A 124,665-nucleotide genomic window follows, 5' to 3' on the forward strand; every position below is an offset into this window, starting at 1 on the left:
AATTATGAACCTGAAATTCTCTAAAGAAAAGTTGCCCTGGAAAGAAGGCTACTATACAGAGATCCTGGTTTTCTTGTTATTACTAGAGAAAGCAGTACTGTAGATAATAACGGCCAGATAGACTTGTGCCTACCTGTTAGTATATTTGTTTTTACAAGGGTAGAGCTGAGCTATACTTCTGTTTAAAAGTATTGACAAATGGCTAAATCCATATACATCAAAATTTCTCCTCTTTCTCCCAGCCCACACTAAGGGAAGTGATTGGAAGACTGTGTGACCTTGGGACAGTGGAACTGTCATAAATTCATGCTAGTTATCAAGCATCCAAATGTTGATCGTGGGATGCTGCAATGGTCATAAGTGTGAAAAACAGTCATAAGTCACTTTTTTCACTGCTGTTGTAACTTCGAATGGTAACTAAATGAATGGTTGTAAGTTGAGGACTACCTGTATATTAAATTGTATTCAAGTAAGAAATATTTGAAGAGAATTTATGAAAATCTTTGCCCTTAATACTATGTCTACAATATGTAAACTATAAAAAGGTTTAACTCGTCATCCAGAGGTTATATGGATTTCTGCAAATGTGATATAACCATCATTGTCAATTTCATGCAAATGATTTTCAGAGCGTATATAATTACAGTATAAGTCATATCAGCTGTAGGCGTCTTCATGTATGTTATTGAATATGTTCATGATAAAATCAAGCTCTCTTAGTTCATTCCAGATATATTGCATTTCTTGCTAACATAATTTTGGGAAATTTAATTCAATATATCTGGTGGATACATCTGGTTGAAAAAGACTATATGGTAATACAATATTAGTCCCTTAATTTTTAACGATGTGTGCCTCAAACAAGCTTAGGATCCAATAAAACCTTGGGAAAAAAGTAGTACTCCACAGATTCAAAAAATTAAGAACTATTTAATTCTTTGTATTATATAGTAGATAAGTTAACATCACTGTTTGAATTAAAGCTTAGGATGACTTTTCCAGCTGATTATTTAGAACATTCCACAAATGCTCTTCTCTTTTTGCCTTGGAGTTCTGATGGAATTTATACTGTGAGGAATGCAATGGCATTCTTCAAACTATCAATGATGCTTTTAAAGGCAACAGGGCAATTTAAGTAGCATAGCAGGTGTGAGGCAGTTAATTCTTGATTTGGAGATCTCTCTCTTTCTCTCTCTCTCTCTCTCTCTCTCTCTCTCTCTCTCTCTCTGTGTGTGTGTAGAATATGTTTCTTTCAAATTGTATATTTTTAATTGGAATCAGAGCTATAATTGTAGTAATCCCCTCATTCCACCAAATTAAAATAACATCTGACTTGAGAAATTATATCATCATATCTTGTGCTTTCCCAAAACAATTGACAATGGATCACTCTCTCCAAAATTAGTTCAAATGCACTTATGCCAGCCATAATGTATATTTATCTTCTCTGCCAATTCATTCATCAGATGATGAAATTCTGAATGCATGATTCAGGCCACATGAATGAAAGTGATCGTGTTGCTCTTTATTTGTGTGCCATTTTTAAGAGGGAAAGTCATATTTCAAATAAGATGTAAACAAATGCATAACATTCACTTATCTTCATTTACAGATAATCCTCGACATATGACTACAGTTGAGCCCAAAATTTCTGTTGCTAAGTGAGACAGCTGTTAAATGAGTTTTGCACCATTTTACGACCTTTCTTGCCACAGTTGTTAAGTGAATCACTATAGCTGTTAAGTTAGTTACATGGCTGTTAAGTGATTCTGGCTTCCCCATTGACTTGACTTGTCAGAAGGTGGCAAAAGGTGATCACATGATCCCGAGGCAACCTCATAAATATGAGTCAGTTGCCAAACGTCTGAATTTTGATCACATGACCATGTGGAGGCCGCAATGGTCCTAAGTGTGAAAAATGGACACTTTTTCCAGTGCCATTGTAACTTTGAACGGTCACTAAACAAACTGATGTTAAATCACGACCTGTATTTGTTTATTACTGTCACATATATGCTGCCCCATCACACAGATTCTAGATGGCTTACAATATATATAATACAGAGAATCCATATAAACCAAATTCCCCAGTAAAACTACTACTAACATAGCTTGAAACATCCAATAAAATTTCAGTATAAAACTAAACTCAGAACAGTTTCCCAGTATCACTATTAGTGCTCAAGCACGTGTTGGTCATGTGACTGAGTGGCTGTGGGAGTGAGTGATGTCAAGTTGGCCACGCCCACCCAGTCACATGCCCCCACCTAGCCACACCCACCAAACTGGTAGCGAAAATTTTTGAAACTCACCACTGTAGAGAAGTAGTCTGTCAATCAATCTAGGATACAAATGTAAGAGACTTCCACATATTGCTCTGAGTGATAGTCTAAACTTCAAGAGCAGAGCAGGGATAGAGAAACACAGGGCTGATGCTGGAGAGCTGTTTCCAACAAAGTGCAAGACTGTGGCAGCGACTTCAAAATAGCCCTAGCTGTGGGTGTAACTCAGCTGTTGTCTAGCTTCTCAACTAGTCAAGTAGATTGCCTTTGCAATCTACTTGACTAGTTGTTAGACTTAGTTGAAAGACTTGACTGTCTGTCAAAGTTGTTAGTTTGTCGTGGGACTTAGATGACTCGCCATGATCTGGCCCTTCATAATCTGACTCTGCGGTCATCTGCTCTGCATATGGTCTCTCTTTTCTGCTTCAGAGGATTGATCGCCTGCCAACTCTAAAGCTGACAGCTCACCCGAAATTAATGGTGACTTCCCCCGATAAATATTAAATAGCACGGGGGAGAAAACCATACTTGTGAAAACTCTCACCAAAATAACCATGGGCTGATTCTTCTCCTTCATAACCATTTGCCATAACTATCCAGGTAGGAAGGAGCAGAATTATCATAAAACAGTGCCTCTAACTTTCCTAGGCAATATAGAAGGGTACCATGGTTAATAGTACTGAACACAGTAAAAAAATCTAGTGGACTAGGTAATGTGTAAATTCTTCACTTGGGTCCCAATGTAGGGATCATCAGTGTGAATAGTATGGTTTTGGATCCATCCTCAAGGTTGAACCTGACTGGAAGGCAACATAATTCACACATATCAGAGCTATTGATTAGGAAACTGTAATTACTGCATTGGCTGAAAACCAAGGAATGAGCAGTGTTGCTCTTGTTTTTCTTTGGATTAAACGTACTTTAGAAATGCATACTTGTTCTGTAATATGCTAATTCTAGTGTGTGCAGTAAGGATTCTGAGCCCTCTATGGTGCATTAATGTTCATAATATGTATTCATTTATTTACATATACATTATTGTAAGAGAGTTGAAAGAAAGCAGCTTAAACCTTAAATGTTTTTCGTGGACCTTTACTCATTTGCACCTAGTATCATTACCTTCGTATTATTTCTAATCCATGAATGAGAGGACCTTATCCTTAAATGTGCCAGCATTAAAGTAGTATTTTCCCTATTAAACTGGCATCGTCCAATGTCAAGGTTAAGCCCAAAAATGGCAAACAGCAATTCAATCAGAGATCAGTTCTGGTTGTTTAAATTCTTGTGCTTTAGATTTTTAATAGATTTTTTTTCTAATTAGCCATTTTTATTCTGGTTTGAAATAGTTTATTCACACACTAACATAAACCATTAGGACAAACACATCAATTTCTTTAAAATAAATTTATTTAAATACTGTTTCACACTGTAGGATATCAACTATTGTATTATTATTTGCATCAAGATTGTTTTTGCAAACGACTTCTTAGCTGTAATTTAAGAACAAGCATATTTCAGGCCACAGGCACTTCATTGAATTCATTATAAAAGTATACAGGTCCTTTTTATATGACAAGGCACACAACTTATTCATTATATCTGGAAACTCTGAGAGTTATTGTCCCAATGTAAGTAGTCCTCAATTTACAACCATTTGTTTGGTGATCGTTTGAAGTTACAACAGCACTGAAAAAAGTGACCTATGACCATTTTTCACACTTATGACCACTTATGACCATTGCAGCATCCCATGGTCATGTGATCAAAATTTGGATGTTTGGCAATTTGCATGTATTTATGAAAGTTGCAGTATCTCGGGATCTTGTGATCACCTTTCGCCACCACCTAACAGACAACATCAATGAGGAAGCCAGATTCATTTAACAACCACGCTAGTAACTTAACAACTTCAGTGATTCGCTTAACAGCTGTAGCAAAAAGTCATAAGTGGGGCAAAACTCACTTAACAACTGTCTTAGCAATGGAATTTTGGGCTGAATTGTGGTCGTAAGTCGAGGATTACCTCTACATTTAGAGGAAACCTAAATTAAACCTAAATAGGTTGGGAAAACCTGCCTTCATGTTTGTACCACACATAACAATCATTTGCCTGAATTAGTATACTTTGATCTAAAAGGCAAACATATCTTGCAGGTAGCCATAGTTTCCACAGGCATTTAGGTCTCCTCAGATTCTTTCTTCTTGAAGGACTGCGGATTGAGAAGGACAGTCTGGAAGTAATTGTTTTGAAAACATAGCAGCCTTTCTGTTGCAGTTGTCAATTACAATGTCAACATATTTTTCAAACGGCTCCCAACAAGAATACCCCAATACTCCCCACCCAGCACATGCATGCAGAAATTCTCCTTTGTCTGGAGGAATGTTGAAATTAAAATATCTTCATGATGGTTTAGTCTTTCTTCCCTCCCACTGTGGAATAGCTGACAATACCTACCAGGTTTATTAAAAAGGTATTATGTTTTTCTTCAACAAAAATTGATCTTAGGATCGACAGATGCTTTTTTTCTGGCATTTGGACTGTCATTCCATTTCTGCTAAAGTTTAAATTACTCAGGAGTCCTTCCAACAAATAAGGGCTCAAAATCTATTTCTGAATTTGTAGAATTAGGTCGAACAGAACTGGATGTTACAATAAACCTGTCTGTGAGCTAGAATACTGAAGATGTTCCATCTATGGCCCATCAGACCACGTTACATGTTTTTTTCAAATCATCCGATTTTTCTCCATGGATGCACCTCAAGTTCATACTTTGTGTGTGACACCGTTGGCTTTGTAATGGGTCCGAACTCTCTGATTTTTTGAGTCATTTAAGATTCTTGTAGCATCAGAGCTGAGCATTAGTGAGCTGAGACAAAGCGGATACGCTGTGAGTATGCTAAATCCACCATGTAGAGTACTAGGTTCACATAGGTGAATACCGTAATGACCACTTGGTTGTCCCATGAACACATGGCTCGGGAACACTGGTAGGGACGTTGTGGAGAGCCATATTTATGATCAAAGCAGAAAACCGGCCATATCACTGCAGCGCTCACATACATCAGGATAGCCACGAAAGTGTAAACGACCACAAAGCGTTCAAAGGAGCATTTCAGCGTTGCTGTCTTTCCTGTGACGTTGAGAGCCACCACAACCACAGTCACCACAAAGCAGAAGCAGTAAACAGCCACACACCACTGGGTAGCTGCATACTTATTGTATTGGCTGTCCTTCGCCAGAGCGCCGAAGATTATACAAGCTACAAAGGACTGGACAATTTTCAAGAGGCCTGTAACTGTGGCCATGTAACTTGTCACCTGGCCTGGCTTGGCCCTAGTTAAAAACACTTCTGCGGCATATGCCCAAAACAGAAGCCCTGCAAAAACACTACTGGCAATGCGGAAGTTTCTCACCTCGCAACTATTGGAATCGCAGTCAAACTGGACGTAGACTGGATAGATCACAGCGGCGGTGATTGACATGAGGGTGGCGAGCATGGCAAAGGCAGCTGTGAAATTCCCCCAGGAGATGCTTAGGTAGCTATGGAGGTGAGTAAACTCGCAGGTGAGGATGAAGACGGTGACGGCAAAGCAAAAACACCAGATCGATATACAGAAAGAGCCGTAGGCCGCGCTGAATCCCCCTCGGTGGGCCACAAGGCTGAATGTAGTACATCCAAACATGGCCTGCAAGAGTCGAACAGCTCCCACCCAAGAGGCCACTGCATCCACGTTCAGGTATGTCTTACTTGATCTCTCCATTGCTGGATCGGAAGTCCTAGATTCCCTTCAGTAGTTGGATCTCGTTTCCCTTGTCCTTGTCCTAACAGAAGCTCAGGGGCTAAGTAGGAAGTGCCACGAGAAAAAGCTCTGTATCCCCTCTGCCCAAATCTTTGCTGGCTGTTATTTATGCGGCAGGCATAGTATGTGTTTCTGACAGCTTTTTGAGACGGACTTGCCTCTGCAGTAAAAGTATTGACCTGTCTTTGTCTGTGCTGCAGTTATGATCCATCAAACCTGCCCTGCTGAGTTCTGCACACCAAGCACTCCGGCTGCACTACTCTTACTTTTCTTCTCTGTCTCAACTGATCACTTTTTCCCAAGTGACTCACAGGAGGTTTGTTTCAGTTGCACAGCTGCAGGTCTCAACTCTGTGCTGTAAAGGGCCAGCATATAAATAGAAGACTATATTAATAGATTTATCCAGAATGGAATGAATCGCATGGAGTGTGTAGGAATGAGAAGCTGGTTTTAGTTACGTCCAGGATAGCTTCATGTATCACCCCTTTCATCTTCGGGGCAGAAATAAACTAAAACAATTTGAATGGCAAAAGGCAAGTAATCCAACAGCAAACAAGGATGGGAAGGACATACAATGCAAAAATACAGATACATTGTATACTTGCATTAGAGGTATACTGCTTATACTTTTCAGTCAAAATGTTGAACGCATGGCATATTACAAATAGCCCTTGACTTACAGCCGTTTGTTTAGTGACTATTCAAAGTTACACCAGCATTGAAAAAAGCGACTTACAGTGATGGATCCTGTTGCAGCATCCTCATAGTCATGTGATCAAAATTTAGACTCTTGGCAACTGGAATGTATGACAGCTGCAGCGTCCTAGGATCACAAGATCACTATTTACAACTTCAGCCAGCTTTCGATAAATAAAAGTCAATGGGGGAAGTCAGATTCACTTAACAACCATGTGAATTGCTTACTGAGTGCAGTGGTTCACTTAATAACTGGCAAAAAGATTGTAAAATTGGTCACAATTCACTTAACAGCCGTGTAAATTCTGGCCCCAATTGTGGCCATAAATTGAGGACTACCTGAGCATCCAAACAATCAGCATGGTTCATGGGAAAGCCCATTGGCTGGCTTTACACATTATGCCAAATTTAACCTGATTTATTTGGTTTTGACTCTTTGCAGTTTAGAGATCCATGAACTGTACTTTGCAAATCATAGTATATTCAGTTGCCTATTCCACTATTTACAGATCTCTGGACAGTTTATGGCTTAGGACTGTATCTACACAAATATAAGAGCACTAAACTGAAGGGACTTTGGGACCACTTAAAGGGAGCTGCTTGTTACTTTGACCACATTTTAACATACAGTACTTATCTCAATATGATAGTAAAACAAGTCATGCAGAATTCTGCTTACCTGTTCAGAAGAGCTTACTGAAAAACAGTATTTCCTGCTGATTTAGCCACTGGTTGGAAAAATATCATTTGTAAGATTAGAACATTGTTTTGTACCGTATCTGTATGTATATGCCAACGGATACTTAACTGAATCATGAATTAATGAATTAATTCATTTATTAGGATTTGGCAAAAATTCTGAATAATATCTGCTGGATTTTGTACTGAGTTACAAACTCACCACATTTTAGCTTAGTGGGGTTGTATATGATAAATCTAGTCTAGTTGTGACTGTGCTCATGCAACCTTACTAGTTTGCTTTGTTATGGTTAACTGAATAAACCACAATTGATACAATTCACACAACCCACAATGCCAGAAGTGCAAGACTGGAGGTCTCAGAACCACTTTTAGCTATTTAAAAGCTATTTAAGCTTTTACTCTTTTAAGGGCAAATGGCATTTTAATTTAACAACATGTTGTATGAATTCACTCTGCACCTGACAGCAACTGTTGGGCCTCAACTATAGTTTTCTTGTCCTTTGATGCCTTGTATTGTTTTGGTTTGTGTCAGATTGGAAATACTGATTCAACTGAAACGGCTATTGAGTGAATACAAAATGGAGTGACCAATCCAAGACACAGATGTTGAGGAAGTTTGCTTATAGAAAAGGAATAAGGATGGAGCTGCAAAAGAAATAAATAAATGGAAATGGAAAAGGGTTGAGAGGAAAGAGAAGACCAAGAAATTTGTCCTTAGGTAAAGCTGAATGAGATTCTCCAAAAGAGAGAAGGTACCATTATGTTGACATCATCATCATCATTAGCTGCAGCTGTCATTGTAGCCAAGCTCCACACTTTCACTACTTCTCTTCTTGCTCTCTCTCTCTCTCTCTGTCTGCTTGTCTACCTACCTACCTATGTAATCTATCTACCTATCATCCATCCATCCATCCATCCATCCATCCATCCATCCATCTATCTATCTATCTATCTATCTATCCTACCTATCTAACCTATCTAAGACTAGAACTGATTATGTTATCTAGTTAGGGTAATGAAATGTCTGCAAGAAAATAAACAAGCTCAGAGAGCACCAAGGACCCCACATTTATCAAATTTATTTGCTGCTCATCTTGCAGTTCAGGTGACTCTGCTCACGTGCTTCAGGAGCCGTTCCTGCCTTTGCCAGTCTTGGACCTTATCAAATCATGGCTCATTGAATAAAAGGCTGCTTTTGCCTAGCTTGCTAAGATACATGTTAGTGTGTCTGGGTTCACTTTATTTATTAAACCAAAAACAAAAGAAGTACACAGTGATTTAGTTTATATAAAAAGTAATGACGTGTTTTATTCAAGGCCAAGTAATTGAATGAGCAACTGCTGAATTTACACAAAGTTCGAAGCTGAAAACTTGGCTTACAAAGCATAGTGGCTAGGTTTACACCTAGCCACTATTCTCCAAACCAAGAGAATACAGTATAGTTTAGCATACATTTAGCACGCTCATATTTTCGGTTCCGGGCAAACCGGTTGTTACAACCGGCAGCAGCCCACCACTGAATGGATGGATGGATGGATAGATAGATAGATAAGATAGAACAGAGTTAGAAGGGATCTTGGAAATCTTCTACTCCAGCCTCCTGGTCAAACAGGACATCTTATACCATTTCAGACAAATGGTTATCCAATCTCTTCTTAAAAACCTCTGGTGTTGGAGCACCCAGAGAGGGGAGTGGGGAGAGAAACGATGGACAACTCTCCTGGCAAGGTAGGGAATTTCTGAAGGTAGGGAGTATAAATTTGCTGATGGAGATCCATTTCAATTGATGGCAAGTGGTTCTCACTACTTTCAAATACCATTTTGTCTGACAGGTGCATCAGATTGTGACCTTGGCTATACATGTCAACACAGGAGGTGAAGATGGCCTGATGACCATTCCAGCTTCCTTGAGTCTAGGCAAACACGGGAAAGCTGCCTGTTGCCAAGGCCCTGAATTTTGATCACATGACCATAGGGATGCTGCAATAGTCATAAGTATGAAAAATGGTCATAAGTCATTTTCTTCCAGTGCTGTTATAACTTTGAACAGTTACTAAATGAACGGTTGCAAGTTAAGGACTACCTGTATTGAAGATATTTAAATTAAATTAATTAAATTATCTGGATCAATAACTATAGTACCACAAGGAACACAATTAATTGAAACATTTTATTGTATCTAATATACAGCCAGTATCCAAAATAATAAAGATTAAAAACAAGGGATGAAATTCTCTTAGATAGTCCTAAAAAAATTTTTTTTATACCTTAAGTTTTTTATTTCTAGTGACTGCCTGAACGGGTCTCGACAGTTTTCTTGGCAATATTGTTTCAGAAATGGTCTGCCCTTGCCTCTTTCCTAGGACTGAGAGAAAAGAACTGGTCCAAGATCACCCAGCTGGCTTTGTGCCCAAAGGCAAGTCCAGAACTGAGTCTTTTGGTTGCTAGTCTGATGTCTTCACCACTAGCCAAATTGGCTGTATCTCATATTCATAAACACGGTGTGTGTGTGTATATACTATACTAAACTAATACAGTAAGGTGACAGAATTGCTCACTTTTTGTCTTTGCTATACAAGTAGTCCTTGACTTACGACCACAATGGAGTCCAAGATTTCTGTTGCTAAGTGAGACATTTGTTAAGTGAGTTTTGCTCCATTTTATGATTTTTCTTGCTTAAACGCATTACTGTAGCTGTTAAGTTAGTAACGTGGTTGTTAAATGTATCTGGCTTCCCCACTGACTTTGTCAGAAGGTTGCAAATCCTGGGAACGGCAACTGTCATAAGTATGAACCGGTTGCCAAACATCTGAATTTTGATCACATGACCCTGGGGATCTTGCAACAGTCATAAGAGTGAAAAATGGACATAGGCCACTTTTTTCAGTGCCGTTGTAAATTTAAATGGTCATTAAATGAACTGTTGTAAATTGAGGATTACCTGTACAGTCCTCAGTATGGCAACTATCCTGAAACTACACTTTTCTCAACAATACTTTCTGACTTTACCACTAGATGGCAACAACACAGTATTGGCATATTCATTTTACATTAGAGAGCCTTCACAAATTTTTATTTTCTGAATTTCCTCATAATAGTAGTATACCAGATTTGTTTTATCATTGCTTGTTCTACTTTCAGGTTTACGTTTAGAAAATATTAGAGAGAAGGAAGTGTAGCACAATTAATTGTGGTCAAGTTTTGAGATGAAGTAGCGTTGGTCTTTCTTAATGCTTATATTTTTTTTTCCCTTGAGATACTGATCTTTACATATTCATATTATTATTTTATAAAAAATGTGGAAATAAAATTTTAAGGCAACATCCAATTGGGCATGGTATTGGCTGGGTGGAGGGCACAATGACAACATGAACATGAATGGCTGATTTTTGTATGTATATCTGATGTCCCGAGGCAAGTGAGCATTTTATGTAATTGTGGCATTTGTCCTAATCATACCTGTCTTCATTGGTTTGCTTGTAGCAGGTTTTGTAATAACATTAAAGCACATAACACCCTCTGTTATTGCATTTACATTTAACACAAGTGTATAATTTGGATTGTCTTATTTGAGAACTAAAATGTCTTGGGCCAACTGGACAACAGGAGTGAGTGTATAATTCAACAATCAGTTATTCCCAGGTTAGGAAGAACTGTTATGTCAACTGCTGCTGCCCAAGACTAACAAAAGAAGGGCCAAATAACTATTGTCTCAACGGTGGGGGTGGGGGCGGAGAATAGAATTTATGTTTATTCTTCTCTGTTCACTGCCAGCTTCTGACAAGAAAGTCAATGGGGAAGCCGTCAGGAAGTCGAAAATGGCAATCACATGTTCACAGGATACTGTGACTGCACAGGATTCCCTTGATGATGGCAACTGGGACTGTCACGATTGTTATTGTAAACTGGTGTAGTCATATGGCATCATGCTTTATAACCACATCAGGGATGAAGTTGCTGCCCCAATTATTGTTGTTAAGTGAGGACTATCTGCATACATACCCAATTTAAATCAGCATCCTATTGTTTGTGGCCCTTTCTTCTCTCCCTCAAATTTGTGCATTTCCTATAACGAAAAGATGAATAAAGGTGCAAACATCATATAGATTAAATTGGAAAAAAGCTCTTTCTTGAATTCTTCACTCATAATTTCATTTCTACAAATCAACATCGTACAAAGGGAGTCATAAGGATTTAATAATAATAATAATAATAATAATAATAATGCCAATGCTGACCCTTGCCCTCTCCCATACGTATGTGTTCACAAGGAAAACCTTTCCAAGAAAGTATTTACAACTTTACAACTTTTGAGCGTATCTTGGATCAGCCCTTATAAATAGCATTTACATATTAAAATAAATATTTTCACATTGCCAAAATAGCGTAAGCCGTTTTCTTCATTATTTAAAAAATATGTTACAAAACAATATCATTAATTTTATATTTTTTGCTTATTTCTTTTAAAAGTCAAGTAATAAAATCATTTCATAAAACAATACAAAAGTAAATTGAATACACGGTAGATCCATTTGTAGCCGCTGTGCTTTGTTTGTACAGTATCTTACATGGTGAGCTGCTGGCTCCAGGAAGTCCTTGTGGTCATATCTTCCCTTCTGATAGGAGAATAATTCAGTGCTCCCACCTATCCCCAAAGTCACTCTATGGCCTACAAATGCCTTGGAAATGATAAAATGCATGAAGGCCCTTATGGGTTCTTGAAGCTGGAGTTTCTAGGCACCCGTTACTTCCTGTAGATTGTCCTTGTGAACAGAGGTACTGCTTGGCAGTAATGTAGAGGTAATGCTTCATTTAAGTGGGTAGATGAGATTCTGTCCATATGATCCTGATAGGCTAATTGTGCAAGAGCTATGTGCGTTAGTTTGGCTACTTGTCTCTATAGATGTTTACGTGCTGTACGTGAGCAAAGAAGGCAGAAAGTTTGGGTGTCTAAAGAGTCAAGCCGTTGTCGTTAAGAGAATACACTTCTAGCTAGCACTGCTCAGCATCCCTAGAAGTTTACTGGGCTCCAATCCTTGCTGCTGTGCCATCTTCTGCACATCAAAACCCATATGCATGAGAAATTGGATCACATTCATCTCCTGGCCAGTGTATTGGTCCCGGATGGTAGGGCATGATGGGTTACAATGTGGCCATGGGCAGCTGTCAATCAGATGGACCGGGCAGCCTTTTAACGGGGCTTTCCCATTCTTATTGCTGTCATGTAGACTGCGATCCCAGCAGTGCAGAGCTCGGGGCAAAGAGGTCCCTTTCACTTGGATATCTGTCCAATGACTGAAAAAGCAACCCATATAGATGAAAGCGTGTGACAATTTGCATGTTTCTTACAGGTGACTAATCATAGGATAGGCATAACTCAAGAGAACCTGCTGACACTTTCGCTTCTGAACACTCATGGGGTCATATGAGGTAGCAACAAAAGAAAAGAGCTGCCAAGATTTGATCTATCTGAAACACACTGGACAATGTATGAGAATCAAAATAATACAGAATCAATTTACACAGGTTACTAGAAGTTCCAAAAGATGGATGATCTGCTTTGCATATTTATATTATTTATATGCTCAAAATATAGTTTTCTAACATTCTAGAAAGTCAGCAGTATTCCAGAGCAGGAAAGGCAGAATTTCAATTTCTGGATTTTACTTTTTGCTCTCTTTTCTCAAGACAGTTCAAGATCCACTGACATTTATTATAAAACAGTTGCTCAGGGTAGACATCTAATTGCAGAATGCAAAAAAATGGGAGCTTCTGAAACCAGTCATTTATTCTCAGTATCCAAACTAAATTTAGTCTTTTCAGAGAAAAAGATCAATCCTGTCCACCCCATTTCTTTTTCTTTTTAGTCACCTGATTAAAAGGCGTGGGGTAATTTATGTCACCTCTGCTAATCATAATGCTTATAAATGTAAATTACCCAGAAATCTACAAACATATTGTAGATTTCAATTTATTTTCTGCTCACTGCTGATTCAGCCAGTCTTTCTTAATAATTAGTGAATGTCTTTCATTTGATAGAGAAGGTGAGAAAACAGGAAGGTGCACCTTTCCACTCTACATACTTACTTGCGTGTTATGATCTCATGAGACAAACAAGCTGGAGCAAAGCTGGCGCTGAATGAGAAGGGGGAAAAGTCATAAAATCAATGTGATAGAAAAAGAAACATTTTGGAATGTCTTTTGTAACAACTTTTGAGTTTTTTCATAGTAGAATTTAGGCATCTTGCTGCAATAAAGATACCTATATAAGTTGCTAGGTGCAGAAAGGTTAGATCTCAGACCTGAATTGCTTTGAAGCACTATTCTTAACATACCATACAGAAGCTAAGTCACCACAGATTTAATTTTATTATCTCTTGTGACTGGGTATTGTGGATACTTCTGTCATGAGAAAGCAACTGAGTCATATGACAGCAATATAAAGCCACTGTCCTTGTCTTAATTTTAATTTTAGAGTAAAAGGCCTGAGATGCACTGCTGACTCCCACTAACAGCAATACAAACAAAAAAAAATTTAAACATACAAATCTAGTGTTTAATAATGTGACATATCATGGAAAGATTTTAAGATAAAATTCTTAGATCCCAGGAAAGGAAATTTCCTTAAATGGAAATTTAAAAACATGAAACAAAACTAACGTCACATCCTTGAGAGTATTCCTCAATTCACGGCCCAGATTTTGGATATAAAGCCATTGTCCTTCCTGTACAGGCTGGCCAGTCAAATGTACATTGTCCACAGTGAGTTGAGCTTCATCAAACAACCACTGCACCACAAAAACAGGACCTACACAAAGAAGAATTTAGTACCAATAGCATCACTAATAGGGCTATAAACTTACTGGCTTAAGTGATAAACTAAGTAAGCAAGAATGAATTAGATTTCTTAGTATGTGGAAATTTTAGAGAGAGAGACAAAAAATTAAGGACGAACGTTGGTATATCCTGTTATGCCATGTAACATTTTCTTGTGCATTTACTGTTAAATTTTTTTTATCTAATCACATGGTAGCAGGGGTGAAATCCAGCAGGTTCTGGAGAACCGGTAGTGGAAATTTTGAACAGTTCAGAGAACCGGCAAATACTACCTCTGGCTGGCCCCAGAGTGGGGTGGGAATGGAGACTTTGCAATATCCTTCCCCCAGGAGTGGGGAGGGAAAAGTTATTTTGCAGTATCCTTCCCCTGGAGTGGGGTGGGAATGGAGATTTTGCAGTATCCTTCCCCTGTCACACTCACCAAGCCACGCCCACAGAACCCGGTAGTAAAAAAATTTGGATTTCACCACTGCATAGTAGTCTTTATTTGCTAAATTGTAGATGTTTCTTGCAAATTATTCCACTCTTTCTTCAATAATTAAAACAGTCTCGCATCCCCCAAACACATCCTATTTATATTGAAGTATTAAAGTAATATGAATATTTATTTATATTCAACAAATCAATTAGAAGTGTAAATATCACATAATTAGCTAAATCAAAACATTTACCTGGCTGACAATACTAGCAAGGCTTAATAATAACCACTTAGTATTAATTATTCAGATAAGGAGAGTTTATCTGAAATGCATTTCAGATATCGTTCAGCAACAGGCCTTTGCTGGCACACTTACATCGGAGAGTAGGATAAATTTTATAGCCAAAGAAACAATTCCATTCTTCTCCTTCTCTAAACTGCATTTTGCAGCGTTCAGGAACAAGTCCATGCCAATATCTGAGAGTTTTAAAAAAAATAGCTGGAGTTAATTATTTAAATTCATTCTACTAGAAATAGTTAACTATGCTGTATAGAATATCTGGGATTGAGAGGCAAGAGTATGTAAATCGTGAAGGGTCCTTGGTGCTCTCTGAGCTTGTTTGTTTTCTTGTTACCTAGTTTCATTACCCAAACTAGGTAACATTATCAGTGCTAGTGCTAGTCCTAGCACTGATGATATTGCCTAGTTTCAGTAATGAAACGTCTGCAAGAAAACATGCTACAAATGTTCTCCTTTATTAGTATATAAATTCCAAAACTAGTGGACAGTAGAGGGCAGACAAACCACATATTGAAAATGTATATATATTTAAAAAGTTAAAGGGTGAAGTTTTCCTCTGTTTTGCCGAGTCTGACTCTAGGGGGCGGTGCTCATCTTTGTTTCCTAGCAGAGGGAGGCAGCAACATCTAGAGGTTGGTTTCTGTGGTCATTTCACCAGCATGACTATACATTGAAGACACATGGAATCAGGAGTGGGTTTCACATATTGTTGCCACTGGTTCGCCACGCGTGCGCTCGCTTCACTCACGCACATACCCAGCCTTCTGCACACTCGCTGCACGCACACACACCTTCCGCACATGCGCCCGGCCTTCTGCACATGCGCTACATAGGATGGCATTACGTCCAGGCAGATGCAGGCCCACCCGCAGTCGCCGCTACCAATTCACCCAAATTGGTCTGAACCGGCTGAATACCACCTTTGCATGGAATGCTGTTACCTTCCCACCAAAGTGGTAGCTATTAATCTGCTCACATTTGCATGCTTTCGAACTGTTAGGATGGCAGGAGCTGGGGTGACAAAAGGAGCTCACCCCATCATGTGGTGCTTGCTGGAATAAATACACCTTCTGTTTCTCTGTCTATTGATAGATTACTAGAATATCTACTATGTACTTTCTATACAGTCACATTTCATGAATATTACTTAGCAATCTCTGAAGACTAGCTTATGTTAACTATCAGGGGAAAGTCTCACTGGATGTCTCACTCCAGTTTTAGATTTCCAGGAAAGATGTTAAAAACTTCAATACCTAATTCCTCTCCTGATGGCTTCTGTGGGGGCGCAGGTTATGGTATCAATGCAGTCTGTCCTACGATATTGTTTATTATCCAAGAACCAGCCAGAGTCTGCAAGGCCACGGACCTGAATCCCAGGATATCCCAGTTCTTCCAGCTGTTCAGCCACTCGATCCACATTCAAGAGGACTCCTGTTCCACCAGCACTGCAATGACAAGTCAAGTCTTTGAAGCAGAACTCCTTCATATTGTTGCCTGAAGAACCATGGCTTGTAGGCAAGGTCTACACATCGCATCAATTAATGTTAATGAAATACCAAGTTTAATTGCTTATTCATTTGTTCATTCCTTGGGCCATTTACAATGCATTAAAAACCACACGAATTCAGAATAAATTTAAAATGCAATAATTAAAATACATCAGATAAACAAAGAGAAGTCAGAATAATCAGCAAGTTTCTAAGCAGCATATCTGTTAAAGAATTGATTAAGCAATAGTTTTAACTGGAGAAAATGAAAATGCCTTTGGTTCTGAAAAGACAACTGAGTGTACTTTACTGAGAAGGCATTCCAGAATGGATACTGAAATAGCCCATTCCTGGAAGCAACTCACTGCACTGCTGCATAAGAATGATGTCACAATATCGTACAAATAACTGATAGAAATTGCTATCATTTGTATGGTGAGCTCATCATGGCTTCCATTGAATGCTTATCATGGGAGGGCATTTGTGGAATGGCTTGAAAAATGATTTTATCATACAAGAAAAAACGTAAGGGAATAGATTTTGTAGGTTGATTCCAGCACCTTAAAATTAAGTGGACAATTGTCAAGGCAGGTTTTGAAGATTGTGCTCCGCCTGTGAAACACCCTACCCCCATGATGACAAACCTATGGCACGCAGAGCCCTCTCTGTGGGCACGCGCGCCATCGCCAGCTGCTCTTCTGGTTTCCAGAGTGCGCAGGCCAGCTGGTCTTCGCATGTGCCGGAAACACGGGAGCCCTGGGAATTTCCAGGCCTCCGGTGTGCGTGAAGACCAGTTGGCACACACACACACATGCATACACACCAGTTTGGGCACTTGGTGCCGAAAAGGTTCACCATCACTGCCCTACCCCAAAAATCTCTCCTGGAGCTGATTGATATCATGTTCGGACCAAAAAAACCCTATTTTGTTTAAGTGGGCATTTCAACAAGTACTGTTAGTCATTGTGGTTATATATAGGTATCACTGAGTTGCATCTCTTACTTTAAAATGTTGCTTCTATTATTCCTTTTTCTATATTTACTTTTGAAATGTTTTAATAATATCCTTTTCCAACTCACACAAGCATACATTTACTAGATGTGTTTTCATGAACAGACATATACCTGCTTCCTGCCAACAGCAACACCTTGGCATTTACAAGGCCTTTCCCCAATAATTCCTTTACAACTTCTTGTATGATGAGAGCACCCATGAAGACAAATTCATCTGAAGGAGGAGAAGGAAGGGGAGATGAAAAACAATCATAGTAAGTAAAACTGGCTAACATTTTTTGCCATTCCTATTGAAGGTATGGAGTAATGAATATTGAAAAGTATACTTTTCGTACCATAAGTTTCCAATGAGTGTTCAGTGGAAAAGTAAACCTAGCAAATATTGCAAATCAGTTAGCAAGCTTCAGATCTAAATTCTTTAATTTCTTCGTTGAATGTGACAAATGGAACATTCTCTCCCTTTCATGTTCTTTAATGTTTAGGACTAGTTTTCTGAACATTTACTTGACCTCTCAAGTATATGTTTGATAAGCTAAGGAAAGAAAGAACAAAATTCTGGGAAAAGCTTCTTTAAAAAATAGCAGTGAGATGGACCTCTATCCAGAACAGGGAATCTGAATTATGGTATATCTCTCTCCTGTTTCAGGAAAGCAGAATTTGTAGCCCTTCAAATATTGCTGGACTTCAACTCTCAGCACCTCTCATCTTGGCCATGATAGCTTCAATAGCTGGGAGCTGACGTTCAGCAGATCCAGAAGCTACAAGTTCCCCATCCAAACACTGGAAGAACAGAGAACAGAAAGAAGTAGTGAGAAGGTCCTGTTGAGAAAGATTGTAGCATGCTTCGGCAATTACCAGCCTCTGCTTCTACCTAATCTGCATCCAAGTGCAGGAGATTTCTAATTTTTTCCCAGCTGCTAGAATACCTAGCACACGATCACTGCTAACTGAGACCAAATGTTACCATTGGAAACTGGGACTGGATTCATATCTCAAACTATGATTTAGCAAAACCCAACAACAACAACAATCTGGTCTTCCATGCTGTGTAAAGTCTTTACAAACCACAGTGGCTAGATTCACAAATAACCCTAGGCCAGGATCAAACCAGCCAAATTATGACTTGCTGCAACACGTGAGCCAGGCTAATGTACTTGACATCTTTTCTACCTTAAAAAATAAAACTAGTAGACCGAAGAAGAGAAATTATAGTTTCAATCAATTTCAAATGATGACCTTCCATCAACATAAAAGATATTGTAGAAAATAAAACAGAACTATATGTATGGAAATTGTTCTTGAGGTGACATTAGCAAAGAAATAAAGACAGTCAGGAATGGCTGTAAATGCTTGGGGAGGGTGTCTTTTCATTTTTTGCATGAAAAACAACAGAGGGGCTTATGGTACCATACATCAGTCTGCATTTAAGGCAACACTGAAGATGTCAGAAGTTCCTTAGTGGTTTTCCATACAAAAGGAAAACTGGGAAGATGGTCAATCCCAGTTCTCTTGCACAATGTGTGGAGTCCATGATCATAAAGTATTTGGTCAGCGTGGTGCTCTCTCAAGAACAACTACCTGGGAAAATTACAAAAATAAGGGTGCAAGAATGGGAACAATATTCCTAATGAAATGTGAGGCAAACTCTTCCTTAAGGGAATACAGATAAGGCAGATAAATTTGATCATCCTCTCAATATTGGTAATCAGAAAATTTCCTCTATTACTGTCCCTGAGATCAAGCCAATTCAAAAAAATGTAACTGACTGAAATAAAGATATTATTTTTTTTCCCCTATACAGCTTTTCCTTTTAGGTTAGAAATCTTTCATTTAATTAGACATGAATCTTGCCAGATAGGATTGTGAAAACTAATATTCTTCATACAAGATCAATAGTAGTGATATCCGGGAATCTGGGGTGTCAGCTACAGACACCAAATGGAAGATAGGCGTCCTGAGGAGAATATAAAATTTTGGAAAGATAAATACAAAAGGTCCATGTTTTATCTATTGAGTCAGTTATGTTAAAAAATCCCAACTGCCCGAAGCTCTTCTTTAGTCAGTCAAGAGAGCAAATATTTCTTTGTCACTTATGTCAACATCTTCCAGGTGGATGTTTCTGGCCACACAGTGCCATATATGTGATAGATCTAGATGATGATGGCCCTCAAGCGCATGCACAGATATAAGAACTTTCTTGATTCCATTTGGAAGTCCTGGCACAATTTCATTTTTCCTTATTTCAAATTTAGCTAAATGAAATAGTTGTTCAGACCCTTGAGATGCAACCATTTCCCTCAGGCTGTTGCTCGGTTACTCCCATGTGGGGTTCTGAACCGTGACAAAGCAGGGCTTGCAAGCGGATGCATTATCTAGAGGATATTTATTATTTCTTCCTGCCCGCTGGCGAGAATCCTTTCTTCCTTTGCACAACTGTGGAGAATTCAGGCCAGATTCCCTTAATGCATAATGCCTGTTTGGCAGCAAGAGCCTGTCAGAAGCACTCACTTTTCTCAGTTTTGGCAGAGGCTCCACTCCAGACATCACTTGAGCAATATGGGATGAAACTGCAAGAGAACAGATGTCCTTGAGCACCAATATTCTTTTGATATGCATGGAGGGGTAAGACAAGAGTAAAAGTCCAGCAAATTAAACCCTAAGAGCGATAAGAGAAAATCGTTTAAACTCGGCTCACTCAGATCTGATGGTACCAGCATTTTATACAACTGATATCCCAGGGCATGAAGCATCAAAGAAAAATAAAATAAAATAAAAATTCTTCTAACACTTGGAGCTAAATGCCAGGGAGCTACAATTGGTCAAAATTTAGTGCATTTCCAATACATGTTTAATAATAGAAGCTTTATTCTTATTTTTATGGCAAGCATGGAAAATGTCCACTAATTTTAAAGCTCTCATAGATCTGCATGGCAAATGCCACTGTTCTGATTTTCTACTTCTACTTTCCCTTGTATTGTGCTCCATTGAAGCTATCAACATCATCTTAGTTGATAACTACATATTAATTAGTCTAGATGCTTTTTGAATTAGAAATTACTCTTGAATGTCCCTGCTGTCTAAAAACAATGCTATGCAAGGAAAAAAAAATATCCCAATGAATAGAACAGCCATTCTAATTCTAATCAGCCATTCTAACAGCATTTAAGTACGTACAGACACTAGCTCCCAAGTGGGCTTTCAGATTAACAGCTATCCTCTGGTATTTGCTTTTATTCCCTGAGTCTGCTATCCAATCATCCTAGCCAGAAGTTGTATTTTACATGGGACTGTTTCCTTTTTAAAAGGGTTAGTGTGAATTTATTTGCTGGAGAAACTCTGTGTATTTTTTGGCAAGAACTAATACAATTTGATGGCACATAATCAAAATACATTTGTTGGATCAGTTATTACTATTATAGAAAATATCTAAGAATACAGTTCATCAGAGGAGTGCAGACAGAGAATGAAATCCATCCTCACTGGCTTCTCCATTATGGCCAAGCAATTCTGCATTAAAGACCTAGCAGTGGTACTTCCAATACAGCCCTACAGTAAGGGGGGAGTACAAATGCCTCAGGCTAATATTGTTTTTTCCTTCCAGCCTACCCACCTACACTACTTCGGCCTTGCTGGCATGAATCAGGTAGAACTTCAGATCTGACCATCAGGATTTTCCCTCCCCATTGTCTTTGGATTGTTCTTGAAGACTTTCTTAATGTACTAACAATCCATTCTGTTTCATAGTTATTCTCATTTATTTTCATTTGTAATTTCTACTCGTGCTTTCTTTATAGGATCATTACAACTTGCAAACTCTGGTCCTTTGTTTTTTCATATGCAGGCTAAGTTCTCCTTTTCCCTAGTTTACTAGTCTTCTATCTTGTTTATTTTTGCTTGACTATTCCATTCAACTCCTATAGCTGTTTATTCTACTTACACCATATTTGCATTCCACCAGTGAGGATTTTCTTCTGGTTGTGATGACAAAATGCCTGTTCCTGAAGATGGAGAAAAATAATATACATACTAACACATAGAGAAAAATATCCTTCACACAAAGAACAAAAAACATTTAGCATTAATTCAATGACAGATGGTAAAAAACAACAACATTGTTAGGTTCATATACCAGAGCATCTGAAAGGATGCAATATTCATAATAAAAATCTTTCAGACTAAGATAGGAAAATATTAGATTTAATACTTCATTTTTGTACTTCATGTATACAAAAATAGAACCTGTATCACTAATGTTTGAAATATTTCTTCTTTTTGGTCTAAACAGATAAGCTTACATAGTGGAAAACCTAAACACGTACATATACTTAAATGTAAATTCAGTATGTTCATGGACTCTTATTCTCAGATATGTTTTGGATGGACTACAGACTCTTAAAGTTTTAGAAGTGAAGAACACAGACTCATCTAAGCAACAGAACAAAGGAAAATTACAGCATTCTGAGTACTTTGACCATAACTCATTATTAAGCTAGGCATTAAGTTGCTAACACTGGGAAGAAGTATTGGTGAGTCAGCAAAAGTTTACCAATTTCCATTTCTGAACCAGGGCTTTGTTCTATGATAACTAAACATGCCATATAAGGACAGCCAATGATCTCTTAGCATTCTTGGGGATCTGCCCACAAAGAAGTGCCTTCTCCAACTTCCATGAACATCAATGTAGGTACTGGAGCCATAGAGGCTGTGCAGTCCTGAAGAGATCTGTAGTAAAATCTATTTATTAGGCCTGTCTGCATACCTTAAAAGGCATCTCTCTTTTTTAAACATTTCTTTACAAATCCCTATAATTAATGAAAGAGTAAAAAGAGAGTATTAATGCTGTCCACTTTGCTGAAAATACAAACATAGAAATGTTTACTATGTGGTGGGCTATCTTCCCTCTAAGAGTCAATGTCATTACAAAATCAACATATGCACTACGCTGAAACTTTTTAAAGTAACTTTTTGTTTTATTAATATCATCTGGGCAGATACAGATTTCAGCCAAAGAAAATAATTTCGTTTTTCCAAATTGTCCTCCAGATCCTCAGATAATATGTCCAGTGCAGGCTGAGAATAAGGTGAGCTTTGTGGTATCCCAACATCTTTACTCAGCACCAAGTAGGGAAAATGATGCAAATAATGAACTTTTCTTAATTCCTAGGTATAGGTATACCTCATTTTTATGCCACTTTTCTATCTAGATCAGTGGTTCCCAACGTGGGGTCCATGCCCCACAGGGGGGGCAATTTGATTTTTAATGGGGGCAATTGCAACCTTGTTTAAACCAAGTTAATGGCATTTTAGGCTTCCTCCACATGAGCAGCAGTCACTTTTTGAATAGTAAGAATTATATGTCACGGGGATCAGGATTTTAGAGATGCTTAGGGAGCATGGCCAAAAAAAGGTTGGGAACCATTGATCTAGATGCTCTCAAAACATATATAGGAATACAGTAAGAGAACATGGTTGTGTAATCTAAGATTGGCATTTCTATTCCACACCATTCCTGACAGGAAATCATAGATTTAAGTTATGGAGGGGGGCACGTTCTGATTGAAAAAAAATAACAGTGGAACCAATTACAATTGTCAATGGAACCAATTAATGAAAGGTGGGCTTCCTTTTACAACATGAGTTCCTACTAGCCATCTGTCAACAATATATCAGTTTGAATTACTACTCTAAACAGAGATTTAATGACTGCAATGGCCTTTTCCAGCTCTAGGATTCTACTCAAATATTTCCTGTTCTCTTAAATTTATAGAAGAAGTTCTGCTTTGCAGAGAATGAAAAGGAGATTTTGCATTGGAGGCCTCTTTCTATTAAAATTCAAAATAATTACATGCATTATTTTAATTCTGGTATGTTACCTGTTTTTTAAAAAAACCCTCTGCGTAAATGCTAAGTGAATAAACCAAACATTACTTATTCCACATAAATAATAGAATATTACTAAAGATAAGTATATATATGTATTCATAATTATGCAGTTATATAGACAGCAGAAACAATATATAATTCGCAATGTAAATCTCAGACTAATTAGAACAAAACATTTACCAGTTCTGGTAATGGGCCACTCCTTGGAGCTCATTAATCTCCTCATTGTTTCATAACGAGAATTGCAGTTCTCTCTGCTGAAGCAATACCAGCCTCCTGCATCCAATAACAATAATAATGATGATGATATCTCAGTAATTTTTTCCTGTATCACTAATTCACATCATTTTAAGCTGTGATTTATGAAATAGACACTTGGTGGAATTAAATTAGTCATAAAATTGTTTTATAACGAAGTAGATATTATTTTTCCTATACAAATTTATGGATCAGATAGATATATTTTAAAAGCTAAATAGAATCCCACATAAAGTAATCATAGAATCTAATTTGATTGAGTCCTTAAACTTGTCAAATTATGCAAACTTCCATATGAAAATATATATTGAATAGGAGAGGACTACATTGTAGTCTACAGTTTTTGCCATCTTTTTAACATCATCTGTAAAAGTAATGAGCAACCCATTGATTTCATTAGCAGATTGCTATCTTTTTCATAATATAGTATGTTCTGTCTTGAATTTCTTCTTTACAAATCATGTTTTCATTCCGCTTTTAAAGTACATTTCAAAGAATTAATCTCTGTGCCATTGGTTTTTTTCATATTACACCCTAATTCCCTTACCTGGAAATGACCCAAGTGAAATAGGATTGCTTTATTATTTTCTGACTGAGCAGTCAAATGCCAATAAAGATAGTTCTACTCTTTACAGGGCACACAACAGGCATATTCCTTAGGATAGGATCTATGGATGTAAATCCGATTAGTTTCAATAGGATTTACTTCCAGGTCATAACCATGAAAACTTGACTCTGCCTTTAGTCCGTGTGTAATATATATATTACACACAAACACGTTTTTCCTTATTAGATTAAATTGTATGCATTGAGGGTTGAGATGAAAAACTGAAGGCTTCCTATGTAGAAAATTTAGGATTTCTGACAAGATTCTTGAAATTAGAATAGAACTACTTGACATCTCTAGTTTACAGTATCATCTCTTATTTATCTGAATAGCAAATGGAAAAAAATCGCAATAGTAATTCTTAGGCAAAAGTTGATCATTTCTTCCATAGTAGCATAATGTTGTTGTCCTAATTGTTTTTATCTGAAACAAAATTTTATTTTGAACTTAGTGGGATTTACTTCCAAACAGATGGTTTAAGGTACTTTTCCAAAAGGAACTGGAGTTTCTTTTTTTTCCCTTTGAAAATGTTTTGCTTCTCATCTAAATTTCTTTAGTTCTGATTGGTGGGGAATGGAAGGATTTATAATCTTTGCAGTCATCTAATCTTTTAGCAGTCTGAAGGTTGGTTGTTAGTGTCTCTGAGATTCGTTGAGGCCATTTGAGGGTTTATCTGTATCCTCAGATTCACCTGAATCAGTGTGCAAATGGGTGTGGAACCTTCTTGGGACTGCTAAAAGGACTGTGTTGTAAACAGAAGATAGGTGGTGTCCTATCCCTCCCCCTCTATTAAGAGAGGGCTGTTCAATTTTAATATAGCCTCTTTGATCCCTCTTTCAAACCAGTGGTCCTTTCTGTCCAGAATGTGGACTTTGCTGTCTTCAAAGAGTGATCTTTGTCTTTCAGATGCAGATGGGCTTCTTAATCCTGTCCTGATGGGTTTGTTCTCCTGTGTTGTGCTATGTGTTTGTGAAATGTTTCTTTTGTTTCCTTAATGTACAGATCTGCACATGTCTCGCTGCAATCCCCTTCATAAATCACATTGCTCAATTTGTGTCTGGATGTTTTATCTTTGGTTCCACCTTCCATTTCCCACCATTCAGTTAGAACTGAAGAAGATTCTTGGATGAGAAGCAAAACGTTTTCAAGAAAAAAAACCAGAAAGTCAATTGCCTTTTGGAAAAGCACCTATGGGACAACCATGACCTGGATGATTGAAAATCTCCACAGACATCAAAATAGAAAAGGTTATGAATTAGAAGTGGGGGGGAGGAAAAATCATATAAGGTTCCCAATTCACGGGCTTAACTGAATAAATGCAGCAAAATCTAGAAAATACAAGGATGAGATAAAATTAAAGTACAAGCAAACAGAAGAAATGGATTGATTGACTAAGGCAACAAGAGCCTTATGTACCATCATTTTACTTTCTGGTGCCCTTCAGACATTATGTTGCTGAGTGGTGATTTAGGAAATTGTACTCAGTGTGTATGAAGTGCACCAGGTTAGAAAACCTAACAGCAAAATTTATTCCTATATGTAGCTTTGATTAGGATTATTGGACTAATTAGACTGTTATAAATTTGCAAGACATAGAGACATGTGCAACAATGGCGGTGAAGATGAAAGGATGAAGACATTGGTTGCAAAGAAAGCAAGCAGTACATATTAATATTCCTTGCATCCTTTGAAAAAAGCAGCTGGGATGTTACTTTGTCATCTCTTAAACTTTTTTACCTAAAGAGTCTGAAATCATTGAACTTTGCTTTAAAACTCAAAATAAAATTAAAGAAAACTCAATCTCACCTTCCAAGAATAGAAGCCACCTTCTGCTGCCTTTTGATTCTTTGAGGTAGTAGCTAAAATAAAAACAAATAGAAGGCAGCGTGAACTTAATTAGGGAGACTGGCTCACTCGACCACAAACCCTTTGATACACCAACTCATTATAATATCAAGAGAGTTACATAAAATACTTGGTTAAAGAACAAGAGAAAGAAACAGGATGGCTGTCAGAAGAGCTCCAAACAGAGTCTGATCAAAGGACCTTCTCAGGGACTCTGAGCCAGGCTGAGCTGGCTTTCATCTTGCTCCAAACTAAATGCATTAAACAAATTCCTAGCATTCCTAAGTATTTCCAGGCAGGAAAGAGTTATTCCACCTGTTACTGACTGTGCTCTTAGTAACAGCCACATGGTGGAAGCAAAGCTTAAACACTAAGGATGGATTGTTTCAGCACTTTTGAAGTACTAAGTATTAATAGTAAACAGTTCTGTGTGCTCTCTGAAGCATCTCTTCTTGGGGGCTGGAAATGATGCTTTATGAAAAAAGGGAAGAGACTCGCCATACATACAGGCAAAGTCTACAGGCTTGCTTAGAAAATTCACTAAGTTCTGATCCAGAGCTAAACTCATTCTAAAAAGGCTGAGAATTACATTTTTATTAGAACCCAGAGAAACTTTCCACATCTTTTCAATACATTCTGCAAACTTCTGATCTTTTGCACGAGAGTAAATTTATCTAATGCAGGTCAGTTATCAATATCTCAGAAATCTAGAAGACAATTTCTTTTTCCTCCCTACTTTGAGGATTTTCGTCTGCCTTCGGTTAAAGATTTGTGAATCAAGGCACCTCCAAGCAGTATCGCTTTGAATTCCAGATACTTCAGGCAAGAAAAAAAAATTATACACGGGAGTATACAGATCCGCCATCTGGTGCAAAGCTTTACAAATGAAGGTACATGAAGCAAAGCCCGCGAAGAAGCATTCCATGAAAAGTTCTCTATTTTCTATCGGGCATAGGGTCCAGGAAGATGGGCAATTGAATGAAACAGAAAGAGACGAGGCGCTGCGAGTTTGGCATCTTCACTCACCCGGCGGGACTGCCGTCGTTGCAGGTGACCGAGCTGTTCAGAAGCGAGTGAAGCCTCAGCTCCTGGTGCAGATTCTGCGCGGAACAAGGGTACAGCGACTGCGCCAGGCTCTTGATCTGAGCCATGAAACTGTCCATGTTCCCCTCCACAGCGGTAAAGTCCAACGGGAAGCTCTCCACCGGCTGCCCAGCCGCTTCGCTTCGCTCTCGGGTCGCCGCGACGGGTTGCTGCTGCGGTCCACGCCGTCTCCAGCTCTTCCTGCCTTCTCCGCCAGGACCCCAATGCAGAAGCCCCAAGAACAGCAACATTTGCACCGTCCCTCCACCCATCGCGACGCGGAGCCACCTGCTGAGGAGGAGAGAGGACCGGGTAAGCGCCACCGACTAGCTCCAAGGAGGCAGAGCTGGGACTAGGGCTCGGTCGTCTGGCCTCGGGCGGCGGGATCCTCCTTCTGCCCCTGGTGGCCAAAGGCGCTTGGCGGGCTGGGGGGCTTCGGCCTCTGTGCCTGCTCAGTGCCTTGCCTTGCCTTGCCTTGCCAAGGGTCTGGCAGCAGCGGCCCCGTCTCGCTCGCTCCAATGAGCTGCGAGCAAAGCAGCGTCTGGGCGTAGTTAGAGGCAGCCGGTGCCTGGTGCTCGCGCTGTCCGGGTTCTGCGGCGGGGCTCGAGGGCGCTCGGCTTTTCTTGGCGCACGGACTCGCCGCGTCGTCCCAAACCACAAGCATGACAAGAGGGGCCAGGAGTCACGGGGAGCCCACCGGGGGCGCCGCCAGCCTGGGCGTCGCATGGGGCGGCAGCGGCCAGAGAGCCCCCGCCTCCCCGTCGCTGGAAAAGGAAGAGAAGGGGAGGAGAGGAGTACGAGGGGAGGGGGAGATTTCCCTTTCATGCCCCAGCCAACAGACGTCGCTCTGCCTGCCGTCCTCTTTTCTGTTTTCCCGTCCCGTCTGGCGAGACGCTTAGGGAGGCCAAAGCACCTTCGTAACTTCCCGCCCAAACGCAGGGCGACGTTCCTAGCGGGAAAGCGGTCGCGGCTCTTGACTCAGAGGAAGGGAGGGCGAAGCGGGCGACACTTTGAATTCCTCCGGTTTCCCGCCGGGACTTGCAGCCTAGCTGGGGGCGAATGCCGGTGAACAGCCGCCTTCCACTCCTTCGCAACCGGAGCTTGGGCTGGAGTGGGGGTCGCTTCGGTAAAAGACGAGCCACAGCCTTCGGGGCCTCGGCTATGATCTTCAAGGATCGGCGACTGCAACCCGCCTCCTCTTGCAGAGACACCACCCCCCCCGCGCGCCTGACCGTCTTGTTCCTTCTCGCCAATGCTTTGAGTCCCTTCCCCTCCTGCCCCAATGCTGGATGTCCTCAACCATGTAGGCAGCGCCAGGCAGCCTCTTCGGCGCTCGCGTGTGTACAGTATTGGTGAGGAGCAGCGGCGGTTCTCTCGAGCCGAAGTTCTCTTTTGGTGAAAAGGCAGGAGGATCTGCGGATGTCCCACTGCCTTCGGTCCTGGCTGCTTTCATAATTTTCTTCCCCACCATCATGGTGGTCGTGAGAAACATCAAGGGCAGAACCCTACCCATTCAGGTTTCACGATAGTTAGCATTAGGTTTACCATATCCGGGCTGCAGGATTCTTGATGATCCCTAGATGGCAGTAAGGAGCTAGAGAAAACAACTGCCACCATCAGCTCTAGCTGTCCAGCCTGATGACTTTTGCCAATCAATAAATGAGACAAGACACTCTTTATTAATTTATTCTCAAGACATATCAGGCATATCATGATCCCTTAAACTCAGCTGAAGATGTTACCTATCCTGGTAACAAAACATTCGGAAACCAACCCACAAGCTAAGAGAATAAACCTTCACCCTCGCATATCAAGAGAGATGATAACTAAATATCATCTCCAGACAAGCTGCCTGGGTGGCTGGATCCCCATGGAAGTAGAATCTCTCTTCTAGATAATGTAGAACTCTTATTCTGATTTATTTGGAACTATGGCAAATAATGCCAGCAGCATCAAGAGATCAGTGTTCCTCCCCAGTGTCCTAAATTCAAAAGTGGAGCTGTTTGAATACTGGATTTTTATGTATGGCTGAGTTTAGAGAGGTTGGTTGAAACTCTGTAAAGTAGATCTCTGAGTGTTTTTGTCTTATTTCTCAGACTGTTGCCTAAGGATAGGCATTGTAGTTCATTTAAGTATATGGTTTTAGACTATAATTATTTCATCAATTATTATTGATGAAATAATTGATACATTTGCATATTAATAAAAGCAATGTTTTCAAAAGCAGCAGTTTCTTTGCTTTTAGGTAATGCATACTGTTATGTAAATAGGTTTGTTTCACCCAACTTAACACATACTGTAATTGTTTCTTACCAGAGATATTTTTGGGGAAGATACCTTTGTGAAAGAGAAGGATAGCCCCATTTCTAAAATCAGATTTGCACATAACACGAATATATAGTATTAGGTAAGTTTTTATATAAATTCACATACACATTTATATATAAAATCTTATGTAGCATTTATACAGATGATCTGATCAACTATCCAGAAGAATTGATTATGAATACATTAAAACAACAGATTAATCCGATTAGCAGCTAACGTAGTTCTTCCAATATTTAGTGAACATTTTTAGTAAAAAATGAATAGCAAATTGCTAAGTATACAGGATTCTAAAGATAAATGAACCCAATAATGTCTTCATATGATGCTTTTAGCAAAACAGTGTATTTGTTGATTTGAAAAAGCATAAAGTTAATGTGAATTATATAATATTTTGTGCTATGGCATTAAAGGGTAGTTGTTGGATGCAATAACTGGTAAATAATGGAAATAAAGCATACACGAGAATAAATGGAATGCTTAGCAAATGGTTCAAGGATGTGTGAACAGGTTGTATATATAGAAGTAAATGTACAAGCAATGTTTAGTGATATTTGAAGTATTTTAGGAGAAGACATGAATGTATGCATACTTCTCTATGCACATATTTCATTATGCAATAATGTACATTTATGGGTGAATGTGTAAGAAATGCTGGCAATGATATTAGAAATATATTAGGAGAAAACATGAAGGCATATTTCTGTTTACTGACATTGCTATGTTATTGAGAATCAAAATTATTTTCCACATTAGACTGTAAGATGCAATAAAGCATGGATCTGAAAATTATTGATCAAAGACTAAAGTAGTTATATTTTATGTTTTACTAGGAAAAAAATTGCAATTGAGTGAACAATTGCACGATTTATATCAGTTTTGAAAAATTATAGTAAACAGATGAATTTGTATACCCATCAAACTGTAAAAGTAGCAATGATTGACTTACAACCGTTCATTTATTGATCATTTGAAATTACAACGGCATTGGAAAAAGTGACACATAACCAGTTTTCACAATTGTTGCAGCATCTCTATTGTCATGTGGTCAAACTTTGGACACTTGGCAACTGGCATGTATTTATGACAGTTGCACTGTCCTGGATCACCATTTGACTTCTGACAAGCAAAATCAATGGGAGAAGGATGATTCACTTAACAACTGCAGTGATTTGCAGTAATAGTTGTGGCAAAAATGTTGTAAAATTGGGCACAACTCAATAACTGCCTTGGTTAGCAACAGAAATTTTGGCCTCAGTTGTGGTTAGGTCAAGGACTATCTCACCTTACAGACTGCCTAATCATAGGACAAATTCTAAATGTGTGAAGTTTTGAGTTTCGTTGTATAGTCTAACAGAATTCTATGTTTTTTTCTAAAGTAAACTACTATTAAACTATTGCCAAAGTACCTTCAATTCTGGGAAAGGATAATACAGACTAAAAGTAACAACAATCATATGAGCATTTGTAACTCTGACTAGCAAACAGTGTTAGCCCCCATTTTAGCCCAGGAATTGAAACCGACCAATTTGCTGCTGCTGCTGCTGCTAGTCGGCTGAGTATTTAGAAGGCTTCTCTACCGCAGAGTTCTAGAAATTTGCTCCACACTCCAATCCAGATTGTCTCATTGCTGGAATTTCCTAGGTTTCAGAAGCTCCTGACAATATCATGACACAGAGACACAGGAGACTTGTGCAGGATTGATGGAGTTCCTGAACTCTGCTGACTTATTGTTTTAGTTCACAGTTATTGCACAAAAGTCAGCTTTTTCAAATATAATGCCAAATTCTAGTAGTTACTAGCTTTCAGCTACTGAAAGCTAGTAACTGAAAGATACTTAAACTATCTGGTCTTTAAAAATCACATTATAAATTATGTTTTTTCAGTTTGAAAGCAATCACGATAACCAGTTTCTTCATGCTTTATGATCCCAAACAGCTCTCTGATCCTTTTCCTGACATGCCTAAAATGCCCATTTCAATCCTATATCACAAAGCCTTGCCTGAAAAAGTCACTTTATCTTTTTTCTGAATAATGTTTATACTGCAGACAACGGAAAGAATCCAAGAATGTTGGTTAAGTGCATCTTTTTGCATTTCTGACCTGTGCAAGATGTAGGACGTAGATGAAGGAAAAATACTTTCCTGAGGCCTGACTAGAGGTCTATTCAACTCTTCTTCCATGTAACATTTTGCTATCTTTCTCATAAAATGACCTCACATAGTAAGCAGATTCTCAAAGAATTACTTCAAAATATGTTGTGCCACCTCAGATTACATATACTGCTCATTTGATCACCTGCTAAGTCTCTGGAATCCACATGGCATCTATTCCTAACCATAATGATGTTTAAATGATGAAGCGTCAGACGCTCCACTCTTTTATAGTTGCATCATGCTGTCCCAAGTCACATGTAAGTAGAAAAGCAGCAGTGTTTGTATCTCAAAGAATATTTCACTACTTACTCCCCTCCCCTGGCTGCCCGCCCTTTGGTGGCATAGTCAAATATATAGAAGTAACCAGAGAATATAAACTAAGTTGAATGAAGTTGGATGTACTTCCACTTGGATGTTTTGTGTTTAAAGAAACACAAATAATACATCGCATATAAAAAATGCAAATGTCAAATTTATTTTCCACTCTTAATAAATAAATCTCAATAACAGTAATAATAAAGCTATATGTGATATAAACTTTACATTATAAAAGGAAGAGGGAAGCCTTGAAATTTATCATGTAAAAAACTCTTAAGAAAATTTGAAGTTTGCTTGAAAATCTTTTAATCTTGATTAAAAGAATAGTTCAATATTTTGGCAAATGGCACTGCTGCAAATAAATTTATTTTTCCAATGATATATACATACAGATTCCATATTTCCTGATATTTTAATAACCTTCAACTACTGGGAATATTTCCAGAAAGAAATATGTGACTACAACAATCAGCAATTTCTATTAAGTATGTTAACTTCTATGAATTTCAGTCCTCATAAGGTAATATTAGGGCAAGGTCAAATCATGTCAGTGTATGTCCCAAAATGCATCTCCAAACTCAAGATGATCATAACCTACTATTTTTATTAAGTATTCTTTAAGATACCCCATATACTGTACACATGTTGTGTTAATTATATTTTAAGATAGCAAGATACTAACTTTATAGTTTTTAAAACAATGGCAAGACAAGGATAATTAGTCCAACATTATCTGGGGGCTTATAATTCATCCAGTTCAGCCCTCTGTTGTCCGCTGGCACTGATTCTTTAGGATTCCAGAAAAAAAAAGGTTTTTATGTCACATGCTACCTATTTTTTCCACTGGAGATATAATAGACTATGACATCTTTTACAAGCAAAGCTTGGGTTTGAGTTATGGATCCTTTAGCTAAGTCTTTTGAGCTTTATGCTGATGAAGTTAAAAGAGACTGGGGAGACAGTCAAAAGCATTTTGTTGTGGAGAGAGAGGCAAAACAGTTGAGCTTTACTTAGAGTGGGATATAAATGAACTTTAAGGATTATTTTATAAATCAATGGAAGAAGTGAGAATTGAAATATGTAGTAGTCACCTCAAATGAATGCATCTCCTTGCTGAACTATAATGAGCTCCAGGTGGTAGTCCCTTCCCCCTCTTCTGTGCCCTGATGCTTCCAATTTTATCCAACTATTTCAAATTAGAAGTAGTGCTGGATGTGAAATGTGACCTTTCACCTCTTTACAACAGTTGTGATTACTGTATTATATGCCTTTGGAAATCTGAGTCATTGGTTGAATCGTGCAACATGGATAATTGAGCTCAAGTTACTTCAAAGAGTGTTCTTTTTACAGAAGTTACACAGTTCTTATAAAGATGTGCCACTTTCAGACACAAAATGGAAAACAGCTGTATGCTTCAGAGAAGAACATTGGCCATCCCAGACTCAGACTGGGTGAAGGAAAAAGCTCTGGCTATATAGCCTTTTTAAATCCATGCCAGTTGGTTTTAATGGGCTATGCCTTTTCAATTTATTAGAAGAATTATTTATTTTACAGTATATTCAAAAATGTAATTATGATAAATCCTTGTTCTGGCAAGTTTAAAGGGATGATCTTTTAAAAACATGGGTTGCCTCTGAACCACTCAAATACATTGTCTGCACTGGGCAAAGGGCAAAATAGTTCTTTTGTTTCTCATTTTATATAACATTGAGAACTGAATTTTATTTTGACACTGGTAAGAGTACACATTATCCAGTGATACACTGAAGGCTATTTTAGTGGTATGCCAAGCACTATTTAGTCATGCTATGCTATCCAGTAACACTTTTGTCAGTACTATCTTCAACAATTCCTGCCACTCAAGGTGGCTACCTTATTCTACCAAACAGTTCATGTTGTTCCCTGTGTACTCTGGCTAGTAGCAGTTCTCTCTCCTTTCTTAGGCTAGCTATATGTAACACTTCAACTTAAGGAGCAGGGAAACTCCTGAGCCTAATAGGGCCTGCCAGTTAGGCCCATCTCCCTTTCAAATGCCTGAGTCATAAAATTTAATATGCAGCATGTTTTAATTTAGCATTTTATATTTGCCATTAAAATTAAACTTTACAAAGGTTGATGGAGGGAGAGAAAAAGAGATAAATGTGTGTGGTACAGCTGGATAGTGTAGTGATTATAGCATGGATTTTGAAGTGGGAGATCAGAAATCAAATCCCAGCTAGTACCTACAATAGGGTTAAATGGGATAAGGCCCCCTAATGTTTCACCTACCTATCACTAATATGAGAATGACATGAACTAGGAGAATCATGCCAGCTGGGACATAACCTGGATTAACAAGATCTGCATCAGATGTTTGGGAACCAGGACAACATGACGATGTGGGCTACTGGAACAAATTACATATGGACAAGACAAGAGAACCAGGAATTGATGGAATGTAACTACAGCAAAAGATCTAATGAGAAGTGGTATATGAAACATATGAAGGAAATATAGATGGACAGAAGACTTGCATCCAAACTAACTGGGAAATACCGAGTTAACCAATGTTTCAACATAGTGAAGAGGAAACTGCTTTCATAATTTTTGATAGGCCAACTACACATTATCTCTTGGACTTTTTTGATACATTTCACAAGGAAAATAGCATGGCTACTGATGTAAGAATCACATTTGTATAATGTGCCTTGGTTACAAAAGTCTTTTCATATTAAATACAACTGTTTGGGAAATCAACTGAAGTTTTTGCAATAGTAGCACTGAGTCTAGAAAAGAAATACTGAATGACTATCAATCAGTATGGAAATTAGGCAATGTTTGTATTAATATTTGAGGCATAGAATGAAAACTATTTCTAAAAGGATTATATTGAAATATATTGAAACTATAATTTTTCTGTTTCCCTTGAGTGAATAGTCATAATCAGGGTGGGTAAAAATCAATGATTTTTTTAAAAAATAAAAAAAAATCAGATTTTTTTGATTTAAATCGGATTTTTTTGATTTTTATCGAATTTATTTTAATAAAAAACTTTTGGGGTAAAAATCTATCGTAAGATAGTTTTCTATTTAAGATACATAAATAATTTAGTTTATTCAGCATGAAATGGAGCTTAGTTATGTAGCATGAGGCTGTGTATTCTGCAACACTGGGACTATCGGTGAGTCAACAGTAGGTCAAAGGAGTAGCAGAGATGACAGTTGCTCTTTAAAAATTATGATTTAAATCAAGTTGATTTAAATCAAGCCTTTTTACTAGTGATTTAAATCATGATTTAAATTGTGATTTAAATCAACTCGATTTAAATCAAATCCACCCTGGTTATAATAAATATAATTCACATGCTTGTTGGGTTCATAACATGTACTGTGTCAAAAGCATCTGAAACACAATATGATGTGTGAATTCAGCCATTGATTTACTTGGGATCTGCTTCAGCATGGAAAAAAGCATGTATCCCATACTGGCTCATATTAAAATAAAATGTACCTGAAAGATATGTAGCACATCAGAGAAGATCCAGATTAATATTTTAATGTTAATATTTCTGTCATGATGGTAGAGAAAATAGAAAATGAAAGAGAAATAAGAGCTGGAGACTACTGCTGATATATTTCCCAATATCTCTTGAGTCTTCAGATTAGTAACACGCTGAATACAAGGTTATCATATCTTGGAGTTTGATTCAGAAGCTTTGGATTTCAGCTCTAGATTTAGTTTTTGGGTTTTAGCACTTCATACCAGGACCAAACAGATGACACAAGGCTTCATGCTGTGCTGATGGAGACTCCTGCTATTATGGAATCCACAGAATGCTTATAAAATAATTTTGAATTTAGACTTCTAACCATGTATTCAACACTCTTTCACTCTTTTAAACAGATGTTTTTTTTAAAAAAAAGGCTCACCTAAGTGTTAATGCAATAATGGGGTTGTGCCATGAACAAGGGTCTACTGTTGTGCAAACAGACATTATACTCAGTCCTGTCAACTATGGAGTTCCTTCTTCAACATGGGTGTAAAACTCACGGCATCACGTGACATATCGTGCCATTTTTCCCCTTTGCAGAACTGGAGTGGGCCTGGCCTGCATGTGATGCATCGGGCCCACAGGCTGCCAGTTTGACACTCCTGTTCTTCTTGCAGTAGGTCTTTGAGCCAAATAAAGGTGGAAATCTGGCAAATAGAGGGAGAGCTAAATTTGAAAGAAGTAGACTCTCTCCAGCTGGTATATCAATTTGCCAGCAATACATGTTTATGACACACAGATTGTGCTTTTCCAGTTGCTGGCCAGATGAAAGTGGTAGTCTTATATGTGACTTTTTATTCAATGATAAAATGCCTTGAGATCTGTAAATAAAGGATAACATTCAATCTAAATATTAGTATATTACAATAAATATACAGCTACTCAATCTGGACAATATAAATACTAGCCAAAACTAAACACATCACACTACAGATTAAAATGTCAATCTGGTCAGTGAATTCAGTGATTCTAGCATGTTTTATTCCATAAACAATGTGAAAACATCCTTTGTGAAAAAGGCTTATTCCTCTAAAACTCTAAGTCTTAAGAGCCTTCAGAGGAATAAGCCTTTTTCACAAACGATACTAGAATTATTTCTTGATTTACAACCACAATTAGGACCAGAACTTGATTCATGTAACCTATCGATATGCTTTTTTTTGTGGGTGATTAAACTGAGATTTATTCAATAAGCCATGATCCAGTCAAGCACTGTTGAGTACAGGTATACCCAACTTTATTTTTTTAACAAATTAGCCTTCCATTCAGGGTACTTACAATCCTGCCCATCATCTTTTTACAGGTAGAAAACGCTGAAATTCCTCCCCTCCCCAGATGGTCCGTATAATTTTAGCACCTGCACGGGCTACCCAACCGCACGGCCGAAAAGCGCTCCGGACTGCTTAAGAGAAGCGAAAAAAGGCGGCAAAATGCGAGCAACGGAGGAGACGCCTCCAGTAGCCCAGGAGGACAACAAGTCCACGTGTTAACCAAAGAGGAGTCCGGGCAAAGCTGCCTTGCATGTGCCAAGAGATTCCCTCGACCAAGCTCCCTCTGCTCCATAGAGAAGGGTCGCCAGGGGCAGGCACAGACCCGCAGGGATGAAGCGCGAAGCTGGGTGCTCCGACGTCGAAGCCGCGCCCCTCAGCCGTGGCCATTCGGCTTCGTTGCGGAAGAATCTGGTGCCTACAAGGGGCGGGGGAAGCTGGCCTGCATTAGGAGGGAGGAGGGAGGAGGAGGAGGAGAGTGAACGAGCTAGAGAAAGATGTCGGCGGCCGGCGGAGGGGCTACTTCCGCCGTGACGGTGTTGACCCCGAACGGGAGGCGAGTGACGGTCCGAGTAGGCCCAAGCACCGCGCTGATCCAGGTGGGCTTGGTGACGGGCAAAACGAGGGGTGGGAGGGTTGCGTTCGCTCTGATTGGCCCCGGTCTGGAAAACAGGTGAGCAGGCTAGTTATGATTGGGTCTGCGGACAGGTCGTTGCCCTCAGTAGCTCTCAGGGCCGTAGAATGTTGTTGTGGGGGAAAGCAGAAAGCGTATCGGGTGGCCTTGTCGTTAAAAATAGAAAGCTAGGCCTTTGAGGAAGGCTACCCAGCCTTGTTTATGTGCTACCCAGGTGAGGATTGTGTTTTCTCACGCTCCTCTTTGCAAAGGGGTTTCCGTGGAACTCTGCCTCTTCCTGTGGATTCTCACCATTCTAGTTCTCTCTTATGGGGAACAGAAGGGACTAGTGCCCCTATGCTTCGCAAAGTGTATTTGGTGGTCCCTATACAAAGTGTGTTTGGCCCCTATACTACGCCAAAGTGTATTTGGTACAGGCTTGCCTTACTAAGTGTAACTTGGGGAGGCGCTACCCTGAGAAATAATAATAATAGTAGTAGTAGGTTACATGATCTATTGAGCCACAGATTAGCCAGCCACAACTTAACTTACTGCCAACCCGGTTTGTATGATTACTATATGGCTCAGTGTTATGTGAAGCCAGAAAAATTGGGATAATAAAAGCAGTTGAACTAACTAACCTTTGGCCTGTGTAAAAGAAAAGGAACTGTAGAGAAATTAATTATATAAGTGATTGAATTAGAAATTGGGATACTTAAGAGTTTTGGGGTCCATTGAATGTTTTTACTATTACTTTAAAACCAGATTAAAAATGAATGGCTATATTTTCATGAAATGCTTCCTATGGTTAATTTACTGATGTTTTACTTAATCTATTTTTCTGGGTTCTCATGATATGCTGATCCAGAGGCTAACCACAAGAGCTGGATTTGCGTAGCATGAGGTAAACTAAAACAGTATGTTCAAATCCAATGACTCCTAGTTTTTCTTTCAAACTTTCTTCTCAGCAATCTAATTTAGTGGTGGGATTATTTTCAGGCAGTTTATAGAATTTCATAGATAAACTGAATATCCCTAATAGATCCTAATTTATATTCTTTTACACTTGACACAGAGACTAGTTCATCATTTTAAAAGATTATACATCATATTAAGCCTCAGTTTTTAAATATGACATTAAATAAGCTCAAATTCACCTATTGTGTTAAATGATATGCCATGGCTTACAAGTTACAACCAACAGTTTTGTTCATAATGTAATAAAGTAAGGCAAACTAAAAGCAACCTTTTTACTTAGTGTGATGTGTGAATCTTGATAGGATGAAATTTATTGCTGTGTTGACATATTGAGCCAAAAATCCAGTTAATGAGAATACACACTGTAATGGCAAGCATAACAGATTCTGGGTTTGAATGTTTATGGTTAAAGAGTCCTGCACAATGGAGATCATGTAGTCATGGCTAATGCCTTTTGTGTGAGGTATGTGTAAATGAAAGATAAATGTTTTTCATTTAACATAATTTAAGTCTTCTATAACTGTTTCCAGGCCCTGCTGAGGTAAAGCAATATTTTAATTTCACAATTGTTTTTAGTTGTTGTTGATATTTGATTTATTTTATTTAAACGTGTGTTTTTTTCTGAACTTCTCTGGGAGGAAGAGAATATAGAAATAAGTACACTTGTTCACATTAACTCTTTTCTTGCCGTGCAAACAAATTTTGGTTATATTCTCTTTTCATACAGACTAGTTTGGCACCTTGTGCTTAGCCATTTTTTAAAATTTAAGTATGGCTTATGCAATAAGTACAAGTGACAAGATTGACAGTCATTCTAAGACATAAAAAGTGACTATATTGACATCCTGGACTAAGCTAAAACAAAACAATTGTATGATTGTGTGTCATATATGGACATAGACGCCAAGCACAGTAAATTTATATCATACAAGTTATTTTCCATTTCTGGTAATCAAGTTGAGTTCTGCTTCTGTTAGCTACATGAACATATTCACACTGTTTTATTAGCATTATGAAAGTGGTTTGAAACTACCTTCTTCCAGATTTTTTAAAACTTTCAAGTACAATTTATAGAAATATGATTCCTATCTAAATATTAACCAAATCTGATTGATTTTTTTTTGAGATTAGATAGATACCTATACTTACATTTAATTTATAATTGTTTACAATTTATAATCTTTCTGAGCCGTTGCCTGCAAATTCAAGGGAATAGAGTTTTCCCTAAATTTGTCGCCACAACTATAAGCCTATGACATATATCCGGTAGTAAACAAACAGGTATTTTGATACAGATTCAACACCGTAGCTATTGGCTCTTAGCATAAACTACAGGTAGTCCTTGATTTATGACCAGTCACTTAAAAACTACTCAAAGTTTTGACAGACCATTCTAGGGCTACTTGCAACCTGGATTTGAAGCTTTGATGGTGAAGGACCCCTCCCATAGTCATATCGCATTTTGAACACTCGGTAAATAGGGCCCACGTTTACAGTCATTTTCAGCATCCTTTGGTCATATGACCATAATTTACAATGTTTCTGTAGTGTTTGCATTACAACTGATACATTTGCTTTATGACTGCTGCAAAAAAGGTGGTAAAATTGGTGATAGTCAAGTGGTGGCCTACTTAATGACTGTTATGACTTACGACCATAAATCTAGGCACAATTACAGTTGTAAATTGAGGACTACTTCTATTTTGGCACTTGTTATAGCAATGATTCAATGACCATGTTGTGTCTAGAACTAATATAATTGAGATACCTCACTTTCTGTGAAAAGTAATATTTGTGAGCAATTAATATGATTCTAAAATGCATTTTTGTTGATCTAAGTTATGAGGAAAAAAGATTGTTCTTCCCTTTGTAGATGTGAATTTGAATTACTGCTTGACACATAAGTGAGGAGAAAGTAAATAATCTATTTGAAATATCTTCTGTATGTCAATCCAAATTAATTCTCTCTCTATTTTTTTTCTTCAGGTCTTGGAAGAAGTTTGTAGAAAGCAGAATTTTAGTCCTAATGAATATGATTTGAAGTAAGTCTTACTGCTTTATTTATTAATCAAATTTGTATGGCCGCCCATCTCACAAAAAGCGACTCTGGGTGATATAAATTGAATAAAACACTAGATACAAAAACAACAGATATAAAAGCATAAAAATCCACACCAAAAGATAAATATTATAAAAAACAAATATACAAACCCTAGGCAGAGAGAGAATAAGAATGCTCACCTTAGTGATGGAGCCATCTAGCCAAGTCTCTGGTTCTGTGGGCACCCCTAGGCCTGGTCATATAGTCAGGCCTTCTGGAATGTCAAAAGGGGTGGGGCAAAACTATTTTTTGCCGGGGGGGGGAATATTTCTTAATGCAGGTACCACAATAGAAAGGGTATGTCTGGTACACACCAAATGTAGATCCCTACCTAATGATACCCACAAGCATGCCTTCTCTGCCAGAGCTAATGGGGTGGGCTGATGTAACTACCGAGAGGTGGTCCCTCAGACAGTCCAGTCCCATGTCATGAAGGGTTTATAATGTTAAAATCGGCACCTTGAATTGTACCTGAAAACAGATTGGCAACCAATGCACAGCTTCCAATTTTCCATTTTCCATTATGTTATAGGAAAAAACATCTGAAAAAGTTTATAGTAATAATTCCAAAGATATTCCTTTTATCTGATTCTCAATGTGTATGTTTTCTAGATTGAGTTTTGACAGAAGTTAACTATTTACTATTGCATCAAATTATATTGTACTATAATGGAAATTCATATCCCCTCTTTCTACTTACAGTAAGATAAACACATTCTAGTAGGGAGACCCCTCAATGCCTTAATAATTGAGATAATTTGAGTATAAAGTTCTAGAATCTCTAAATTTAAATTTATTGGAGAACTTAATAGCATAATAGATAAAGGACTGTTCATTATAACTTAATATTAATATTAATTTCTTGAGACTCTGGCACACGACTCGACTGAAGACCTGGTGGCCGCCTGGGATAGTGCGGCCACAGGGGCTTTGGACTGCGTCGTGCCTTTGCGGCCTCTGACCTGATGCCGATCTCAATTGGCTCCTCGGTTCTCCGAGGAGCTGAGAGGGATGACGCGTCGGAAAAGACGCCTAGAGAGTGTTTGGAGGACTAGTCAATCCGAATCTGACCGGACACAGGTGAGGTCTTATATCAAGACCTACCTAGTGGCGATAAAAGTGGCAAAATCTAACTATTTTTCCGCTCTTATCGCATCTGCAGAGAACCGCCCAGCCGTTCTGTTTAGGGTGACCCACTCCCTCCTTCGGGTGGAAGTGCGGGAAGATCCCTTGCAGGGTCGAGCTGAGGATTTTGTGCAATTCCTGCATGATAAAGTCGCTCAGATTCGGGAAGGCTTGGACTCCGACTGGGTGAGTCCGGGGAGGGAAACGGGGTTGAGTCTTGAGAATATTATCTGGGAAGAGTTTGACCCTGTGGCTCCCGAGGTCATGGGCAGGATTCTGGGTGGGCTTAGTGCTGCCACATGTTTATTGGACCCGTGTCCCTCCTGGTTGGTACTGGCCTCCCAGGAGGTTACACGAGGCTGGCTCCAGGGGATTATAAATGCTTCTTTGAGTGAGGGTGCCTTTCCCGCCGCCTTGAAAGAGGCGGTGGTGAGGCCCGTCCTCAAGAGGCCATCCCTGGACCTGGCTGTATTAGCAAATTACCGTCTGGTCTCCAACCTTCGTTTTGTGGCGAAGGTTGTCGAGAGAGTGGTGGCACGACAACTACCCAGGTACCTGGAGGAAGCTGTCTATCTGGAGCCATACCAGTCGGGCTTCAGGCGGGGGTACAGCACAGAAATGGCATTGGTCGCGTTGGTTGATGATCTCTGGAGGGCTCGGGACGGGGGTTGCTCCTCTGTCCTGGTCCTATTAGATCTCTCAGCGGCTTTTGATACCATCAACCATGGTATCATGCTGCAGCGGTTGAGGGGGTTAGGAATTGGAGGCACCGTGTTATGGTGGTTCTCCTCCTACCTCTCCGACCGCTCGCAGTTTGTGTTGGCAGGGGGGCAGAGGTCGACCTCGAGGCACCTTGTTTGGGAGGTGCCGCAAGGGTCGGTCCTCTCACCCCTTCTGTTCAACATTTATGTGAAGCCACTGGGTGAGATCATTCATGGTTTTGGGGTGAGAGTCCATCACCGATGACACCCAGCTGTACATCTCCACCCCAAACCACCCCAATGATGCCCTTGATGTGATGTCCCGCTGCCTGGAGGCTGTGCGGGTCTGGATGGGGAGAAATAGGCTCAGGCTCAACCCTTCCAAGACTGAGTGGCTGTGGCTTCCGGCGTCCCGGTATAGTCAGTTGGTGCCATCACTGACTATTGGGGGTGAATCTCTGCCCCCCACAGAGAGGGCTCACAATCTGGGTATCCTCCTGGACTCACAGCTGTCTTTAGAAGAGCATATGACGGCCGTAGCCAGGGGGGCTTTTTATCAGGTTCGCCTGATCCGCCAGTTGCGTCCCTTTCTGGACCGGGACGCCTTGCGCACGGTCACTCACAACCTCATCACCTCCCATCTGGACTATTGTAATGCTCTCTACATGGGGCTCCCCTTGAAGAGCACTAGGAGGCTCCAACTGGCCAGAATGCGGCCGCGCGGGTGGTTATGGGCGCACCTCGTTACGCCCATGTAACACCTCTCCTGCGCGAGCTGCACTGGCTCCCAGTGGTCTTCCAGGTGCAATTCAAGGTGTTGGTCACCACCTTTAAAGCGCTCCATGGCATAGGACCAGGATATTTACGGGACCGCCTTCTGCCACCAATAGCCTCCCACCGACGAGTCTGCTCCCACAGAGAGGGACTCCTCAGGGTACCGTCGGCCAAGTTATGTCGGCTGGCGATACCCAGGAGGAGAGCCTTCTCTGTCGGAGCTCCTGCCCTTTGGAATGAATTGCCCCCGGATATTCGTAACATCTCTGATCTCTGGGTCTTTCGCTGTGCCCTCAAGACCCTACTGTTCCGACAGGCGGGCCTGTCTAACTGAATGATTTTAAATTGGGTTTTAATATTGGGTTTTAAAATTTGGCCAAAATCATTTAATGATTTTAATTAATTTTAACTATGATATTGTATATTTATGTTTTTAATCTTGGCTGTACACCGCCCCGAGTCCTTCGGGAGAAGGGCGGCATATATATAAAATTATTATTTTTATTTTTATTTTTTTTATTATTAATTAATTAATTAATTATTAGTTAATAATTATTAAATGCTAGTATTTATTATAGTTCCCATATTGACGGTTATGTTTTTCTCATTTACCTTTAATTTTATGAGAAAGAGAAAGTGGTATTTGTGAATATTTCCAAATATAATGGGTTCCAGCTGCAGAAAAAATCCTGGCAATAGTTTGTACCTCATTCTCCTCCTGGCTGGTATTCCAGACAACTTTATTTTGGTTGCTCAGCTGACACCTACTGAGTTGTTGAAATCATCTTTATGTAAATTTAATTAATTTCCCAGTCCCTTCGTTTTTTAAAAAATGATCAGTGGACATATACCCACACTCTAATAGCTTTAATCCTTAGTTTTACTCTCAATTGTCCCTGGGTTTGGATGACATAACTGAATCCAAATCTAAAATCTGGCTTAGCATTCTTTGTAAACACACTCATTGATTGGTTCAGATATTGTTCTAAGCCATGGTTTGCCTAAATATGACTTGTTGAATAAACCATAATTGGTTAGAGTCATGTAGCATTAATCCATAAATCTTGGTGAATAAAATCTCAATACATGGCTTCATACAGTGAAATAAAACACACTATGTTATGGCTTAGTACAGGAAGTCCTCTATTTATACCACAATTGGGAACAGAATTTCTGTTGCTAAGTGATGCTGTTATAAAATGAGATTTGACATGCTCACATTGCTTAGTGGCAGCAATGGCGTTCCCCATTGTGATTATTAGCTGAGGACCCATCCTAATCTGGCAGCAGGAAGCCCCAGAATTGCATGGCTCTAGGGCTGCTTGTCATGTCGCAGGAAGCTGCAGCTACATTGCACTCTGCCCTCCTCAGCTTACCTTTTCTGTCGTCTTGTTCCCATTGATGACAAGTGTGACATAGTTCTAGGGCTGCAAAAATTAGCCCCTGAGCTGCAGTGCAAAGGCCAGCCCCAACTCAACCCAGGAGTATGATACAAAGGACCTTTATAGTGCATTACATCTGTGGGGCTGCAAAATGTGGCCCCTGAGCCACAGCACAAAGCCCAGCAGTGCACGGCAAAGCTTTAGTCACCCCAACCCAGTCCCAATCTCAATCTTTCAAGGAAGCCATTGTGTGTGACCTCGAAGAAAGCCTCACGTGGCCAGCAGCTGCCTTGCAAAGGGCCATGCTAAATATGCCTAATCAGCAGGAGCAAGAAATAGTAAAGGTCAGTTGGGGAGATGGAGCACAGGCCTAGAGATCAGAAGGGCATAGATAGGGAGGAGATAGGCAGTGGGAATTGAAGTACCCCTGTGGTCATAATTGTGGGTGTAGGCTGCAGGGATGGGTTCTACTTACCTTTATTACCGGTTTGCAACGGGAGCGCATGCGCAGATCCTCCATTATGATGTCCAGGCGGGTGGGTAGAGCCTCCCGCCACTTTTACTACCAGTTCGCAAGAACCAGACAGAACCGGGAGCAACCCACCACTGGTAGGCTGTTAAGTGTCCAAATTTTGATTATGTGGGTGCTACAAAAGCTGCAACTACAGGCGCCTTTCATAAGTCTCTTCATTCAGCACTGCCGTAACTTTGAACAGTGACTGGATGAGTGGCCATAAATCTGGGATTATCTGTATGTAAATTTAGCCTTTCTGACTAACTTCCATTTTAATCATTATTTTCCCAAATAAGAGCTTATCCTTCTACTGTATTTATTGATATAATCACTTTTAGAAATAATTTATTGAAAAAAATAATGCACCTTCAGTGTAAAAACTTATTAATAGGCATGTATGTTTTTCAGATTTCAGAGGACCGTGCTGGATCTTTCTTTGCAGTGGAGATTTGCTAACGTACCCAACAATGCCAAATTGGAGATGGTGCCAATCTCTAGTAATAGAGTAGTGATTGAAAATACAGTATGTACTTTTCACTTTATGATGACTTTATTTTTATTTATTATCAAGATCTTCGTAGATATTTCTTAGACAATGATAAGTTCCCCTCCCCCTTAGCAGGGATCCCTGTCTACCTTATGGTAAATATATGAATATAAATTATTTAAATGAAGTGTTGTGCATTTTAAAATGCTATATAAAAGCATTCTTTAATCTCTATAGAATATGCTAATTTACTTTTCATTTTTAGTTCCCTTCCCTCTAGTATAGTCATGTTTTTATACAACCTGAAAACAAGCATGTGCTGTTTCTGCCAGTAGATGGTATTAACAAACCTGGATGATTGCATTGTAGTTTGCTTATGTGGAAATTAGAAAATCTGACTGATTCTTGTGTTAATAATACACAGAGTTTGAAATTATACTTTGCCTTGGCTTAAAACTTTGATTTATCTGGGAAAGAGCAAGTTAGCACTCTTTTAAAAAATGAATGGGTCTATCCTTCACTAACCTTCCCTATTGGTTTGCAAATGTGGTCGCACCGCCTGTGCGCTCACTCCACTCGCGCGTGCTGTCGTCTGCACATGCACAAAGCTGCCTGCGCATGCACTCAGGCTTAAAATGTCACCAAAAAGTGACATCATGACATCATGGTGGAGCCTCCCGCAGCTGCCGCTACCGGTTTGCCCGAGCCAGATAAAACCGGCTGAATTTCACCCCTGGTCTGTCCTGACTTATTAATGAGAGAACCCTGTCAAGCAAGAATGTGCTGTTGGATGTGAATGCCGCTGTGTTTCTCAATGTATGCTTAAATTCTGGGAACCTGAGTCTTCAAGTAGGCTGCTTTTTTATGTATGGCTAAGTTAAATATTCCCTGCTGCCATTTTGTATATAAGAGGATTTTGAATTTCTAGGCCTTCAGTATGAAATCATTATGAACATCGTTTGGAGTAAAAGTCAACCTATGGCACATCAGATTTTTGGTACATAGCTTATGTTTAGAAATCAGATATTTCTGGTGAGTGAATTATAAAATATTCCTTGATTTATTTTCTGTCAGAAACATATAATTAGAAAACAGCATATCATCATATTATTAGTATCTTTTTATATCTAGAAGTGGGTAGATTTATCGTAATCATAAGCTGCTGTCTTGGAAGAACTATAACTGAATATTTGTTTAAAATATTATATACAATTTTTGTTTCTAAATCTAGTAGAATTATTTTTTTAAAAAATAATAAAAGAAGTTTATTTTAAATCTAGCTTTTGGAAATCACAATTTTTTTACATTCCAGTTGTGCTTTGCAGGGAGACTCCTGCAGCTTTGTGGTTTTTTTTTTTTTTTGTTTTTTTTTTAATTTTGATTTATATGCCGCCCTTCTCCGGAAACTCAGGGCGGCTTACAATGTGCTCAGCAATAGCCTTCATCCTTTTGTATATTTATACAAAGTCAGCTTATTGCCCCCACAACTGGGTCCTCAATTTACCTACCTTAGAAAGGATAGAAGGCTGAGTCAACCTTGAGCCTTGGCAAGATTCGAACCTGCAGTAATTGCAGGCAGCTGGTCTTAATAACCAGCTTAATAACAGGGTGCCTTAGACCACTGTACTACCAAGGCTCTTCACTGTTTAAGGTAAACAGTGTGTTGAGTTTAAATTTCAGCATATAAAATAAGGTTGGAGGACTACAAATTCCATGCCTCATCTTCTTGAGTAGTTTCCTTTCCCTGGAGAAGCTCCTCCCAATCTCCTAAAGATACACTCAACAAGAGAACTGAAAACTGGGTGGAAGCACAAACCATAAGCAGATTGTTCCTCATAGTTCACACCTTAGCTCATCCAATTTAGTTGAATCTATGACCTTTGGGAAAGCAGTATCAATAAGGGAAGAGTCAGGGAAGTTGGTTTCCATATGCACACTTAATTACTTTGGAACCATCTCAATGTTGTTATTGTAATTGAAAGTTTTCCAATATGTTTATTTCATCTGGCATTTTTGTAGATGCTAGATCATCAAAATAGAAGTCTGCACATTGTTCTTGGAATAAGCTCTTTGATTATAGTAGATGTAAATTCAAGATGAAGCAGATAATGCTGTTAAATACTTACCTGTACACAGTTATCATTTCTTTAACTATACCATGACAATCATGGACCTAGTCCAACATATTCAAGGGACAAACTTATGGGGGTGGAGACATCACTTATTGGATCTGGTTTTTGTCTTAAGGTAGTGATGTTGTGATGTATTTTGGGAATAGTAGCATCAGTCCCGTAGCGGCCTGGGCCCCAAGTTCAGCCCTAGCAATTCCACTGCCACTTAGAAAGGCTCCCTCGGGCCATCCTCAAGGTGAGATTACCTCTGATGTCTAGTGTTCCCCAGGATCCATTGCAAGCCACTTACCTTCAGGCAATAGTCTTTTTCTGTTGAGTACATGGCCTATCAAGGCAGTCCCAGGTTGAATTAGACCTTCATTCTTGAAACGGCTTAGGGGCATTTCTTGTGCAACCTCTGCAATTTCCAAAAACCACATGAAATCACAGCCCTCTCATGCAACTTCTGGAGGGCCCAGGGGCCACATGAGAGCAAACCCTATTCTTGCTTGGCCTGTGCAGCTTCCAAAAATCATTCAAGAATGGCGTGTACTTTTGTGCAATGTTTGGAGGCTGTGGAGGCTGTGTGAAAATGATATATGCTCTTGTATGGCCTCTGAAAGTTTTGCAAGAGGGCCCCTGGAAATTGCACAGCCTCCAGAATTTCTGAAAATCGCATGAAAACATGTTTACTTCTTGCATGATTTTTCAGTCTTTCTGCAAAGACTTTCTAGCCAGAGGGGCAGGGAAACTGGCAATCTCACCAGGCTCAAGGTTGACTCAGCCTTCCATCCTTTCTAAGGTAGGTAAAATGAGGACCCAGATTGTGGGGGCAATAAGCTGACTTTGTATAAAATATACAAAAGTATGAAGACTATTGCTTAACGCATTGTAAGCCGCCCTGAGTCTTCGGAGAAGGGCGGCATATAAATCAAATTTTTTTAAAAAAGTGTTAGTACCATTTTATAATGCCTTGGAATAGTTTTGGTCACCACAAAAAAGATGTTGAGATTCTAGAAAGAGTGAAGAGAAGAGCAACAAAGATGATTAGGAGTCTGGAAGCTAAAACATATGAAGAAAGATTGAAGGAATTGGGTATGTCCACTTTAATGAAAAAAAGGACTAGAAGCAAGGGTGAAATGCAGCAGGTTCTGACAAGTTCTGGAGAACCGGTAGTGGAAATTTTGAGCCGTTCAAAGAACCGGCAAATACCACCTCTGGCTGGCCCCAGAGTGAGGATTTTGCAATATCCTTCCCCCAGGAATGGGGAGGGAATGGGGATTTTGCAGTATCCTTCCCCTGGAGTGGGGTGGGAATGGAGATTTTGCAGTATCCTTCCCCTGAAGTGGAGGGGGAATGGAGACTTTGCAATATCCTTCCCCTGCCATGCCCATCAAGCCACGGCCACCAAGCCACACCACAGCCACCAAGTCACGCCCACAAAACTAGTAGTAAAAAAAATTGGATTTTACCACTGACTAAAAATGATATGATAGCAGTGTTCCAATATCTAAGGTCCTACCACAAATAAGTAGATTGGTCGACCTATTTGCCAAGCACCTGAAGGTAGGACAAAAAGCAACGGATGGAAACTAATCAAGGAGAGAACCAACCTAGAAATAAGTAGAAATTTCCTGACGAAACAATTTGTCAGTAGAATGGCTGGAGGTTTTTAAGAGATTGGATAACCACTTGTCTGAAATGGCATAGGGTCTCCTGTTTGAGCAGGTTATGAACCATTTCCCAGTTGAAATTGTTTTGTAACTTGTCAGTGTGTGATGAATTTAAGGACCATTATTATTTATTTATTTGTTGTTCATAAAAGTTATTGTCTGCCAATCTTGCCATTGGGTAACTTTGGGCAGCTTACAGTTACATATACACATTAAAACCAAGGACACACAGGGAGAGTGGGGTGGAGTGGGGGGGGGTAGGTGGAACCTGTTATCACTCAATTAACCACCTCCATTGTGCTGTTCTCCCACTGGGACTCCAAGCAGACTGGCACAGCCATGTCTTTAGGCCCTTACAAAAAGATATCATGTATTCTGACTACCAACTAATATTCATGATACAGTCTGTCAGTCCTTGCACTGTATGTTGTATGGGTTGTCCTCGACTTACCATTGTAAGTGAAAGAGAAAGAGCTGTCTGCTGAAATAGGGCAGGCAACGCCTTCTGTGACAAGAACTGGTGCCTTGGGATAGAGAAAGGAAGCTGAGATCCCAATGATTTAAGCTTTCTTTCCCTGGCCCTTTCTTTCCCTGCTCTAGAGGGAAAGATTTCCCTGTGATCTAGAAAGTTAAAAAGACTTTCTAGTCCAGGGTAGGGAGAGGAACTGGGACGATGCACTGAAGGAACAAAGCTTGGAGACTTCTCTTTCTCTGTCATAGAATTGAACTTGCAGTAATTGCAGGCAGCTGATGTTAATAACAGTGCTTTAGTCTACTGCGCTACCAGGGCTCTTCACATAGTCTTGATTCTATCCCTCTGTTAAAGCAGCCTAGGACTGTGTTAGCTTCCTAAGGACATCCTTAGGACAATTCTAAAGGACTTCCTTCCTCGTCACATCTCTTATTAATCAATACCCCCCCAAACACCAGAGAAACAGGAACAATGAAGTAAGAAGCAATACCCCAATTAAGGCTGGTAGAACAAACTACCACAGTTCAACAGCCAGTAAACTTCACTCCCTTATTTGATGATAATGTTACCTAGCCTGGTAATAAAATGTCTTCAGGAAGAAAAAGAAGTACAGAGAGTACAAGAAACCAGTAATTAGTGTTGTTAATTGTATCAACCACAAAAAAGAAAATGTTAAATGTCTGGATCTTCTTTACATTTCTTATATCATAATATCTTCCATTGGATATGGTTTTTTAAACTCATGAATTATGAATATGTATATATATTATCATGGATGGGTACACTGCAATTACATGATAAAATAATAGGATGAATATAGCCCATCCAGGAGTTGTGTCCGTTTTTATAGATTGGTTTTATTTAGAAACGCGCAACACAGATGTAATTTTAAATTTTCTCCCGAAACTTTCTGACTTTTGAACTATTTGTAAGACAGTGAAAGGTGAAAGTCCTGTATTGACGATAGAAAGGTCAGACAATAATTTACCCAATAATCAGTCTTGTTTTCCATCATTGTAAAATTTTCTGGATTTTAATATATAGTTTGGAATTTCTGTAAAGTTTTAGTTGCCTAAATGAGTATTTGTGACATTCTTGGCTTTGTTCTGTTGCCTAAAAACTGATGTAATTGGCAGAGTAGATTTCTGGGCAAGCATCTTGTGGTCTAGTGATGTCAGCTGTCAACACTTTTAAAGAGCCAACAATAATCTGAAAGCTGTTCTTGGGCAGGGAAGGCATTGGGCTAGCCTTATTAGTGAAGGATGCAAGTACTTTAGTCCTTCTGAGTGGTGACTGATGTGATGCTGTGTTTCCCATGAGCATTGGATTGCTTCTAGCAGGTCACTCTCTTGGCTATCCTATAAGAATGACATCAAAAACATCCTGCCAGGAAAAACATGGTACATATGAAATTTTGTGGCATCTCAGGTTTACTTTGAAAACCCTTGTCAAAATTTTAGAAAGATTTTGTTGTGTCTTTTTCTTTTTCTTCAGATCCTTGAATTATTTCAGTGATGAACGTTATTTGTGGAATAATATCCAATTATGGTGGTTCTGTAGTCTTGCTCTTTAGATTTGTTGGATGTTTTAAATAATTTTCTTTAAAATACCAAATCAACTCAGAATCAAAACGCAGGATGCAAATTTACAATGATATTCTTTCTGCATAGGAATTGCTACTTGTGCCTGAACATTTGTAAGGTTCTTCTGGCAACCTATATATATTTTATAGCTCAGAATTTCTGACTTACCTTATTATTCACATAAGACGCTCCAGACTGTAAGACGCACATTAGCTTTAGAGGAGGAAAAAAAAAAATCTGACTCTGCCTCCCAGCATCCATCGGGTATTCATCTGGCTAGTATCCTTGTAGCAAAGAGCAAACAGCCTGCTTCCTCCATTTCTGCTGCCTCTGCCAGGGAACACTGGAGCCTTCGCTGCCGAGCAACTGATTGGCAGATGGATTGGCCTCCCGGAGTACCGCTGATCAACTGTTCTAGGTGGTGGCGATTGCTGCTGCCTATTGTCGGCGGCAATTGCTGCCTCTGCTGCCTGTTACCGCCGCCCGTTTGCCGCTGCCTATTGCTGCCACTGCCTGTTTGCCTCTGCTGCCCATTCACCGTCGCCTGTTTGCCTTTGCCGCTGTTCATCGGCACCCGTTTGCCCGCGACAATAGGTGGCAGTGAACAGGCGGTGGCGAATGGGCGGCGGCAGCAAATCAGCGGCAATAGGCAGTGGTGGTGATCCCCGCTGCCCAGAACAGCTGATCAACGGTAATTCAGGAGGCCAATCCAACCGCCGATCAGCTGCTCGGCAGTAAAGGCTCCAGCATTCCCCACCGCCGCACCAATCCCCCTCTATCCCACCGCAATATTTGCTCTATAAGACGCACAGACTTTTCCATCCACTTTTGGGGGAGGGATAGTGCATCTTATAGTGCGAAAAATACGGTAATTTGTTAGCATCAAGGTGGATCCTCTATTGCTGTGTTGAGCTATATAAGTCATCAACCTCATTTTGCAAGCCAATGGTAAGGAGTGTTTGGAATTGTAATTCAGTAACCTAGAGAACTAAAGATTTTCAGCTGTAACATAAATGATATTGAAAAAGGGAAAAGTTATATTTTCAGTATTTTTTTGTTGAAACAGAACAAAAATCAGTATATCCAAATTAGTGTATCCTCAAAAGTAGCAGACATAATTCTGATTGCTTTGTTTATCCTTTTTTGTGCATGTGAAAGATAGAACATGGCATGTTACCTCTACTTATTGTTAATTTGAATCATACAGCTACAATATGTAGACCAGTTTTGACTCCAAAACCAGTATCAGAAAAATGATTTTCATATAATATTTCATTCAGCTAGAAGTTTTTCCAAATCCAGAACTCAAGAGAATGCAGTTAAAAGATATTAAATATGTGATTTATATTTTCTTAAGAGATACTTGAGGATCTAGAACCTAGGATTTTTTTTTTTTGTACTAGACCAGGAATAAAAGCAAAGTTGGGCTCCAGAGTAAAAGACCAACTGGTCTTGGTTATAAATCACATTTTACCATAAGCATTAACATGACATCAGATTTGTCTGTTAAAATATGTTGTCACAGGCTAACACATGACACAAATCATATGCTCTTTGATTTGTTTATTCTAATCAGAAGTTCTTTGGATGTGGATACCACATGTTTATTCATTGATATGGATTAACAACCATCTAGTTAATTTGGTGTGATGACCATATTACCTCTGAAGGGAATAAAAATGGTCTGCCCCCAAATGTTCTTATTTGTTTATATTATTTTCCATACTACTATACTCTAATATGACTTCTAGCATTTTATTAATAACAATAACAGAATAAAATAGAACTAGAGTAATAAGCAAAATAATCTAGCAGTATGTCTCCCATAGATGTCTCACTCCCAGTTGTAGCAACCAGGGCCCAAATGCTGTGTTGAAGAAAAACTCTCTATAGCCTTTTCTGAATAAATACTGTTTGCACAAATTAAAGAACAACTGATTTGTATTCTAGAGGAATCCTGGCCAAATTAGAATGAATATATGGATGGCTCTCTTTGAAGGAGCTAGGCCCGTAGAAACTAAGCCAATTGGATTCTAACAGCATTATGGTTGATTGTCAAAGTGTGACAGGATTCTTTTTGAACTGGAGTTATATTTTGTTCTTCATTGGAAGCAGTTGACACAGAAAACAAGACAATGCAGAGTTTTATACTTTTAACTATATACAATAACTTATATTTTACAGCAGGACAACACAATACTGGTGTTCATCCAATGCATGGTTTCCTTCTGCCTCCCTCTATTCCCTCTTCAGGACACGGGGGGGGGGTGAGTGGGAGAGGGAGGGTGAGAAGGAGGGGGGAGCGGGAGGAGCTGGAATTTACTGTAATATGCTTGGAACCGCTTGAATTTTTCCTGACTCTGCTCAGACAAATAACCTACTGTTTCTCCATTGGGGAAAGACTCTCTCTCAGGATCTTGGGTGAAGCAACCAGCCAGGTCCCTCCTTGATCTCTGGGTCTTTCCTTCTTCCAGGGAAGCCACCCATGGATCTTCCTTCTCCCTCTCTTCCCAGCTGATCCTTTTGTCCTGTTGCAGTCTTTGAAATGTGTTGTGTTCTGAATTAAGACAATTAACTTGGCTTTTTGAAGACTCTAAAGCATTTATTTTATCTATTTTTATTCATTCAATTTTATTTTATTAGTTTTATTAGTTTTACTTTGTAGTTGGCAGATAACAGATTTAATTAATAGAATAAAGAAACAAATGTACAAAAAAAATATTGGAGTAAACTAAACAAAGAGTCATGTTGGTTTGCAACTACCGGTAGAAGTATTCCTTTGGACATAATCAATTTTGAGAAAAACCAACATGACTCTTTGTTTAGTTTACTCCAATATTTTTTTTGTCCTGAATTTGAACAGAGAAAATACAAATGGGTGATGATGTGCTTGGGAAAAAGAACCTACAGTATAAGTGTGTTTAGAATATGTTAACAAAATGTTTCAGTTCCCAAAGAAGCAGATCTCAAGTTATGCTTGCATGAGATGCTCAGATATTATTAGGGGTGGTGCCATTTGTAATCTATGTGCTATTTGTTATAGAAGGTTAGAAGCTTATTGTGTTATGCAGAGCCTAAGTAGCTCTTTTGGGTCCCTTTAATCTAGATACTGGGCTTTAAATTCATTGTAAAAAGCTAGAACAAATAGTACTTGAGTTGAAATAATATGGTAAGCTTGATACCTTACAAAAATAGCAGTTTATATGGATTAAAAATGACACCCTATGCTGAGTGAAGCTTATAGTTATAACTTAGTTTGACATTGGGTAAAGAAAATAAAGCTTTAGAAAATGAATTTAAGTTCAGATAAGATTTAAGATCTAATGAAAACAATTTGATGGAAAAATCTCTTAGAGTTTCATTCTCAAAATGATTACTATGAACATATATCAAGATTGCTGCTTTAGGATGATTCCCTGGAAAAAAATTAAATTAAAAAAAAAAAGCTTGAAATACATAAAATAACCCTGAAAGTACGCAAAGAAACAGACTTGTTTCTCATTTATAATAAGCTTGTTCCTATGAAAATAATTCAATAATAAGACACTTATCAAGTCTGGCTACTGTAGAACAAATAGATCATGGAGTAACATAATTTTTTTCTTCCAGACATTCTGGATGAGTAAAAATCAGCTGCAATTTGAAGTGATATATTCCACAGCGGACTTTGTGGACTTCCTTTAATGTTTATAACTCTGTTAAGGCAATAATAAAAATAAAACTTAATCCATGCTGTCAGCTATTTGTTTTAGAGATGTTGTTTATAAGTGTTAAATGCCACAAATACCTGCTGCTCTGCAGCATTAGTTGAAACCAAGGACAGGGGCCAAATTTCTGTTTGCCAGATGTGATCTTGAACAAGTTTCATGAACTGCGTTACTAATAGATGAGTATGCGTATATCTTCTATACACATGTATATTATCTCATAGATACGGATTGCACTGCAATTGGATGATGGTTCTAGACTCCAGGACACATTCAGCTCCAGTCAGACCTTGTGGGATATTCTTCACCATTTTGCACAGACCAGGTGAGTGTAAGAACAAGAATTTAAAAAAGGAACATGAACATACAACATTTGAAACCAAATTTTATGGGCAACTAAGATGTAGAATGAATATCTGCTATGTTGTTACTTCACTAAAATCTCTCTTAAAATAAATACAGCCTAGGAATGTATTTAGTCTTGCTCAAAATCCTGCATTAATGAACAGATCTGTAGTATAATGGCCATTACTTTGGATAGAATTTGATCATATTGTGATAAGAACATGCAGTAAGATAGTCAGATAGCATTAATTCACTTACCTTAAGATGATCAAAATAATATTCTCTTTAGAGAAATTGGTAGGTTTCACTATTTAAAATAAATGATTTAACTAAGGAATTATATAGAAAGCCAATTTAAACTTTACTTGGGTTGTTTTCTCCAATCCATTTGGAAAGAACAGTATACTACATTAGTTGTACCAATAAAGGACCCTTTGTCATTTTTTCTGAATCTATAGACAAGCATTAAAAGGAAAAACAAGTCTGGCTGAGACTATATAATAAACTAGACAACATGTCACCCATTAGATCATCATTTCAAATATATTTCCTTACCTAAACAGAAACCGAAAGACCACAGTCGAGCAAAAATTCATTAAGAGTTGAGAATTTCCCTTTACCCTATACCCGTGATGGCGAACCTATGGCACGCGTGCCACAGGTGGCACGCGGAGCCATATTAGTGGGCACGCCAGCTCAGCTCTGGGGCGCATGCGCGCGCCGGCCAGCTGATTTTCGGGCCTTCTGGGCCCACCAGAAGTAGGGAAACAGGCTGTTTCCTGCCTCTGGAGGGCCTGGGGGGGTGGGGAAGGCCCGTTTTTTTTCCTTACCTGGCTCCAGATCCTCTCTGTGTATCTGGGAACGGCGAAAACAGCCTTTCCCACTTCCTTGGAGGCCCTACGGAGGCTCAATGGGCCCATTTCCCCACTCCCGGTGGGACAGGAAGTGACGTTTTTTCCTGTCCCCAGCCTCCAGAGACTCCTAGACAGACTCCTAGAGAGGCTCCTAGAGACTCCTAGAGAGGTTCTGGAGGCTGGGGACAGCAAAAAATGTCACTTCCTGTCCCACCAGGAGTTGGGAAATAGGCCTTTTCAGCCTCCGTAGGGCCTCCAAGGGAGTGGGAAAGGCTGTTTTCCCCGTTCCCAGATACACAGAGAGGATCTGGAACCAGGTAAGAAAGAAAAATGGGCCTACCAGGCCATCATGTGCCAGGAGCGGGGGGGAGGGGGAGGGGGTTGCGCACATATGCGCGTGGGCACGTGCGCACGTGACTCTCCCCCGCCCCCCCTCTCCTGGCACGCGATGGCAAAAAGGTTAGCCATCACTGCCCTATACTTTTCTCTCTTCCCCTTTTCCTCCCTTATTTTCCCATTGTCTTCATTTTTCTTTGTATTTCTGTATTTTATATTTTGATAAACTAATAAAACATTTGAACTGGCACAGGGCTAGGAGAGAGGGACTGCCTCACCTGGCTTTCTTGCCTAAGATTGGTAAATGAATACAATTGATATTGTTATATAGCCTGGACCTTTTAATTTGGAGATCCTTCTATATTATGATATTCTTAACCAATTATAATTATGTTAAAGTAGTAGAAGCGAGAATGGTTTCCAACTTCCTGTTATCTTCCTCATTGAGTTTCTTTGAGGGCAGCTGGCAGGGAACATCGGAAATCTTCCTTCCTTCTTTCCTTTCTTTGATTGTGGGAAACTATCAGGGAACTTGGGCAATCGAGTTTGCACTTCTTGTTAAATTCCCTATGGTCTTGGTGACTTGGAAATGACAATCATCTGACCATAACTGATCACAGTGGCGCAGCAGCATTGAAGCAGTCATAAATTTGCTGAATTTCAATCCCAAAGAGCCGTGAATCAATTTTGGACGCATTCTGTAAATTAGCCCATTTGAGATATATTGATTAAGAAATTATTTCCCTATAAAGTACCTTTTCTCCAAATTGAAGATTACAAACAAATAGACACCACAGTTTAAGGGGTATATAAAAGACAAATCCATGTGTTGATAGTTGTGTTGTGTGTTAAAAAATACTGTATTCAAATACAGTTTGGTCCTGAAACTTCATTGGTTTCCTCTGTCATAGTTTGTTATATTGCACATTTGTTTTCATGCCTAAGTAAGTTTCTTTCACTATTATATTTCTGTGCCTGGGAATATTTATATAGTCTTCAAAATTTTTAAACTAAAGCAATTGACTTTTCCACTAGAGTATGTATTTCTTCCCCTTGATTCCTTTGGTCGCAAAAGTATGATTGGATAATGTATGAAATGACTGGTAAGACCAGAAAAACCACTAAACAAAACGATCGCCTTATTTTTCTGCCATTCTCCTCAATTTTAACTTTTATGCTTCACTATACTTTTTCTCTCTGGTGTTAAACAACTCTGATTATTTTATACTAATAATAAATTGTACACATTATGTACAACTTCCTAGGTTCTGATATAATCAAATGGGAACATGAAGAACAGTTATTCTGGAATTGACGAGATTTTTCTCTTGTCTGTTGGAAAAGATTCTACAGAAATAATAGAAAATATTTGCAGCTCGGGTTTTAGATTTTGGCAGTGGCTTGCTCTCCAAATTCTACTATTCTTCAGAGTGTTTCAATTCAATTGTTGACTGGACATTTCCAAGCAATTGAGGTGTTATTTTTAAAAAAGGTTTCTTATTGCCCTTTGTGTCTTTTAGGGTTTTTTTAAAAAAAGGATTAGCCTATGCTTCATATATTCTGTGAATTATGAAGCTTCTGTGATGGTTTGCCTCCCTCTTGCTGCAACCTACATTTAGTGTTCTTTCTGTCTGAAGTGGATTCAAGACTCCTTAAAAACAAATGTCAAACTAATAATCTGTACTTCACAGATGATTTGTTACTTAACTTTGTTTTTTGTGGCCTAGAAGGCTGAACTTCTTAAATTGTAAACAATTGTTGCAAATTATGCTGAAGCATCTTTCTCTTCCTTTTCCCTCTTCCCCCCAAAACCACTTCTTAGCGAGCTTGCCTAATACTTAGAAAAGGACCATCACTGATGTGCATTTTTTGTCTCTATTTGTTCTTTGATTTTTACATGTGTGTTTCTGTGTGTGTGTCTGTGTGAGAGGGAGAGAGAGAGAGAGAGAGAGAGAGCCCTCTTCTAGGTTCCTTTCTGTTTTAAAACACATTTACTATCACCCATTTGTTATGTTATAGGATTGTTTTATTGGTAGTTATTTCTTTCAGAATCGGAACTGTTCCAGCAATATCTCAGAAAGACTGTCAGACTAGAACGTCCAAAGCAGTGATGATAGGACCATCAAGAAAGGGTGGATGAGCCAACTTGAATGCTTGCATGAATAACAACAGATGACTGTTTTGTTTTTTGCCAACCTTTGATTTACAGTTTTTTGTACTTTTCCCCTGACACATTCCAGATACAATTTCACAAATAATATTGTTTATGTCTAGTGAGTTGTGATTACATAGAAAATCTAATTAGAATTATCTCCAAAAGATGTCACTTATTTCTTTGTCCATGTGTTGGTTCATATTTTAATATATGCATTAACAAACCGTTCTGTAGGGGTTCACTGGTAGAGGTTTTATCTTTTTGTCATTTTAACAATCATTTAAATTTAGTCTCCACCATCTTTAAAGTGATCTAATAAATCACCTGTTGTTTATCTAGCTCATATTTCCTACTCAGTGAACTTCAGCTACATTTTATAGATTCTGTACTGATCCCTTGTATAAATTAGTGTCTTGTATGGAATCAGTTCCTTGCTTGAAAACAGTTTCAGACTGTAAGAAGTTCCCCTTTCACAATTACATCAGAGGTGGTATTTAGCAGGTTCTGACCAGTTCCGGAGAACCGGTAGCGGAAATTTTGAGTAGTTTGAGAACCGGTAAATACCACCTCTGACTGGCCCTGCCCCCATCTATTCTCTGCCTCTTGAGTCCCAGCTGATCGGGACGGAATGGGGATTTTGCAGTAACCTTCCCCTGGAGTGGGATGGGAATGGAGATTTTACAGTATCTGTTCTGCCCCAGCTACGGATCCCAAAGAACACAGCACACACAAACTCTGAACAAAACTTAGTTTACTCAAATAACACAGTTTTAGCAAATGCCGGCTGTTAATAAGCGTTCTTAACAGCCGGCCAGAATTCTACAGATAAGATAGAGTCTTACTGAAGTTGGCAGAAAGCTCAGAAGCAAGGTTGCAGAGAAATCCCAACGCGATGATTAGCAAACTAAAGTTGTTTCCTGCAGTTTGTTACAAGCTGCGTTCTTTCTTAAATAGGCTAAGGGCGTGGACAATTAGCCCCAAGCCTTACTCTCGAGGAGACCTCCTCCTGAGGAACCACTCCTGCCTTTTGGCAGCTCTGCGTGCCCGTGCATTGAGAAGAGGTTCCTCCTCTTCCTCCTCTTCACTTAAAGGAGCCTCTGGAGGTTCTGAAGGCCCTGACTGAATCCCTGCTTCTGGCACCACATCTTCTTCAGCCTCCTTCCTGTCCGATTCAAGCGCCGGCTGCCCAGGCTGCTGGCGCAGCACCACACCAGCCTCCTTGTCGTCAAGATCAGCAACAATCCACGCAGGCCGCTGGCGGGCCACAACAGTATCCTTCCCCTGGAATGGGGAGGGAATGGAGATTTTACAGTATCCTTCCCCTGCCATGCCCACCAAGCCATGCCCACAAAACTGGTAGTAAACAAAATTGAATCCCACCACTGAATTACATAAATGCAGAATGCAATATTTTTATGTAGACGAGATTTTCTCTCCTCTCTCTCCTTTACTGTTTTGCTTCACATCCGTTCTGAAAAAGATTTCTGAAGGGCTGATAAAAACACAACTGTGTTAAAGGTCCACAACATTCAGTGATACGTTCTAATACATACTGATGGCTGTGAAAAACAACTAGGCATCATAATAACATTCTCTTGTTTCTATTACTCAGCAACTGATATTTAGTTAAATATTGCCTCTATTATTGGAGGCCATATATAAATATCTTAATTAGAAGTTGTGAAATAAGAATTATCTACCTTGAATTTGCCCAATCCTTTTAAAGTAATGCAAGTTAGCAACCCTCTCAACAACATATGGTAGTGTTTTCCATAATTTAACCATACACTTTATGAAGATCTTCCAAAAATTTAACTGCCATTTAGTTTCATTGGAAGAGTGTGGTTTAAAAGACCTCCTTATTTAAGCTCCCAAAGCATTATAACTTTCTTCATCAGGAAATTGCTTCAGCTCCGTAATCGTCCAGTGTCGTCATCATTTTAGGTTTTTGATTTTTGTGCTTAGTTTCAACTGTACAATACAGCTCTTGGTTATGTAATGCAGGTAATCCGGACTTATGATTACAATTTAGTTCAAAATTTCTGTTGTTAAGCAAGATAGTGAGTTTTGCCCCATTTTATGTTAAGTGAGTTTTGCCCCATTTTATTACCTTTTTTGTCACAGTTAAGTATATCACAGCAGTTGTTAAGTAACATAGTTAAGTGAATCTGGCTTCCCCATTGACATTCTTGTCAAAAGGTTGGAAAAGGTGATCACATGACCCTGGGATACTGCAACCATCATAATGTGATGAAACTGAAGTTGGAAATCAAAGTAGTATTGCTCATCTACTATTACTTAGTAGTGTCAAATAGTCCCTTACACTTTATCCTAAGCAGTCAAGATGATTTCCCATTTTTGCTTACCCTCTGTCTCCACTTGTGATTTAAAGCTTTAAGGACTCTTAGACATTAGTAAAGTTGCTTATAATGACATCAGAAAATAGTTCAAACTTGGAAGAGTTTGAAGAAAAAAAAAAACTTTTAGCCAAAAAGGTTGCTAGGACTCTTAAATATGATATGGAGACAGGTTACTATTTAAGATAAAACTGATACAAAATATTTTATAGATGGTGTACTCTGTTAGTAAGTTGCCAAGATATATAAATCAGATAGTAATAAATGATGGAACTTCTATGATACAGATTGAACGTTTTGCCACATGTGATGGTCATGTAAAAAAACCTTCAAAAGTATTGGAAAATTATATACAGTAATATTCACAGAAAATTTTAGAAACTAATGTTAAGTTGAAATAATTTTATATAAAAATTAGGCATAATAAGCATAACTCCAGAAACATTAACTAAAAAAACCAGCTTTCTAAGATACATGTAGACAGCAACAAGGAATATTTAGCACAACATTGGAAAAGATATATGTTTCTGATGACAGCTGATTGGGAATTTAACCTTGGAGAATGTATAGCAATGAGAAAATTAACAATGTACCGGTATATTCACAGTAGAAGTTTGACTAAATTCAACCAAGAAAGGTTTCCATAGACATTAGATATTGCACAGCAAGGGAAATTTAAACATTTAGAGTATAGTTTTTAAGTAGAAAAAGAGCTGATTAAAGAACTAAAATTAGAATTATATGACAATTTTAAATGTTTATAAATATTGTATATCCGTTGAAGTAAACTAAAGGCAAGTTAGAAATTAATTATTTTGGTAATGTTTTTAGAATTTCTTTTTTCTTTAAATAATAAAATAGTGGAGATACCAATATTTTGCTCAGATATTTTTTTTAAAAAAAATCATTTAAATCCCTTTCTATTTTTTTTAAAAAAATGTATTCTGCTTTTTATGGTTAATTCTTCATTTACTGAGCATCAACAATGCAACTTTTGCAATTTCTCTGCCTACTAATTTTACATCTTTGTATTATTTTTTTTCTGATTTTTTTTTGTTTGTTTGTTTGGGGGGGGTGTATGCGTGTGCATGGGTATAATGATCAATTTAAAAAAGGTTGCTAGAACTGTGCCATTAAAGTTCTTGAACTTTCTAGCTTATAAAAACAAAAAAAAGTGTAATTAATTAAATTACTTTTAGGATCCAGATATTTGGGCTGTCTCCAACTGTATCTTTTGAGGTGCTCTAGCAATTATTCATTGTCATTTCATTCAGTTAATGTCATAATCACTTAGTCATTGGGCTATAGTTATTTTACTTTTGTATTTTTTCCTATTAATGGAATCATCTATTTAGATTGACTCAGAACAAAATGCAGTTCTCTAGAGGTATGGATGCCTAGTAATGGTTTACTTCTATACAATTTTGGAAACAGTATCTTCAGTAGTTTAGCGGTACTCAGTAATTTTTCTCATAATATTTGAAATTTCAGGGTTTTTTTAAAAAAAAAATTAAAGCACCTGCATGTTCATAATTCCTAGTGTTTGAAAAGGAAAAATCTGTAACATTTAGATAAAACAGTTCAGATATCTAATCCAATAAAAATATTGCATGGTTAGTGGAAAATATGTTTGCATTTTGTACACAGCTGTTTGTTTCAACTGTGCAACACTCTCCGTTCTTTCTTTTGATCTTCTGTTCCTCCCTCTCATTGTTTCTTCCACCTGCCTAACATCTTCAAAAGAAAATGTTCTATCACTAAGACTTCAGTCTTGTGTCTTTTTTTTTTAACCTAGGTTCAATTTTCCTAACCTAGCAGCAAATTGAACCAATCTGCAGGTGTAAATGGTGTGCATATGGCTGCAGTCTTAAACAGGTGAATAGCCCTTCAAGTCCTCTTTCAGAGAGGAGTTTTGGATTTTTTTAACACAACAAGAAGATGTATGAAATTCTGATGCCATCAACTCTGCTGCATCTAGTGAATTCTGACTGTTTTTAAAGAATATGTTACAGATTTCTTTATTATCTCTATTTAACTATATATTGTTAACAGTTCTGCAGTGAATATAATAAAATGGTTTTGTGTATAAAAAAAATCTTAATAGGAATGAATTGTGTAGATGCTTTGTTTCAATTATTGAAACAATAAAAAGAAAGTAACAGATAATATAAAACAGGTCTCATGTCTAGACACAGCCTTGCACTCATAGAAGGATTGTAACTCAGAAATACAGCATGCATTTTGAATATATAGACTTCTATCTTCAAGCACTTCAGTTTAAAGAACCCTGGTGGCTCAGCAGATTGATAGCATTGTGATTAACACCAGCTGTCTGCAATTACTGTAAGTTCGAATCTCACCAGGCTCAAGGTTGACTCAGCCTTCCATCCTTTCTAAGGTAGGTAAATTGAGGACCCAGTTTGTGGGGGCAATAAGCTGACTTTGTATAAATATGCAAAAGTATGAAGGCTATTGCTTAACGCATTGTAAGCCGCCCTGAGTCTCCAGAGAAGGGCGGCATATAAATCAAATTAAAAAAAAAAATACCAAGCCGCGGTGATAGTTAATTTCTTAGACTTTCTGCTTTTGTCTAGGCAGTTACATGTATTTACCTGAGGAATTAATTGATGAACTTGGTACTCAATGAGGCATATTTTCCCAACATGTGCAATGTTTGCTTTTGTTTTTCTGATGAATATTTTAAATATTAAATATAATTGGTTTTCTTGTAAAGAAATTTGGCTTAACTCGCCCAAGATACAGTAAATATTACAAAAGTATCAATTTCTCTTAATTCCTGAAACCCCACTGGGCACTCATACTGTATGGGATGGAGCAAGAGTTTTGGATGACTTCTTTTTTTAAAATTGAAGGAATAGTAAAAAAAACAAAACAAAAAAACCATATATGAGCTAGCTTAGTAGCAGTTTGAACTCCTAGTTGCATTTTCACATTCTGTAAACTGGAATACTTCTGTATTTTATAAAGTATCTGGCTAAATAGCTTATTTCAGAATAGATTCTGGTAGCCCCAGCCATTTTGTCTACTTGCTAACTCTTCAAAGCTCATTCTCTGACTGTCCCATATGGAGAATGCTGTTAGAGCTCTGTGCCTCTTCTTGGAGCAGAAGGGGATAAGTGTGGTCAACCCACTGGAATTTTCCCCCAGGTCCCTAGTGTCCATTTCTGCTAATTAGGTCTGGAAGCTATTGTGAGCTGCTGCTTCTCCTCCTCCAGCATGCTCTAGCCCTTACACAAGATGTTTACAGGCCCTGTCAGATCCCTACATGAGGGAATCTAATCTGCCTGCTGTTCTCCTTCTGAAAAACAGCACATCAAAGTAATGGCAGCGTGTTTGATGTGTCTGCTTGCCTCAAGAGAATGCACGTAATGGATTAACAGTCGCTGGAGGAGGGGCCTGCTGGCTTCTAACCATCTCTTGGGAATCTTTGTGTATGTTGTTTTTTGCAGACACTTGATCAGAGAACACAGTCTTGGATAATAATGTCAGAGGTGTTGAAATTAAAAGAGATGTCCCTTTTCTTGAAATTTGTCTGCTAGATCATAGCATTCTTAGTCTTGCATCTTAAGCCTGTGATCCTATCTTTTGCAAATAAATTGGTTCCTGTTTATTGTGACTTTGGAGAAGTATGTCTTGAATATTCTCTTCTTGTTAATAGCAACCCTGAGGGCTCTGATCGCCCACCTCTGCAGTTAGATAGCTTGTAGAAAAAAATGAATAAGCTTAACTTAAGGATAAGTGAGAATTGTAACCCTCTCGAAATTTTTTTCAAAATGTGCATATTTCTCATAAACTGGAAAATAATTTAGAAGTAAGGAAACAAATATAATAAAAGATTAATTGATCTGCATATTTAAGCAGAGAGCTCTGGTGCTTCAGATTCAGGTTGAATCCCTTTGTACTCCAAATACAATATTGGGACACTAAATTAAAATTGCCATTCAGTAACATTTAATTGTCCCCTCATCTGAAAGCTGGAGATGGAGGAAGCAAATACTACCGTTCATAGTTCCATAAGTCTATAAGGAAACAACCTCTTGGTTTTTGCCAATCATCCCTTCAGTAAATAGTACCCACAATTTCAAGAGCTTTAATTGGGCTAACATTTAAAAAAATATGCTTACTTCCCTTTCTGATTTACACTTGAATATGTTATTGATCATAGCATTCATGTCATGTTCTGAGTTAAGGATATACTTAGGAGTTTATCATTAGCATACTTGCTGGCAGATTACTCAAGTTTCTGAATGATTATTTTTAATAATTTCTGCAGCAAAATTGTCTTGAGAAACTTTCTGTTTCCAAAACCTAGGACAGGGGTCCCCAACCCCCGATCCATGGACTGGCACCGGTCCGCAACATGCCAGAAACTAGTAGGCTCAAACAAGTGAAGCCCCATCTAAAGGATGCAGGCAGCACACAAAACCACACCCTCTCTGGTCTGTGGAAAAGCCTCTCTCCATGGAACCGGTCCCTGATGCCCAAAAGATCGGGGGTTGCTGGTCTAGGGACTTGTCATTCTGCAAGATTTCTCTAATGCTCATTTAAAACCTGCTATACACTGATTGATTAACTAATCAAAAATGTGGCAGGGTGAGCAGGTCTCATTTCAATGCATGTGATCTTTGCAACCCTTTGCAAGCTGCATTGATTACCAGTATGTTTCCAGGTGCAATTCAGGATGCTGATGGTCACCTTTAAAGCCCTTCGTGACTTGGGCCAGAGTTATGGGACCATCTCTCCTAAATTGTTTCTGCTTGTGCCATCTAGACCAGCAGGAGGGGCATCTTTGGGCCCCATCAATTAGGGAGTGTTTTTTGGCAGGGCCCAGGAGTTGACCCTTTTTTCCTATGACGCTCATCCTCTGGAACATCCCTTCTGGAGATCAAATTGGGCCCAACCTTGCTGGCCTTCTACAAGGCCTTGGAGACTTGGTTCTTTCCTCAAACCTGGGGCCGTGTCTGTGATGGAGCCAGATTTCTTTCAGCTGCTATGTGTTTTAAAAATGTGGTTTTATTATTTTTAATAAAAATGTGGTTTTATTTATTTTTAATATTGTTGGCTGCCCAGAGTTGTGTATTTGAGATGGCAGCCATATAAATCTAATAAATTAGTTTGTCCCTTAATATTGACGTACCCTTTATTACCTTGACCAAGTACTTTCTGGATAATTTTATTTTTTCTCTGTGTGGCAGAACTGATCTGTTAGGCCTGCTTTCCCCTGCCTCCCAAATTACAAATGTTTGCAAAAGGAAGATATCTCTTTTTCTCTATCATAAATATAACATAGATTTAAATAGTATTTTTTTTCCATTAGGATCATTGGTAGAGAAAGTCTGAAGGGCCACACATGTTGTCTTCAGACTTGTAGAGAATTTCAACACAGTCCAAAAAATGTCTTTGGAATTAGCAGGAAACGAGATAAATGCACATGTAAGCAAAAAGAGATAGAAGATATGCAAAATCTATTTATCCCAATTATTAGGCATAGTGAGATAGCTTGATTATGCTGCAGATACTAGGAGATAGTAAGTGGCACTGATTTACAATTTTGGCAAATAGGCTGTGTGCCATATGACTTGCTGTCTTCATGCACATTTAAATATGATTTTTCATTTCCAGTGCTGAAGTTTCAACTGCCAATCCGTTCAGCATCTTTATATGTGGAAAAAAAGTGGGAGTGCTATTTCAAAACATATTGGGCTGCTTCTGGCAGAAGAATAAAGGAATTCAAGTTATGGTCATAATTGGAAGAAAAAACTATAAAGAACGGGAATTTCCATTTGTAAGAGTCAGTAATAAGAGTTTACGTAAATTTAAAAATAATACTTTCATCTTTCCACAGCGTTTCTATAAGTCTTTTGGCAGGTATTGCCTTCTGGAAGGACATATTATATTTTTATGTTGGATGCTTTCTGCTCGAGTTAATATAGAAAGCTTGGATCTTAGAAGATTTGTTGTTCCACTAATTTTTATTATTTTATTTTGAGTTTTTTTCATCAAGTCACTTCAGGTTCAGTCTTGTTAGATTTAAATTTTTGTTGCTTTTTTTTTTCAGTCCTGAAAACTTAACTATTGGTTTAGTGGTATTGGGTATTGAATTGAAAGCCTTTTATTTTTTTATAGATACTACATTGCTGGATATTTTAATCTTTACCAAGTATCTAAAATCACTATCTAATTGACTGTTAACTACAAGGGAAGATTGGAGGAAGGAAAGGAAGGAAGGAAGGAAATGCTGTGAAGATTGCCAGCTGTACAACGATGGGATCAATACTGGTTAGACTGATGGTAGCAGATTCCTGAAAGATCAGAGAGCTGGAGGCCCAATTCATACTTCTACACTTATGCAAAATGACAGATGGCTCAGAACCATGCACCCAAAATGGCAGATACACAAAACATGTTAACACAGAGTGTTCAGACAGTCTGAACTTGCCAACTGAAGATATAAAAAAACCAAAGAGACTTCAGATAATGATCACCTGTATATGTAATAGTTTACGTATAGATTTAAGCCAGCACTCATTTGCTTTATTGCTTCCTTACATTCATCTACCCTGGAATTCTTCAACTGTTCTTATTTATTGTTGTTGTTGTTCAATAATAGTTTGTGTTGCTTTACCACAAAGGTATATAAGGTATTCTTCATGAAGGTCAATAGTCCTTTGACAAAACAAAAACAAAACACTAAAGTTGCACCAGACAGTCTTGGTGTTTCCTACAACCCAAAATGGTGATAGAAGACAGTGGTCATTAACCAGGCAGGAAGCTTGTTTTAATGGCCAATAGGAACTGGACATATTATTGCCACGCTTCTCACTGAAGTTACATAGATTGTTTATATACAGTAAGAGTTAAGTTAGGAGAAGGGAGAAAATACCACTTCAGCAGAATCCAACCTCAGTCTGACTCTGTAGTGGGTTGGGATGAGAAAGAGATGAAGAACGTATCTGAGCTTTGCAAGGCCTTTTGTGTTATGGTAAGTGGAAGATGGGTACGAAACCATTGAGTATTAATATTGGTAAGCTACTCGGGGCTATCTGTAGACTTTTCTCTGAAAAAGCTTAGAAAATTCACAGACTGTACATTAGATTTGTTTTGGGACTTTTGACACCAGAACAGGGTTTTCTTCAATAGGGCATACTTCATTTTTATGTTTCTTGCAGGGAATATGTGGAAGAGCAAAGTGAAGTGTCCCCTGTCTGTATTTACATGCGAGACGAAGTAAGTCAACAAACCCACTTCTCCGCCATTCCCCTTCATCTCTCACTGAAAATGACAAAATTACTCTGCATAGCTTTCCAGTCTGGAAAATGAGTTCCTCCTTTTGACTCACTGAAGAAGGGAAATTGGAAGGACTTAGTCTCTTCAAAGTTTGAAGTATTTTGTGGGGTGAGGGGAAGAAAAAAACCCTGCTGGAACATAATCATGGGCTGCTTAGCTCAAGCCTTTGAACCCATAAAATATACTCAATGATCTGTTTGTGTGTTTTTTCAAGTTCTTATAAAACTCGAGACTCACAACAGTGGTTACAGCTTAATAAATATTTGCTTTTTCCTTGTTTTGATCTCTGCGGGGTTTTTATTTTTGTTTAATGCTTTTATATGTCAGTACTTTAGAGTCATTCATCACCTACCGTAGAATAAATGCCAACCTCTCCTTCCAGGTACTGAACAGATCACCCTTATAGTAATCAGTGTTAGTTCTGCTATCCTGGAAGTGGAATACTGAAAGAGGTGGGGGAGGAGTGGATAGGCAGAATAAGCCTCTTCTAAGCTTCCTCTCAGGATAAACTTGTCATCATATAGCTAAATGCAGTTGGGCATGTTTAAATTACTACTTGAAGATAGGAAGAGCATAAACTTATGAAATTGCTTAATTCCAAATTGGAGGAATGGTTAATCAAGGCTAGTAGTAGATTCCAATATCTCCAATTAGGTCTTTTTCAGTTCTGCTGTCTAAGATTTCTTTAAATGCAAGTGTCAAAAATGGAATGTGGGATTTTATTTATACAAAACTAACATTTTTTAAAAAAAAAATAATTAACACTCTGAACAAGGGTCAACAAAAACATAGAACTATTTAGAAGCATTTAGAGTACGTGAGACAGAGTGCTATATATTACTCTTTGATACTTAAAGTATTCAAATAACTTTTGAGCGAGTTGCCTTTTCAGAACTGATAAAACAGTACTGTATGTTGTTTTCCATTGTAGGTATCTGGGAAAACTGCTTTGGAGAAGACAAGTCTGAAGTCGCTTGGTCTAACTGGAGGCAATGCCATTATCAGGTAGGGAAGAGCATTATTTCCATTTTTTTCCCCTTTCCCTTTTTGTTTTTTTCTTCTTTCTTTTCTTTTTGCCCAAGGGATAAATTTACTTTTGTGGGAGTGAGTATTTAAGGGCATGTTTTTGAAGACCTTCATTAGGTTTATTTGCCAGCAATGAAAGTGCCTCCCCCCCCACCAACCTTGTTGATATTTAATGTTCTGACCGGTATCTGGTATTTTGTTTGGTGTTTAATTTACTGTTTTATTTATAGTATATATCACCAGTTTACATCCTGAAGGAAACAAGAGCAGTGTGCAGAAAGAACAATGAAATATAATAATAATAATAATAATAATAATAATTTTACTTCTATACCGCCCTTCTCCCGAAGGACTCAGGGCGGTGTACAGCCTTTTTAAAAACACAAATAAAACAACAATATAAAATTTAAAATAATTAAATAAAGTGGCTCAGATTTAAAACCCCAATAAATTTAAATATCCCAATTTAAAAAACTATTATGTTGCTAGTCCGGCCTGGCGGAATAATAGGGTCTTTAGTGCGCAGCGAAACGCCCGGAGGTCGGAAGTCTTACGAATTTCTGGGGGCAGTTCGTTCCACAGGGCTGGGGCTCCCACAGAGAAGGCCCTTCCCCTGGGCGCCACCAGTCGACATAACTTGGTTGACGGCACCCTGAGGAGACCCTCTCTGTGGGAACGGACTGGTCGGTGGGAGGCTATTGGTGGCAGAAGACGGTCTCGGAGGTACCCGGGTCCTATGCCATGGAGTGCTTTAAAGGTGGTAACTAACACCTTGAATCGCACCCGGAAGACCACTGGGAGCCAGTGCAGCTCGCGCAGGAGGGGTGTCACATGGGAACAACGAGTTGCGCCCATAACTACCCGCGCGGCCGCATTCTGGACCAGTTGGAGCCTCCGAGTGCTCTTCAAGGGGAGCCCCATGTAGAGAGCATTACAATAGTCCAACCGGGAAGTAACAAGGGCATGAGTGACCGTGCGTAGGGCGTCCTGATCCAGAAAGGGCTGCAACTGGTGAATCAGGCGAACCTGATAAAAGGCCCCCCTGGCCACGGCCGTCATATGCTCTTCTAAAGACAGCCGTGCATCCAGAAGGACACCCAGATTGCGAGCCCTCTCCGTGGGGGGCAGAGATTCACCCCCAATAGTCAGCGATGGCACCTGCTGACTATATCGGGGCGCCGGAAGCCACAGCCACTCGGTCTTGGAGGGGTTGAGTCTGAGCAAGTTCCTCCCCATCCAGACCCGCACGGCCTCCAGGCAGCGAGACATCACATCAAGGGCATCGTTGGGGTGGTCTGGGGTGGAGATGTACAGCTGAGTATCATCAGCGTACAGATGGCACTTCACCCCAAAACCACGGATGATCTCACCCAGCGGCTTCACATAAATATTGAACAGGAGGGGCGAGAGGACTGACCCTTGCGGCACCCCCCATGTGAGATGCCTCGAGGTCGACCTCTGTCCCCCTGCCAACACAAACTGCGAGCGGTCGGAGAGGAAGGAGGAGAACCACCGCAAAACGGTGCCCCCTATTCCTAACCCCCTCAACCGCTGCAGCATGATACCATGGTCGATGGTATCAAAAGCCGCTGAGAGATCTAATAGGACTAGGACAGAGGAGCAACCCCTGTCCCGAGCCCTCCAGAGATCATCCACCAACGCGACCAATGCCGTTTCTGTGCTGTACCCCCGCCTGAAGCCCGACTGGTACGGGTCTAGATAGATAGCTTCATCCAGGTGTCGGGAAAGTTGTCGTGCCACCACGCTCTCAACAACCTTCGCCACAAAACGAAGGTTGGAGACTGGACGATAGTTAGCTAATTCAGCCGGGTCCAGGGAAGGCTTCTTGAGGAGGGGCCTCACCACCGCTTCTTTCAAGGCGGCAGGAAAGGCACCCTCACTCAGAGAAGCATCTATAATCCCCTGGAGCCAGCCTCGTGTAACCTCCCGGGTGGCCAGTACCAACCAGGAGGGGCACGGGTCCAATAAACACGTGGCGGCACTAATCTTACCCAGAACTCTGTCCACATCCTCGGGAGTCACAGGATCAAACTCCTCCCAGATAACATTCTCAAGACCTGCCCCGGTCTCCTCCCGTGGACTCATCCAATCGGAGTTCAAGCCATCCCGAATCCGAGCGACTTTATCATGCAGGAATTGCACAAAATCCTCAGCACGACCCTGCAGGGGATCTTCCCGTACTCCCCCCCGAAGAAGGGAGTGGGTCACCCTAAACAGGGCAGCTGGGCGGTTCTCTGCAGATGCGATAAGAGCGGAAAAATGGTTAGATTTTGCCGCTTTTATTGCCACTAGGTAAGTCTTGATATAAGACCTCACCTGTGTCCGGTCAGAATCGGATTGACTAGTCCTCCAAATGCTCTCTAAGCGTCTTTTCCGACGCTTCATCTCTCTCAGCTCCTCAGAGAACCAAGGAGCTAATTGAGATCGGCATCGGGTCAGAGGCCGCAAAGGCACGACACGGTCCAAAGCTCCAGCGGCCGCCCTTTCCCAGGCGGCTACCAGTTCTTCAGTCGAGTCGTGTGTTAGAGTCTCAGGAAACGGCCCAAGCTCCGTCAGGAACCTTTCGGGATCCATCAGGCGCCTGGGACGGAACCATCTGGTTGGTTCCGTCTCCCTGCGGCGGGGGAAAGCGGTAGGAAAGTCTATGTGAAGGAGCGAATGATCTGTCCATGACAAGGGTTTGATGTCTAGGTCCCCTCTACCAAGATCATTCAACCACTGACCAGAGATAAAAATCAGGTCCAGAGTGTGTCCCCCTATGTGAGTGGGGCCCTGAACTAACTGGGTCAGGTCCAAGGCCGTCATGGAAGCCATGAACTCCCGAGCCACCTCTGACGCCTCACCTGTGGACGGGAGGTTGAAATCCCCCATGACAATAAGTCTGGGGGTATCGACCGCCACTCCGGCAATGACGTCGAGTAGCTCGGGCAGGGTTGCTGCCACGTGGCAGGGAGCCAGGTACGTAGTCAGCAGACCCATCTGCACCCCACGGCCCCACTTCACACAAAGGGACTCACATCCGGCTATCTGAGGAACAGTGGTCTCCCTCGGATAAAGACTCTCCCTAATGATCACCGCCACTCCCCCACCCCTCCCCTGGGCCCTTGGCTGATGAAATGCACGGAAACCTGGCGGGCACATCTCTACGAGGGGGACCCCCCCCTCTTGGCCCAACCAGGTCTCCGTAATACCTGCCAGGTCTGCACCCCCCTCCGAAATAAGATCACAGATGAGGGAGGCCTTATTAACCACTGACCTGGCATTACATAACATCAGCCGCAGACCCTGGGCCTGAGGCTCTACACAACCCAGGACACGAGTCACGCATTGGGGGCCGGAGTGCGCAATCGCTCGGAGACAGCGTGTGCGCATTCCCGACACTTGATATGACCCCCTGCGCCCGTCATACCTGCCCCTCCCACTTATGATTTCAATTACACAGCCCTTTCTATCGTCCCCCTGCCCCCCGGTTAAATTTCCTTTCGTGACCCCTCTGCTGCAGCCAATTAACCCATCATCCCGTGCAGTCGCTATCTGGACCCCCCCAGGTCCACTTTTACAACCCCCTCCCTCCCTCCCGGGTCCCCTTAAAATTTTCCTAATAATAATAATTATTATTATTAATAATTTTCCTAATAATAATCTATTGTAAAGCAATAAAAATGTAAGATTAAAATATTTGAAAAGGCAATCTGGTCCTGAAATTGATGTTTCCTTTCTGATGCCTTGATGATAGGTATATCTTCAGTTTCTTTTAAAACAACAGTTGGAACTGATTGTACTTCTTTTGGGAGATAATTTCACAATTGAGACATGGTAGTCCTTTGGCATTGTGAGAAAACCATCAGTAGGATAGCAAGTAGGCCTTCCCCAAGTCATTATAGAACAATGTCATTCTTTTAAAATAAGACTTAAAAATTATAAGAGCTGGCACAGGGCTTTGCATTCATTATCATATATTCCTTATTTAGCCACCCCATTTTGCAATTAGACACCTGTGCCAGCTAAGGTTATCTGAATTGTTTTCAAGAATACTCCCAAAAAGAGTTAAATTCCCTGTTCATTAAGAATTGCCCTTTATCAAACTTAAACTTCATTAAATTTGGCAGAGTATCTCAGTCTATTGTTCCTTTTTGTTACAGTCTGTGTGAGAAATGCTTCATTTGTTACTGAAAAAAAACCCTGAATCCCATTTTCCAATAATATAATTGACCACATATTTCTGTACTTTTTGACCGAAAAAGAAAATAATTTCTCCTGTCTATGCGTACACATACTTAAGCCTTCTTTTTCATGTCTCTTATTTTAATAGAGTGAACACAAAGAAGGCTGTTTCCTCTGATAATGCAGAAGGTGGGAGCAATGAAACCCTTTCTAAAGAAGTACCAAAAGGATCAGCTTCTACAGAAGAGCCAGAGGCTGTGTCTTTTGCACACCTGCCTGCCTTTCCAAGCTCATCCTGCTTAAGTGAGGCTGCACTTACCAACCAATGTACTGATAAGCAGAACTGGAGTAAAGAATCTCAGGATAATTCAGAGGAGCTTCGTCCTCCTTCAGAGCCTATGCCTACCTCATTTGTCCCTTTTATGGGCAGTGGTCAGTACCTGGGTGGCGGCGGTTCCACACCAATGCTATCTCCAGTATTGACAAACCAACCAAGTTCTCTGTCCAGTCCTGGAGGGCCTTCCAAGCCAAAGAAGTCAAAGAACAGCCAAGAAAAACTAAAGGAGCAAAAAGAGGTAGCCGTTTAGCTTGCTTACAGTGTTCTTTGGGAGGAGAAAGTTCTCTAGGCCTGCTCTCTTGACAATTGAACCTATGTGTTAATATATTCTCCCATATTTAGACAAAATTATGTCACATTCTCTGAAATAATTAAACCTTCAGTTTATTTTATGTGATTTATTTATAATTTATATGATAGCAAACAGTTTCATAGGTGAATGATAATACTCTTGAACATATCAAACTGTGACTGAAATCATTCATAATCTCTTGTTTTAATTTTCTAGAGCATTCATCTTCTTAGGTGTAATACAGTTCATGATGAATGCTGTTCTACTTCGTTATTAGGAGCTGGACGAAGACCGTCATTTAATATTTCTGCGTATGGTTGATGTGTTCAGTTCTGATGATATTAGATTGAGACATGGATACACCCTCTTACATTGTTTTGCCTATAGCCATAGGAACCCCTGCTATAACCTTGACCAACGCCTTATGTTGCCAAAATCAAAATCACTACTTAAGAGATGCTCTTGGAGCCTGCCTTCTCAGACATGGTAGAGTGCTGTCTTTAGAGTGGCTGCAGGTTCTGCTGGAGCCTTCCCTCCCTCATATTAAACAGCGTGTGACTTTGACTGCTGCTTTCAGGCGCTTTGATCTTGGGTGCCTTTGCCGCTGATTGATTACGTTGCACTCCCTCCTCCATTCCTTCCATTCCCTTCTCTTGCTCTCATCAACAGCCCTAGAATGGGGCTGGCCACATGGCATCTGTTTTTTGTCCCTTTTTAGTGGGGGGGCGGAGAAGGGGGGAAAACAAAACAAAACAAATTATTTTTAAACATCAAAGGTCCATTTTAGCAAAAGAATCTTCCCATTAACGTTGTGCTTGTGTGTGGAGTTTTTTCCTTTTAATTTGATGGAAGAAGCTGGATAAAATCTGTGCCGGCGTCCCTCTACTTCTGGGCTAGGACTGGTTCACAGACAAGCTATGCTTTGACTTTGATGTCAAAACATTAATTGTTAGAAGGTAGCTTCACTCCCTATTCCCCTAGAGATCAGAAGAATTCTGCAATGCGGGAGGTTTCAGTCATATCCAGCATGTTTTTTGGAAGTTGTAGCATGCCCCTCACCTTTTAATTGTGCAGCACAGTAACATTTAGGTGGGTAATAGATAGCTTTGAGTGGCTTGACCACAGCACTATAATAATCCTAGTGTTGAAGATTCTGTCATAGGTTGAGTTTAGAAATCAAAACCAAAATAGGTGAAAAAGATTAATATGTTTATCTTTCCTTTAACTGCCTTGTGTTGTAATTCCTGGAATGGAAGAACTGTCTAGTTCAAAGAGATTATCCATCAAATCATTCTGTCACCCAGTCCGTGCTATATGTATTGTGTAGCTGCTGCTTGCCCTCCTTTTTTGGAATCTGTAATTGGAGAATTGCTTCTAAGAACCGCATTGTGGAAACTGAACTATTATTCATCAGTCTGTAGCTCCATATTTGAAACAGAGTGCTGGTCTGGCAATTGACTTTGTATTGGTGGTCTACTAGAGCGGCTTTGAATACAAGAGGACCCGTGCTTTTGTCTTCAGTGTTGGGCAGCAAGCCCTAGCCAAGTGGGATGTTGCCAGTGTCTTGGGTTTGTTTAATAGTAGGGAGGAATGTGTTGCATTGTTTTCATCCTCAAGTCAATTACTTGTTTCTAGACATAGCCCTTCTGGAACTCACTTCAGATTTTGGAAGTCATTGCTGTTATGAGGAGAGTTAAAAGTTCAATGCTTTCTATTTGAAAGCCCTGTCTCCCAAGCTACATTCAGTGCCAATTACAATTTCTCAGGATAATTATATTGAAGTGATAGAAAATTCAGTTTTTTAGGCATGCTGTATAACTTATATAATAAGTTTTACGTAGGGCATAGAAGACCAGCTGGAAGAGGAAAAAGAGAGCATAAAATAAACTGGTTATATGAATGAGGTATCTGCCTCTGAAACTGAAATCTCACCCTCGTGGTTAATTTTTTTAAGCTAAACATTCTTTTGTGTCAATTACTATATTTGCTATTTCTTGTGAGTTCCTTACTTTACCTATTTTAGTTTGCTATTCTTTGCTATTGCCATAATAAATAAAAAAAATATATAGTGGAAGATAGTGGATGGCATTTGGTTCTGGATTAATTATTTGGTCTTCTGGAGAATCTAAGAGAAGTTGTGTGAAATTTATTTATCAGGCATCAATAGAAATTGTTAGGGACTACCATGCAGTCCCATAACATCACCACGACCACCCATTGTTTATTCTGTTCTAATAATTGGAAATAGTGACCCTCAACTCCATTTATATTTAATGGTGGCAAGTGACAAATTACTCAGGTTTGCAAAGTTGTCAACTCTTTCTTCTAATCCAGGAGGAGGAGTCCATGACTCTCAGTTCAAGACAATTGCTCATTTACGCTGCAGCCCAGTCTCTAAACAACTAGAGTCAGGCGACAGTAGTCATTGTGAAAGGACAGATTGGCAGCTCGTGGGTACTCCTTGTGCTTTTTGCCCAGGGAAAGCTACAATCAGGCTCCTTCACCCTCTAGTTAGACCTGACTCTCTTCAACTTTCTAAAAGTAGCTGAGGGTCCACCCACGCAACCTCACTCTTTTAACTTTCCAAATTACCCTCTGGTGCCCACAAATAGAGGAAATCTTGCCTTGTAATTTATGTTGTCTCTACTGATAATTGAGAGAGGCTCCTTCTATTCCCAGAGGGCTTGTTCAGGATGGGAGGGGTGGTGTTGCTGGAGAGAAGTCAGGATGATAGGACAGTAGATGGGTGGGAAGGCGAGCAAAAACAGGGTATGCTAGAGACATCAAGATGTGGGGGAATGGGTGACTAAAAATAGGCCTATCCCAAGTTCATGGAGTCTGGGGCCAGGCCAGGCCAGGCAGATCATTGATGGTCAAAGATGCTAGTTTTCAAAGCAGCCTATTAACCATACAGACCAACTGGTGCCATCGCTTTATAGCTCTGGATTCATAATGTGTCAGCCAAGTTTCATTGCACAGTATTTACTTAAATCTAGCAGAACTAGCAGAACCTAGCCCATGAATAAGAAAGTTTTGTGCACTGAATGGAAACTTTACTTGTAATATAGCACAGTTCCATTTAGTAGATTTTATTGTGTAACTACATCAGAGTGTGCATTTTAGTCAGTCAGTGCTAAGGAAGCGGTCTTCTCTTCTTTCTAGCCACTTCTGTACAGTAATTTCTGTACTGTTTAGTCTTTCCTGAATCTAGATTTTCTACAGCAGGTTTATCTATCTGATTGACATCTTTCCATGGGTAAATCTATGTTTACACAAGAATAAGTGATACATAGTTTCAGGCTGTATTGAAATACATTTGCTAGTTTTAATAATAATAATAATAGTAATAGTAATAGTAATAATAATATTGTAGTACTGTACAGCAAATACCTGTTGAAAATAAAATTTACTAATTTACTAATTTCATTCCAAACTATTCATTAAAAATAAGATTAAAAAAGAACTAAATAGAACAAACAAAAAATAAAACAAAAAAAGGGAAAAATCCAAATAAAAATAGTGTATCAATATAATAATATGGTAGTGTCATAAAAAAAACTACAATGGTATAATATATTCCTCTGAATATATTGCATCTCCAATATAAGAAGAATAAAAGGTAACCAACCTTTTGGGAACATCCATTGGAAAGTGCAGTTTTTTTAAAAAAATGTGAAACTAATGTAGGTTTTACATTGAAAGAACTACCCTGATTATTTCCTAAAACTGGAAATAATCTTTTCTTAGTTCCAAATAGCTTGTTTATTATCCAATTTTATTTTAATCTTTTTAAAATTGTTGATAATATTAAGTTGCTGCTTGATTTCCATAAAAACCTTTTCCAGTTTATTTGAAACAATTGGTCTTTTTGAGAGCTGCTAAAGCACCCAAATCAAGCAACATAATAAATAAACTCTATGTATTACTGTTTGGATGATGTGATTATTTATATTCATTTTATAATATTTCAAAGGTTTTAAAAGTATCAAATGCTTAGAAGTAACTGAATGAGGACCCAGATTGTTGGGGGCAATATGCTATTTAGTATACTGTTTTTGGTGTAAGCCGCCCAGAGTCCTCGGAGAGTGGGCGGCATAGAAATATGACTAATAAATAAATAATAAATAAATAAATAAACTGGCAATCAATGTTTTCCAATAAAAAGTTCTTCCTTCCATTTTTAAATAACCTGCCTACTTACATAGGATTACTAAATCCAGGCTATAAAACTTCAGCTAATCACTAGATGACACCAGAAAGACCCAGCTAAGACATGGTGGCTCTTTGATTACAAATCTAATTCAAGTTCAAAAGAGTTTGTATAATATGGATACAAAAAGTAGCATATTTAAAAACCCCTAGAATCAGAACCTCTCTGCCTGAGAAAGAATGTATGATATATCTCTAACATAGATTGACAGATTGTAGTCAAACATGAATTCTGAGGATGGTGCCGTTTTATATAATTATATAATGTATACTCTGTGAAAATTAGGGCAGGAATTTAAATTAGGAAAGATCATATCATAAGTCAGTTATGAAGTTATGTATGTAAATAAAAAAAATTAAATATATTGCTCAGAAATGTATATGTTATCACAAAACCCACATTTTTCTAAGTGCAAGGATTATATTCCTTGTGCTATGTGGATTCTGTGCCTTGATGGCACAATTCAAGCATCAAGCTTTAATTTAAATTCACTCTACAGCATTTGGATCGAGAGCCAATTGTGTGCCATCCTGATCTTCAAGAGCCATTGGATTCTGATTCACAAGATCTCCCTGATGAGTTCTTTGAGGTTACAGTAGATGATGTGAGAAAACGTTTGGCCCAGCTACAGAATGAAAGGTAAATTTATTTTTCACTAGTAGTTAAGTAATAATTTTTATGGCCAATGTACATACAATATAGATTGTTTCTCTGATTCTGATGGAATCCTAAACAATGAATATGCTCAGGATTTGCTTCCCAGTTGTACTAAATGTTCTTCATATTCTTGGAGATTTTGCATGTAGTCTTCTAGTTGTATGCTCACCTGCCTAGACAGAAACTTAAATGTTTTTTCTCTAAATACTAACATTGTAGGAGGAGAGCTATATTAGTTAACCTATGATAGCAAAAAAACCCAGACCAAGTCTAATAACACTTATTTTGATTAAAAACTGTATTAAAAGGCATAAGCTTTATGAGCTACACTTTTTAAATTGGAGTGGAGGTAGGGAAATACATATGAGTTATGCAAATTGCAGGTTACATATGAGACAGTCCTCCAAAATGAAAAACAAGGTTTTAACAGCATCATTTAGCAAGAGTTTGTGGACTTGCATTAAAAAGTTTCAGGTAATCTCAACAGATCTCAACAACTATAACCATTATTGTTGATTGAGAAGATACTTTTATTCTGTTATACAAAAAACATACACTTGTTAATAGCATAAAATTAGTTGGAAAAGGTATTACCAGATGCTAGAGAATCTAACATTGATGTAGTATTTTCTTAAACATGATTGTTGAGACATTAAAGTACCATGTACTTCGATAATACTTCAAAGAAAATATGAATGTAGACTCAGCAGTAGAAGATAAATCCACTTCTGTACCATAAATATCTTATTTAGACAGTAGGCTTTAATTTTCTTTGTAATTTGTAACTTAACTTTTTAAGTAGAAAAGTTTTTTTAGCCACGCACTTTTTTGTCTCTAAAGTCTTGGCAAATATATGTGGATGGCAATTTCTGCTCTTTGCAATGCTGAAGATTCTTTGGACTAGGATTTTCTTAGTTCTTACTAGTTTCCAGGAATACCAGCCAATTCATCTAAGTCACAAAATTGCTTGGAAGTTTTTTTTTACATTGTCATCTGCTTAGATGCATCTATTATAAACACTGGAATGATGGATGAATGGTCAACAAAGCTCATAGTTTCTTTGTTTATATGACAGTGAATACATTTAGTTCCCTTTGATGATAAAGAAAGTCTTCACAAGTGTTAATACAAAAAGCAAGTCAGAGCAACTTTTAAATCAGATTATCTGTGTCCTCTGAATTGTGATATTATTGGTTTGAAATCTGGAGTCTTCATCTGGAGGTAAAAGTATCTAGAAAGTATCCATATAATGGGACTATATACAGGGAAGAAATGTCACAGAGGACAGACTTGTCCAATTGTTGATAGATGCAAGAGATTATACAGAATTCCTAGAGAATATTTCAAAATAATACAATACTTCACATTCTATATCGGTGATAACATAGGGTGCCCCATTGAAAATAGTGATTAGGATATTGCACTGGCGCCAGCAAAACCTCTGTCCAAGTCCACCCTCAGCTGCAGAAAGGCAGTGGGTAACCTGAGACTAATCACACTTTCATCTCAATCTACCTCACAGGATGCTTGTGAATAAAAGTGGGAGCAGAGGATTTTGATTATACTACCTTGAGCTCCTGAACAAAAAGTGGGATAAACAAATAACATAGAATGAAAGCACTTGTGTTAATATGAGCAAAGACAGTGTGCTAAATTGTAGAAAACATAGTTCTATTGTTCTAGCTTTTACTAAAACTCTGTAAGCATACCAACTATTGACACTTTCTAAATATTCATATGTTTTATAGACTGTTTTTCTTTCATTTCTGTAAACCTGATAGGCTATAAATTAATTTCTATAAAGGTAAAGGTAAAGGTTCCCCTTGCACATATGTGCTAGTCATTCCCAACTCTAGGGGCAGTGCTCATCTCCGTTTCAAAGCCAAAGAGCCAGCGCTGTCAGAAGACGTCTCCGTGGTAATGTGGCCAGCATGACTAAACGCCAAAGGCACACGGAACGCTGTTATCTTCCCACCAAAGGTGGTCCCTATTTTTCTACTTGCATTTTTTACATGCTTTTGAACTGCTAGGTTGGCAGAAGCTGGGACAAGTAACAGGAGCTCACCCCGTTATGCGGTGCTAGGGATTCGAACCGCTGAACTGCCGACCTTTTGATTGACAAGCTCAGCATCTTAGTCACTGAGCCACCGTGTTCCTTAATAAATATGTCTATAAGACATCTTCCCAAACTGGTCACTTTCTAGAAGCATGAGCCTAATCTCTCAAATATTTCAGCAGTGACCATGCTGGCTGGAATTCTGAGTTAAGGATTACCCATCTGGAAAACCTCTGATTGAGAAGAGTTGCAAAGTTGTATTTATAAGCTCACTGTCAGTTCTCCATTAATAATAAATACTTTATATTTATCTGTCTTGAATCAATATTTTAAATGCCAAATTAATTATGTCTGTCTTAACTTTCAACAGTTTTTTTTGATATTGTAGGATAGGATTTTGTTGCATTATATATAAGATTAAATTTACCTTTTAGTTGACATTATTCCTTTATAGGTTGACATAAAAATCGATAAATTATGTATAAATTATACTGACCTGTACAATAATTTTCTAAAATAAGACAATAACAGAAATACAACTTTTATGGCAATTCCAACTTTTATGATATATTGGTGGTGCAGTGGTTAGAGTGCAGTACTGCAGGCTACTTCTGCTGACTGCTGGCTGCCTGAAATTTGGCAGTTTGAATCTCACCAGGCTCCAGGTAATATGTAAACTGGGAGGAAAAAAAAAACCTAAGGTAAACTGATTTGAGGATAAGGGTCAAAGGATTAAAATTAGATAAAATGTTGTTTTATAAAATATAATAAAAATGGAGTGGTATTGAATTGAAACTAAGAATAAATGGTGATAAAATTGTAAGGTTAAACACTTAAGAAGAGGTTATTTTGATATGACTTGTATAAGATATAAGGTAAAGAAGAATAAAGATATGTTTAGAATTGTTATGCAGATGTAAAAATGAGTGAAAGTGAATTCGAAAACTAATTTTGGATAGATATAATGGATTTATATAGATGAAAATGTGAAATTTGAGGTAAAATTGGTTTTTTCTTAAGTTTTGAATTTCTTTTTTATCTTCTTTTTTTTTTCTTTTTTTGTTTATTTATAAAAGATGTAATGGAAATTGTGAATTGAGCTTGTGAAAGGAATGTAAGCGTGGTAACCATCTATGACCGGATTGAGATTTTTGCTCTTGAAAGTTATGTTTTTATGTTTAAATTTGAAAAAATAAATAAAAAATATTTACAAAAAAAAATAATAATCTTAAAATGACAAAGGCGACGGCTTACAAGGAAAATCAATATAAGCTGTTTTATAGATGGCATATGGCCCCAGCTAGGATAGTGAAGATCTACCCCAATTCGAGCCCTAAATGTTGGAAATGTGACCATCAGCAGGGTACTTTTTACCATTGCTGGTGGACATGTAATCAGGCACAAAAATTCTGGAGGATGATATGGATGTGGATTAGAGAAATAATAAAAGAAAATTTTGATTTCGACCCAAAAGCCTTTCTCCTGGGAATTTTGAAAACTGAATATGCAAAAAAGAAAAAGTATTTAATTATACATATTCTGACAGCCGCTAGAATTTCCTTTGCCCAGTATTGGAAAGAAAAACAAATACCACCTCAAGAACATGTTATTGGAAAAATATTGGAGTGCGCCGAAATGAACAAATTGACTTTAGAAATTAATGACAGAGAAGATTCGGAATTTTATAGCGTGTGGGATATGTGGTACGAATGGATGGGGAAAAGAAATAAAGAAGGAAATAGAGATTAAATATTAATTAATTAACAAAATCTATATGAATAGTATTATATTTAGTCTTAGAGAGTTGAGTACTATTAACTTGAAGTGCTTTGAAATTAAATCTAGCTTTAAGAAACAATATCAAATGAAAGACAAGTAATAATGCATGTAGATGTATATATGTATATAATTGCACCAATGAACCGAAAATGTACCGATTGTATCACTATATGTTATAATAAAAATCAAATTAAAAAAAAGAAAAAAAAGAAATACAACTTTTATGGCAATTCCAGCTTTTATGATATATTGGTGGTGCGGTGGTTAGAGTGCAGTACTGCAGGCTACTTCTGCTGACTGCTGGCTGCCTGAAATTTGGCAGTTTGAATCTCACTAGGCTCCAGGTTGACTCAACCTTCCATCCTTCCAAGGTTGGTAAAATGAGGAGCCAAATTGTTGGGGGCAATATGCCGACTCTGTAAACCACTTAGGGTTATAAAGCTCTGTGAAGCAGTATATAAGTTGCTATCCTCCAGGAGAAAAATGATAAGGATATATATAAGTCTTTTGCAGATGGTATATTATTCTTCATTAAAACAAATTCTGCAATCCATTATGACAGTCTAAATTTGTTATTAATCAAGAAATACTGATGCAGTCATTACCTATGGGGCATAGGTATGCTATGTAAAAATATGGTTGTTTATTTCCAGTATTTCAAAATTAATTGTCTGATTATATATTTAGGAAAATAGAATGACAAGTTTTCGTTAAAATGACTTTGTGCAGGTTTTGCAGGATGCAAATTGCACCTGTCTATTGAACAATCTAAGCTTTATTGTGCTAGAGAACTTTTATACACAGAGGTTAATATAGCAAAAGGATCATATCAGAATGAATAGGTACAGAAGTTTAATTGAGTAGCATATGATGATTGAGTAGCATAACAGGGTTGAGTTGATCTCCACTTATGGCAGTCTGCTAAGCCTTGTCTTTTCTTAGGAGGTGTTTAGAAGAAGTTCCCTTGATGACAAAGGCACAGCGAGAAGCTCAAACGAAGGAGAAATTAGAGCGTTATCCAAAGGTAAACTTTTTTTGTGTGATTGTGATTGTTCCACAGAATTAGAAATATAGAGGTCTAAGTGTCTTAAAGGAACATATAAGTAGTAAATATCTGGGGCCCTGTCAAAAAAAAAATCTTCTACTACTGTTTTTGCTTCTTTTTACATGAATTGGAAGAACTGGAATATTCATTGAATAGCAGTAAGTGTTGTCTTGTTTTAGGATTCCCCATAAAAGAATTTTTAAAGCAGGGCAGTGGACAGATTTCTTGCATGTTTTGTTCTGCATGTTCTTTGTTCTTTTGGTGTGAGATACAAGAGTTCTATTGCTAAAATGAAATGAGAATACCTAGCATTTATACAATGCTTTTCAAGTACAACCTTCCTGATCAAATCCAGAAATTACCTACCGGTAATTAATTTCTAGTGAGGATAAGATTTGAATTCACACTTATGCTTTTCCTTCCATCTCTGCTACTTCAGCTGAACATTGCTATCCCTGAGTAGTCCAAGAATCAGTTTTTATGATGCACTTTGTTTTAAAACATCTGTGTGAGTCAGTTTCCACCATTCTAAAAAGGCTCTTGAAAACTACATGTATGGTCTCTCTGAGCTACACTGTCCATTCATGAAAAGGAGCAAGTTTTTGAAAATGGGCTGGTATTATTCAAACATGTATGAAGCTAATGTTTTTGTTTATGTGAGTAGATGCCTGATTCTTTGCGTTCAACTAGGTGGTACTACGTGTTTACTTCCCAGATCGTCACATTTTGCAAGGTTTCTTTCACCCTAGTGAAACAGGTAGGAGTATATCTTATCTCCCATCTTCTGCTTTATATAAATAATCAAACTGAAAAAGACCAACAGTGCTTGGCTATCAAACTAATGTTTGTGACTTAAAAAGATTTACACGTCTCTAGCTGCTTTATTTTACTGCTATTTTAAAAGTTTGTTGTATGGAAAATTGAGTTGTATGGAAGATAGCTGAAATTGTTTTCTAAACAGAATGTGTTTCCTACAACTGCCTGCTGGTTTATTTTTCAGACCACTTACCATGGCATTAGTCGTGCCCAGATGAGCCCATTGAACAAACAGGGTGTTGGTCTAGCATAGTTTCAGCCAGAGCCCAAAAAAGAGTTGGAAATACTGGAAAGAATTTGAATCAGCCACTCTGCTTCAATATGCTGGGTGTCAAGAGGAAAACCAGACTCCCTGCACCTTTAAATAGTCAAAATCTAGGAATTTTTAACTGCAAAGTAGGATATGCATCCAAAGAGATGTCCCTCTTCAATGGGAAAGAAGGACATCTCTTTGGGTGCATAGCCTACTTCACAGTTTAATTCTTCTCAGGCCTGAAACTTAATGATATTCTTTACTTGATTGGACTCACAAAATACCTTTCCTGCTGGATCTAATCCAGCAGATAAAGACCACCACAGGGTTGTGCTGCTTCAAGTATCCTTTGTGGGTGACAAACAACAGCTGGAATTGCACATGCAAGTCAGTATGGTTTGTGTAGCAAAGGTAAAATGCCATAATTGTCCACAGGATATGCTCCATTCTGATCAACTTCATTTTTACGGATACCTTTAAAAGGTAGCCTCAGGGACAGCTCGTTTCCTAGTCTATTCAGTAGTCTGTTCTGGAGGTGACAATGAATGTTCATGGGCAGAGCCTCCTGATCCAAGAAAAGGTGTGCCGTCTGTCAGGCAATGTCGGCTGGCGACCCCCCGGGGAAGAGCCTTCTCTGTGGGGGCACCCGCCCTCTGGAATGAGCTACCCCCAGGGATACGACTAATCCCGGACCTCCGGACCTTCCGCCGGGCCCTGAAGACTTTTCTATTTCAGCAAGCCGGGCTGGGTTAAAAAATTTTTAATTGGGTGAATTTTATGGGTAATGGGGTTTTAAATTGGAGAAGCCTAAGATAATTTAATTCTGTTTTAATGTATTTTAATATTTGTATGGTGTGTTTTTAATTCTGGCTGTTCACCGCCCCGAGTCCTTCGGGAGAGGGGGCGGTATAAAAATTTAATAAATAATAAAATAATAATAATAAAAAGAGGCAATTGGTTTGCAACACAAAGATTTCTCAGCTTTTCCATAATCCAGGAGGTACGCCAGGATCCGCAGAGGAGGAAAGGGCACATAGGCACAATATGGTACAAAGGTCCAGCTACCTTTTCATTCCAAGCAGTGACTAAGGCTTAAATTGACTTGTGCATGAAGCCTTCAGGGATAATCCCATGCTCCTTTCAGAGCCTACGACAGGGGTCCCCAAAACCCGGTCCTTAGACCAGCACCGGTCCGCGGCATGCCAGAAACCAGGCCACACAAACAAGCATGCAAAACCATGCCCTCTCCAATCAATGAAAAAAACTCTCCATGGAACTGGTCCCTGATACCCAAAAGGTTGAGGGCTTCTGGCTTAGGAGGTTCACATGTGTCCTCAGCAGTTAAAAGTCCATGCCTCTGGAGATCTGGCCAGTCTGGAACTAAGCACAGGGGGCTGGAATGTGGAACTGGTACCAAACACCAAGTCTATGTTCCCTGAAAGTAGCCCGTCCTTGTCTCCTGCCATATCTTCCTCTTATCTATTACTGTATTGATTTTCCTGCCTGCTCTTAAACCCCTGAAATTGTTCACTCCCTAACCACTTGCTGACCTAACCTATTGTTAGTAGGTAAATTTAATGTTTCTGCTTTCTTATATCAGGATGTTTGAGTTAGGTTAGGTGGAATATATCAGATAAGAGATCTGGCTTAGAATCATAGAATTGGAAGGGAATCTAGAGAATCCATTCCTACTCTATGCAAATTTACTGCTATAGCAATATTAATAAATGATTATCTGTTTTTTGCTTATAAATGTCTAATGATGAAATCCACCAGCCTCTGAGGCTGTCAATCCTCGTGTCTGATAGTTTATACCACCAACTTCTCATGCTATATAGATTATATAGAGGGCTTATCTGGAGATTTAGCTGGATCTCCAATTCTTATACGTGCTGATTTGGGAGAATGTAAATATACATTACTGCGACTTCACTGTATTACTTTCTGCTTTTGAATGGTTTGGCCATTACCTCCACTTAGAAGTAGTCATATTCTTTGTATCATCTCTCACTACCATCACGGCAGTACCCAATCTCCACTAGTAAATGTTTTCCTTATATATTTCTCAGGTAAGCAATGCTGCTTCAGCTGTTTCTGAAGGCAAGATGTATTAGATAATTCATTATTATAAGACAGAAACCATACAAAAAAGCCTTGTCAGTTTGGGATAGCAATAGCATTTAGGCTTATACTGTATACCGCTTCACAGAGCTTTTACAGGCCTCTCTAAGCAGTTTACAGAGACAGGATATTGTCCCCAACAATCTGGGTCCTCATTTTACTGACCTCGGAAGGATGGACGGCTGAGTCAGCCTTGAGCCTGGTGAGATTTGAACTGCCAAATTGCAGGCAGCAGGCAGGCAGCAGAAGTAACCTGCAGTACTGCATTCTAACCACTACGCCATTGCAGCTCTGGGCAAATGTGCTGGAAGAGCTTGTATAAATAAACCAATTTTATTTGTTGCCTGCAACAATTTTTTTATAGTCGAAAGATAGCTAACATTTCACCAGCCAGTCTTCCAAGGATGCAGAAGGAGATTGATAGAAACAAAGTGTTCCACATGGATGCTGGAATCAAAGGGTGAACTCAGTAAAGATGGTGGTAATTTAAAGTTTCTGCTTTCTACTGTGTCAGTCTTTGAGATAAGACTAAGTTGGTATTCTCTTTAAAATATATCATCAAAGAGAATGGTGCTCATAATGTATGTGCAGCTCATACTAAACCTTTTTTTTTTTTTTGCTTTATTTAACAGTTGGTGCTCTGAGGGCATTTGTGAAAAGTCTCCTTGTAAATCCAGAGATACCATTTTATTTGTGTAAGTTCAGATTTATGTTTTATAATTTTTACAGATAACATTCTGCATCTGTTGCTGCTATTGATTTGGAGAAAATGATTTTTACATTTACATTGTATTTATATATAAGGTTGTGAGACATATAACTCACTTTCACTGTTGTTGTGAATTTAATAAGACAAACACAACTACTGTGCCTAGACCTTTCCTAAACCCCCTTTGTTTCCTTCATCTTCTTTCCTAATGAAAATATTGTTTTTCATTGTAGTTATTACACCACCCAGATCCATTCTGAGTGACGATGGCATGACTCTTTTTCAGGTAGTAGTTATATCACTCATTCAGTTTTTTTAAATTATAAAATACTTTGTTTTTAAGATCAACAATTACTATTGTATATCTTAATCAAATGAAGGACAAATAAAATGACTTGATATCTTGTGGTGCTAGAATTTCTTGAAATGCTTCTTGCTTTGAATGTAGGCAATTTTATCAATAGTTCTTTTATTCTAACTTGCGAAAATCTATCTCACTGGTCCTCTAATACCTGGTAATATGTGGAATAATGGATTGTTGACAAAATAATGGCAGCATTAACATGAAGGAGGATACTGAATATTAGAATGGGTGCAGAATTCATTGCTCTGGAAAACATTCTGTTTCATCCCAGACCATGCTAAGTCTATGATCCAGCCCTAAAACGTGCCTGTTTTATTCATAAAGCAATATCTGGAATACCAGAAAGCAATCGTACTTCCAAGAAGTTACTTCTGGAAACTGCTGGACCAACCCTGAAAAGCCAGGAGAGGTTCAGCATTGTCCAGAAATAAACAAAACATTCTGGAATTCTACAGAATCGTAGTGATATTTTTATTTGGCTTAAGCCCTCTTTATTTTTTAACACGTTACATTTCTGTAACGTGTTCACTTCTGCTCACTTCTGCTCAGTGAGATTTCCTTATGCTAATTCTTACGGATTTAACTCGGTAATAATTCACTTTCTTGGAGCTAAGGTTCTTCTGGATGAGAGTTTTATTGTTTCTCTATCACAAAATGTTAAGGGGGAACAAGCAGTGTTATCGTTCATTAATAATTGTCTCATGATTTTTTACCAGCATTTTTCTAATTAAAGATAATATGTTACAGATGGAATCCTCACAATATTGTTTAATATCAGCTAAAAAGGGAATAGCTATATAGTATTGTAGTCTTTGAGCAATAGGAAGTATTTCTCAGGATCATCTAATTAAGAATAATTGAAAACAGAGCATTGCCTGTAATCGTACCAAGTGACAAATAAATTCAGGACCAAGATTTTTAAATAATTGGAAGGTGTTGGTTTCAGCTACTTCTAATGCTATATAGTAATGTATTTTAAGAGTTTCTGTCCAGCTAAATGAATCTTTCAGGATGCAGCAAGGAGAAAGACACCTAAGGCGGATTTCTAAGCTCCTTTGTAAATTTGAGCATTATTTATTTTTATTTTTTTTAAATTTGATTTATATGCCGCCCTTCTCCGGAGACTCAGGGCGCCTTACAATGTGCTCAGCAATAGCCTTTATCCTTTTGTATATTTATACAAAGTCAGCTTATTGCCCCCACAACTGGGTCCTCAATTTACCTACCTTAGAAAGGATGGAAGGCTGAGCCAACCTTGAGCCTTGGCGAGATTCGAACCTGCAGTAATTGCAGGCAGCTGGTCTTAATAACCAGCTTAATAACAGGGTGCCTTAGACCACTGTACTACCAAGGCTCTTTTGGATACAAAGTTGCTTATCCTTGATTAGTTCCTTTAAAACTACATTACTAGTTCCTTTGAGCAAGGCAACATTGTCCTTCCTTACATTGAGTAGCACATTTTTGCTCCATACGTCCCACAGGCCTAAAACAGAATAGCCTTTGATTTAGCCAATCTTCCATGTTTGCCATGGCATTGTTTAATAATTGTTCCAAAGCCTGTCTCCTAGTTCTTAAAAGAATGTGGGAAACATTATCTCTCTGTAGAGCCACTGATTGGTAAATAATGAAGGAAGATGCTGATCTGTCCTCTGCCTGCAAGCACTTGTATCTTGTTCTTATTTGGGCACATTAACTGCCCGTGCTTATTACTCAACTCAACTGTCTTGTGATACTACAGTGCAGGTTATTTTTAGTTTATATGACTACAGCTTTGCATGGGGTATTAAGCGAGAGAGAAAAATTCATGTCTCATTCTAATCTTTTTCTTCTTAAGAAAAATATGGTGTTAATATGGACTGAAAGTTTGAATATGTGCCCCAAACAGATTTTGTTCTTCTCATTTGCCTTGCTTTTTGGAAACAAATATTTCTGTATCAAATTATGCCAATTTTTTATGCTTATTTCTTTTATTCTATTTTTAACATAATGGTCTTATATATCAGGGGTCGCCAACCTTTAGGACCTCAGGGATCACTAAATTTATCATTTTAAATCCCGCGGACTACTAATATGAATTTTTTTAAAAAAGATAAATAGTATTTAGTGCAATATAAAAATGCAAATAATTTTTCTGCGGACCACCAAAATTTTCTCACAAACCACCAGTGTTCTGAGGACCACCGGTTGGTGACCGCTGTTATATACTATTCTGTGTTTTATATTTTGTATTCCTATATGGCCTAATGACTAGTCAGTAAAGTACTACCATTGTCAAGGGGTTATGAAAAAGAAAATTCTTGTAATGGAAGTGTTAAAAGTATTGTAGATAGCTCAATTATCTTATTATCCTGGGTTCATTTCCCAGAATTAATAAAACAGCAGCAATAAGCCTTTGGTTATTTAAAAACTTCTGTTCAGTTTGTCTGCTTTATATTGTAGGCATGTAGTGAGTAATCCAGGTTCTGAATTATATTTTGCTTTCATTGTAGGCTTTTTACAAATCAGGCAACACGGTCATGTTTGAAAGTGGTGTACAAAACATGAAATGACTCTCTACTTTAGGAAGATATGGAAAGGAGATAGGATCCCTTGCACAACCATTGCATCCCAGATGTAATGAGTTGTGCTTTATTTCCTGGTATCAGTCACTGTTTACGGTTACTATAATCCCACAGTGTTGATTATCTGTTCTGAAGATCACTAGACTGACCTTCCTCTACTTCTCCGACTTGAGGTTAATTTGTTAACTTCTGTAAGAGTTCCTCCCTGTTGTGGGTCAATGCAGCTCTGTTCTTTCTTCCCTCTCTTTCTTTTGATCTTTTAGCCCCGAGGCCTCAGAGACGAGCATACTTTTGCCAACTGAACAATCTTTCTCTGTTTTAGAGGCCTTGAAAAATTGCGTTCTTGATTTTTAGCAAAGTTTGCTGTGACTGAGTTTAACTCTTTGCATTAAAGATTTTTGCATTAACTGGCTACTTTTCATAATGAGGGTGAGATTCTAGATGGAACAAAAAGAGCCTTGCAAGGTGATTTTTTTTTTTTTTTTTGCATAAAAAATAGCTTAGCTGATCTGAAAATATTGCTTGCAGAATGTAATATATACCAAGAGTCACTTAGAGGTTGATAGGTTATATAGAGTGTACTAGGAATTCATTTCCATAGTCTTATCTCATAGCCTCTCAGGCGGCATACTGAATTAGGAAAGGATTAGAGTTCTTCTGAAGTTGTTTATAATTGATCTTTCCAAATTCCATGACTTCTTATGGATGAGATACAAGTGCAGCTGCTGTCAAGAGTGCTGAACATATAAAGTCAGTACTGTAGCTACTTGCATCCAAATTTGAGGCTTCTTTCCTTTTGATAAATGCATCTAACTGAAGATCTCTTGCCAAAAAGTTTGGGTTTCTCCAAAAAAAGTATCTCTATGTGAATTACCAATAAGATTTTATTTCTTGCTACAATACTTATGTCAGCCTCTTTTCCCTTTCACTATGAGAATACGTTCAGTTTATGCTCTTTTCAGCCTTGTTACATATTTGTTGTTTCTAGGTTGTGGTTCTGTGATACGTAGGCTATTTAATTCTTGATGTTGTCCCAAGGGCCTTTCTGCATGAGCAAAACAGAGAGCTGCATCTTAATCATAAGCATGATTTCCCCAAAAGTATTTCCAAAGGGTAGTACTCTACTTTTACAAACATACTACTTGTGGGTAATTGCATGGGCAGAAAGATTTTTCTTGTTTTGAAGGAAAACAAAGATCTGGCTAGATGGCAACTCTAGCCCAAAAGAGTGTTTATCCTTTAGAAAATTCCATAAAATATTGCTTTATTCCTGGAAGCAAGGTAGAACAGACACAGTCTTGAGTTTTAGTGTCTTTGGGTTAGCTCTGCCTACTCATCACTCTATTAAAAATGGTGCACTTTTTTACACTAAAGCAGTGGTTCTCAACCTTCCTAATGCCGTGACCCTTTAATACAGTTCCTCATGTTATGGTGATCCCCCAACCATAAAATTATTTTCGTTGCTACTTCATAACTGTAATTTTGCTACTGTTATAAATCGTAATGTAAATATCTGGTATGCAGGATGTATTTTCATTGTTGAAAATCGAACATAATTAAAGCATAGTGATTAATCACAAAAACAATATGTAATAAATGAGGAAGGTCAGCATGCATTGGTAGGAGTGAGTTGCTCATAATTTTCTTCTTCTTACTTTATTTATATTGTCCCCCATTATTAACTGAAAGATAATGTTATTAATTAATCAATAGAGATTTTTGCAGGGGATAATATGGCACAATTTCTATAACAACCCATCCTTCTTGTGTCATCTATGAACACAGCTCTGGTTTTGAGGCCTTGCAAGGAATATAAATCCTTCCATTCCCCACCATCTCTAGTCAGAGCTGAAGAAGCTTCTTGGTGGATGAGAAGCCAAAATGTCTTCAAAGAAAAAACAAGAAACTCCAGTTGCCTCTTGGGGAAAAAAAGCAACTTTGGGACATGAATTAGCAGCTGCTAGAAAAGGGGGTAACATATTTTCCGAAGCGGAAGGAAAACACGCATACAAGGCTGCGTGTGCCAAGAGAGGAGCCACGAGGTTCCAGCCCTTAAAATGTTCAGCAGTGAGAAAACAAGCACTGAAGCAAAGGGCGCCACGAGAGAGGCATGTTTGCACAGCAGCCACGGCGCCTCGAAGGAGGAGCCGGCTAAGTCAGCCAATTCCGGTTTCATCCTGCAGACGGTTATCTTCTGCCTCTCTTCCATGCTTCGTTTCCTAGCAGGGAGTTTTCGGGGCCACGCAAAACCTTGGGTCCATCCCACCCCAACCTGCTTTCCACGGTGCGGGCCACCAACCACCCCCCTGGCAAATTTTGCCTTTCGCTGACCGCCAGACTCAGCCACCCTCACTCGCCTCTGCCTTTCAAGGATGTATCTGCCCTTGGGCTGCCTGCAGCCCCGCACTGGTTTCCCCCACCCGGTATTAACAGGCATGCTGCGCCCGCAGGTCGAAAGAAGGAGAAGAAGGCACGACAGGTTCTGTGCAAGCAGGCCTGAGCCGCCCAGGCCCCGAGCCGCCATGATGCAAATGAAGCTGGGAAGAAATGAGCTGACAGATCCAGCCCGCCTACCGCGAAGGTGTGGGCTTAGAGCCGCCCAGCAGGGGGCGCCGTAGCGCCTCAAAAGCCTTAGGCTTAGGGCGTATCTGCATGTGGGCGGACCCGCCTGGAGACGGATAGAGGAGCGGTGTCTCGGTTCCTAAGACCATCAAAAATATGTGTTTTCCGATGGTCTTAGGTGACCCCTGTGAAAGGGTCGTTCGACCCCCAAAGGGGTCACGATCCACAGGTTGAGAACCGTTGCACTAAAGCATAGTGCAGTGACACAAACCTCAATTCCTTTTAAGAAAAAGGTAGATGGCCCAGTTTTTATTGGCTATCCACCTAAAACAATAACCTGGAAGTATATTTCACATATGTGAGTAGGCCTGCACAGATTATTCACTCTTTATCCGTGTCTCAACCGTATGAAGCAACTGCAAATGTAGGAAACTTTGGCATATCTTGTTTTGGGCCTTTGTAGTGTCGAACCAGAGAACTGCTTTCCTTACCAGCAATGTGCCTCTTGAATTAACCCTGTAATTGGGTTAGGAATTGTAATTAGGAATACATTGTAAGGGATGCACTTTTTAATCGCAGTACAGAAGGTAGAATTCAAAGAAATAAGGAATCGTTCCATGGGCATCCAGAAGGTTTACAAAAGTGTGAAGGTCAGCTCTTTGAGGTGTACATTCAAGAACTGCAGTGGGCTGGTGGAAGTCTCTCGTTGTAAGCTTAATCAGCGGAAGTAATAAAGATTGTGTATAGCAAATTAGAACCAAATGCGTTCTTACTGGACAATAAACAGATGGTGTAGAAAGGCCTTGAAAGCCATTTTAATACCTGAGTCTGTCTGCTGCTCAGATTCACTTGCAGCCTTCCACGCTGGAACAAAAGGTTCTGTGCCTTTGTTTCTGAGTTACAATGTCATTGTGGTGAGGAGCAGCCAGTTCAGTGTCTTTTTTTCTCCCTTTAATTCTCCTCCTTCAAAGTCACTGAAGATATTTTAATTAAAAGCAGAAGTGCTAGTGGCAAGATCCTGTGTGTCTTTGAACTGGGCGACTTTCTCGCTTACTGAGAAAGCAGCTCCTCTCATCTTTACTTGTTTTGTGCCATCTTGCCCACAGCTGCCACCCAATATGATCTTCGATTCCCACACATCTGTCGTGGTGGGAAGATGAGGAAATCAGAAATTTCCATAAGAAGACTTACTGGAAAAGAGCCAAACTGGGCTTCTGATATAAAATATTGACAAAACTTTTTATTTGAAAATGGGACTTTTTCCATACTGGTTGGCCTTCTCAAATTAGAAATGGGGTGTAAACCAAATAAGGCCTGCAAACTTTAATCAGCCTTTCAACCTTTGAATCAAACGGCAACAAGAACCTCATTCACTTTTGAAGAAAATGTTAATTCATATTATTCAATGATACTATTCAACAGAAATGGTACCATTGAATAGCACTGTTTCAGTGTGTGTGTGTGTGCGTGTGTGTGTGTGCGCGCATTCATGAAAGAGAAAGTTTCTATAAATTTCTATACTTTCATGTTACAACTCTGTGGTTTTATACACAATATCCTAGCTGTTCCTGACTGCATGTGCTTTATAACTGCCAAGCTTTTGCTGCTAGATAATGCATCTTTTTTTTTAATCCCCTGATTTGTGTCAGAACATTAATTATCTGTCTTTCTTGAAGCCAGACATTCCTAATCTACATATACTTTGACATACAGTTTTATCTTTGAACTTGACTTTTTGATCAATTCCTAAGACTTGGAGAACTTTTTGTTTGCAAAAATTCCTTTATAACAGGATGCTCTTTATTTCCTGTTCATTTTTTCTCCACCTGTTTTGAATGTTACCCGTCAGATTCACACTCCTTGTTCCTGATAGGTTGCCTGTTGTCCCCCATTTTATCTCTTCTTCTTTGCATCTTGATGAATGGTATAAGAATAAGAGTGTAAAGCCAAATTGGGACAATTTGGCTTTTAGAGTTTAGATTCCTGTAATGTTAGAATAGAATAAAGTATCAATTTTTTTTGTTAACCTTGTTAATTAATTTTGGCCAGGCAGGGATTAGATGACTCTAATCTAATTTAGATGAGTCTAGATTAGATTAGATGCCACCTTTGAAACTAAGCCCCTTTAAAACTAGCAGGTTTATTTTAATCTGATAAGCATGCAGCCTTGGAGTATCCATGGTTAGTTTACAAGTGTCCATGGTATCTCCTTCCAAATCAAATTGGAGTTTGTGCAAAAAAGATAACATATAGAATGTCATATATCAGTTGTTATTGAACATATGTGGTCATTTAAAAAAAAAAATCAAGATAAACAATAGTGTTATTTCTGTCACCAAGGCATGGTTCTTGAATTCTTTCTACACTTTCACCAGGAATTGCCGTAGCAGGCACATATATTGTTTTCTATGTAACGGAAGGCATAGATATGGCATATGTATGATCTATACTTTGTCCCCAGGGACCAGTCTGGATTTGCTGTATGCATCTATAGTGTCTGTTTCTGTTTATGTGTGCCTGTACTGCCCTTGTCAGTTCCATTATTCTTCTTGAGTTGCATCTTGTCTGACTCATTACTTCTCTTGTGTGGTATTTTTATTTTATTTATTTATTTATTTTATTTATTTTTATTTGATTTATATGCCGCCCTTCTCCGGAGACTCAGGGCGGCTTACAATGCGTTAAGCAATAGTTAAACAGTATATATTTGCACTGGGAAATATAGGACACCTACATATGCTGGATTATGTAGCCAGGAGGGAGGAAAACTTAGAATGAAAGTGTCAGCAGGATTCTGGATCACTGCCCAACTACCTCACCTTAGGGATGCAGTGAGGAGATTATATATTTTAGATTTTTAATCTCTGCAAACCCCAGCTGGATCTGGTACATTTTTGAACTCTAGTTCTTCTTTTGCCAACTTCTTCCTGTACACCAAATTTGGTCCTGGTCTGTTCTGTTTTCAGAGTTATCCTGCTGATAGACAGAGTCCTAAATCCCTTTCCAATATATCTTTCCAACATTTTATTGGCTTGGAAAGAATAAAAATTAACGTCTTCCTCTGAAGGCTTCTGCAGTTCTAAATTTTTACGTCACAGTCTGTAAGTCTCCAGATCCTGTAATTACAATAAAAATTATGATGCATTCGCTTTTAAATGTTTTGTCCTAACAGTCATGCAGTTTACAGTACTTCTTTTGTTCTCATTTTATTGGGTGGGAACTGCGTTAGTTCATTTCAAGGATCATAAATATGAGGACTTTCCTGGAAAAAAAACACACATGTTGTAAGGAAACAACAAACGCTGTAATTCACTATTTTAACTAGGAGGACCTAAATAATTAAATGTGTCTTGGACAGGGGTGAAATCTAAAATTTGTTACTACCGGTTCTGTGGGCGTGGCTTGGGGGGGGTAATGTGACTGGGTGGGCATGGCAGCTTTTTTTTTTTTTTACTTTTAAAAGCATTTTTTCTACAACCTTAAGAGGTTGCAGAAAAAAATGCTTTTAGAAGCTTCTGACGATCAGGCAACTCAGCTGGGATCACCAGAGGCTTTTATAGGCACTTTTTTTTCTACAGCCTCTTCGGTTGAAGGGGTTGCAGAAAAAAATGCTTTGAAAAGCTTCTGACGATCCCAGCTGAGCCGCGCGATCATCAGAGGCTTTTTTTTTTACTTTTAAAAGCATTTTTTTGGCCGAAGAGGTTGTAGAAAAAATGCTTTTAAAAGTAAAAAAAAACAGCTTCTGATGATTGCGTGGCTCAGCTGGGCATGAGGGGGGCTCAGGGATTTTTGCTACCGGTTCTCCGAACCACCCTCCGCCATTGCTACCGGATCGGGCGATCCGGTCCGAACCGGGAGCATTTCACCCCTGGTCTTGAAGCATTCTGTATCACCTGATCCATCCAACTCTGGGAGTTTAGATGTGCAGGAAGACATCACTAGAAAATTAGGATAAAAGAAATTGAGGCTTAGGGTGAATCCTTGGTGTAATGATTTGATGACTTTAGAAGTTTTTAAATTCCTCGTTTCTAAATTAGCAGGAAAGAATATTCAGACTTCATGTATCCTTTCCTAGGCTGCTGGAAAAAGCTGGGAGGCGATTAAAGCAATTCGGAAACTTGATGTTTTGAGCAGAAATGTTAGTGGCTACTCTTAAATACTCAGAAACCCAGAAGTTACTTTCTAGTTAGGTTTTATTCCTTGCCAAACATCTAGAACTTGAACGTCACTGCTTTTTAAGGAGAGCTCTTAATTTGGGTATATTTCCAGTGCTACATTGAAATATTAAACACCACTGGTGTTTGCACAAAAACATTGTATTTTTCAGTGCCAAATATTTATCCATCCTAGGTTTTATCTATACTTAGACTGAATTATAGGTAGCCCTTGGCTTATGGCTGCAATTTGGATCAGAAGTTCAGGTGTATGTCCTGACAGTTGTATGTCGAGGTACCTAGGTGACCGGACCCATTTTTATGGCAGTCGTTAAGCAACTCATGCAGATGTAAATTTAAATCATGTGGTTGTTAAGCAAATCACATAGTCATAAGTGTGAAGCCATTCTCGTAAATGGGTAATTTTTGCCTGAAACTGCCAAAAATACTGGAAACTAGCAAAAAAAAAATATGGTTTTTAAGGGAACTGAATGGCTGTCCTGCAGATTATATTTTTTAAAATAGTTTTGATTGCTTTAAGATTTTTAAAGGATTTTTGTTATGTTTTTGTGTCTTTGTATTGATTGACATTATCTGTTGACATTTTTTAAATGTTGAAGGCCAACTTTTGTATTTTGTTCTTTCATCTTTTTTTTTCACTTTCATCTATAAAAGCAGTATCATCAGCATATCTGAGATTATTAGGCTTCAGCAATCTTAATTCTTATTTCATTTTTTTCTAGTTCAGCATTTTTCATTATATATTCTGTATATGTACAAAAGACAACCTCAGTGTATTCCTTTCTCAATATTGAAGTATCCAGTTGCTTCCCTAGACAAACGAATATATATGTATGTTCTTAAGAGCTGACCAGAATTGGTTGGGACATATATACTTAAAAGCTTTAATACAATCAATAAGCAAAAGTAAGCATGTTTTTGGAACCCTCTCTTTTCTTTTATTCATCAGATATTAGCAATGAGATCTTAGGTGCCTTTTTGTCTTCGATATCCAGCTTGTATGTCTGGCAGTTCTTATTTCATATATTGATGATCCTAAAGTATAATATCTTGAGCATTATTAATATATGAGATAATTGTAGTTGTTCAGTAGATTGAATATTCTTTATCGCTGATTTTTTAAAAGTTGAAACAGAAAATGATCTTTTCCAGTCTCTTGTTTAATAGTACAGTTTAAAAATTGCAAGAGCACTTTAATTGCCCCATCTTACAGATTCCTAAATAGATAGGGTGATATTTCAACAAATCCTGCATCTTTATTGTTGTAGAGCCCATTTAACTTCCTTTTTCAGAACAGTGGAGTAATTACTTCCAGGGGGGTAATTTGGGAAATCTCAAAGTAACAGAGCAATTTGTAGTTGCTTGTTTGTAAATCAAGAATCTAGTTTGGGACTGCTGCTGCTTAAAGACTTGTGTAAAGCAACAGGGGTATTTTTTTGGGGGGGGGGAGATAATTCACATTACTCAAGACCAGAAAAAGGCTTAATTGAGTCAAACAATTCAAGAACCACTCTTCCAAATTATCTAGCTATAGCTCAAAGATCCAATGCATTGTCATTAATATTGGGATGTGGTTTTTTCAAACCCCAGCTCCTCCATATATTCTCTTCTTGCTTCAGTAAATCTTTGCCTTCTTTACCTTTTATGTGCCCAGTTTTGCATGAAGGGTTCCTTTAATTTCTATAATTTTTGTAATATTATATAAATATTATATTCTTCCCATTCGGTTATTATCTTAATTTCTTTGTATTGCTTATTTTTATTTTTGCTTTACTTTGGAATTAAATGTTTAGTTGGGCAAAGTTTCCTCTTGTCTTTTATTTTCCATCGTCACTATATTTCAGCAGGAGATGGGCACTTCATTTTCTTTTATTTTTTGCATTTCAGAATATTTTCCTTGCTTCATCTTTAATATTGTCATGAATTTCAGTACAGAATTCTTCAACAATCTATTTTCCATATCTAATCTGTTATGTGTGTGTTCTGTACCTTTAACATATTATCTTGTTGAATACTCTTGAAGTTGCATCATAGGAGTTTTGATTGGAGTTCAAGCCAGCAGCAGATCTTGTTTATGATGACTTAGTAGAGCTTCTGCTTCATCTTCTTGCAGAGCCTATAATCAATTTGATGTTGATGTTGTCCATCCAGCAATATCTGTCATTTAAATTATTGGAAAGTATTTGTTACAAATATTTAACATGAATGAAGGCAAATATATGTGTCCCAAGATTCTGGAGAGAGAAGTTCTTTGAAATTGGGCTCCAGCATGATTCAGAAAGCTTGGAAGAATAAACCTCTGGTCCTGGTGACCGACTCCGATTGGATCCTGCAATAAATATTTAAATTGCTTGATAAAATTTAGGTCAAAATTACATGCTCTATTACTTCCAATTATACCATTTCATTGAAATATTTTTCTGGTCAGTTGCTAAAGAACTCTTTAGTATCTGTTTCCTTTGCATCTGCAGTTGAAGCACATACTTGTATCACCATAATATTGATCAGTATAGATCTGAATTGAAATTATGCTATAATTTAAGGGTTATATTTATTTTTGATACCCCATAATTAATAAAGATGACTAGTAGAAGAACTGTTGCCCCACGTATGTCAAGTCATCCATCCAACTCCATTTCAGCTTGATAAACACTGAATACATAAACACACAACTATTTGGGAAATTGAGGCCTGGAAATGTTGGTTGATAGCAGAATTTCTGATTTAAGTGGCTGTGCATTTTTAATATTACATCTCTCAGTGCTGAGATGGTCAAATTATTCTCTTTAGGTATTCTCTTTAGCCCTGGAGGCTAGATGGGGAGAAACCAACCCTAACTTGGTCCTGTCAAGATTGCATCACTGGAATTAGGAGGCCCCCAGATTCAGGGATATTTTTTTGTCTCTAATCTTGGTTGGGATGGCACTTCCCCATTCAAAACTGGTGCACAGTCTGGGGGTCATTTTGTACTCATAGCTCCCACTTGGAGAACAAATGTAGTTGTGGCCAAGAAGGCGTTTCTACAGTTCTATCTTGTGTGCCATTTATACTCTTTCCCGGATTAGGAGGCTCTTCAGACAGTCACTTATACCAGAATATTGTCATTTATCTATTGCCATGTACTCTACATGAGTCTGCCCTTGAAGAGCACTTGGAAGTTTCCACTGGTCCAGAATTCAGTGGTGTGGGCAACAATGGAAATGCCTTGGCATGGCCACGTACCAGTCCTGCTTTGCAAGCTACATTGGTTGCCATTGTGCTCTGGGTAGAATTCAAGATACTGATTATCATTATAAAACCTTATATGGCAGGGGGCCAGGTTATTTGAGGGATCACCTATATCCCATAGTGTTTGCTAATTGCATAAGAACTGGCAGAATTGGAATGCTCAAGTCCTCTTGATTAAACAACCCTATCAACCCAGAAAGTGTGTCTTTTTGTTGCAACACCTGCCTTCTGGAATCAGATTCTCCCAAGAAAATCATGTGGCTCCCACTCTGATGGCATTCCCAAAAGCATTAAAAACCTCCCAGGACTTAAACTGGGGTAGAGAGGGTCCCCTTATTGGATTGTGTCTTTTGTATATACAGTGTACTGTCCAGGGAAGTGCTGATCTTGTATATTTTATATTGTGTTTTGCATGATGTTCAGTTTTAAATTGTGAGACATCCAGTCATTTTGGAGTCAGGTGATGTCCCAAATCTGATGAAATGAATAAGCTTGTGTGCTCCTATATAAAGTGAAAATTGCCTCATTGATACCATTATTTGTGTAGGTTTTCAGGAGCAAAAAAGCAATTGCCATGCATTGATGCTTTTAAGTTCAGCAATCTCATACCAGAAATCCCATTCTTGGTGGTTGGTGTCTTTCATTGTCTTGAGATCACCTTGATAAGACTATTTTGATTCCCTTGTTTGTACAATCCCAGTATCTTGTTCTGTCTCTGAAAGGCTCCCTATTGGCTGAAGGAGTATATATACAGAAGTTAAAGGAAATATTAATGATTTTCTGTAAATACTTGGTAAATTATTAAATTATTACTTACGTTTGTTTTCCTTATAAGGCTGAAGAAACCTTGAGAGCTTCAACTGGAAACTTGGTAGCCATGGGGAAATAGAAGACTTAAGTTGTGGGATGAAAGAAAACTAGATGAATGTGAGCTTAAAAATAAAGAGGCTATATTTGAAGTGAACATCCTGTTGTATGTGTGTGTTTACAACAGGACAAATGTGCAGACTGGCAGCAACATGAAGTTTTTGAAAGTTATAAAGACTTCAAGGCATTGGCTTTGATATTTTGTTATGGCTGTTTGTGCTGGCTGCATTACCCCCATGGCCCATGAATTATTTTAAAATGTTCTTCAGGGCAGAACTGATCAACTGCAGATTTCACTGTTGCAGAATTCTAGCCAACCTCCAGCTGGTTTATGTACTTGTTCTAAGTTCACTGGACTTTTCAGATATGTTTTCCCTTCCTCCTCCTTACATGTTCCGCTGCAGCAACAGATACAGGCACCATTCATAGGACTAGAGTCGACTAGTTTGGCAAATTTCTAAAATGTGTGCTGGGAATTTGTGCTGAGAATAAAAGCAGGTATCTCAGTTTGGACAAAGATGAAGTACAGTTCTAATTTCATCATCAAAAGAACTAAAGAGACCTCAAAAGTTTCCTTCTGTTTTCCTCTGATAGCAAATTGTAAAGGGGCTATGCAGGGTGAAACCTGTTGCTGGTCTTGTAATATAGGGACCACATTTATTAAAATGCTTTTTGAAACAAAAACAAACAACAATTTTCCAGATTGACTTTTTATTAATGTCTTTCTATTGTGAAGCACAATGGATATAAATATGGTTCAGTTCAGACCCAATGATTTCTCATAACATCAGTTCTAAGCTGTTTAATCAGAAGGAAAATGCAGGTCCAGCAATCATTCTGATTGCTGCATATATCCAATTTGTCCAATTCTCATTTCTCTGACACCCTTATTGCAAAGGATTTGGGCTTCTTCTCCTTTAAGATATTATTAATCATGTTAGTTTCTAGCACATACAAGTTAGTGTTGATTATCTTAGTGAGCACATAGATAGGCCTCCTCTGAGATTATTTATCCCAAATCTGACCCTTCACATCTCCCAACAATGTACTCATTGCTGTTGTAATTAAATACATCCAGTTTTCTGCTAGTTATCTTCCCTATCTCTGTTCTTCTATCTTTTCCAACATTATGGACTTCTTAAAGATAGCTAGGTCTTTGCATAATGTGTCCAAAATGTTATAAATTGATTCTGATCATTTGTGCCTCATTGAGAACTCTGATTTATTTTCTTCTAGGACCATTTGTTTGTTTTCTTGGCTATCCATAATATTTTCAAGAGTCTTCTCCAACCCCAAGTTCAAAAGCAACAAAATATCCTGTCTAGTCTATATTTTTTTTCAAATTCTTAACCTTCACTTCCATAGATTTTCACAGGGAGGACCATTGTATGATTCAGATATTTGTAGCTATTGACACATCACAGCATCTGAATATTTTTTCCAAGGCAGTTTCACTGCTACCCTAACAAGAGCTAATCCATGGTGTATTTGTTGATTGCTGGTTCTTTTACTGTTGATAGAGTATCTTAAAAGGCAAAAACTATAGTGTCTTTGTTTGCATTTCTAATGCTGGCTTATTTATATTCCACCTGTATTTTTATAAACAACTCAAGGCAGTAAACATATCCAATACACCTTCCTCTTCCTATTTTCCCCGCAACAACAACTTTGTGAGAGGGTCTGGCCCAATCAGCTGGCTTTCATAGCTAAGGCAGAATTAGAACTCAGTCTCCCACTTTCTAGCCTTTCTAAGTTGCTGTATCTATTGCCATTAGTTTGTTCTATATTTAATAATTGTCCCATTTTTCCACTGTGTTCTCATCATCCAGGTCATAGTTGTTCCAAAAGTGCTTTTTCAAGAGGCAACTGGACTTTCTTGTTTTTCTTTGAAGACATTTCGCTTCTCATCAAAGAAGCTTCTTCAGTTCTGGCTGGATGGTTGGGAATCGAAGGATTTATACACCTTGGAGACAGCTGGTCATTTGCATTCTTTTAGAGAAAGTGTTCCTTAGCTTTCATTCCAAGAGCAGGTTCAGCTATCAGAGTAGCATAACCTGTATTGCAAGGAGATAAAAGTGTAAATGTCAGTGGAAGAGAGAAATGAAATTGTGTTGGAGAATTAAAGAAGCCAGTTGTGTGTAGAAGAGGTAAAACTCAAACGATGGAGTGAGCTCAGAGACTGAAGCTACTACAAGTGAGAAAGGAGTAACAGAGCCTTATAACCTCACAAACTTTCAAAAGACACTGACTAGCTACAGGCAGTTAGCAACAAATAATTGCTTTATCCCTCCTACAAACTGATAAGGAATGGGAGGCAGCGAAGCAACTTAGTACAAAGGAGTAATTACCAGCATGTTAAATCTCCAGCAGGACCTACTGAAGTATAAGGGCTGAAAGGTGGAGGATAATTTAGAACTAAATATAAGATAAAAAAAAAACATTAAGTCCTTGATAAAAGGAACTCTTGAAGGTAAGACTAGGAAAAAACTGATAATAACTGCTTTTGTTGCTATATAAAAGGAAAAGCTTTATAGCCTTCTAATCAGGAGGGAGGTTTCATACCCAAACCTACCTAATGATAACTCTCTCGCATGAACTACTGGAGGTTCTTATAAGTAGGGAATATTTCTAAGGTATCTTGGATGTTGACATTCAACTATAAAGAATAATAGTATATTTTTCCATTTCTTTGGATCAATTTACTGTTTTTCCATTGACGTCCTTTAACATACCAATTTGAGGTTAGAAGCTCCTGAATGTGGGGATCTTTTGGACACTTTTCTTCTTTGTCCGTATCTGTTTGCATTTCTACTGTCTTTACAGACATTGATGTAATTACTGCTTCTTGTTTCTTCTAACAGTTATTTTAAATTCAAGTTCCATCCTGAGATTTTGGTCTTTCTTAGGGATGCCTTCTCTTTTTTCCTTGGCAATTCCCATCTGTTGACCCCATTTGCTTTTTTGTTTGGCAGTCTCTTATTACATTCATCTTTAACAAGTTCTATGATTTCATTCCACAGTTCCTCTGGTTGCCTATCAATGAGGTTTAGGACTTCAAAGCAATTCCTGAGGTTTTCATTGCAAATGGTGGGTATACATTCAGCATCATACTATGGAAACTGCTATCATACTATGGAAACTTGGCTTTGTTCTTCTGCTTTGGCTGTACTTGGAACTTGCACATGAGTGGTCTGTGATGTATTCCACAGTCAATCCTGGCTAATGTCTTTTTGCTATTAAACCATAGCTCTTCCACTTCCTAATAATAATGTAGTGAATTTGATTCCTATATATTTTATCTGGTAATGTTCATGTATAGAGGTGCCATTTCCAATTGTTGGAAAACAATGTTACTAATGAAAAACCACTGGTTTAGCAACATTGATAAGTTGCTTCCTTTCTCATTTCTGTTTCATAAGTCATACAATCCACGTTATTTGCAACATACATATTCTCCAACCAGAAACACCACATATTGCTTGCATATTCTGTTGATCTGAGAATAAAACTTACCTTCTTTCTGCATCAGTGGTTGGAGTATAAACTTGAATAATTTTCACGTTAAATGCTTGACCACAAAGTCTAATTAATATTATTGGGTCATTGACTGCATTGTACCCAAGAACTGTCTTTATTACCCAAGTACCGTCTTCCTGATTAAAAAAACACAGTTCCTTCATTTTTCATGTCCTTGAGTAGTAAACAGTATGACCATCTGACTGAAAGTGTCCAGTTCCAGTCTATTTCAGTTCACTTGTATCTAAGAAGTCCATGTGTAGCCATTCATTTTGTCTTTCACTTAGTTGGGGATCATTTTCACACTTTTCACACATACATTTTCTGCATAGTAACATCAGCAATTAGAGATCACATAGCTTTAATCTAGCTAATCCATAAACATCATATTCCAAAAGAATCTCCTCTTTTCTTCAGTGGTTTATTAGGTGCCATCTGACTTGAGGGGCCTGTCATCTAGCATTATTGTATCAATTACGTTATCTTGTCTGCCCATGCAGTTTTCTTAGTAAAATTCAGGAACGGTTTACCATTGTCCTGCCCTGCACGGTATGATATAATGCCTTGCCTTTATTGCTAAAGTCATTATCTGCCTCCTCTATCTTTCTATATTGCTGCTGCTCAATATAGATGTATTGTCAGCTTCAACTGAGCAGCTTTGACCAGGAGAATGTACTCTTGGAATACCCTCCAAACATTCTTCATTCATTCCTCCCAGGAACATATTCAGCTGTCACAGTAGGGCGGCATAGCGGGACCGGGGAGGTGGTGGTGGGGGATGTACTACAATAGAATTGCAGAAATAATTATACCAAGGAATAAAAGTAAGGAAATGAATCAGTGTGTTTGAAGTTTTACAATAAATCCATAGTAATGTACCACTTTAATATTAAAACAGCTAGCACTCTGATGAAACAGCTAGCGCTCTGGCTGATGAGTAAAAGTTGAACTTTTAGACATTATCTGATAAAAAATAATAGGCTTCTTAAGTTTTCCTTTCCCAGCTGCCTTCTGTGTTTGATCAGGGTCTTCTTAGCTTGGGAAACTTTGTTCTCAGGTACTAAGACAAGGCCACTTAGGCAGTGTCCCTTTGACCGTGGCTCTCATGTTTATATCCCTTCCGGAGATGCTCTTCGCCTCTTGTCAGAGGAGCTTTGATCCACAGGCTCCCCCAATTAAATTTTCCAAGTGCTGGTTTCTGTGTTCAGTGAATGGTTGGGGATGGGGAGGGTGTTCTGGATTATATGGTATGTCATGCTACTATCTTAGAGTTCTGCATTCATGTGCATGTCCCCTTTGATGTACTCATATACTTACTAATCTTTACCCATCAAACTAACTGTGGACTCATGGCACTCTAGTCATTACAACTCGTGTCATGGAAAGAATGCTCCTTCTTTTGGCAGCTGCAAGTCTCTTTCCTCAACCCTCCAAAGACAGCAGAATAGAATAGAATAGAATAGAATAGAATAGAATAGAATAGAATAGAATAGAATAGAATAGAATAGAATAGAATAGAATAGAATTCTTTATTGGCCAAGTGTGATTGGACATACAAGGAATTTGTCTTGGTGCATACGCTCTCAGTGTACATAAAAGAAAAGATACATTCATCAAGAATCATAAGGTACAACACCTAATGATAGTCATAGGGTACAAATAAGCAATCAAATCATATTAGGAAACAGTCAATATAAATCTTAAGGATACCAGCAACAAGGTTACAGTCATACAATCATAAGTGGGAGGAGATGGGTGATAGGAATGATAAAAAGATTAATAGTAATACAGACTTAGTAACTAATTTGACAGTGTTGAGGGAATTATTTGTTTAGCAGAGTGATGGCGTTCGGGAAAAAACTGTTCTTGTGTCTAATTGTTCTGGTGTGCAGTGTTCTATAGCGTCGTTTTGAGGGTAGGAGTTGAAACAGTGTATGTCCAGGATGCGAGGGGTCTGTAAATATTTTCATAGCCCTCTTTTTGACTCGTGCAGTATACAAGTCCTCAATGGAAGGCAGGTTGGTAGTAATTGTGTTTTCTGCAGTTTTCTGCAGCCACTATTTGGTCTTGTGTTCTCTGAATAACTTTGGCAATTTTTTTTTTTTTGGTAGAAGGGTGATTTACTTTGGACAATAGGCGGGAGAATATATCAAAGTGAAGCTGTCCAAATACAGGGAGTGATGGGGAACAGGATTTTTCCCATGAAAAATGATTCATGAAAATGTGACATAGTTTCAACCAAGTACCCCCCCACCCCACTCCAAAGAAAAATGTTAAGTACTAAGCAAGGTGCTGTGAATGTGACGTTTGTCTAAGTATGATATATGGGCTTTAGCTTGCTTTCCATAACTTCTTATTTGAACTGATGAAATGTGACTTCTGATGCCACAAAATAAATCTCTATTGTTTGCTGCTTGATGTGAATCAAGAGATTATAATTACCTGGTACAGAAGATGTATTTGTTACACTTGAAAGACATCTTAGTCTGGCTTCAGAAGTAGACAACTTAGATACTATAACATGCTACGGATGTGGAGGCAAGTGGCAACTGTGGAAGCACAGGGCAATTGTTTGTTAATTAAAAGAGAAATATGTACTGTGAAAGTACAAAGGCATCAAAGACATAAAGGATTAGTGAATTTCTAATAATTATGCAGTCATGTAAGGATAATTTCAACAGATAAGCATATTTTGCAACTTTATTTCCTTAATTCTATCCCCTGTTCCCCCCCCCCAATGGAATAGGTAAAACTTTGAAGTTTTTAGCCATACTTAGGCTTTCCCATGAAGGAAAGGCTCAAAGTGTTGTCCTTGCAAAATAACATTTTTTCTGTGTCTTGCCGCAGTTCATTTGTTATTCATTTTAAGTGCTCAGAAACAAAGGACATATTATCTTTGATCGTTTTCCAGAGATACACTCTTTCCCAGAATGATGGGCACGCATCCATGTTGTTGCTGCAGGATATCCAGTTAGTATTCTTCCACAGCACTCCTTTCGTTGTTTAGTCAGTTACTACTCAGAGCATCCTATTTTTCAGCACTGATGATGACTTTTCAGCTGTAGTTCAAGACTGCACTAATGTAGTGCATTGTCTTTTTGACAATGATTGCCATGGTGTCATCCTTTCCAAAAAAGGAAATAAACAGCGTTAACACATGGTTCAAGGGATAGGCAATTATTTGGACCTAATGAATCAAATTTGTGACTATATTAGATGGCCTCACAAAATGGCTCTCAGAAGCATAGCCAATGACAAAAACCATTCCTCAAGCCAAACTACTAAGTTCCTCTTCCCGCTCTCTTAAAACGGTCTCTACGACCCATTTTCATGTTGTTTTCTGACTTTCTTCCAAAACTAGCAATCTGTTACCACAGACATTGACCATTTCTATTTTGTAAGGATGCCTGTGGAAAAAATGTGGAGCGCAGATACAACGTTGTAAATTGAGCATGTACTGTTTTTTTCAGACCAAGATCAAATTTTTTTTTAAAAAAAATAATATGCTGGAATCTACGCAACATAGGCCATGGCTACAACAAAACTCAACTTTCTTTAATTTACTGTAAATATGGAGTTGCATCAAAGTTTTCCAGGTGCTATATGTTACCTTGTGCCTCAAATTTAGTGCATTTATTGTAAATAAAGATGTTAGTATGCTTGGCACTTTGCTGCATAGGCTGACATTTTTCTATTTATTTATTTTTTTCAATTGTTTCTAAATCAGACAGAATAAAAGGCCTGACAATTTCAAGAGAATTATTGTCATGTGCCATATTTCATCCCCATATTATTTTTCAATGCACACATTATTGTTAACAATATGTAACTTTGATGCACTGACCAGTCACTTAAATCTCAATATCTAGATTTTTTTTAGTATATTAATTCTATGTTATGTTTGTGAACTTCCAGAAAGATCTGTCTGGAAGCTCTTGGAAGGAGAATGCTGCCCCAGATAGGCTCTAGGTCTGACCCAACAAGGCAGTTCTTTTGGTTATTATTGTGCTAGTGTTTTTAAGCCTTGGAGTTAAAGTGATGCACTAAAGCTGAAATGTTGTGATAGCAGAGATCTATTACATTTAATGACAGTCTCTTTGATCTTTTATTTTACAAGTCTTCTCCCACAGCTTTTCTGTTTTTATTGGTTTAATTTGTAAACTGTGTATGTGTGTATGTGTATACACAGGGATGGCAATACAAAGATACTTTAAGCATATGGTGTAACAAATAGTCAGAAATGATTAAATAAAACTGTAGAAGAATGGTACATGTTTTTCACAAGTGGGATAGAAAATTGTACTCAACGTGGCTGAAGTGTTAAATATCTACATTATGTAGCATCTGAGTTCTCAGTGTTTTTGTTTGATTGGTGGCACTGCTTCTCCTCTAACCTGAGTTTGATTTTATGAAGTGTAGAAGCTTTCAGCTGAATAATTGAAAATTCTTCTAATGAAAATGTGATTTTCAGGAGCTCTGCAGGAATTGTGAATGTGTTATCTTGATAAAAAGGAAAGAGCAGTTCCAAATATTCAAAAGTTATAGGCATCCATAGCATAAAAACAATAGGGAATGATTCACAACTTAGAGAAAGTTTCTGTCAATAAAGAAATTGGAAATTGCCTCAGGTCATCCATTTTCATATAATAATTCCAAGCAAATAAGAGTGAACGTGGTAAAATGATTCTATTAAGCAATGCTATAGAAAACAGAATTGAAGATGGGTCTTGCCAAGGTGGATTAGGGAGGAAAGAAGGCGTGGAGATAAATTGTTTTCTCTGTATATCCCTAGGTTGGTTGGATAGATACATGTATTCAAATCTTGTACCTAAGAAAAGATAACAAGAGGTTCAGGCTATCCCAGAAACCCATACATTATCATTTTGTTAGCCTGCACTTGATTGGGTCAAAATCTTATATGCCACATACATTTTTTTTTAGGCATAGTGTGCTTTGGGGGTTGCACTAAAACATATTCAAAAAGAGACAATTGGTGCCCAAATGAGCATGCTGTGTGCCTAGCCTGGAAAAAAAAGAGCAAGCTATGGATCAAGCTCTCTGAAGAGAGTTTTTATTGGCCAAACTCTAGGAAAGAAAATAGATTTTTTTGGGTGGGTGGGGGGAGGGAGGTGGTGGCTGAAATTTGTGTGCTCCTGAACTGCTGTCTCATTCCTTTAAGTCTCTTCCAATTAAAAGCGCTTTGGTCTGATGTCTTGCCAGTGCTGGGAATTGGTTGGGGAGGAGGAGTTGGAAAGCTAAAGCTGCGCTTGTCAACTTGTGAGTAAAAATAGGGTAGCAGATTGTGTGTGTGTGTGTGTGTGTGTGTGTGTGTGTGTGTGTGTGTGTGTATGTGTGTCATATGCATTTGTACTGCGTGTGTCTGTCTCATTCTTGGATTGTGTTCCTCTGTGCCCGCTCTCTCCCTCTTCTTTGTGTTTCCTTCACAGGCTCTGCCATGAATTTTCTCTGACCCCTTGGGGCCGTTCCCACTTGAAGCTTTGAAGTGTGTGCCCAGAGCTTGATTGACAAGGAAGTTTTAGTGGCGGCAACTGGAGAAACTGAAAAGGGCAGGGCTTTGAACTAAAGGGCTTTGAGCTCCGAGATGCTGCGCTTAGTTATCTCCTTCAGAATGTTAATTATTCATCACGATAATTGGGCAGGAGAGAAAAAAAGAGAGAAGAGGTTATTAAAAAATTCCAACACTAACACACTACAAAACCTCATTTTCCAATTCTGTGGCTGGCGTGAAAAGGATAGTGTGTGCGCGAAGAAGCTGAGGGAGGGTTTTGTTGTTGTTTTCCTTTAATCCATTCTCTAAATAGTAGGATCCCTTCAGATGAAGACAGCGGAAACATCAAAGCTTTTATAAGAGTTTTCTTGGAGTTTCTTAACTGTGTCTGGTACTTTTTTAATTAAAAAGTTTACGAAGAGCCGCCTTTGTGACTGGCTTCTGGTGACGTTTGCCAACCTTGTGTCCCACTGTCTGGGAGAGAAAAATATTTTAAAAAGACTAATACTGTTTTGGCCACTATAATATCTGGTTGATGCTCTGGAGGATCAACCAGTGAATGGAGGACCCATTCATTGAAAGAGAGACGAATCTAGCTGCTATGCAGATACAATTCTTTAGAATTCTTTAGAGCCTAATGTTGTTGTACAATATCTCATGGTGAAGTAATTACTAAAGTTTGTTATTTTCAATATCCATTGTTATACCTGGATTTTTCCAGTACCTAGATACCAGCAGAAATCATTTCAAAAGTAGCAGTGTTTTTATACCATTCTAGTAATCAGACAAGAGATCTGAAAATCCTTCCTTTATGAATGTTTTTAGCAGTTTGTTAGAAGTAAAAATCCTGCTTATATTCATTGCATTTTATTCTGCTGCCGATTTATGCAGTTTAGAAATAATTGTTTCTCAGCTTGTTGGGGTTATTTTGGTGGTGATCTTGCTGCTCAGATATAGATTCAGATTATTTATAAGAAACTTAAGCTGTTTTTATTTTAGAATAATTTTCACACACACATACATACACAACTTTCCCAAGGTAAACATTTTATGAAATTAATATCCTTAAAATTAATAATGAAAAATTCTTCCTCTTGTGTCTTGTCCCTTTTCTTGCACTTTACTCAGAAGATTTTGGCGAAGGTCTATCAAAAGCTGTAAAATCATGCATAATAGCTATATAGTAATAACTTTCTATGCATTTGTTAACTATATCATAATTTTGAATATAATAGGTTAGAGTTCTATACCCAACAGATCTACACAGGGAACTTCTCTGCTGCAGAAATAGCCAGTGAGGGTCATTGCCTAGTTACCAAGTTTAAAATCCCAAGTTTGTAATCTAGTGTATAGATCTGTCCTAAAAACTATTTCTACTGATATAGTAACATTAACAAGCTCTGCATAGTATGTCAATGTATTTACGCTTTATTCAAATTGGAGATTAAATGCTATATAGTATATATATTTTACTGTAAACTACTAAGAGTCTTGCAACTGTGGTGTATATACATTTGTTAGATAATTAAAAGAAGAAAATGAGTATTACAATTCTGAATATCTTGTCTAGTATGCTTAGATGGATCCAATAGGAAACTGGAAAGAACAGTCGCCTCTGAGAATGGAATAAATACTGAGGGAGGTTCCTCTCACGTGTAACCTCCTCAACAATGTTAATATATCATTTTATTTATTTAAAGCATTTTTACCCTCATCTTTACTCAAAAGGCTCACAGAGCAATTTTCAAATGACAAACATAAACTAGTTCTTGGCCTCTAGTTTTACAATGTACAAAATAGGTTGCACAAGAAAACAAATGATAGGAAAGAAGAACAAAAGAACATATAGATAATCACCAGTTTTTCAAGACACAATTCTTAACGACAATCGGGGGTGGAAAAGAGTATTTTCCACATACCACTCACAATGTTAATGTAAAAATTATTTTCAGGATCTGTAACTAAGAAATCTGTGAATGAATAAACATTTGGGTTATAATGTTGAATTATATTATGATCATGTATATTTAAAGGGTCTTTTGTTTTCTGAATGGAGGTTTAATCTGGTATTTCTAAGAGAAATAGATAGGGTCCCATTTCACATCTAGGATTAAGATTATTGCAATTTCATGAGAATGTATTCTTGCAAGACTAATAGAAGAAGAACAATTTCAGCAATTCTTCTGTTCATTCTTATCCTCTGATTTCTCTCCTATTGCAGGCTAACCTTTTCCCTGCTGCTATTGTATATTTTGGATCTGAAGTGCACAAGGGTGAGTAGTTGTGCCTCCATAGTACACGCTGCATAGATAAATTGTGAAAATCTTTCTGTGATATGCAGATTTTTTAAAAATTACCCCTGGGTTATAGAGGTATTAATAAATGTATAGAATATCATTTTCTATGGACTTTTAAATCAGAGTATGTTTCTTTGGATAGCTGCTGGAGTAGTCATTCCAGTGTGAAAATATCAGTAAGGGAAATATCTGAAAAGTGAAATAATAGGGGACAGGTCCAAGTAAGATTTATTATCCAACTCATGGAATCTTAGCAGGGGTCCAAACCACTCCGTGTGTGTGTGTGTGTGTGAATCCTGTCATACTGTAGTCCTCGACTTACAACAGTTCGTTTAGTGGACGTTCAAAATTACAACAGCACTGAAAAAAGTGACTTATGGCCGTTTTTCAGAGTTATCTTTTCAGCATGCCCATGGTCATGTGATCAAAATTCAAATGCTTAGTAACTGGTTCATATTTACGACAGTTGCTGTGTCCAATGGGATCCCCTTTTGTGACCTTCTGACAAGCCAAGTCAATGAGCAAGCCAGATTCTCCATAAAGGTGGGACCAGCAGTCAGGAATGGGTTAACTCCATCTGTTATCCGATAGGACTGAGTCTGCAAGCTGTTAAGCTCCTCCTCTTCCTCTTGCTTTCCAGCTTTTTGACTCAGTCTGACTTGGGCAGACGTATTTTTGCTGAGCTGACCCATTCTGATTGCCTTATACCATCAGGACCTGCTCCCATTTAGTTGGTTGAGCCTTCCTTTGCCAGCGTGAAGGTTGATACTGCCTGATCCTGCTGAGAGCTGCTTGGCGGCAGGACCCGCGCTGGGGGCTCCCAGCTTCCTGGTTGAGCCCTCTGCCATTCCAGTGTGAAGGGCTACACTGCCTGACCCCGCTGAAAGCCACTATGCAGACAGCTCCCAGCTCTGCTGGTCAAGCTCTCTGCTAGTTCAGCGTGAACGGCGGTTCAGCTGGAGCCCATTGAAGGCTGTTTGGCGGCACGGATCTGTCGGCTGGCAGATCATCAGGGAGGTGTTCCTGGGCATTACCTACATGCCTGGCCCTGAACGGGGGGAGGCTTCCAACCCCCCCCTCCTTGTCCACAGATCGGAGATCGGTGGCGGCGCTTATGGGCTTATCCCCGTGGTGTTAGCCCGCCAGGGGCGGCATGGCTCCTTTGTGTTACTAACTTATCAACTACAGTGATTCACTTAACAAACATGGCAAGAAAAGTCGTAAATTGGGGCAAAATTCATTTAACAAATGCCTCACTTAACAATAGAAATTTTGGGCTCAGTTGTGATCATAAATTGAGGACTACCTGCACTTTTACAGAAAAGATATATTCAGAAGCAAGGCAAAAAAGCTGTATGATAGCCTTTGGTTGGTAGTGGTATAAACTGACATCTGTGAAAGCATCATTTATTTACATCCTCTGCAGCTCAATTTTAGTGAACACGGTTACAAAATGATTGCCATTGAGAAAGGAGCGCAGCATTTCAATCCCTCCCCTGCCCCTTTATTCTAGGAACATTTTAAGTGAGACAGAATTGAGTATCCAGGGAGTATCTGCAAGAAGTCCACAGACATCACTTACACACACACACACACGCACACACACACACACACACACACACACTAAAAGTTTCAGCAACATAGTAAGAATTAGTACAAAGTAAACTAGATTGATAAAGAAGAAAGAGAAAGGGAGAAATAAAAGAAAAAGCTAAAAGTACAGAAAAGAAAAAAATAGAAAAAAGAACATAGCAAGAAGATACCTATAAAGCCCTTCATGGCATGGGCCCGGGGTACTTGCAGGACCACCGGCCTGCCACTGCCCAGTGCGCTCACATAGGATTGCCCTCCTCCGGGTGCCATCGGCCAGACAATGTCGGCTGGTGGCGCCCAGGATAAGGGCATTCTCTGTGGTTGCACCGACCCTCTGGAATGAGTTACCCACTGGGCTCCGGACGGCCCCCAACCTCTGCACTTTCCGCGGCGACCTGAAGACATGACTTTTTCAGCAAATTCCCTGATCTGCCAGGAGTTTTAATTGCTTGGGGATTTTAAATTGGATTATTTTAATATCATTTTATTGTCATGTAGTTTTATTTTGTGAGCCGCCCCGAGTCCTACGGGAGAAGGGCGGCATATAAATACGATAAATAAATAAATATAAAGAAATGGCTTCTCATCTTCTTCACAGCAGTTATAAGTACAATTATACTTCAACCTCTCTCTCTAGGGTTACATCATGCCTCTTCTTTCTATAATCTATCAGTGTAATCAAAACCATAAATCACAAGTTCATTTTTTCTTTGTGACAGAAAAAGTCTAGAAGAGGTTTCTTGTCGCTAATAAGTATACTGTCTTTGTCTCTAATCAAACACTTTATTAGATAATTTAGCCATCTTAGCAAGTTCTGTCATCTTTGCTATCCTTTTCTCTATTGTAGAAATGTTTTAGTATTTTTAATTGTAATGTATTTTTTTCTGTTTGAATTGTAAGATGCCCAGAGTCATTGATTCAGATAGATGACTATAGAAATTGAATGAATGAATGAATGAATGAATGAATGAATGAATGAATAAATAAATAAATAAAAATGTTCCATAGCTCATTTTCAACAGTCTCTCTTCTAAGTCCTGAGAGGAAATGTTCTGATTTCAGTTGAACATTCATCTTTAAAATCCTATGAGTCACTATATGTATTTGAGTCTGTTTTCTGGTGTTTTTATATGCCCATCAAGCATGATAAAATTACCCTTTCATTGTTTCCAACATAAATTTGAAGTACCTTTATATATTCTAGTTATATTTTGCTATACCTACAATATATCATTTTATCAAAGTTTTCTTTAAGATTATGACATAATGTAAATTTCAATCTTTTTATATTTCCCACTGTTCCATCAGTATATTATGTCCAAGATTCTTAGCCCATTTTATCATTTAATCTTTCACTTGTCCTTCTTCAATTTTTTTAAAAAAATTACATTTTAGCAATTACATGTTCATCATTTGTATACATTTCATTTCAAATTCTTACATTGTTTAATAGCACAAATCCTTTTATTACTTTAAAATTTTCTGGTAAATGTAAGCAAGAAAACCATTGTCAGCTAAGTCTCCTTGCCTCCTTGTTCTCTTTATTTTATTTAAAATCCCCCTTGGTAATATTCTAGTATCCCATGATATTTTAACTATTCACCTATGCCTATTATTTCTTATCTATAAAATGCTTCATATGCTAAGAGTCATAAAGGTGTTTTGGGGCATAGCTTGGATTTTTATCTATTCCGTATTCTCAATATGGCATGCCTAACATAATGAAATCTACATTGACTTTATTATACCACAAGTATTCATGTCATCCAAATCTCAGGACATCTCCTTCTAACTCTAAAAGTCATCCAAACCAAAAACATGCTAAAAATGTTATCCAGTCCTTCTCTTTCCTTTGTATTTGTAATACCTTATATTTAAGTCATGATTTTTTCCCCTTGCTAAACAAACTTATATATATCTTTTTGCCATTTTTAAATGGTACATCCATTTTAAAAACAAGTATCATCTGAAACAAAAACAAAATTCTAGGCAAAACATTCAATTTTTAAAAACTTTTTTCTTAATTTTAAAACCAGTTTTCTCTCAGTTCTATTTGAACATTTGTTTTCTTAATTGTTGTTAACATCTTGATCTTCTGATTATTCATCTTAATACCTACTAGCATAACAAATCTTTTAATTTCCCATTAATTTTTCTATTTTCTTTAGTGATTCTACCAAAACTAGCACAAATCATTAGCAAATACCGTTAACTTAGAAGTTTATACTTTATTCTGTACTCCCACATTTCTCTTTGCCTTGTCTCTTTTTATATCTTTTTATATCTCATAGGATTTTGCTAGTTCTCCATTAACAGTTTTGTATGCTTTCTTAAATAGATCAAATTTAAAAAAAATCCAGAACTCCTATCTTCCAAAAGGTATTCCAAAATTTTAAACAAGAATGACCATTTCAAATTGTCAAAAGACTTCTCTGCATTTAAGAAAAACAGTGCAGCTTGTTTCACTTCGTCTACTTCTGAAGTAAGGCAACTTCAATTGCACACATTCAATTAAATTGGATGAACATTATATTTTAAATACTTTATTTTGCAATTATTTTAACCACTGATAAATACTAGTATAGACAATTACTTCAAGCTATGATTCGTTTTTATCCTGGAGCAAGTATTTATGTAATACTGGTACAGTTATCTTAAAAGAATATATTGATTATCACAATTCAATGAGATAGAAGAGGATTGGTCTACAAGACTGATTAGGGTAAGACAGTCCTGCAGGTTGAAAGTAACAATTAGTTCTCTCTCCTAATGGTGCAATTTATTAGAAAATGGTCAATGGCCTAAAATCTTCAAGAACTAACTGACTATAGAAATGTATGTGCAATCTGTTTGGCAATTTTATTTTTGTTAATACTCGTCTTCACTTGACCAGTTCACTGAATAGGATCTACAATAACAGGTATTACAAAACACAAAATCTCAGATGTTTACAGATGTCTTCTTGTGTGTTTGAAGAAGTTTCTAGAGGGTTAGTCTAGCTTGAGAGGTCATTTTATAAGATACATCAGTAGTTTCATTTTTTGAAGCGTGTTATTTCAAAGATTATACAAAGAATCTAATGTCTTTGCATAATATGTTACCTTATTTAGAAAACCTAAAATTGTTCATTTTTACAGATCACTATTTGAGGTTGGATCTGCTGGAATCTGCTGTGTCCCCTTCTGAAGCTGACATTTTAGTAGCTAGGTAAGTAGAAATTGTCAATAATTTATTTCAAAGATCAGAATTTATCAGTTGGCAGAGTATAGACATGTTATCTTACATCTGTCTAAATTCCATCTGGATGATGAAAGGACCACTTATTTGCAAACTCCACAGAGATAGAAAGAATATCTGCACCTTTGGCTTTTGCATTTAGCTCAACATGCAATTTATTGTACTTACATATGGAAGAGCTAGGAGCCAACATGAAAATCTAATATTTATCTTTTCTTCCAGGCGGCTGTCTAAACTGGTAGATCATACAGCTCAACATTTGGAATCTGCTCCTAGCTCTTCACTTATATCAAACGATGCTAACCAAAACACAGAGCATTCAGAATCAGCAAATCTTGAAATACCACAGCCACAAATAAGGAGGGCCCCAACTGGAAAAGTGCCAAAGTGGCTGAAGCTGCCAGGTACCACCTTACATGTAATGGGAAGATACATACTTTTTTTCCTCCAAAAAGAGATCCAAATCTGTCTTCACACCCATAACTCCTCCACTTTGTGTGAAGTTATTCCCAACTGTTGACCCTCATTGAGTCCAAACTGATTCCCCCTCCCTCCCCCGCTCGTGGTCACTTTAGAATGTGAGAATGTATATGATCCATGTTCTTCAGTATGGTAATATACTATCTGGATTTTAGTTTGAAAATCTGTTTCTTTGGAAAAGTTCATGAAAGCTTCACTGTGCAAACTCATTTGCTATTGTTGCCTTATGTTTGCATTTCAGGTGGGAAGAGATGAAGAAGTGGTAATACCTGCTGCTGAAAGATGCTTTGCTTGGTTGAGAAGCAACATTTAATTACCATTTTCTGCTTCTAATAACAAGCTAAAATATATGACCTACAAATGATTTTTCAGAATAAAGTTGAATGCTGTTTCCATTTGCCAATTCTGTTAAATTGAAAATGAATGTTGCCTGCGTTCTGCAACATCATTGACCTATAAAATGCATATTTGGATGGTGTAAAGCAAGAGAAAGCACAGGCTTTCTGTGACTTCAGATCACATAAATGGAGTAGGTTCAGAAATTCAGGCAAAATCATTTGCCATCTTTGTGTGGATGCTGAGAATTTCAAGAACATGGTACTGAATGAGATACTATAGCAGGTGGTAATTGTGAAGCAACTTTGGCTGATTTTGAAAGTGTTAAATAGAGTCAGACCTGGGTCATGTTTGGATGGAAGACCATAAGACTCTCAAGTCTATAGACCCTGGAAAAGGAGAGAAAACAAATAATTTCTGTACTGTTGGTAAGAAAATTGTATGGGAATATCAAGTACTGTCAAGCTGTACATGGCGGGCAAACTCAAGAAACAGGATTTCAGAAAGGCGTCTTTAGTGCTAATCACAAAAAACATAATCTTTAAAATAGCCAAGATTGGTCTTAGAGTTAAACAAGTCACTTAAGATGGGGTCTCTGAAATACTTCCTTCTCATAACTGCCGCCATTTTAGTACACTGCCTCTTCTCATGGCCAGTGATTTCTTCCTCTGTCTGGCTCCCACAGTTTCTGCCAGGTACATTCCAGGAGTCAAGTTGGATTTGAAGATCTTTCCATGAAGGAACATTCTTTAAGGAAATCGATGAACAGATCTATTGGGGACTGCTAGGATGTAGAAATGGTACTTAAAATGAATGGACCAGAGAAGCTTTGACCATATAAGATTCTCTGCTTAATGAGCACAATCTGCTTCCTAAATATTTTAGAAAAAAAATCAGAGGATTGATTCAAGTAAACAAGGGATATGTATGATTCTGTTTGATAATTTCAGTACCTAGGATAGACAGCTAATTACAGTAAAACCCTCAGTTTAAATGAGGGGAAAGGGATATCTGTTAAAGTAGAAAGTTGATTAAACCCAAATGAATTTCAGGTTTTATTTATTTATATCCTGCCTTTATTATTTTTATAAATAACTCAAGGCCACAAACACACACAATACTATTTTCTCCTCCTAAATTCCCCACAATAACCCTGTGAGATGAGTTGGGCTAAGAGAGAGTGACTGGCCCAAGCTCACCCAGCTGGCTTTTTTTTTCTCATGCAGGACTAGAATTCACATTATCCTAGCTTCTAGCCTGATGCCTTAACTATTATGATTAGGTGCATAAAGTGGAAATGAGATTTTATTCATATGCAGCATAAAGTATACAGACAAACTCTATCATGCTAAGCACAGTCTATTATATTAAGGCTTTACTATATTCCTTGCTTAAAATGTAAAAATGTAAATATTATTACAACAATATAAAGCTATATTTGCTATAGACATGCTTAGAGGGTTTTTTCCTTTCCTTATTAGATCCTCAATTTATTGTTCCTTTCTCTATTTTGTGCAAGGTTTTTAAATATTGTAAAAATTAATAGAGAAGGAGATGTTGCTCTTCGATTTGGTAATATCTTAGTTCGGTTGATCTAATAATGGTTTAGGGATTTCAGGTCTAACCTCTGTATACATTTGGTCTCCTGAATCATTCTTTCTGTTAATGAAAAGCAAGATACATTTGCTGACTAGGAGCACCCAGGTAATAAATAATGTAAGACTTATTGGTCATATACAGGCAATCTGCTTTAAACTACAAGGCATATTTACAGTAGATAGATAGATGATAGATAGATAGATAGATAGATAGATAGATAGATAGATAGATAGATCTCTACTGTATACAGTAGTACTGAATCAGGTGAATATTCTTCTTCTCTAACCCTTGGCTGAATTCAGAATGTAACTCCTATAAAAGTTAAGCCCTGAATAGCTCCTTGGGGAGAGGCGGGGGAGGGGGGGTTGTACATATAATGCAAAACAAAATATCCTACAGAAAGCTCTCAATTATAAAATAGATAATGCTATTCAGTTAGAATTCTTTGCAGCCTTAGAAATAGCATTTAAAACCACAGGATATGCCATAGAGAGTCAAGAAAACATAAGGGAGACAATCAGACCACAGACCACAAGAATCACAACATCTCAAAGCCAAAGACAGAGCAGGCCTCAAAAACCTAAAGAAGGACCAAACTATCATCCTTCTCCCAGCAGATAAAGGCCAAACCATAGTTATCATGTACAGATCACAATACATACAAAAAGCCAAAGAATTAATAGAAGACAAAGAAGCCTGCATCCCAGTAAACACCAACCCAATGCAGAAACTAGACAACCAGATCAAGAGAATTCTTAACAAAATAACTAGGAAAGGTCAAATAACAAAAAAGGAACACTCGGAGATGAAAAGATGTGGACTCACTCTCCCACACTTCTATCAACACCTAAAAACATACAAGCCCAACATACCTCTTTGTTCGATTGCATTGTTAGAAGGGAACCCAACATAGAACATAGCTAAAGGACTTACAAGAAACCTTGAACATCTCACAGAGGGGTCCAAATATTCCATTAAGTGCTTTCAGAAAAATCAGACGCCTAATAATAGAAGAAAAGATCATTGTTTCATTCAATGTTTACATCCATAGATCCAGATCTAGTGAAAGAATCCATGGCAGCAGTACTACACAAGATAGCCTATATAACCAAATACACTAACTTCAAAATACTCATAATTATGGACCTCATCAATCTCTGTCTCATCAAACTCTGACTCAGTTTCAGTTTGATGGACACATATAGCAATAAATCAGAGAAACACCCATAGGATCACCAATCTTGGAGCCCACAGTGCAGACTGTAATACAGTACGTAGAAACCATAGCACTCCCATGCATATCACCAAAAATATGGATCTGATTGTGGAAGACACTTTTGCCCTATTAAAAAAGAAAACAACTCGAGAAAACACATGAAACAATAGACTACATCTTCAAAGGAATAAACTGCACAAGGGAAGAAGAAAACAACAAACTGTCCTTCCTGGATATCCTCATCAAAAGAGAAATGGCAGCAAATTAGAAACATAAGTCTATCAAAAAACCACCCACACTAACCAAGTGCTCCACTACTAAAGTAACAACCCAAACTTCCACAAGAGGAACTGTGTAAGAACATAATTCTGGCAAGCACAAATGTACTGCAACAACTCGGAACACTAGAAAAAAGAAAATAGACTGCCTAGACCAGGGATGTCAAACTGGTGGCTCGTGGGCCAGATGCATCACGTGCAGGCCACGCCCATCCCAGCTCCATGAAGGGGACATTGCAAAAGTCACATAATGGCAACGTGACATGAGTTTGACACCCGTGGTCTAGACAATATCTTCCGACAAAATGGAAAATCATGTAGCTTTATCAGAAGGTGCATGACCACTCAACCCCTCATCGCAATCAACACAAGCTATGAAAATGGTAGTACTGCTGTACATTAAAAACATATCAGAAACAACTAAAGACTATTATAAAACGTGGCATCACCATAACTCACAAACCAATTAAAACCGTCCAAAATAAACCAAAAGATCCAGTAACCCAAGAAGAAAAACTGAGTCATTTACAACATATAGTGTAAAGACTGCAACAGACACTATATAGGGCAGACAGACATAAAATTAGCAGACCACATCCATGAATACCAACTAGCAGTCAGAAGACAGGATGAAAACTTTATTTCACAACATAGTTTCAAGTTAATCAGGAAACTATCAAGGAGAAAACAATGTTCCAACTGACTCTGACAGGGAAAATCCTGTATATAAATACTAATGGGCACCAAACTCCCCTCCCTTCTAGTACTGAAAATGTTTTGTTTTGTAGTCGAATAACAAAATGTCTGCAAGGAATCAACCAAGCTCATTGAGCACCAAGAACTCCATAAAACACTTCCCTTGAACAAAATGGCTCCATGTCAAATTTTAATGCCCCATATTCCTAGGAGAACATTTAAAATATTGAGTGTTCTGCCAAAAAAAGTAGTAGGTATTTTATAAAAAGTATTTTATGCCATAAAGCCATAAAAGCAGGTAAAATGGAGAAGCCATACTACTACAGTATAATAGTTTGTGAGTTCTTTATAGCTAATGCTATATTTACAGTAGTGGCCAAAATGGTGAAAACCTTTTGGGGAAAGTGTATTTTTGAGGTTTGATGGCTAATAACACCACTTGTTTTTTTGGAGTTTCAAGATAATCATATTCTACTGCTGGAATGGCCTGGGAATAGCCCAGACCTTAACCCAATTGAAAATCTATGGAGCCAACTAAAGAAACTTGTTAGTCAGAAGCGACCCAGCAATAAAATCCAGTCAATAGAAGCAATCATTTAATCTTGATTTCACATTATAACAGCTGCAGAACTAAAAGACTTCCATGGGAAGACGTTGTAAGGCCGTAATTCATGCTAAAGGTTACCCACGTAAGTATTAACTGATGTGATAATTTATGTACATCTCGTTTTTTCTACTTGTTTCACTTTTCTTCTTTATACTGTAACTGCAATACTCTAATAGCAAATCCTTCATAAAAGTTGTTGCATTACATTCTTGATTAAATTATCTTTCCATTGATATATAATTTTATGGTACTACTCAGGGGTGAAATCCAGCAGGTTCTGGAGAACCGGTAGCGGAAATTTTGAGCAGTTCGGAGAACCAGCAGCGGAAATTTTGAGTAGTTTGGAGAACCGGCAAATACCACCTCTGGCTGGCCCCGGAGTGGGGTGGGAATGGAGATTTTGCAATATTCTTCCCCCAGGAGTGGGGAAGGAATGGGGATTTTGCAGTATCCTTCCCCTGCCACACCCACCAAGCCACACCCACAGAACCGGTAGTAAAAAAAATTGGATTTCACCACTGGTACTACAAAAAAAAAAAAGTGGTGTTATTAGCTAGTTTTAGAAAAAACATTTTTCCCAAAAGGTTTCCACAATTTTGGCCACTATTGTAGCTACATAAGTAACTCCAAATAAGGACAGATTCACTTCAATACAACATTTGATTAGGAGCCATGGTGGTGCAGTGGTTAAGAATGCAGTATTGCAGACAAACTATGCCACAGTCTGGAGTTTGATCCTGACTCGCTCAAAGTTGACTTAGCCCTCCATCCTTCTGAGGTTGGTAAAATGAGGATCCAGATTGTTGGGGGCAATATGCTGACATTATAAACTAACCAGAGAGTGCCGTAAAACACTATGGGGCAATATATAAGTTTAAGTGCTATTGCTGTTGCTATTGATATTAATATCCTGTAGGTTATCTTCTATGTAATGCAGTGTTTGCATTTAATAGCCTATCTGAAAAGATCACACATGTCAATATTATCACTATATTCCAATATAGGATTCTAACTTCCTAATAAGAATTCAAACCCCAGTGAACAGGCAAACAAGCCTTTTTTTTTTTTAAAAAAAAATACAAATTAAATTTCAATCATTGAACATAAACTTAGATGATTCTTATTATTATACCCTCTCCTGCCTTTAGTTACCTTCAACCAATGGTGGCAAGTTCCTCCTTTTTTATTGACTAATGCACTTTAAGCCTCTGGCTGGCTTATTTAAAAAAAGAGTTCCTTCAATTATGAGATGGCAGTACATGCTAAAATGCTGAAACAAAGTGCCCTGTTTTGTCCTCAGTAGAGAACAAAACTTCAGACCACTCGGGGTTTTTTCCCCCCGGAGTTCAGAATTTCAAAGCATTCATTTGGAATGTGGAACGTTTTGTATAGCTCTGCTTACAAATTACTGCACATACATATTTTCACATGACAACAGTACTTACATTCAAGAGCTATATTTATTCACTACGGGAATGGGCAGATAGAAGAGATGCACCCCTGTAAATAGCTACAAAGCTAGACTAATACCTTAACATCTGTGCTGTAATGCTCAAAAGATCCTAATCCTTCTCCTGTGTTGGCATGTCACTGAAGGAAGCAGCACATTCTTCTTAGAAATAAATCCACATCACACAGAGGTTTTTTTTTTTAATTATGCCTGCCTTTTTGT

General features: G+C 38.4%; 3 protein-coding genes across 4 annotated transcripts; 1 reads left to right on the plus strand and 2 right to left on the minus strand.

Moving 5' to 3' along the window:
- Positions 1-3,671: 3,671 nt before the first annotated feature.
- Positions 3,672-8,153, minus strand: MYADML2 (myeloid associated differentiation marker like 2). Its single transcript, XM_034413063.3, has one exon. The coding sequence runs from the start codon at positions 6,042-6,044 to the stop codon at positions 5,142-5,144; it is 903 nt and encodes a 300-aa protein (XP_034268954.2). The 5' UTR covers positions 6,045-8,153; the 3' UTR covers positions 3,672-5,141.
- A 3,710-nt stretch (positions 8,154-11,863) lies between these two features.
- Positions 11,864-28,120, minus strand: NOTUM (notum, palmitoleoyl-protein carboxylesterase). Its single transcript, XM_034412910.3, has 11 exons — positions 27,158-28,120; positions 26,093-26,145; positions 23,602-23,697; positions 21,476-21,536; positions 20,047-20,105; positions 17,650-17,752; positions 16,291-16,482; positions 15,113-15,213; positions 14,142-14,289; positions 13,569-13,616; positions 11,864-12,776 (listed from the first exon to the last, which is right to left on the minus strand). Exons 1-11 carry the CDS (start codon positions 27,484-27,486, stop codon positions 12,470-12,472), a joined length of 1,497 nt encoding a protein of 498 aa, XP_034268801.2. The 5' UTR covers positions 27,487-28,120; the 3' UTR covers positions 11,864-12,469.
- An 8,725-nt stretch (positions 28,121-36,845) lies between these two features.
- Positions 36,846-118,656, plus strand: ASPSCR1 (ASPSCR1 tether for SLC2A4, UBX domain containing). Of its 2 annotated transcripts, none has more exons than XM_087887110.1 (16): positions 36,846-37,409; positions 40,388-40,443; positions 45,407-45,521; positions 55,256-55,356; positions 68,269-68,326; positions 69,318-69,391; positions 73,746-74,172; positions 78,936-79,075; positions 83,871-83,952; positions 84,664-84,730; positions 87,796-87,858; positions 88,106-88,158; positions 112,876-112,927; positions 117,682-117,751; positions 118,004-118,199; positions 118,503-118,656. In XM_087887110.1, the coding sequence occupies exons 1-16, from the start codon at positions 37,308-37,310 to the stop codon at positions 118,572-118,574; spliced, it is 1,728 nt and encodes a 575-aa protein (XP_087743236.1). In that variant the 5' UTR covers positions 36,846-37,307; the 3' UTR covers positions 118,575-118,656. The 2 variants fall into 2 exon arrangements, with proteins under 2 accessions (XP_087743236.1, XP_034268798.2); XM_034412907.3 differs by having other exon boundaries at positions 118,004-118,185.
- The last annotated feature ends 6,009 nt before the right edge of the window (positions 118,657-124,665 follow it).

This window comes from Pantherophis guttatus, chromosome 2 (assembly GCF_059756535.1).
Source record: "Pantherophis guttatus breed Tessera chromosome 2, ASM5975653v1, whole genome shotgun sequence".
NCBI classification, from domain to species: Eukaryota; Metazoa; Chordata; class Lepidosauria; order Squamata; family Colubridae; genus Pantherophis; species Pantherophis guttatus.

Coding starts and splice junctions, on each gene's coding strand:
- MYADML2 (XM_034413063.3), bottom strand. CDS start 6,044: ATGGAGAGATCAAGTAAGACATACCTGAACGTGGATGCAGTGGCCTCT.
- NOTUM (XM_034412910.3), bottom strand. CDS start 27,486: ATGGGTGGAGGGACGGTGCAAATGTTGCTGTTCTTGGGGCTTCTGCAT. Junction 17,753..20,046: donor CTCTGCCAAAACTGAGAAAA/GTGAGTGCTTCT, acceptor CTCCTCCTTCAG/ATGAATTTGTCTTCATGGGT. Junction 15,214..16,290: donor GCCATCAGGAGAGGAATTAG/GTATTGAAGTTT, acceptor TAAAACTCTCAG/ATATTGGCATGGACTTGTTC.
- ASPSCR1 (XM_087887110.1), top strand. CDS start 37,308: ATGTCGGCGGCCGGCGGAGGGGCTACTTCCGCCGTGACGGTGTTGACC. Junction 112,928..117,681: donor TGGATCTGAAGTGCACAAGG/GTGAGTAGTTGT, acceptor TCATTTTTACAG/ATCACTATTTGAGGTTGGAT. Junction 118,200..118,502: donor TGCCAGGTACCACCTTACAT/GTAATGGGAAGA, acceptor TTTGCATTTCAG/GTGGGAAGAGATGAAGAAGT.